This window comes from Salvelinus alpinus, chromosome 12 (genome assembly GCF_045679555.1).
Source record: "Salvelinus alpinus chromosome 12, SLU_Salpinus.1, whole genome shotgun sequence".
Classification (NCBI taxonomy): Eukaryota; Metazoa; Chordata; class Actinopteri; order Salmoniformes; family Salmonidae; genus Salvelinus; species Salvelinus alpinus.
This window is the reverse complement of record NC_092097.1, coordinates 410,825-555,003: the sequence shown is the minus strand read 5'-3', so window position 1 is coordinate 555,003 and position 144,179 is coordinate 410,825. Positions and strand designations below refer to the sequence as shown.

Here is a 144,179-nt window from a genome sequence, read left to right as displayed (position 1 = left end):
GCAATGAGGCAGCGATCGCTGAGATCCTGGTTGAAGACAGCAGAGGTGTGTTTAGAGAGCAGGTTGGTCAGGATGATATCTATGAGGGAGCCCGTGTTTACGGATTTGGGGTTGTGCCTGGTAGGTTCCTTGGTAATTTGTGTGAGATTGAAGGCATCTAGCTTAGATTGTAGGACGGCCGGGGTGTTAAGCATATCCAAGTTTAGGTCGCCTAACAGTACGAACTCTGAAGATAAATGGGGGGCAATCAATTCGCAAATGGAGTCCAAGGCACAACTGGTGTCTGAGGGGCGTCTATAGCAAGCGGCAACAGTGAGAAACTTATTTCTGGAAAGGTGGATTTTTAGAAGAAGAACCTCGAACTGTTTGGGCACAGACCTGGATAGCATGACAGAACTCTCTGCAGTACATTGCGACCCCGCCCCCTTTGGCGGTGTGCTAAAGCAGTGAATAAAACAAACTTAGGGAGGAGGCTTCTGATGTTAACATGCATGAAACCAAGGCTTTTACAGTTACAGAAGTCAACAAATGATAGCGCCTGGGGAATAGGTGTGGTATTGGGGTCTACAGGGCCTGGGTTAACTTCTTTGGGCTGCAAGCCCTAAGTCTGGCTCAATATGACAACAGCCAGTCCAAGTGCAGGGCGCGAAATTCAAAAGATATTTTTTAGAAATATTTAACTTTCACACATTAACAAGTCCAATACAGCAAATGAAAGATAAACATCTTGTGAATCCAGCCAACATGTCCGATTTTTTAAATGTTTTACACCGAAAACACCACGTATATTTATGTTAGCTCACCACCAAATACAAAAAAGCACAGACATTTTTCACAGCACAGGTAGCTTGCACAAAACCAACCAAACTAACCAAGAACCAACCAAACTAACCAAGAAACAACTTCATCAGATGACAGTCTTATAACATGTTTTTTACGTTTCCAATGGTGAATGAAGGAGTCAGGCGCAGAGAGCAGGGTAGTTTCGAGCAAGTGGATATACTTTAATATTCCAAAATAGAATATAAACGCGACGGCTACGCCACACAACAAAAGGGCGCGTCAACATCCAGTCCACAATAAACAAGGACAAAATCCACACGAATACAAACACCACAAACAGAATAACAAGACCGCACAAAAGCCAGCGGGCCTACTGCCCTTAAATAGCCTACCCACAAAACTAAACTCAAAACAGGTGCACCCAATCAGCCCAAACTAACAGAAACAAAAAGAAGAGAATCGATGGCAGCTAGTAGGCCGGTGACGACGACCGCCGAGCGCCGCCCGAACAGGAAGAGGCACCATCTTCGGCGGGATTCGTGACAATGTTATACAATAAATCTATGTTTTGTTCGAAAAATGTGCATATTTCAGGTATAAATCATAGTTTTACATTGCAGCTGCAATCACAAATAGCACTGAAGCAGCTAGAACAATTACAGAGACCAAATTGAAATACCTAAATACTCATCATAAAACATTTATGAAAAATACATGGTGTACTGCAAATGAAAGACAAACATCTTGTGAATCCAGCCAATATTTCCGATTCTTTAAGTGTTTTACAGCGAAAACATAATATAGCATTATATTAGCTTACTACAATAGCCAACCACACAACTACATTGATTCAAGGCAACAGTAGCGATAGCGACAAAACCAGCAAAATATATTAATTATTTCACTAACCTTCATAAACTTCATCAGATGACAGTCCTATAACATCATATTACACAATACATATATGGTTTGTTCGAAAATGTGCATATTTAGAGCTGAAATCCGTGGTTATACATTGTGAAAACGTAGCAACTATTTTCCAGAATCTCCGGATATATTTCTGACACTCACCTATTCTGACCAAATAACTATTCATAAACTTTACTAAAAAATACATGTTGTACAGGAAATGATAGATACACTAGTTCTTAATGCAATCGATGTGTTAGAATTCTAAAAATAACTTCAGTACGACATACAGCTTACGTTATAGCGAGACAGCGCCCAAAATCAAGGCGGAAAACACAACTACACATTTCCGACAGAAATAGGAAATAACATCATAAATGGGTCCTACTTTTGTTGAGCTTCCATCAGAATCTTGCACAAGGGCTCCTTTGTCCAGAACAATCGTTGTTTGGTTTTAGAATGTCCTTTTTCCCTCTCGAATTAGCAATCAAAACTAGCCAAGTGGCGCGAAGCTGTCCATCGTCACCAAACGCAGAGAACGGAACACTCCAAAACTCCCGAAAAACTTTCAATAATCTGATAAAACTATATTGAAAAAACATACTTTACGATGATATTGTCACATTTATCAAATAAAATCAAAGCCGGAGATATTAGCCGTCTATAACAAAAGCTTTTCAGAAGCCAATGCTGATGTCCTACCCGCGCCTTCCTGAACAAAGGAAATTGGGGTCCTGTCATTCCAAGACCTCTCTTTTGACCATAGATATAGCTATACACTCCATTTCACCTCTCACAGCCTATTGACATCTAGTGGAAGGCGTATGAAGTGCATGTATACTAATAGATTTTAAGCAAATTAATAGGGAGGCCCTGGAACAGAGCCTCGATTTCAGATTTTTCACTTTCTGACAGGAAGTTTGCTGCAAAATGAGTTCTGTTTTACTCACAGATATAATTCAAATGGTTTTAGAAACTTGAGAGTGTTTTCTATCCAATAGTAATAATAATATGCATATTGTACGAGCAAGAATTGAGTACGAGGCTGTTTGAAATGGGCACCTTTCATCCAAGCTACTCAATACTGGCCCTGCAGCCATAAGAAGTTAACCTCTACATCACCAGAGGAACAGAGGAGGAGTAGGATAAGGGTACGGCTAAAGCCTATAAGAACTGGTCGCCTAGTGCATGGGGAACAGAGAATAAAAGGAGCAGATTTTTGGGCGTGGTAGAAGAGATTCAGGGCATAATGTACAGACAAGGGTATGGTAGGATGTGAGTACAGTAGAGGTGAACCTAGGCGTTGAGTGACGATGAGAGAGGTTTTGTCTCTGGTGGGACCAGTTAAGCCAGGCATGTGTGGGGCGTGGGACAAAAGAGCTCTCTCAGGCAAGGTGAAGGGGACTGAGGGATCTACAGTGAAATAAAACAATAAGGACTAGCCGAGACAGCAGTAGACAAGGCATATTGATATTAGAAAGAGGCATATTGACATTCGGGAGAGGCATAAAGCAGTCACAGGTGTTGATCGGGAGAGCTAAGACAACAACGGGTAAATGGCGATGAATGGGCAGAGCGGGTCAGTTACCTATTGTCCTGAAGAATTTTTTTGGTACCCTTCCCCAGATCTGTGCTTCGACACAATCCTGTTTTGAAGCTCTACGGACAATTCCTTAAACCTCATGGCATGGTTTTTGCTCTGACATGCACTGTCAACAGTGTGATCATATATAGACAGGTGGGTGCCTTTCCAAATCATGTCCAATCAATTAAATGTACCACCAGTGGACTCCAATCAAATTGTAGAAACATCTCAAGGATGATCAATGGAAACAGCATGCACCTGAGCTCAATTTCGAGTCTCATAGCAAAGGGTCTGAATACTTACGTAAATAAGGTATCTGATAAAAACTGTTTTCGCTTTGTCATTATGGGGTATTGTGTGTAGATTGAGGTTTTGTTTTATTGAATCCATTTTAGAATAAGGCTGTAACTTAAAATGTAGAAAAAGTCAAGGGGTCTGAATACTTTATTAATGCACTGTATATATAATAGGACTAGGGCTGTTACGGTGACCATATGACTGCCGCACCTGCGGTCATGAGTAATGATCAAATTCCATGTGACGGTAATTAGGCTTCTCCAAGCTCTGATGCTGCTGATGGTCATTAGTAGCCTAACAAACGTGCTAACTGCCTGGTATTCAGCACTCTATCGTCCCTCTAATCACTCTGACATGAATAAAAATGTTTAAAACAATCAAATCTAACACTTCATGAGAGCCCATTAACTCTCATAGGCTATGCAATAGTGTGAGAACAGAGTTTTGATGGCCTCTATTAGAAATAGGTGTATCCCATCAGCATTCTTTAGGCTCAGGTGACTACATTTATTTATGAACTTTCGTAATATTAAGCATATTGCTTCGCTTTGCAACGGGAGTATAGCCTACCTGGCTGGCATGAAAATTAACAATGGGAAAGCGTCCTCTATTTGCTGTTTAAGTGCATAGATTACTTTTTTCCCCCATGCCCCTGTTCTGAGATTGGACCATATATCATGCACCTTTCTAAATCAAATCTAATTTGCTGTCACATTCGCATTCACATTCATAGTCTACTGCCATGAGCGCATTGCTGCACTTATAATGTGAATAAATAGCCTAATAGTGTATCTACATTTTAAGCTAAACATTGTGATCTGTTGCATGAGCCTTATTGCTTTTAAAAGTTTTTTTGATGCGTATGGTTGTATTAATTTGGGATCTATTGCTTCCCACAACTGTCCCAGAATATCTTTGGAATATGTATTTTTTGCACAGAAGGACGTTGACCAATAGAATAGGTTAACTGTTGTACTATGGGGGATAGTAGATTGGCATAGGCTAGTGCTTTTGCTGTTCGTTAGGCCTACTTATCTTGTTGGCTGATGAAAAGTAGGCTAATTGTGGACAGTTCGGACATCTTCAATATGCGCCTCGGAATTCGATAAGAGGGACGTGTCTGTCTTCATTCACTTGTAGCCTACTTCTTAGCTGAAATGCATGTGAGAAGGACCTGATCACGTGACAGGCATTGCCATGTGAGTGAGAGGTGCTTCGGTGCACACCAACTGGGAGAATCGAATTATAATTATACACTTTGGCCGCAAAAGGCATGGATTTTTTTGGTTGGCATTACGGCCACACAAGGGGGATAGTGCTGGGAAATTCGAGGACTAGTGAGAAAATTATCAAGTGCTTGTCAAATTGTGAATGAGAGACTGATGACGTGTGTGCAGCTTGAACAAGAAACTAATCAGAGCTCATGCCTTTTCATGGAACTTTTTAAAAAATCATTAGAGTCCTATCCTGCAGCCTTAGAATGTATTAAAAATCAAAAACGCATAACCCAATGTTTGTTTCACAACTAAAGTTGCATAAATAACTCTAAATGAAGCATATAGGAGAACCAGTTTCTTTGTTATTAACCGCTCAACACAGATTAGCCACATGTGCGCACTTCCTTTGAAATCTTATGTAGATAATATCCTTTCTATTCTATTAAGCTATGTTCAATTGTATTCTTCATTCTATAAAATAATGCCACGGAATTCTAAGCAAATCTTTTCTGCTAAATGAACTAGTGTAGCCCACAGCCATATAAGGATAACTTAGAGTATGATATTCTGTTCTTCTGAAATAGACTACATTTTCTTCATATGTTTCTTTAGACCTGTCTAAAATAATGGATTTATTGTATGGTGTAGACTATATTAAATGGATTTATTAGACTTTTTCAAATGTAGATGTTCCAAAGGTCTGCATCAGTGGCTTGTAGGCTATGTGTGGAAGCCAGAAGATGCTAAACGTGTGTATGTTAATTCATGGTCAATTTTGGTATTGAAAGTAATTTTATAATATCTGTACATTACAATTCTACCTGTGATTACAAAAGTACAATGATGAATGTTTTGCTTCAGCTTGAGATTAAGAATCAGTGGTAGACTTTGTAAGGTCATGAAGAGGTCAACTGTACAAAAGTCATATGCCCGTTTGTTGAAACTATACTTTCAGTTCCTGTTGATACTATTTTCCAGTCTTACTTCTGCTAGCACATGTTAGCAATATGGGGAAGAAGGATTAGGAAACTAACAGCAAATAGCAATAAGCTGAACTCCGCCTAGCAGAGACATCTTTGTATAGCAACTATTAATTATGAGCTTATATGGTATTAAAGTTAAGGGACGTCACCCAGGGCGGGGTGATCCTCAGTAAGGGATAAAAAGGGAAAACGCGATATTTTGTACTGAGTGTGTTACTTGCAAATTACTGTAAGTGTATACTCCGGGTTGCAATCCTTATTAAACAAACTAACCTCTGATCAAAGAAGTTTCCTGTGGTCTCTTGTATAAACATAGGGCAGAATTCCCTTACAGTATTTGCTATTTTATTAGGATCCCCATTAGCTGTTGCAAAAGCAGCTACTCTTTCTGGGGTCCACACAAAACATGAAATAATTCAGAACATTAATAGACAGGAACAGCTCAAGGACAGAACTACATAATTTTTTTTTAAACGGCACACGTAGCCTACATATCAATACATACACACAAACTATCTAGGTCAAATAGGGGAGAGGCGTTGTGCCGGGAGGTGTTGCTTCATCTGTTTTTTGAAACAAGATTAGCTGTTTATTTGAGCAATATGAGATGGAAGGAAGTTCCATGCAATAAGGGTTCTATATAATACTGTATGCTTTCTTGAATTTGTTCTGGATTTGGGGACTGTGAAAAGACCCCTGGTGGCATGTCTGGTGGGGTAAGTGTGTGTGTGTCAGAGCTGTGTGTAAGTTGACTGTGCAAACAATTTGGGATTTTTAACACATTTAATGTTTCTAATAAAAAGAAGTGATGCAGTCAGTCTCTCCTCAACTCTTAGCCAAGAGAGAGACTGGCATGCATAGTATTTATATCAGCTCTCTGATTACAATGAAGAGCAAGACGTGTCGCTCTATACTGGGCCAACTGCAGTTTAACTAGGTCTTTCCTTGCAGCACAAGACTGGACAATAATCAAGATTAGACAAAACTAGAGCCTGCAAAACTTGCTTTTTGGAGTGTGGTGTCAAAAAAGCAGAGCATTTCTTTATTACGGACAGACCTCCCCCCATATTTTCAACCATTGTATCTATATGTTTTGACCATGAAAGTTTACAGTCTAAGGTAACGCCAAGTAATTTAGTCTCAACTTGTTCAACAGCCACACCATTCATTACCAGATTCAGCTGAGGTCTAGAACTTAGGGAATGATTTTTACCAAATACAATGCTCTTAGTTTTAGAGATGTTCAGGACCAGTTTATTACTGGCCACCCATTCCAAAACAGACTGCAACTCTTTGTTAAGGGTTTCAGTGACTTCATTAGCTGTGGTTTCTGATGCGTATATGGTTGAATCATCAGCATACATGGACACACATGCTTTGTTTAATGCCAGTGGCAGGTCATTGGTAAAAATAGAAAAGAGTAGAGGGCCTAGAGAGCTGCCCTGCGCTACACCACACTTTACATATTGACATTAGAGAAGCTTACATTAAAGAAAACCCTTTGAGTTCTATTAGATAGCTAGCTCTGAATCCACGATATGGCAGAATTTGAAAAGCCATAACAAGTTTTTTCAACAACAGGTTATGGTCAATAATATCAAAGGCTGCACTGGCCGTGCTGCTGCTCCAGTTTCAACTGTTCTGCCTGCGGCTATGGAACCCTGACCTGTTCACCGGACGTGCTACCTGTCCCAGACCTGATGTTTTTAACTCTCTAGAAACAGCAGGAGCAGTAGAGATACTCTGAATGATCGGCTATGAAAAGCCAACGGACATTTACTCCTGAGGTGCTGACCTGTTGCACCCTCGACAACCACTGTGATTATTATTATTTGACACTGCTGGTCATCTATGAACATTTGAATATCTTGGCCATGTTCTTTTATAATCTCCACCCGGCACAGCCAGAAGAGGACTGGCCACCCCTCATAGCCTGGTTCCTCTCTAGGTTTCTTCCTAGGTTCTGGCATTTCTAGGGAGTTTTTCCTAGCCACCGTGCTTCTACACCTGCATTGCTTGCTGTTTGGGGTTTTAGGCTGGGTTTCTGTACAGCACTTTGTGACATCAGCTGATGTAAGGAGGGCTTTATAAATACATTTGATTGAAATTATCGTGAGACTGACAGTTATTAGCTTGACAATCACCTGCTGACAAAATTTCATGATCACCACAGCCCTAAACAGGACCCAATATTAGATTTATGAATTACTGCTCACAAGTTAGGAGTGCGCTATTTGAACCATATGTTAGCACACCAATCTCCAAGCCATGTGGGGCGGCAGCATAGCCTAGTGGTTAGAGCGTTGGACTAGGAACCGTTGCAAGATTGAATCCCCGAGCTGACAAGGTACAAATCTTTCGTTCTGCCCCTGAACAAGGCAGTTAACCCACTCTTCCTAGGCCGCCATTGAAAATAAGAATTTGTTCTTAACTGACTTGCCTAGTTAAATAAAGGTAAAATACATAAAAAAATGTATGTACAGTATTTAACTATGGCTCAATCTTTTGAGTCTTTTCTATCGTGTAGCTTTGCCTGAAGTGTTTGTGAATGAGTTCAAATCGCTGTAAAGCCATTTAACCTCTCTTGGGCACGTGAGACGGTAGCGTCCCACCTCTTCAACAGCCAGTGAAACTGCTGGGCGCCAAATTCAAATACAGAAATACTCATTATAAAAATTCAGAAAACAAAACATATTTTACATAGGTTAAAAGATTAACGTCTTGTGAATCCAACCACGGTGTCAGATTTTTAAAATGCTTTACGGCGAAAGCATACCTAACGATTATGAGAACATAGCCCACTAGACAAATCATTACAAACAGTAGCCAGCCAGATAGAACAGTTACACAATTTAGAAATAGAGATAAAATGTATCCCTTACCTTTGATGATCTTCATATGGTTGCACTCAGCAGACATTCATTTACTCAATAAATGTTCCTTTTGTTCGGTAAAGTCTCTTTATACCCAAAAACCTCCGTTTTGTTTGCGCGTTTTCTTCAGTAATCCACAGGCTCAAACGCAGTCAAAACAGGAAGACAAAAAAATCCAAATTGTATCCTTAAAGTTCATAGAAACATGTCAAACGTGTTTATGTTTATATTCAAACCTCAGGTTGTTTTTAGCCTAAATAATCAATAATATTTCAACAGGACAATAACGTCGTCAATATAAAATGTAAACAAGAAACGCACTCTCTCGGTTGTGCGCAAGAAAAAGCTCTGTGAAACTTTAGGGTCCACTCATTCAGACTGCTCTTACTTCCTCATTTTTCAGAATACAAGACTGAAACACTTTCTAAAGACTGTTGACATCTAGTGGAAGGCATAGGAACTGCAATTTGAGTCCTAAGTCAATGGATACTGTAATTGTCACGTTCTGACCTTAGTTCTTTTTGTTATTTTGTTATTATTATCTTTGTTTTAGTATGGTCAGGACGTGAGTTGGGTGGGTTATCTATGTTCGTTTTTCTATGTTGATTTTTCGTTTGGCCTGGTATGATTCTCAATCAGAGGCAGGTGTCGTTAGTTGTCTCTGATTGAGAATCATACTTAGGTAGCCTTTTTTCACCTGGGTTTCGTGGGTGGTTGTCTTCCGTGTCTGTGTGTTCCACACGGAACTGTTTCGGTTTTAGTTCGTTCACTTTATTGTTTTGTATTTCAGTGTTCAGTTTTGTTCCATTAAATATTCATCATGAACACTTACCACGCTGCGCTTTGGTCCTCCGATCCTTGTTACTACTCCTCCTCAGATGACACTATTTTAACAGTTTTGGAAACTCTAGAGTGTTTTCTATCCAAATCTACCAGTTATATGCATATCATATCTTCTGGGCCCGAGAAACAGACAGTTTAATTTGGGCATGCATTTCATCCAAAATTCCAAATGCTGCCCCCTACCCTAGAGAAGTTAACAAGTATTTCATGTCTGCTTATGCTCATAAATTATTTCCGCTCTGAGCTTGCTCTACCACATAAACATTATGCTCTCTTTGCCTCGTGTGCCTCAAATTCTTCATGTACAAGTGGAATCTGGTTCCGTGTTTGCTCATGTAAAAAAAGGACTGAAGTAGCACAGAGTTATGTTTTACTTTTACCTGTCTAAATGAGGGGTATTTGGACATACCTGTAGTCAAGTTATATTCTCTGAGGGCCAATTAAGGTCATACTCCTACTGTATGGCAGGAAGATCACAAGGAGCAATCACCATTAACATTGTTCTCATATTTCTACCTTTGGGATTCCTTTTAGACAGTGTCTTTCAACATCACCCAGCTGTGAGCAGCTTCTCAATTGATCTGTTATCCCTCAGCCTCCAGACCAGAGGTACAGTTTGCTGTTTGACACGAAGGTGATGAGTTACTGGAAAATGCCTCTGCTGTGACAGCAGACTGGCTGGGCAGTAGCCCCTTTTATCCAGCCAGTGGAACACAGAGATCCAGGAGCCTCTGGGCTAAACTGTAGCAGACCTGTTGTCACTGCCAGAAGAATGCTCCTGGGGGCACTGCCACTGGCTCAACACTGGAGGACAGTACTCGTACGCACAAACGCGTGCACACGCACTCGGTCTTACACACACACGCACGCAAGCACACACACGCTGGGATTGAGGACTTGTTCATGAGGATGAAATGGACTCCTCGGTTCCTTGGAGACCCCTTATATAAAACGGGAGGGGAAAAGATATGAATGGAAGTGCAAGAATGGGCCCCTTTCATGTTGCGGGTTTCTTTTCAGCATGTGAATCAGTTTGAGAGTTTCTTTATTCCTCAACACATGATACAGATTAGTGGGACTACAGAGATCTCCTGTGCCAGTCGGCCTCCTCTCACGCATGTTTGTCTTGTTAATGACGAAGGGAAGAAGGCCACATGCCTCTCCATTCACTCCAGACGATCACATACGTGCAATCACATACGTTCCTATAGAGCCTACACATTATTCTATCAGGCTTTTCGTCTTCGTCTGTGAATATCTATTTTGGTTTTAAATCAGACTGGGCTCTACCAGAAGCATGATTTCAGAAGGTCTGTGTCATTTTATGCTATGCCCATTTGAGCAAAGTAAATTACTAGCCAACAACTTAAATGTTCTACTACCAAAAAACATTTATGGTAATATCAATATTAGTGAACACATTACGTCATAGATGATTTGCCCGGAAAGACACACCCTGCCTAGCTGGTGTATGACACAAGGCTGCATTGTTCTTGTTCTCAGGCCTGCTGGTATTCCCAAGTAAAGTGACAACTATCTGCCTTTAGCTCTCAGGACAGCTCAGGACATCTGCTCCACAGCAGCAGAGGACAGACAACCAATGAGGATCTAGTCTGAAATCTGGGATGGAGTTTTAGCCTGCCTGGTGACATCAGGTGATACATTAGTTAATAGACCAACAAAGAGTTCAAAACCTCTCTGCCAATAACTGCCCTGAAATTATTTGATATTACGATAAAAAACTGCTCCATTGGGCCTTTAAAAACATGCTTTATAATATATGCCATTTAGACGCTTTTATCCAAAATGACTTAGTCATGCGTGCATATATTTTTTATATATGTGTGGCTCTGGGAATCAAACCCACAATTCTATAGTTGCAAGTGCCAAGCTCTACTAATTGAGCCATACAGGACCGCTTATTATCTGAAGAGTTTTTAAATTAAGAAAAATTGCTATTAAAGTGACAGGGTTGACCGTACCAGGGTTTTTGATTTCATCTCTCCCCTTGTAACACGGGGAATGGGAGCTTGTTGTGTGCAACAGGGAGAGGCAACTAAATGCAAGCGCAGGATTGTTTTGTTATCAATGGGTAATAGCATTGGCGTGTTATGCTCGATGCCCTCAGTTTTCTACCACAAAACACCAGAAAATGGCCAAAAAGACTAGAACCAGCTCATCTGAGGGAGACATGTAAATTAATTAGTAATCACATTTAAATAAGTAAAAATCTTCAGAAATTCCTTTCCCAAAGCAACAAAATAACAATGATAGTAAAAACTCTGGTTAGGTGAAAATCTTGGTTAGGTGGTTTTAAAATCGTTCTAGAAATTGGATGTAAATGGTGGGATATGCCAAAATAGGGATTACAGAGAAGACAATTTATTTGAATGAAAACTCACTGCTCTTGAACTTTTTGACATGGTTTAGGTTATAGATTTATATTAACTGTTAAATTGAGTGTTTTATCAAAATGTACACATAATTCCTGAGGAACAAAAAAGCACTTCAGAAAATGAAAATGAAATGAAAAAATACTACTTAGAACAGTTTAATTTGGGTCATATTTTTTTTGTCTATTTAATAAGTTATGACTACATTGCTCCATTGCTAAATTAAAATAAATTGATTCAGATTTAAAAGTAAACGTGCTTTGTCTACTGGATTAGCAGAAAATAAGAGAGAAAATAAATAAAGTTAATTATTACAATGCCAGTGCTGTTCAGTTGAAGGGTAATACAACCTCAGTCCAATGCAGTCACAAATCAAGATCAAATTACATGTATCCCTCCATCTTTCCACATATATTTGCTTGAAAGGAGTTTCTTGGTGTAATGATATATGGAGCTGACAGTATTTTACTCTGCTTTCTCTCATAACATTCATGTCTCAGCGATGGCTGTCATTTCTCCTGAAATAACATCCTCAGTTCTGTCGCCACACGCACGTTCCTTCTCTACTTACATTTTTCTTAGAATGCATTCACAATGAATTTTCCACTCATGTTTCTTTTTCACAAGTGCTATTGAACAGGCAGTATAATGGGTCTCTTTACTGGAAGAGCTGTGACTGGGTCAAAAGAGCGTGACTTCTCTTCAGGTTAGCTTAGAGTCTGAAGCCTTCTGTCATAAAGCGTTAAGTTTAGCCGGGGTGCCTAACTGTTTCTGCACTTAACAATGCTATGTCGTTGTCTTAGTAAGACAATGAACAAGTGGGAAACAGAACGACACCACCCGGGCTATGTCACTACTGTATATGTTTTCTGCTAATGCTAGCAAGTATGCTGTACGAGGGATCAGATGCTCTGGGATAGCACCAGCTATACTTAGCCCTAGCTGTATGGGCACCAGGGCTACATTCCAATTCTCTACCCTTCTCTCGAAGTGTGCACTTGTACACTCCCCCTAATAGATTTAAAAGGGATATGGTGAGGGATATGGTGGAAACTTACTCTAGCTATGCTTGCTCCAAACCAATGCTTTTAAATGCATGAGAGGGACAGAATGAGTGCACACTTCGGGAGAGGGGTAGAGAATCGGAATGCTAGCTAGCTCTGCGTGAACAAGTGGAAGTTGGCGCGAGTGAACTCTTGGTGGATCAAGTCTGAAGGTGTCAGAGTCTGGGGCATTTTTCAGCACTCCTCTGCCTGTGGGGGTGTAGGTGAAGCTGACGGTGCATCTGTAGATAAGACCGTCCAGACTGAGGGACAGGAACGGTGATGGGGTGCCACAGCCACCTCCACTCCACATTGAACACGTAAACTTCTGGAACCACACACAACATGGACTTGTGACCTGTGCTTAAAACCACTAAATGAATCTCTTCCACTGCTCACTTCTAAAGTGGATACCTACTCAACTAAGGTGGAAAGTTTGGCGACAGTGGCCAATGTGACAGAGGTGCGACTCCATGACATGGAAACAACGCAAACTAAGCTAGAAGGTGAAATGAATCTCCTAAAAAAATAAAACAATCACTCATCATTCCCATAAATTCAATGTGCTGGTCACAAGACTTGAAACTGATGTCGAAGCGGGCAACTCAACATCCTTCAAGAGCAATCTTTTCTTGGAAATGTTTGGGCAGGATAAGCTGGATCCCCATGCCCCTGATAAACACTGCACAGCACACAGGTGCTCTCTGCAATGGATATCTGTGTATGATTATACAAGTCCACAGTTTTGAAGTCGAACTGCAAATTGTTCACCTCGTAGCTGAATCAGGGATTCTGACCTATGCAGAGAAGTATCTACCCAGACCTGAGTGCCGAACTGCTGAAACAGAGGGTGACCTACAACAAGGTGAGATCCCAGCTAAGCAAGCTAAACTTGAGATGCGGCTTCATCCACCCAGGAAAACTCACCTTGACTTTCCAGAATACAACACACACGTTTTCCACTGTCAAGGAGGCTCAACACTTCTTAATGAAGCACATGGACATGCTGCTTACTCCAGACCAGACCCTAATCCTCGGGATGCGAAAGAGGCAGGATAGCCGGCATCCTGACGAGATTATTTTGGTGAAAAAAATAGACCGCCATTGCCCTCTGTTCTGTTGGCAAATGTGCAATCACTGGAGAACAAACTGGATGAGCTCCATTCGAGACTATCCTATCAACAAACCTGAAACTGTAATATCCTATGCTTCTCAGAGTCTTGGCTGAACAAGGACATGGATATACAGCTCGATGGTTTTTCTATGCATTGCCAAGACAGGAGGGCAGACTCGGGTAAGACTAAGAGAGGAGAGTTGCGCGATCTCCAATGTTCAGGAAGTGTCACGCCCTTACCTTAGTTATCTATGTTTTCTTTATTATTTTGGTTAGGTCAGGGTGTGACTAGGGTGGGTATGCTAGTTTTGTCCTGTCTAGGGTTTTTGTATATATGGGGTTTTCTGTAGGTCTAGATATATATATATGTCTATGGTGGCCTGATATGGTTTCCAATCAGAGGCAGCTGTTTATCGTCGTCTCTGATTGGGGACCATATTTAGGTAGCCATTTTCCCTTGGGTATTTGTGTCTTCTTGTCTATGTGTAGTTTCCTGTTCAGCACTCAATTGTATAGCTTCACGGTTCGTTTTGTTATTTTGTTAGTTTTGTTCAGTGTTCATTCTTAGAATAAACAAGAATGTATGCATACGACGCTGCGCCTTGGTCTCCTCCTTTTGACGGCCGTGACAGGAAGTCTCTAGTTTTTACTTGCCTGAGTTAGTAATAGCAGCTTATGATGAGGTATTCTATTTACCAAGAAAGTCTTTGTCCATTTTTTTTGTAGTTGTCTATTAACCACAACAAACTGATGCTGGCACTAAAATCGCACTCAACGGGCTGTATAGGGCCATAAGCAAACAAGGAAATGCGTCGTTTCTCATGGCTGTGATTTTAATGCAGAGAAAATTAAATCAGTTTTACAAAATGTTCATTAGCATGTCACCTGTGCAACTAGAGCAAGAACTTAAGACCACCTTTACTCCATTCACAGAAACGCATACAAGGCTCACCCTCTCTTTGGAAAATCAGACCATAACTCTATCCTCCTGCTTACAAGCAAAACAGGAAGTACTAGTGAGGCGGTTAATATGGAAGTGGTCCAATAAAGCTCATGCTAAGCTACAGGACTGTTTTGCTAGTACAGACTGGAATAGGCAGCAGCTACTCTTCCTGGGGTCCATCAAAAATGAAGGCAGTAATATACAGTTGAAGTCTAAAATGTACATACACTTAGGTAGAAGTCACTAAAACTCGTTAACAAACTATATATTTGGCAAGTCTGTTAGGACATGTACTTTGTGCATGACACAAGTAATTTTCCCAACAATTGTTTACAGACAGATTATTTCACTTATATTCACTGTGTCATAGTTCCAGTGGGTCAGAAGTTTACATACACTAAGTAGACTGTGCCTGTAAACAGCTTGGAAAATTCCAGCAAATGATGTCATGGCTTTAGATGCTTCTGATAGGCTAATTGACATCATTTGAGACAATTGGAGGTGTACCTGTCGATGTATTTCAAGGCCTACCTTCAAACTCAGTGCCTCTTTTCTTGATATCATGGGAAAATCTAAAGAAATCATCCAAGACCTCAGAAAAAGAACTGTCGACCTCAACAAATCTGGTTCCTCCTTGGGAGCAATTTCCAAATGCCTGAAGGTACCACGTTCATCTGTACAAACAATAGTACGCAAGAATGAACACCATGGGTGTCACGCCCCGACCTTAGAGAGCCATTTTATTTCTCTATTTGGTTAGGTCAGGGTGTGATTTGGGTGGGCATTCTATGTTTTCAATTTCTTTGTTTTTGGCCGAGTCTGGTTCCCAAGCAGAGCCAGCTGTCTATCGTTGTCTCTGATGTGGAATCATACCAGCAGCCTTTTCCCCACCTAATGTGGTGGGTAATTATTTATTTTCTGTGTGTGTTTGTGTGTGCCACGGATGCGTCACGTTTGTTTCTGTTTACCTGTTCTTTTTGTGAAGGTTTCACTACGATTAAAAGAAATGTGGAATTACATGCACGCTGCGCCTTGACTCATCTATGACAGGGAGTTTGAAGACAGTGAACGTGACAATGGGACCACGCAGCCGTCATACTGTTCAGGAAGGAGACGCGTTCTGTCTCCTAGAGATGAACCTACTTTGGTGCGAAAGGTGCAAATCAATCCCAGAACAACAGCAAAGGACTTTGTGAAGATGCTGGAGGAAACAGGTACAAAAGTATCTATATCCACAGTAAAACGAGTCCTATATCGACATAACCTGAAAGGCCGCTCAGCAAGGAAGAAGCCACTGCTCCAAAACCGCCATAAAAAAGCCAGACTACGATTTGCAACTGCTCATGGGGAAAAATATCGTACTTTTTGGAGAAATGTCCTCTGGTCTGATGAAACAAAAATAGAACTGTTTGGCCATAATGACCATCATTATGCTTGGAGAAAAAAGGGGAGGCTTGCAAGCTGAAGAACACCATCCCAACCCTGAAGCACGGGGGTGGCAGCAACATGTTGTGGGGGTGCATTGCTGCAGGAGGGACTGGTGCTCTTCACCAAATAGATGGCATCATGAGGAAGTCAAATTATGTGGATATGTTGAAGCAACATCTCAAGACATCAGTCAGGAAGTTAAAGCTTGGTCGCAAATGGGTCTTCCAAATTGACAATGACCCCAAGCATACTTCCAAAGTTGTGGCAAAATGGCTTAAGGACAACAAAGTCAAGGTATTGGAGTGGCCATCACAAAGCCCTGACCTCAATCCTATAGAAAATGTGTGGGCAGAACTGAAAAAGCGTGTGCGAGCAAGGAGGCCTACAAACCTGACTCAGTTACTCCAGCTCTGTCAGGAGGAATGGGCCAAAATTCACCCAACTTATTTTGGCTACCTTGTGGAAGGCTACCCAAAACGTTTGACCCAAGTTAAACAATTTAAAGGCAATCCTACCAAATACTAATTGAGTCTATGTAAACTTGTGACCCACTGGGAATGTGATGAAAGAAATTAAAGCTGAAATAAATCACTACTATTATTCTGACATTTCACATTCTTAAAACACAGCGGTGATCCTAACTGACGTAAAACTGGGAATTTTTACTTCGATTAAATATCAGGAATTGTGAAAACCTGAGTTTAAATGTATTTGGCTAAGGTGTATGTAAACTTCCGACTTCAACAGTACATATTACCTTAATTACCTCGACTAACCCATATCCCTGCACATTGACTCGGACCAGTACCCCTGGTATATAGCCTCGTTATATACCAGGGGTACTTTAAACAATGCCACTTAATATAATGTTTACATATCCTACATTACTCATCTCATATGTATATGTATATACTGTACTCTATATAATCTACTGCACCTTGCCATCTTTATGTAATACATGTATCACTAGCCACTTTAAACTATGCCACTTTATGTTTACATACCCTACATTACTCATCTCATATGTATAGACTGTACACTATACCATCTACTGCATCTTGCCTATGCCGTTCTGTACCATCACTCATTCATATATTGTTAGGTTAGATTACTTGTTGGTTATTACTGCATTGTCGGAACTAGAAGCACAAGCATTTCGCTACACTCGCATTAACATCTGCTAACCATGTGTATGTGACAAATAAAATTTGATTTGATTTGATTTATTGTTCTTTTATGGTAAACAAATGTTTTAGTTTATTTAGCCATTTTTTAAAACTTTTTTAAAACTCTTCATTGTTTGTTAAGGCCTCATAAGTAAGCATTTTATGGTTTTATTCCGCGCATGTGACAAATAACTTTTGATTTGAGTCTATTTACTCTACTTCTGAGGTGAGCTTCATCTTAGTTTGAGAGACGATTCCAATCAGTGAAAGGTTGAAAATCTGACTTGGAATACATTAATGCATTAGCAAATCTTTAAAACATTTTTGATGATGGGAAAACAAATATCGTCCCAGCATTACAACCAGCTAGAAGATCTACTTCCTCCTTCCATAAGGGCACTGCCAAGTCATTCTTCCCACAGCAGTAAAAAGAGAGTGTCAGTGGATGGAGGACAGAAACAGCAGTTCAGACAGCGATTCATACCTAGAGTGACTGTAAACACTGTTCACTGTCTGGCACTGGCTACAAAGGCCCCTCCTTCTACAGCCAGGTAACTTGTGCTGACCATTTAGGACTGCAAGTGGTTGAACAGGGCCACCCTCGACCCCGCGGAAATACACACCACAAATGGACACACACAGCAAACATACAGACAGACGTAGTAAAGATGACTAAAGCAGCATGACAAATACATTTCACTGTCACACATTGTGCAAAACGCATTTCCCCACCTCAAGTACACTTAAAATACAGCACATATATGCCCACAAATAAGCATACACCCTTCTTACTAATGATTGACGAAGCAAAGGTTTGTTTTACTTTCACACGCAGTGCGCCGTGGTGCATTCTCCCACGGCAACATGAGACATTCTAAAATACCCCACTTGTGATCTCAGCTGTCAAGCCTCTTTGGCACCTCTCCTTTTTATCTTGCAAGGAACAGGAGCCTATGTCATTACAACCGGACTCGTATTGTGTGCTCCTGGATCATAAGGTTAAATATCTGGACTAACTAGGATTGGCAACTTGTAGCAGAGTGGTCATTAACTGGCACAGCCACAAAGTCATAAAATCTGATTTTAAACCTAACCCTAATGCCTAACACTAACCTTAAACTAAGACCAAAAAGCCCCTTCACCCCCACCACACACATTTTTTTTATGTAATATAGCCAATTAATCTATCTAAGGGGAAATTGCTCAGTTCTGCCTCCAGGACAAGACTCGTGACAATAAACATCAACCTACCAGCTTGTACCTCCACTCTAGCCCTACCGTGACCGTGGGGACTGTGGCACCTTAGGATCACCTGTCATTCACAGTCAGCGATTTTCATAGACTGACTCCCTCTTCTGGGACGGCTGGAGATCACTTTCATCAGCTTACTGTGGAAGGAGCCGATCTCCTGCTCATGCAGAGTAAGAGCTTAAAGACCAGGTGAAAGTGCTTCCTTTTGTCTGTGTCGGAGATGTAGAGGGACTTGGCACATGAAAAAATCTAAAAACATTTATTAAAATGGTCAGGAATGCCTCGAGCGCTGTGTTCGCACTGTCAACAGTCTTCTGTAATAAAATATTTTGACACGGTGTCTGGGTCAATAGAGCGGTCAGTGTTGTCGGGCTGGAAACACAAAAGGCCATGTTTTTGTCATAAAATGGGAGACACTTTTCACCTTGATCTCTTTTTTTTCCAACTCTCACCCAGGCATCAGGTTGTTCCTTGAAGGCTAGTTTGACAGTGTCTGCCTTAGCGTCACTGGAGCTTTCCAGGCCCATATAACCAGAGTCTGTAGCAAGCCACTGCACCAGCGGCTGGGTAAGATTACAGAGCTTGTGTCAGATCATATAGTACAGGACTTTAATTGAATACTGAAGAAAGAAATGCCAAATATGTGGGGGAACATGCATTCTAAGGCTCACCCTTCAAAAGGTCTTGTTTCAGTTTCCATCCTGAGCTACTGATGTAAACACAAGGAGGGTAAAACAACCTATTGTATACACAACGTTCCTTCATACCATACTAAAAGCAACTGCATTCTGGCTAAGGTTAGTTTGCCGACAACCAAACCCACTAAAGTCCCCGCATGTGTCATGATGACAGGACCGTGTTAAATCTTTGATCATGCATTGATATGACTTATTACCCCATTTGTCATGTTCATGACAGTAAAAAATCTATGTTTATTGGTTGAGTACACATATTTGCAGACTTTATTGCAGGTGCTCCAACAGTGCAGTAATACCTAGCAATAAAAAATAAAAATAAATACACAAGCACAAGCACAAAAAAAACTATTATATAGGATGAGCCATGACTAGGACACAGTATATACAATGAATTCGGAAAGTATTCAACTCCTTGACTTTTTCCACATTTTGTTACGTTACAGCCTTATTCTAAAACGGATTAAAATTTGTTTTTTGGGAGTTTCTCCCATTTTTTTGTGTAGATTCTCTGATGCTCATACAGATTGTGTCAAGGCTCAGGAGAAGACCCAGATGCAGACAGTTTCGAAGTAACAAAAGCTTATTACAAAAACAGGGGGCAGGCAGAGGTCAGTAATCCAGGGTGGTGTGACAAGGTACAGAACGGCAGGCAGGCTCAGAGCAGGCAGAATGGCCAAAACAGGGAAAACAGGAACTTAGAGAAAGACAAGAGCACAGAAAGAACGCTGGTAGGCTTGACGAAACAAAACTAACTGGCAACAGACCGAGAACACAGGTAAAAATATATTGGAGATAATGAGGAAGATGGGCGACACCTGGAGGGGGGTGGAGTCAAGCACAAAGACGGATTAAACAGATCAAGGTATGACAGATTGGATGGGGAGTGTCGCTGCACAGCTATTTTCAGGTCTCTCCAGAGATGTTCGATCGGGTTCAAGTCTCTGGCTGGGCCAATCAAGGACATTCAGCAACTTGTCCCGAAGCCACTCCTGCGTTGTCTTGGCTGTGTGCTGAGGATCGTTGTCCTGTTGGAAGGGGAACCTGTGCCTCAGTCTGAGGTCCTTATCGCTCTAGAGCAGGTTTTCATCAAGGATCTCTCTGTACTTTAATCCATTCATCTTTCCCTCGATTCTGACTAGTCTCCCAGTCCCTGACGCTGAAAAACATCCCCACAGCATGATGCTACCACCACCATGCTTCACTGTAGGGATACAGCCAGAGTAACTCTGGAGCTCTGTCAGAGTGACCATTGAGTTCCCTTCTCCCCCGATTGCTTAGTTTGGCCGTGCAGCAAACTCCAGGAAGAGTCTTGGTGGTTCCAAACTTCTTCCATTTAAGAATGGAGGCCACAGTGTTCTTGGGGACCTTCAATACTGCAGAAATTGTTTTGTACCCTTCCACAGATCTGTTCCTCGACACAATTGTGTCTCGGAGCTCTACGGATTATTCCTTCAACCTCATGGCTTGGTTTTTGCTCTGACATGCAATGTCAACTGTGGGACCTTATATAGACAGGTGTGTGCCTTTCCAAATCATGTCCAATCAATTGAATTTACCACAGGTGAACTCCAATCAAATTGTAGAAACATCTCAAGGATGATCAATGGAAACAGGATGCAACGGAGCTCAATTTCGAGTCTCAACGCAAAGGGACTGAATACTTCTGTGTTTAAATGTTAATACATTTGCAAAATGTTCTAAAAACCTGTTTGCCCTTTTCATTATGGGGTATGTTGTGTAGAATAAGGCTGTAAAGTAACAATGTGAAAAAAGTCAGGGGGTCTGAATACTTTCCGAAGGCACTGTACATGTAAAGTGAATGAAAAAAGTATGTAAACATTATTGAGGTGAACTGTGTTCCATGACTCTGGTGCAGAACAGTGACTTAGGTTCAGTATAATGTAGACTATATGATGGAGGTTGGGTAAAGTTTTTCAACCAGGCAATGGGTCACAGACAGAGCTAGATGAGAGACATTTGGAGGATGTTTAACCGGTGGGGGCCTTGTCGACAGGATTTTTGGGCGACCTTTGCATGGAGTATTTGTACAGACTGTTCAGGGTGAAACTGCAGATACTGTCTCATTGACTCCCTGCTGACTCTTGGCAGTGGAGAGAAACTTTGGTACGGTCTGCTGAATGAATGGAACTCAATTCAAAAAATAGACAAACTCTCCATTGTTGTTTTTAGAAGAGTGAAAAATGTAAAATGGTTGACACTTCCAATGTAGGCTACTCCTCAGAATTCAAGATTCTAATAATTTAAACAGCTTTACAATTCCATGATTGATTTAACTTGTTTTTTGTTCATATCAAAATAAAATCAGCAAATTAGCCCACACAAACACTTTATCCTCTTTCTAGCAGACATAACTGCATTATTTTCGCTAAACAGTCGATAGAGTGATCGTGCATTTTATAAACAGTAACCCTCTGTCATTTCGTCCCTTCCTTTTCTGAGCAAATTACTGTATGCTGTCAGAATTTGGTTTGCATTTGAGTCACTATGGTTTAATCTCATGGTCATTTATAAATGGAAGTCAAATTGTATCAGAAAAGACATTCTAGATACATTTCCCAACAATATATCTGCAATATGGTGTTATGGTGGACAAGACACTGAATGAAATACACATTATGCTTGACTAATCTTCACCCATTACAAGATAGAATGCACTTGTTTTACAAATTGTAAAAAAAACAATGTTTTACAAATTGTAAAAAAACAAATGTCTTTCTTAGAAAATTATGAACAAGATGTGACCATTAGAACAAAGACCGTAACCAGAGAGGAAGAGGTGAAGCGAGAGAGCTGACTCCGCCTCCAAATCTGTGGTCAATGAGAGTGTCGACAATGGTCAACATAAGCTTAAATTGCTCATTTGCTATGTGAGGTTTATTTGATTGAATAGAAGTTTCGAAATGTTTAGGTTGTTAAGAATATTGTGGCTGTTGTTCACATGGTAGAATGTTTGCGCTTCCTCCCGCCTGCCTTCCACCTTTGCTGACATTTATTTCCATTGTTAGAGCGGTCAGTCGAGTATCTTGTCAGTATACAGATCATCTTTGCCGTAACTAAATGGCACCACTCAGCTCTCTGAACAAAGACAACTACATTCAAGGTTTCTTGAGAGAGAGAGACTATTTTCTTATTACCCACAGGGCCATGGAATGTGCCTCATAATTTGGTTTGTTGAAAAGGTTCTCCGATATGAGGGGAGAGGTGAACATAGAGACAGAGGACAGAGGGAAAAAAAACAAACAGCAGGTTACTGTTCTGAAGATGGAGGACCCATAATTGGCACTGGCACACTCTTGCTGTGGCTGTTGTGCATAGGGCTAGAGTAAAATAATTCCTGTAAAGGGCCTTCTCATAATTTTTCAGAAGTCAAACTACACACAACCAAAGACATTGTGAGAAAATTCCAAGACAAGTGCTTGGATAGCAGATCAGGGCCCGGTTTCCCAAAAACATCTTAAGGCTAAATTAATCGTTAGAACCTTCGTAAGAGCATCGTTAAATCTCCGAGCTGTTTCCCAAAACCATCATTACTAAAGTTGCACTTGAAAATGCTTGTTTCCCCAACTGCCTCAGAACACTCGTAGAACAGCTAAGTGCGTCGTTAAATGCGTTTTTTCGCTACCACTTGATACACAGAAGATCTCGGGTAAATATGGTATCAAGATGTTTATCTGTCTCTCTGAGACCGCTTATAACGTCACAACGAAGTCGATTACAAATACAAAGTTGCCATGTCTTTGAAATTGAAGAGTTTCATTCCAAAACGCTATATATCCTTTTTCAGAAATGTTGGTAAATTAGCTTTTATTGTTTAAAGAAATTATGAAAGACGTGTTTTTTCCGCCATCTAATCATGGAATGTGGTTGTTCATGACAAATCTATTACTTTATGGTTTCATTTCAGAGATACAAATAATCATGTTTTTGCTAAATTCTATATATCTGCCTCACTCTCAGATAAATAAATAGTTCTGCTAGGTTTTACAGCGTCAAATTTAACAACTTAATTTTTTATAAATAACTGTACAAATTATACAACGTGACAAATACATACACACACTACAGTTCAAAGGTTTTTGGGTCAATTAGAAATGTCCTTGTTTTTGAAAGAAAAGCTTTAAAATAACATAAAATTGATCAGAAATACAGGTTAGAAATTGTTAATGTTGTAAATGACTATTGTAGCTGGAAACGGCTGATGTTTAATGGAATATCTACATAGGCGTACACTCCTGTGTTCCAATGGCATGTTGTGTTAGCTAATCCAAATGTATCATTTTAAAAGGATAATTGATCATTAGAAAACCCTTTGACAATTATGTTATGAAATGTTGTGTTATGTTATGAAAACTGTTGTGCTGATTAAAGAAGCAATACAACTGGCCTTCTTTTAGACTAGGTGAGTATCTGGAGCATCAGCATTTGTGGGTTCTATTACAGGCTCAAAATGGCCAGAAACAAAGAACTTTCTTCTGAAACTCGTCAGTCTACTCCTGTTCTGAGAAACGACAGCTATTCCATGCAAGAAATTGCCAAGAAACTGAAGATCTGGTACAACGCTGTGTACTACTCCCTTCACAGAACAGCGCAAACTGGCCCTAACCAGAATAGAAAGAGGAGTGGGAGGCCCCGGTGCACAACTGAGCAAGAGGACAAGTACATTAGAGTGTCTAGTTTGAGAAACAGACGCCTCACTAGTCCTCAACTGGCAGCTTCATTATATAGTACCCGCAAAACACCAGTCTCAACGTCAACAGTGAAGAGGCGACTCTGGAATGCTGGCCTTCTAGGCAGAGTTGCAAAGAAAAAAACATATCTCAGACTGGCCAATAAAAATAGATTAAAATGGGCAAAAGAGCACAGACACTGGGCAGAGGAATTCTGCCTAGAAGCCCAGCATCCCGGAGTCGCCTCTTCACTCATGTTCTATTTCGCAAATTTTAGGCTACTATCTGTAATTTTTCCTCTCATATATATGATGTGTAACAACGTGTGCAAAGATATTAAACATTTGCAGCCATATGTGAAATGTTTCTAGAAGCTGATCTGTCGTCAGTAATGTGGAATAATTCTAATGCTAAGGTAAGATTTGAATGGCGAAAGCTGATCAGAGAGCAGTGCTGCCTTTCAGTCTTACAGATGTCAGATCTTAATAATACCCATTTCGTCACAGGAGGAAAATAATCCTGCAGCAGGAGGATTTGAATAAATATTTAAATATTATAATCGCTGTCAGGGGGCAGCTGGAAGCGGTGTTTGGAGGCTATACAATTCAATACCGTACCTAGAGGGCTATGGTTTGGGGAAGACCGCAAACCAACCATACTAATATCAAATCAAATTGTATTTGTCACATACACATGGTTAGCAGATGTTAATGTAAGTGTAGCGAAATGCTTGTGCTTCTAGTTCCGACAATGCAGTAATAACCAACGAGTAATCTAACCTAACAATTTCGCAACAACTACCTACCTAAAAATATATGAATGAGTGATGGTACAGAACGGCACAGGCAAGATGCAGTAGATGGTATAGAGTACAGTATATACATATGAGATGAGTAATGTAGGGTATGTAAACATTATATTAAGTGGCATTGTTTAAAGTGGCTAGTGATACATTTTTTACATAAATTTTTCCATTATTAAAGTGGCTGGAGTTGAGTCAGTATGTTGGCAGCAGCCACTCAATTTTAGTGATGGCTGTTTAACAGTCTGATGGCCTTGAGATAGAAGCTGTTTTTCAGTCTCTCAGTCCCTGCTTTGATGCACCTGTACTGACCTCGCCTTCTGGATGATAGCGGGGTAAACTGGCAGTTGCTTGGGTGGTTGTTGTCCTTGATGATCTTTATGGCCTTCCTGTGACATCGGGTGGTGTAGGTGTCCTGGAGGGCAGGTAGTTTGCCCCCGGTGATGCGTTGTGCAGACCTCACTACCCTCTGGAGAGCCTTACGGTTGTGGGCGGAGCAGTTGCCATACCAGGCGGGGATACAGCCCGACAGGATGCTCTCGATTGTGCATCTGTAAAAGTTTGTGAGTGCTTTTGGTGACAAGCCGAATTTCTTCAGCCTCCTAAGGTTGAAGAGGCGCTGCTGCGTATAAGTATTACCAAGTATTCTCACAGCTTCCTGCAGCATTGCTGTAGCGCAGTGGTCTGAGCAGCGAGCTTAATTTCTGAGCATCATAAGTTCACGCCCAGTACTCTGCAATATTTTGACACTTTGTACGAACGGAAACTAATGTTGGAGTAGTATACTGTTATTATTTAACCAATCCAAAGACTGCTGCCTACCTGCCTACCTTTAGTATGTAGCACTTTTCCAGTAGGTTACTGCCATTTGGAACGGGATTCGAAGGCAGCATCATGTCAAAATGCATTCACATTCGACCAAGCGCAAGAAGTTTGTAGCGACATTGTAGCCACTGTAGCAGCATGAGCAACTAGTGCTAGCAATTCAGTGAACAACTACCCCAAAATGGAAATATCTGACATCAATAACAAGTAACAGAATCAATCTCCTCAGTACTGACCATAAAAAAATTGGCTCACATCAATAGCATCATCCCGGATACCCTAGACCAGGTATTCCCAAACTCGGCAATGCCGTCGGGGGTACGCCAAATACAAATGTGATTCACATTTATTTAAATTTTTTTAAATTTCGTCACATTTTCAAACAGTCCATTTATATTTTCCAATGGGACTATACATTTGGGTGAGTTTTTTTTCTCACCTGTCACGATCGTCTTGAGGATAATGAGTGGACCAAGGCGCAGCGTGTGAAAAATACATCTCTTTTATTTGAGACGAGTGAAACACGAAATGAACACTTATAACAAAACGAAACAAAACAACAAACGACCGTGAAGCTACAAACGTAAGTGCAAATACAAAAGCTACAAACGTTCTACATAGACAATTACCCACAAAACCCAATGCCTATGGCTGCCTTCAATATGGCTCTCAATCAGAGACAATGAACCACAGCTGCCTCTAATTGAGAACCAATCTAGGCAGCCATAGACATACAAACACCTAGACAAGACACTGACCCATTTAACATACAAACCCCTAGACAATCCAAAAACACATACATTCCCCATGTCACACCCTGACCTAACTAAAATAATAAAGAAAACAAAGAATACTAAGGCCAGGGCGTGACACACCTGAGTAGCCAAAAATACAATTAAACCATCTAGTGTTCAGCGAAATAACAAAACAATGTCAAATACAGGTAGCCTAGTCAAATAATTAACATCCAATCACATTAACTGTTACGGACCGTTAGTGCAATTCCCACGAGAGAGTATGTAGCTAAACGTAGATGCTGCTCATGTTGGTATCTGTACTAATGTCTCAAAAGCCATGACAGGGAGACAGTGGAGTGGTAACGCACGTACGCCACTTGGGTACACTGCCGCATCCGCCGAGAAGCTCTTGCTGCCAAGGGAATGCCTGACAGCTTGAAAGACGTTTTGGACACTACAGTGAAAATGGTTAACTTTATTAAAGCAAGGCCCCTGAACTCTCGTGTATTTTCTGCACTATGCAATGATATGGGCAGCAACCATGTAACGCTTTTACAACATACAGAAAGAAGTGTGCTGGTTATCAAGGGGAAAATTGACACTTTTTGAAAATTGAGAGATGAGCTTAAAGTTCTCTTAACTGACCATCATTTTCACTTGTCTGACCGCTTGCATGATGCTGAGTTTCTCACGTGACTGGCCTATCTGGGTGAGGATTTTTCTCACCTTAATGATCTGAATATAGGATTACAGGGACACTCCACAACTATATTCAATGTGCGGGACAAAATTGATGCTATGATTAAGAAAGTGGAGCTCTTCTCTCTCTGCATTAACATTGACAACACACAGGTCTTTCCATCATTGTATGATTTTTGTGTGCAAATTAACTCAAGCTTACGGACAATGTCAAATGTGATATAGCAAAGCACCTGAGTGAGTTGGGTGTGCAATTACGCAGGTACTTTCCCGAAACGGATGACACAAACAACTGGATTCATTATCCCTCTCATGCCCTGCCTCCAGTCCACTTACCAATATCTGAACAAGAGAGCCTCATCGAAATTGCAACAAGCGGTTCTGTGAAAATTTAATTTAATCAGAAGCCACTGCCAGATTTCTGGATTGGGCTGCGCTCAGTGTATCCTGCCCTGGCAAATCGCGCTGTTAAGACACTGATGCCCTTTGCAACCACATACATACCTATGTGAGAAAGGATTCTTGGCCCTCAATAGCACAAGAACTAAATACAGGCACAGACTGTGTGTGGAAAATGATTTAAGACTGAGACTCTCTCCAATACAACATTGCAGATTTATGTGCATCCTTTCAAGCACACCCTTCTCATTAACCTGTGGTGAGATATTCACAATTGTCGATGAACAAATAAGGTTTTATATGTAAGATGGTTAAATAAAGAGCCAAATTATTGATTATTATTATATTATTATTAGTGCCCTGGTCCTGTAAGAGCTCTGTCACTTCCCACGAGCCTGGTTGTGATAAAAACTCATACGTTTAATAAATGTATCGTATAGTGTGTGTGCGGCAGGCTTACAATGATGGCAAAAAACAACATTTGAGGGTGCGCTGACCTTGGTGCTAGAGCGGGTACGCAGCTGGAGGTTGAATGTTTGAAGGGGTACGAGAGTATAAAAAGTTTGGGAACCACTGCCCTGGACCCACTACAATTTGCATACCGCCCCAACAGATCCACAGATGATGCACTCTTAAATTGCACTCCACACTGCCCTTTCCCACCTGGACAAAAGGAATACCTATGTGAGAATGCTGTTCATTGACTCCAGCTCAGCATTCAACACCATAGTGCACACAAAGCTCATCACTAAGCTAAGGACCCTGGGACTAAACACCTCCCTCTGTAACTGGATCCTGGACTTCCTGATGGGCCGCCCCAAGGTGGTAAGAGTAGGCAACAACACGTCTGCCACAGTGATCCTCAACACTGGGGCCCCTCATGGGTGCGTGCTTAGTCCCCTCCTGTACTCCCTGTTCACCCACAACTATGTGGCCAAACACGACTCCAACCATCATTAGGTTTGCTGACGACACAACAGTGGTAGGCCTGATTACTGATGACTATGAGACAGCCTATAGGGAGGAGGTGAGAGACCTGGCAGTGTGGTGCCAGGACAACAACCTCTCCCTCAATGTGAGTAAGACAAAGGAGTTGATTGTAGACAACAGGAATAGGCAGGCCGAACAAGCCCCGATTAACATTGACGGGGCTGCAGTTTCAGCAGGTCGAGAGTTTCAAGTTACTTGGTGACAACCTCAACAAGAAACTATCATGGCCCAAACACACCAAGACAGTTGTGAAGAGTGTACGCAACACCTTTTCCCCCTCAGGAGACTGAAAAGATTTGGCATGGGTCCCCAGATCTTCAAAAAGTTCTACAGCTGCACCATCGAGAGCATCCTGACCGGTTGCATCACCATCTGGTATGGCAACTGCTCGGCATTTGACCGTAAGGCGTTACAGAGGGTAGAGCGTATGGCCCAGTACATCACTGGGGCCAAGCTTCCTGCCATCCAGGACCTATATACTAGGCGTGTCAGAGGAAAGCTCCAAAAATTGTCAAAGACTCCAGTCACCAAAGTCATAGATTGTTCTCTCTGCTACCATATGGCAAGTGGTACCAGAGTGCCAAGTCTAGGACCAAAAAGCCCCTTAACAGCTTTTACCCCCAAGCCATAAGACTTCTGAACAATTAATCAAATGACCACCCGGACTATTTACAATACAACCTGTCATTTAAATAGATTTTTATTTGGATTTCATGTAATGGACATACACAAAATAGTCCAAATTGGTGAAATGAAAAAAATTACTTGTTTCAAAATATAAAAATATAAAAAAACGGAAAAGTGGTGTATGTGTATTCATATGTATTCACCACCTTTGCTATGAAGGCCCTAAATAAGATCTGGTGCAACCAATTACCGTCAGAAGTCACATAATTAGTTCAATAAAGTCCACCTGTGTGCAATCTAAGTGTCACATGATCTGTCACATGATCTCAGTTTACATACACCTGTTCTGAAAGGCCCCAAAATCTGCAACACCACTAAGCAAGCGACACCATGAAGACCAAGGAGCTCGCCAAACAGGTCAGGAACAAAGTTGTGGAGAAGTACAGATCAGGGTTGGGTTATAAAAAATCTGAAACTTTGAACATCCCACGGAGCACCATTAAATCCATTATTAAATTTTTTTACGAATATGGCACCACAACAAAACTGTCAAGAGAGGGCCGCCCACCAGAAGTCAGGGACCAGTCAAGGAAGGAGTTTGGGGTATCTGTCCATAGGACCACTTTAAGCCGTACACTCTACAGAGCTGGGCTTTACGGGAGAGTGGCCAGAAAAAAGCCATTGCTTAAAGAAAAATAAGCAAAAACGTTTGGTGTTCGCCAAAAGGCATGTGGGAGACACCACAAACATATGGAAGAAGGTACTCTGGTCAGATGAGACTAAAATGTAGCTTTTTGGCCATCAAGAAAAACGCTATGTCTGGCGCAAACCCAACATCTCTCATCACCCCGAGAACACTATCCCCACAATGAAGCATGGTGGTGCAGCATCATGCTGTGGGGATGTTTTTCGTTGGCAGGGACTTGGAAACTGGTCAGAATTGAACGAATGATGGATGGCGCTAAATACAGGGAAAGTCTTGAGGGAAACCTGTTTCAGTCTACCAGAGATTTGAGACTGGGACGGAGGTTCACCTTCCAGCAGGACAATGACCCTAAGCATACTGCTAAAGCAACACTCGAGTGGTTTAAGGGGAAACATTTAAATGTCTTGGAATGGCCTAGTCAAAGACCAGACCTCAATCCAATTGAGAATCTGTGGTATGACTTAAAGATTGCTGTACACCAGCGGAACCCATTCAACTTGAAGGAGCTGGAGCAGTTTTGCCTTGAAGAATGGGCAATGATCCCAGTGGCTAGATGTGCCAAACTAGCCACTGGGGGGGGGGGGGGGGGGGGGGGGTTATTTATTACATATATTGTTAACCAACAATGCAGTTCAAGAAAGAGTTAAGAATTTGTAAGTAAGCATTTCACAGTAAGGTCTACACCTATTTTATTCAGTGCAAATAAAGTTTGATTTGAGGTAAGCTTGCATGCATGATATCATACAGGCTACGATTTATTGAGATAGTAAAACAGCTTATTTTACTGACTTTTAAGGATGATTAAAAGCCAGAATAGTGGTGTTGCACTGTGAAGCTTATTGTTCCATTGGAGCTGCAGTTTTTGTCTAATCAGTAGGCTTGGATTGTGATTAATTCATACTATAATTCATAAACTATCACACCCGTGTATACAGTACATTTGGAAAGTATTCAGACCCCTTGACTTTTTCCACATTTTGTTACGTACAGCATTATTCTGAAATGGATTACATTTAAAAAATCCTCATCAATCTACAGACAATACCCCATAATGACAAAGTGAAGACAGATTTTTTTAAATGTTTGCTAATGTATAAAAAAATAACAAATAATACCTTACATAACTAAGTATTCCCTTTGCTATGTGACTCGAATTTGAGCTCACGTGCATCCTGTTTCCATTGGTCATCCTTGAGAGGTTTCTACAACTTGATTGGAGTCCATCTGTGGTAAATTCAATTGATTGGACATGATTTGGAATGTCACAGCAAAAACCAAGCTATGAGGTCGAAGGAATTGTCCTTATAGCTCTGAGACAGGATTGTGTCGAGGCACAGATCTGGGGAAGGCTACCAAAACATTTCTGCAGCGTTGAAGGGGCCCAAGAACACAGTGGCGTCCATCATTCTTAAATGGAAGAAGTTTGGAACATCCAAGACTCTTCCTAGAGCTGGCTGCCCAGCCAAACTTAGCAATTGGGGGAGAAGTGCCTTGGTCAGGGAGGTGACCAACAACCTGATGGTCACTCTGGCAGAGCTCTAGAGTTCTTCTGTGGAGATGGGAGAACCTTCCAGAAGGACAACCATCTTTGCAGCACTCCACCAATCAGGTCTTTATGGTAGAGTGGCCAGACGAAAGCCACTCAACAATAAAAGGCACATGACAGCCCGCTTGGAATTTGCCAAAAGGCATCTAAAGGACAAGATTCCATGGTCTGATGAAACCAAGATTGAAGTTTCTTGTCTGAATGCCAAGCCTCACGTCTCGAGGTAACCTGGCACCATCCGTACGGTGAAGCATGGTGGTGGCAGTATCATGCTGTGGGATGTTTTTCAGCGGCAGGGACTACGAGACCAGTCAGGGTTGAGGAAAAGATGAAAAGAGCAAAGTAAAGAGAGATTCTTGATGGAAACCTGCTCCAGAGCACTCAGGACCTCAGACTGGTGCGAAGTTTCAACTTCCAACAGGACAACGACCCTAAGCACACAGCCAAGACAACACAGGAGTGGCTTCAGGACAAGTCTCTGAATGTCCTTGAGTGGCCCAGCCAGAGCCCGGAATTGAACCTGATCGAACATCTCTGGAGAGACCTGAAAATAGCTGTGCAGCGACGCTCCCCATACAACCTGACAGAGCTTGAGAGGAAAGGGAGAAACTTCCCAAATACAGGTGTGCCAAGCTTGTAGCGTCATACCCAAGAAGACTCGAGGCTGTAATTGCTGTCAAAGGCGCTTCAACAAAGTACTGAGTAAAGGGTCAGACTAAGCCAAGGGCGATTTATCTATGTGACAAGCATTCCGTACAATAGAAATAAAGTACTTCCTTGTTTATCACGCATACCAGACACTTTGAATGTTGGTGTAGCCTACTGACTTATTTTATTCGTTTCCTATTTATGTTATCCAAAAGTGTCTGGTATGGTCATTTCTTATGAACATTGGGGGTAAAATAACCCTGGACTGTCCATATTTGAAATGTTTAACTAAATCAAACCCATATCAACTCAGTAGGCCTATATGTGCGTGCTGAATGCAGTCACCCTAACCGCTAGACCACCCCAGACCATTGTTGAACTACATTTTGAGTTCATTCATAACCTTAGGATACACTAGACACTTGTTTGTCATGGATTAGTGGAGACCTATATCCATCTTGTCTTGATTGTATATTATTTTATTTCACCTTTATTTAACTAGTCAGTTAAGAACAAATTCTTATTTACAATGACGGCCTGCACCCGCCAAACCCGGACGACGCTGGCCCAATTGTGCAACACCCTATGGGACTCCCAATCACGGCCGGTTGTGATACAGCCTTGATGCATCAGGAAAATTCTCTGTGGCAAAATAGTGATCGAATTAAGATCCAACATCTGTATCAGTATGGACACATGCCTCAACAACCCACTTAGCAATCGTTCTCTCTGCGTAGTGTTTTGGGAAACACCGTTGTGTTGGAAAGATGCATCGCTAAAACACTCAGAAGCCCAAGTTCCATTGCTAACATGAAACCGGGCACAGTATAATAAAATTGGGGCTTAAACGCACAGGACAACAACTGTCCATCACTGGCAAATCCATAGGCCAAGCACATTACAGCAAAACAATAAAAACATCCAAGCTTATGTACAGTAGTTTTCCCACTGACTTTATGTACCAGTTCAATTTTATATGCTTGTCTCGTTTCTGTAGACATAGTGATGTGTCGTAAAATGTTTCATTGAATTGTCTCACAATAACTTCACTCCTACAAATATTTTCCCCTTATATAGACTTTAAGAAGTGAGTGTTCAGAGAATGTCTTGTCCAGATTACTGAGCTCTTATTTGACCCTGGGTTCACAGTTAACTTGAGCTGTCTGCCTAAACACCAGGGTGCCAGAAGTTTAAATTAGACTTTCTCCTAGAGGTCACTGCGTCATGAGCACAGACCTACTGGTTTTTCACACCATGCATGGCTACATAAGGCATGAAGTAAACAAAATGCACTCCAACAGTTACGAAACTAGGCCAAAACTAGGCCAAAATTACTGTTATTGTTGTCATTGGTAAATCGTTGTTACAGTATTAGCATTGGTCATTTGGAAAAGCACAGTGGGTAGCCTAGAGTTAAATAGTTTTATCAAACTTTATTTAGTAATCTCAATAAGTTTGAATTTATTGTATTCTACACAAAAGGCGCAAGATAATCCCAGTCCTGGCACGTGTCCCTCCTGTGCCTTCCCAGCGGTTCCTATTTCAAAGGGGGGTGGGGTCTACATTGCACTGTCATTGCCTGTATTTTAATACCTGCATGAGCCTCCACTCCTTCATTCCATGACAGAATATCAGTTGAGACGAGGCTAAAACCTCACAGGAACACTCATTCCTCCCAGCTTGGTGACTTAGGAGAATCTTGGATACCTTTGCTTTTACTTGGACTTTTTGTGAGTCACAGCAGGCATTTTGTGTGTTTTAAAGTTGTATTTACTGCAGTAGCTTCCCTGTTCCATTCCAACGGCCAAGGTTCCGTCCTACCCAGCGTCATTCCCAGGAGAGTGAGCGAATCCCCGGGTGGGCACAGGTGAGTGGGGTCCATGGAATTCGTTATCTGCAGCGATGCTGAAAATGTAATGGACATAGCATGTTTTCTTCAGTATTCACTGACTGCATATCTATAGACCAGTGTCAGTGTGTTTTGTTTTGCTACTCTATAGGCAAATAAATATTTTGGTCAACCAGGCAACATGACCCAGTAAGGAAATGCCTGTCTGATCCTTCATTAGCGGCACTATGGGATTGTCGTTTCTGATGTTACCATCATAGGGTATAATAAGAGTTGCCAAAATGCAGTCTATCCCTGAGGTGTAGCTAATTTATATACACCTATATTGCTCAGTCATATCAGAGCTATGTATGCACTACTGTGCTGTCACGGTAGTCTACACTTGAAGATAAGAAATGCTTTGTAGTAAAACTATTACAAATATTTACAGCTTATATTGTTAATATTAATCTTAGGCAAATGCATTACTGTAGTAGCAATCGGTTTGTGCTGGACTAGATAATGATGGTTATCTTTAAAGAGTTCCTTGGGATAGAATGGAATTAGTCAAATCTATATTTGCCAATCTGTGCTTATTAGGCTAATGGTTTGATGAAATTATATTATTAAATTGCAGTTTAAAAATGATACCTTAAACAAAACTTGGCTTACACTATAATTTAGTACAATTCATTATATAGAAACTGTCACCAAACAGGATAATATCCAACAAACCCACATCTCCCAGTGAAATTGTGTATAATGAGAATTGCGGTTAGTTAAAAAAATATATATAATCTATACAACCTGGTTATCAATGCAACATTGTGTATTGTAGAGTGAGTATGTTGAGGGTGCTAACTGCCGGTATGTGTGGGTGCACTGTGACTGCCTGGAGAAGAAGAGGCAGGAGAAACTGCTAACAGTAGCAAAGTCCACATCTGCTTCCAATCGAGAAGGAACAAGAAGCTGCTGTGTCTTAATCTGAATATGTGCTCAAGCTGTCACTCAACTCCCTTCCAGCCACAGAGCCAGCCACAAATGTCTCTTCTCTTCACTCACTGTGAATGTGTAGCTCACTCTCCCTCTCTCTTCCTACCTCTCTCCCCCTTCCTCTTCCCACCTCTTTCTCCCCTCTTGTAGAATTTACTTTACTTGGTGGAACTTGATGTGCACCAGATTCATTCATGTAGAAATTAATTGACCAAATTTTGTTTGCTCAAAGAGTTTGTCTTTTTTGGGGGGGGGTAGAACTCATTAGAATAATACAGAGCATATTTTGCAACCATACCTAAACAACTGCTGGCTTAGGAACTGGCAGAGAAGCTCATCGGTGAGAAAGAAGCCCCACAGGAAAAATACTGTAGTTGTATATTTATATACTATACTATTCACTGGTGTTTTTGCGCAAAAACACTACAGTGAATACTGTGGTATTTACTGTTGTGTTATTTCTGATATGACTGTAGTATTTACTGTAGTGTTTTTGCAGACAGTGTAGCATACTGTAGTCTGTTTAAAGTGTTTTATGAAAAAAAATTAGGAAACCTTTTTATGATCTTTTTGGTGCTTTCTCCTTGAAGAAACCCACCGGATAAATACTAAAAGAGCAAATTTTCCATAACCTAAGTAGGTAGGACTGGGGACTGAATGGCTAGGTTCAGCTCTTCTGCTATTTTCTTTAACATGTAGGGAACAAAATATATAGTCACAAATATGAGGGAGGGGAATGGGCATATGCAAATTGTGTAGTATAGTATTCTACAGTATACTACAACATTCTATAGTTAGCACTACACAATCAAGGGATAATACAATGTGTAGTATAGTATTCTACAGTATATTTCAAAATTCTATAGTAAGCACTACATGACTGAGGGATACTACAGTGTGTAGTATAGTATTCTACAGTATATTTCAAACTTCTATAGTAAGCACTACATGGCTGAGAGATACTACAGTGTGTAGTATAGTATTCTACAGTATGCTACAAAATTCTATAGTAAGCTCTACACACGATCGAGGGGTAGAACAGTGTGTAATATAGTATTCTACAAAATTCTATAGTACGTACTACACATGATCGAGAGATACTAAAGAGTATAGCATACTACAGTTTACTACATAATACTATAGTAAGCACTATAGTATATGTTTTTTTTTGTAAACAGTAGTATTTTGTTATGTGGGGCAGATGGGAGCATAAAGCTCCCTACTGAAATCTTCAGTAGGGAGCTTGTTAACTGGAAATAAAACTTTTGAATGTAAAGAAGTGTTTCATTTAGTAGCTAGGACGAACACAACTCAAAGAGCTAGAACTGACACAATTAATTAATTTGGGAGGTACTTGAGTTTAAACATGATTACCTGAATACATTTTGTCAATCTGACATAGTAATTTATAATTATTATTTCTCAATTCAATAGGTGACTCCGGGATGATGACCTTCTAGGCAGAGTTGCAAAGAAAAAGCCATCTTTCAGACTGGCCAATAAAAAGAAAAGATTAAGATGGGACACAGACACTGGACAGAGGAACTCTGAGTCGCCTCTTCATTGTTGATGTTGAGACTGGTGTTATGCGGGTACTATTTCATGAAGCTGCCAGTTGAGGACTTGTGAAGCGTCTGCTTCTCAAACTAGACACTCTAATATACTTGTCCTTTTGCTCAGTTGTAATGTACTTGTCTTCTTGGGCCTCCCACTCCTCTTTCTATTCTGGTTAGAGTCAGTTTGCACTGTTCTGTGAAGGACGTAGTACACAGCGTTGTACCAGATCTTCAGTTTCTTGGCAATTTCTCGCATGGAATAGCCGTAATTTCTCAGAACAAGAATAGACTGACGAGTTTCAGAAGGAAGTTCTTTGTTTCTGGCCATTTTGAGCCTGTAATCGAACCCACAAATGCTGATGTTCCAGATACCCAACTAGTCTAAAGAAGGCCAGTTTTATTGCTTCTTTAATTAGCACAACCGTTTTCAGCTGTGCTAACATAATTGCAAAAGGGTTTTCTAATGCTCAATTAGAGTTTAAAAATGATAAACTTGGATTAGCTAACACAACATGCCATTGGAACACAGGAGTGATGGTTGCTGATAATGTGCCTCTGTACGGCTATGTAGATATTCCATTAAAAATCTGCCGTTTCCAGCTACAATAGTCATTTACAACATTAACAATGTCTAGACTATTTCTGATAAATGTTGTTATTTTAAATAGGCAAAAAAAGTGCTTTTTTTTCCCAAAACAAAGGCATTTCTAAGTGACCCCAATCCTTTGAACAGTAGTGTATATATATATTTTGTAAATGTGAATCACATTTTTATCAATAGGCCATAATTGATTTTGGCCCAATAGCCCTGGCATATTGCCACGTTCAAAGAGCTTTCCATTTTGATTGGCTTATTTAGCATAAAAACCTTTAGGCCTACCTATAAAAAAAAAAATATGCATCTCTGCCCAGCCTGGCAAGAGTGACCAAAGGGATGTTAAGCATCCCCAGTAGCTCCGCAAGTGTGGAGATGATATTCTCCGCTGCTGGCCTGCTCTCCAGTCACCATAGCATGAGCCTGAAGCCACAGACTGGCCAAACTCGTGTTTTTAAAAAGGAATTCAAAGGCACTAATAAGTCATTTTTTGTTTAATTTGTATTGAATTCTAAGTACGTCACAGCCTATATGTGCAATTTATAGACTATAGTGATTTAATACAAAGAAATGTTTAAATGCTGAGCACTTTCCAACAGGATTTCCAACAGCAGAACTCCGCTCACATACTCTGGTAGTGGGGCACACTGAAAGCTTCTTTGTACCTGCACACAGACACATGCACAGGGTTTACGGCAGGAGGCTTCTAAAACACACGTCTAGAGTTATTTCTGCACTGTGTCTGGGAGGAGAACAAGTGAGACTGATCAAGACCACAATGCATAAGGCTTTCTCTGAGGTCCTGATCTATCTTTGTCATCACACTTAGTTCTGTCTGTATCCCTCTTTTCTTCTTTCCATCGCTCTCTTGTTATCTATGAAATTAGTCTGTGGGATTTCACATACGTCTTCATATCAGAGGGATTCATGGCTCATGTCAATTGGCATCCGTTTAATGGTTCACTAAAACGTTGCTGCCAAGTAGGCATAGCACACTCCACAGTTGTTTTTTGATGTGGTATCTTCCTACTCTCTCTGAGGAAGTTGCTTCCATTGGGCATTCACAAATTGACCAAAATGAGGCCAATGAATGACAACAACCACTTTTTCAAGGTACAGCTATCTAAGTGATAACGATAAACCTCACCAGGACCCCTCTCCCAGGACCCAAGAAAATAAGTGCTTTTTGTAATGTCCATTTCATATAAACATGTCCCAGACATTGTTATTTTCCAGCGATTACTCCTGTGCTGCGTTTGAACCCCTTGCTTTTGGTGATGTGAAGGATTAGTCCTGTGTGCAGCTATCTGTTAGGATAGGACTGACTCCTGTATACCTCCGCCATCTTTTTGGCGTCAAGAGTTTTTACGGCAGAGCTGGGCAGGAATGTGCTGGTGGTAAAGTACCCATGGATGTCTCTGACATGTTTTGTTCTGTATTCTCTCATTGCAGAGCAGTGTGAAGCCTGCCTAAACCCAGACCAGCTCTGACAGGTCCAGCTCCCAGCCCAGCACCCTAAACATGAGACAGCTGTGTGTCTGTGTGTCTATCCTGCTAGTCTTGGCCACCCTGGCTGTGGCTAGGCCAAAAGCAGGTTAGCCAAATCCAACGATGAAGTAATAAAATTACCATGAATGCATTGCAGTTCGGCACACATTCAATTGCTTCTTACCTCATAATTTTTTGTTAGATTCAATTAGAATGAGATCTGGCAAGGAAGTTAATGAAATTCATACAAAATTACTGTTTACTTGTATGCTTATGCCGTAGATCATTTCATATTCATGCAGCTTGTGATGAATTTGCAGCTGATTTTCAACTCAATTCCAATCCAGCACCGGAGCAGAAGTGCAAGTCTGGCCCAGTGGACCTGGTGTTCATTATTGACAGCTCTCGCAGTGTGCGACCCCACGAGTTTGAGACCATGCGCAAGTTCATGATCGACATCATCCACACACTGGACGTGGGATCGAACGCTACCCGGGTCGGCCTGGTACAGTACTCCAGCCAGGTCCTCAACCTTTTATCATATTCTCAATTTATCTGTGTTTTTACACCTTAGTGAAGAACTACGCTTGAAAAGGGAAGATAGTTCGTGGCATGTATTTCTTATCTTGTCTTCCATTTCCAATCGTAGTTATTGTAGCTCCACAAAGTCTAGAGAACTATCACTAAAGGCTAAAAGCTTTTGCGATTCACATGTTTTTTTCCTAGGGTTTAACTAAACAGTTTTTTCCACTGTTAAAGACTCAGTTAGACATGCAAACCCTGGAGATGAAGAGGTGACTGATGCTTTGTATGCTTCTATGACTCTAGGTCCAGAATGAATTCTCTCTCAAGACCCACGCAGAGCTGCAGGGCATGGTGAAAGGCATCAATGAGATCATCCCCTTGGCACAGGGTACCATGACGGGCCTGGCCATCAAGTACGTCATGAACCATGCCTTCACCGCAGCTGAGGGTGACAGACCCAAGGTGCCCAATGTAGCTGTCATTGTAACGGACGGACGGCCCCAGGACCGTGTGGCGGAAGTGGCGGCCGAGGCTCGGGACAAGGGCATCGAGATCTACACAGTAGGCGTGGCCCGGGCGGATATGACCTCACTGCGCGCCATGGCATCGCCGCCCTTCGAGGATCATGTTTTCCTGGTGGAGTCTTTTGACCTGATCCACCAGTTTGGCCTACAGTTCCAGGACAAGCTCTGCGGTGGGTGGGGTTGATATGTAATATTATTGAATTATCATCAAACGTGTGTACAGCAATATGCGCGATGTAAGCAATTATCAAGATACCACTCAGTTTCAATCATATTGAGAAAATCACACTTTACAGTTGCTGAAGTGTCAAGGTCATCAGTGTTCACAAATGTATGTATTCGTACCTGAGACTTTTAAAGCTTGTAAAACATTTATCCGCTAATTTATCCTCAGAAACTCAATTCATTTTCAGCTCTCGCTATAAGTTACATCCTTGGCAGCACAATATCAAGACCTGCACAAGTTAGTGAGGCTATCATCAGGCCAAAAAATACAATTCTAGCTTTTGGGAACTTGATCATCTTTCAAAACAGTATGAGCAAATCCTTGATATTTCCTAATGTCAATGATATGAGAGTGATTAAAGGTAGATATTTTGCTCACCTGCTGGGGTTCCAGGGATGGATCTATGCCTGGAGTCTGACCATGGCTGCGAGCACCTCTGTGAGAGTTCCCCTGGCTTTTTCCACTGCCTGTGTCGGCCAGGGTACACTCTCAACAAGGATTCCAAGACCTGCACAGGTAGGCTGTCCATTGGGCTAGACATGAGACAACTTAATACTTAAAAAAAATTCATGAACGATATATAATGTCAGTCAAGTGCATGCATAACTGTAGTGTATTCAATTTCATCACGTCACATGAATTTAACAGTAACTGGGCCTGGTTCTTGTATATGCCAATGGAAAATTTGTAAGAAAGTTTTAATTGTGAGCATGTAGCCATGTATCTATTCAATATGCATTGTGGAAGTTCAGCTTTACAGCGTGATTGAAATGTAAAGGCAATGTTCTAGCTTAAGGAGACTGGATTCACGGTAAGCGCCGCATATGTCGTCTCAAATGGAAATGATCTTCACATTTCTATCACAGAATCTGTAACGATTCAGATTGAATAGAGCCCTAGGTCAAGTTAGGATTCAGCCGTTACTGATTTACCATAAACAGTGATTTTTGTCTCTTTGTATGATACAGCCATAGACCTGTGTGCTGAGGGGAAGCATGACTGTGAACAGATCTGTATCCCCTCCCCTGGAGCCTTCACCTGCGGCTGCAACATTGGCTACACCCTCAACAACGACAAGAAGACCTGCACAAGTTAGTGAGGCCATCATCAGGCCAAACAATACAATGCACTAAAAGCAACATATTTAGCATAATCCATCCAAACCCATAGACCAGGGGTCACCAACCTTTTCTGAGTCAAGAACACTTTCTGAGTCAAATTGCAAGCAGAGATCTACCGCTCAGGTTTTTTTTAAACATTACTTAAAAGCCTATGAAACATTAACATTAATTAAAAACAGTTATGTAGCAATGAGGTTTGTGCAGTAGGCAATAGGCCCAATACTCATTTATTGCAGTTGCAGTGCTGGTTTTAGCCATAGTCAAAAATTCAGAAAAATCTGAATGTAGTTATTTATTTTTTGATTTTTTATTATTATTACTCATTAATTTTTTTCTCACAAAAGTAGTACACTGGGCCTTTAATAGTCCTGTATTAGCAGACCGATATAATGTCTGCAGTATGGGCAAAGGTATTTTCCCAGCATTGTGAAACAGTGAATTTGGCCAAACGCATTGAATAACAGCTTCTTACATGGATAAACAGACAGTCCCCCCAAAAGTTTAAATGAAGTTTGTTCTGAAGTGTCATAAAACTTTTTTGTTGTTGTATGTATTTAACCTCTTATTTTAGGCTCTAAACTATCTCCATATATATGCTTCTGTATATTTTTTAAACTGGTACCCGGCTACCTTCAGACGAGTTATGTGAGGCTTGTGGGCATCCTAGAGCAAAACAATCAACATGTACGTGTTCGTGAGAGACTCACCTTCCCACCATATTAGTGTGTAGCCCAAACGGTTTGGACGCTACAGACGCTTTCGTGAGAAGACTGATTTTCGGGATGTCTCATGGTCTGACAAACACTGCTCTAGCTCTGACACCTTTCACCGCAGTTGCGGATGCAGTGGATTGAGATGCAGCACATGCAAAATATGAGACACTGTATCTGTAACTAAAACTGACAGATTTTTATGGGGATTTTTTATGATGCTAATTAGATTTCCACGGGGACATCGACTCTAGGGAATTTTAAACATTAACTTACTCATAAAAACAGCAACTCTTTGCTGTATTCGTTGTGTCTTTCTCTACTCAACTTCGTTCGATGCTTCTTTTTACAGTCTATGGCTCAAGGAAACTGTGCAGACACAGTGATCTGAGCTTTCTGATTGGCCAGCGGTAGGCCTATAAGTGCACTTCGTTTGCTCTCAGGGCCTGCCGGGTAGGCGGAGTTCTACTTTCAGACACATGAAATTATTCAAAATGGGAACACTTTTTGGTTTTACTGTCTATGGCTCGAGGAAACTGTGCAGACACGGTGATCTGAGCTACCTGATTAGCCAGCGGTATGCCTACAGGTGCACTTGATTTGCTCTCTGGGCCTGCCGGGTAGTCGGAGTTCTACCTTCAGACACATGATATGGTGAAAAATGGGAACACTTTGCCAATCCCGTGCTAGGGCTGCTGAATCAAGTGCACCTTGCTATAAGACTCTAAATTGAGCTCAGATGCATCCTGTTCCCATTGATCATCCGTGAGATGCTTCTACAACTTGATTGGAGTCTACCTGTGGTAAATTCAATTGATTGTTCGTGATTTGGAAAGGCACACACCTGTCTATGTGACCAACCGGTTCAAATCGGTCTTATGTAGCAAAATGTTAAATATGTTTTCTATAGTGGATAAAATTAAATTAAATATAAGAAATAGACAAATAAAAAATGATTAAGGAGTAACAATAAAATTATTGTAGCAAGACTATATAAAAGGGGCTACCGGTACTGAGTCAAGGTGAGGGGGCACCGGTTAATCAAGGTAATTGAGGTAATATGTACTTGAAGGTAGAGGTAAAGTGACTATGCATGGATAATAAACAGAGAGTAGCAGCAGCGTAAAAATGGGGGTGGTCCGGGAAGCCATTTGATTAGCTGTTCGGGAGTCTTATGGCTTGGGGGTAGAAGCTTTTAAGAAACCTTTTGGACCTAGACTTGGCGCTCCGGTACCTCTTGCTGTGCGTTAGCAGAGAGAACAGTCTATGACTAGGGTGGCTGGAATCTTTGGTAATTTTTTGGTATAGAGGTCCTGGATGGCAGGAAGTTTGGCCCCAGTGATGTACTGGGCCACACACACTATCCTCTGTAGTGCTTTGTAGTCGGTGGCAGAGTAGTTGCAATACCAGGCGGTGACGGAACCAGTCAGGATGCTCTTGATGTTGCAGATGTAGAACTTTTTCAGGATCTGAGGACTGTTGTGGAATATCTAATCAAAAGGAAGAGAGACTGCAGATTCTTTCAAAGAACACTTTATGAGATTTGTACAAATGGAAAATCAACTACCTACTCAGCAGTGATAGTTGAAAAGATCAACGAACAGTGCCGGTTCAATGCTTTTATAGAGAAAATACATACAACCCCTTTCTGTATACGTGGCAGTCAGCAGATAGTGTGTAAAAGGTCATTCGTTGTCTATCTAAACTTAAGATAGCACAAGTTTGATAGCCCGAGGGCTCAACCGTCTAACTGCATTCACAACAACAAACACTATATTGTACTCCTTTCTGCAAGGTTCCATACATGTGACTTTCTGTAGATAGTAAACCCATGGGATTTCACATGCTGCGGTTGCACCCAAATGTCTCTTAGCTGTAAGCCCAGTCTTATGACTAATTCACACCAATACAAGTGTCACGTCCGTCGATAGAATGATGAGACCAAGGCGCAGCGTGCATAGAGTTCCACATAATTTTAATAAAGAGAAACTCACTAAACAAAAAAACAAAAGCACAAACGAAACGTGAAGCTACTGGAGTGCACAAATGCAACTTACTGTAGACAAGATCCCACAACTAACAATGGGGAAAATGGCTCCTAAATATGATCCCCAATCAGAGACAACGATAAACAGCTGTCTCTGATTGGGAACCATATCAGGCCAACATAGACATATAAACACCTAGATGACCCACCTTAGTCACTATCACGACCCAACCAACAAAGAGAAAAACAGCTTACTATGGTCAGGGCGTGACAACAGGTTTGTATCAGGTTAGAAAAAACACTAGCATATAACAAAATACTATTCTTTAAGCAGGAAAACATGGGATAGCATGACTAATTATGTAATTTTCCATGACAGGACCCATGCCAAATCTTTTCAGTCTCCTGAGGGGGAATAGGCATTGTCGTACGCTCTTCACGACTGTCTTGGTGTGTTTGGACCATGATAGTTTGTTGGTGATGTGGACACCAAGGAACTTGAAGCTATCAACTTGCTCCACTACAGCCCTGTCGATGAGAATGGGGGTGGGCTCGGTCCTCCTTTTCCTGTAGTCCAAAATCATCTCCTTTGTCTTGATCACATTGAGGGAGAGGTTGTTATCCTGGCACCACACTGCCAGGTCTATGACCTCCTCCCTATAGGCTGTCTCATCGATGTCGGTGATCGGGCCTACCACTGTTGTGTCATCTGCAAACTTAATGATGGTGTTGGAGTCGTGCTTGGCCATGCAGTCATGTGTGAACAGGGAGTACAGGAGGGGATTGAGCACACACGTCTGAGGGGCCCCAATGTTGAGGATCAGCGTGGCAGATGTGTTGTTACCTACCCTTACCACCTGGGGGCGGCCCGTCAGGAAGTCCAGGATCCAGTTGTAGAGGGAGGTGTTTAGTCCCTGGGTCCTTATCTTAGTCATGAGCTTTGAGGGCTTTATGGTGTTGAAACAAGTCTAAGTTGCGACTGGAAATTACGTTCAATGCTTACCAGCACTACACCAATCAGGCCTTTAGGATATAGTGGCCAGAGGGAAGCCACTCCTCAGTAAAAGGCACATGACAGCCTGCTTGGAGTTTGCCAATAGGCACCTAAAGGACTCTCAGACCATGAGAAACAAGATTCTCTGGTTTGATGAAACCAAGATTTTACTCTTTGGCCTTAATGCCAATTGTCACATCTGGAGGAAACCTGGCACCATCCCTACGGTGAAGCATGGTGGTGGCAGCATCATGCTGTGCGATGTTTTTCAGCACCAGGGACTGGTATATTTGAGGCTGTAATCGCTGCCAAAGATGTTTCAACAAAGTACTGAGTAAAGGGTTTGAATACCTATGTAAATGTGATATTTAAGTTTTTTTTTATAGATTTGCAAGAAGTTCAAAAGAAATATGCATATCTGTGATAAGCTGATTTGTTAGATTTGTCTTAATGACCCCTTTGAAATCTCATATTTCTGCATGAAAACAAGGGTGAGTTAATATTTTTTTTTAACTGTAAAATCCACTGTAAGTATACTGTACTTCCACTCAAAAACATTATTCATTAATTTCCTCACCCTTGTTTTCATGCAGAAATATGATAATTCAAAGGGATCATTAAGATAGACCTTACAAAGCAGTTTATCATAGATATGGATATTTTTCATAAGCTTGCCAAGCAAGTCCCATAATATATACCTTAAAGCAATATTTCCTACAGACTTAAGGGTCCCGCTTTAAATGACGTGCAGCTTATGAAGCCTTCATAAAACCTTCATAAAGCCTTCATTAGCACTACATAAATGTGTGAGAAATACAATCAAGAGCATTATTGAATTATTATTTAATATTATGCATTATAAATTAATTTCTATAAGCATATAATTTTCTTGCATTTTCCTTCCTTCAGTGATCGACTACTGTTCGTTTGGGAATCACAGCTGTCAGCATGAGTGTGTGGATGTACTCAATGGCTATTTCTGCCGCTGTGCTGAGGGATACACGCTCCAGGAGGATGGAAAGACCTGCCAGAGTAAGTTTCTACACACTTTAAAGGGCCAATGCAGCTGTTTTTATCTCAATATCAAATCATTTCTGGGTAACAATTAAGTACAGTACCTTACTGTGATTGTTTTCAATTAAAATGGTTAAAAATAAACAGCAAAGAGCAATTTCTCAAGTAAGAATGTTATTAGGACTGTCTGGGAGTGGTCTGAGTGGGGAAAGGAAAACTGAAAACTAGCTGTTATTGGCAGAGGTTTGGAACTCTCTCATTTATCTATTAGCTAATTTACTGCCAGGTGATGTCAAAAGGCAGGCCAAACCTCTATCCAACCAAAACAGGCTGAAATTTCAGGCGGTCTTACACTAAAAGGGCATTATCATCAATTTCACAGTATTATTCCAACCTCATATTGTGGAAATATATATAAATCATAGAAAAATCAAATTTTTGACTGCACTGGGCCTTTAAGAGGATTGAATCTTTATAAAGCCAGGAGCACGCTTCAGCTATTGAACCCAAATATTGAAGTCTATGTAAGATTAATTGACAAAAATGTTGTTGTTTTTTACATTAGTCTACACATAGCCATTTGGGTGTACAACTGTTTTATTTTACATGGGGGGAAAAATACTCTAATTTGGATGTTCATAAAAAGTGGTAACCATTATCTGTGTGTACTGTTACAGGTAGTCCATACATGCCATATGTTCTGAACGAACATTAGATTAATAAACACTAACTCAATAAGCGGTATGACCTACAGTAGTTACTCCTCAATACTTAAAAACAAACAAACAAAAAAAGCTATCCAACCAAACCTTTGTTATCCAATTCACTTTCACTGAGTTTTCTAACTTAATAAAATACACTGGACTCAACTGGATATGGTCACTTGCCTAGTAATACTCAAGAAAGTCTCAAGATCAAACTGCTCTTTGACAGATAGGTCCCATGAAGTGAAGCCTTTATTCATTTATTTCATCATACATCTACCAAAAAAAGTATATTGCTTATTTCTCCAATTGGTACATCACATGCACGCATGCATACGTGCATAAATGTTTGCGATTATCTCCTGGTAATGCCTACTTGCAATATCAATATTTTTGTACTGTTTTGTTATTTATTTGTGACGGACGTGTCTACAATTACAGTGGCTTGCGAAAGTACGCACCCCCCGTGTCATTTTTCCTATTTTTGAAAACTCTGTTTATTAAGTTTTACACACACAGACAAGACAAAGCAATATAAATAATATACTCAACTAGAAAAAATACAAATAATACATTAAAAAAAATAGCTTTAAAGATACCATACTTTAGACAAGTTAAACACACCAGGCAGAAGGCTACAAAGGTTAAAGGGCAATCTATAGTATAGGGACAGAGCAAACACCTCACCATTGTTCCTGTAAACAGTCAAGGGATGGGGTGGAGAAATGCAACCACTCACAGACAGTCAAGGCCACAGACCAACCATCCACTGGACCAAAAATGAAAAGTTTACAATGCTTTAAAAAAAAAAAAGAATAATAATAATTTTATGTAGGCGTGAACAAAATTAAAAAATAAAAATAACTGGGAAAAACAAGCTCACACCTTAGTCTCTGCCCGGGCAAGATGAACAAGGCATCCGCAGGTCACAATCAATAAGCACATCAACCTTAATGCCCCCCCCACCCCACCCCAGAAAAAATAGATTTTTTAAAATAGATTTTTGGGGGTGTTGTATCATTTGATTTACACAGCATGCCTACCACTTTGAAAATGCTAAATATTTTTGGGGGTGAAACAAAAAAGAAATAAGACAAAAAAACTGAACTTGAGCATGCAATACTTTGTAGAGCCACCTTTTGCAGCAATTACAGCTGCAAGTCTCTTGGGGTATGTCTCAATAAGCTTGGCACATCTAGCCACTGGGATCATTGCCCATTCTTCAAGGCAAAACTGCTCCAGCTCCTTCAAGTTGAATGGGTTCCGCTGGTGTACAGCAATCTTTAAGTCATACCACAGATTCTCAATTGGATTGAGGTCTGGGCTTTGACTAGGCTATTCCAAGACATTTCAATGTTTCCCCTTAAACAACTCGAGTGTTGCTTTAGCAGTATGCTTAGGGTCTGTCACGATCATCGTAATGAGCGGACCAAGGCGCAGCGTGAGTATAGTTCCACATATTTTTAATCTCCGTGAAACAAACAAAACAATAAAGAAACAACGAAACGTGAAGTCATGACGTGCACACAGGCAACTAAACACAAACAATATCCCACAAACACAGATGGGAAAAATGGCTACTTAAATATGATCCCCAATTAGAGGCAACGATTACAAGCTGCCTCTAATTGGGAACCATACAAAACACCAACATAGAAAATTTAAACTAGAACACCCCCTAGTCACGCCCTGACCTACTACACCATAGAGAAACAAGGGCTCTCTATGGTTAGGGCGTGACAGTACTCCCCCCCCCCCCAAAGCTGCGGACTCCGGCCGCAAAACCTGAAACCAAATGGGGGGGGTTAGGGGGGTGACTAGTGTCGGTGGGCGGCTCCGGTGCGGGTCCTAGCCCCTCCCCAGACCCTGGATCCGACCATAGCGCCGGGCTGAACGCCGTGCCTGGACTGGGCACCGGTACAGAGGGCTCTGGCCCTGGAGCTGAGTTGGACGCCGTGTCTGGACTGGGCAGAGGAAGGCTCCGGCCATGGATCTGGGCTGAACGCCGTGCCTGGACTGGGCACCGGTACAGAGGGCTCTGGCCCTGGAGCTGAGTTGGACGCCGTGTCTGGACTGGGCAGAGGAAGGCTCCGGCCATGGAGCTGGGCTGACCGCCTTGCCTGGACTGGGCACCGGCACAGTTAACGGGATCGATATGACAACAGCCAGTGAAAGTGCAGGGCGCCAAATTCAAAACAACAGAAATCTCATGATTAAAATTCCTCAGACATACAAGTATTTTACACCATTGTAAAGATAAACTTGTTGTTAATCCCACCACAGTGTCCGGTTTAAAAAAGGCTTTACGATGAAAGCACAACATATCATTATGTTAGGTCCAAAAATCTCAGTTTACATTGGCGCGTTATGTTCAGTAATGTTTTGCCTCCAAAACATCCAGTGATTTTGCAGAGAGCCACATCAATTTACAGAATACTATATAATAAACATTGATAAAAGGTACAAGTATTATACATGGAACTTTAGATAAACCTCTCCTTAATGCAACCGCTCTGTCAGATTTTTTTTTTAACTTTACGGAAAAAGCACACCATGCTATAATCTGAGTACAGTGCTCAGAGCCTAAACAAGCCATAAAGATATCCGCCATGTTGTGGAGTCAACAGATGTCAGAATAGCATTATAAATATTCACTTACCTTTGATGATCTTCATCAGAATGCACTCCCAGGAATCCTAGTTCCACAATAAATGTTTGATTTGTTCCATAAAGTCCATCATTTATGTCCAAATACCTCCTTTTTGTTTGCGCGTTCATTACACAATCCAAACTCACGACGCGCCGGCAAGTCCATGCGAAAGTTCAGACGAAAAGTCATATTACAGTTCGTAGAAACATGTCAAACGAAGTATGAATCAATCTTTAGGATGTTTTTAACATAAATCTTCAATAATGTTCCAACCGGAGAATTCCTTTGTCTGTATAAATGCGATGGAACGCAGGTCTAACTCTCACGTGAACGCGCATGACCAGCTCGTGGCACTCTGCCAGACCACTGACTCAAAGAGCCCTCATTCCCCCCTCCTTCACAGTAGAAGCATCAAACAAGGTTCTAAAGACTGTTGACATCTAGTGGAAGCCTTAGGAAATGCAATATGACCAATATCCCACTGTATATTCGATAGGCGATGAGTTGAAAAACTACAAACCTCAGATTTCCCACTTCCTGGTTGGATTTTTCTCAGGTTTTCACCTGCCATATGAGTTCTGTTATACTCACAGACATCATTCAAACAGTTTTAGAAACTTTAGAGTGTTTTCTATCCAAATGTACTAATAATATGCATATATTAGCAACTGGGACTGAATAGCAGGCAGTTTACTCTGGGCACGCTTTTCATCCAAACGTGAAAAATGCTGCCCCCATCCCAAACAGGTTTTAAACAAGTAATTTTTTTATTTCACTTCACCAATTTGGAATATTTTGTGTATGTCAATTACATGAAATCCAAATAAAATCGATTTAAACTACAGGTTGTAATGCAACAAAATAGGAAAAACTTCAAGGGGGATGAATACTTTTGCATCATTGTCGCAGTTGTAAATGAGAACTTGTGCTCAACCAGCCTACATGGCTAAATAAAGGTGAAATATATATATATATTTTTAAATACAATAACTCAAACGGAAAACAGTCAGATAGTACATTAGACTGACTGCCGGACGATTTTTCTCAGCTGATCCTCAAATCCGCATAACGTTCAAGATGGTTAGGATGATCAGTAGTAAGCTGGACTGCCAGTATGAAGTAAATGGGTATCACTTCACCTAAGGTGCACACGCGTAATACATTAATATTAGTTATAAGCATGTATGAGTTCATACTGTTTTACAGTCAACACATGATATCTCCTGTCTGGCAATTTTTCAACACGACTCAAAAGATTTTACCTCAGGATCATTATGGAATGATAAGACATTTTAAGACTGTCATAACTCCTTACAATAACTGCATGATAATGCATAATGTGTGTGTACCTTAGTGAACTGTATTCTGTACATGAAACCACAGCCATGCAGTAATCAGTGTCTCTGTTTTTTATGAAACACAGTGATGGACCTGTGTGGTGAGGGGAAGCATGACTGTGAGCAGATCTGTATCGCCTCGCCAGGCGCCTTCACCTGCAACTGCAACGCTGGCTACACTCTCAACAATGACAAGAAGACCTGCACAAGTTAGTGAGGCCAAACAGTAGAATGTATTTAGCTGGGAGCAGATTTATCCAACAGCATATTTAAGGTGGCTGCTTGTTAAGGTTTGCGGTGATCACTGTGAGCACAACAAATCTACATACTGTTCCATATTAATCAAGCCTGAGACCCGCCTTTAAAATATGAATAGTGAAAATCTGTGCTAAAATGTCAATCAATCAAAATGATTGGTAATCTATACGTGTTTAATGAACATGTTATAACATGCCCCAACCACATTATTAAAGATTCATGAAATATATCCATAGCATATCTATATCGCATTCATATCATGCTATGCAAGAGTTCATATTTAGGCATCTTAATAGATGCATCATTACAATGATAGAGTAGTGTCATCATTATGACTGTTCTGAAAAGTGTGCTTCTGCCATACCATTGTTATCGTATATGCCAAAAGGCCAAATCTCATTTTGAAATTTTTGAAAATGATGCTTATTTATACAACGGGTGTTTTGAAATTCCCATTGTTAGACCTAATGTTATAGTCTAGGGCAGCAGGTAGCCTAGCGGTTAGAGTGTTGGGCCAGTAGCCAAAAGGTTGCTGGTTTGAATACCTGAGCCGTCAAGGTGAAAAATCTGTTACGGTGTTGCCAATTTAGCAACTTAGTTGCTATATTTAGCGAGTTTTCAGACCCCTCCAGAGACTTTTATGGGTAAAAGATTCTAGCGACAAATTCAAAATGCTATCTAGTGACTTCTGGGACAAATCAAGGAGCCAATAGCAGATCTCACTGAAAAATAGTTGGCAACACTGATCTGTTGATGTGTCCTTGAGCAAGGCACTTAACCCTAATTTGCTCCAGTGGCGCCGTACTACTATGGCTGACCCTGTAAGACCACACTTTTCACTAGACCTATCTGGTGTATGTGATAATAAAAGATCTGTTTATCCTGCCCATGATACACTAAATACCATCCACATGGCGAGTACATTCAGAAAAAGTGCCACCATTTATGTTGTTACCAAGCAAGCACTACTCCTACTACTACTTTTACAGACCCCCTGCCCAGCCATGCAATTTATAAACTTAATCACCACTGTAAAAAGCATCTAGACATTATAATTTGCAACATCAATTTTGAAATTCGATCTAACTGTGTCCCATAGTAATGAACGGAACAAAGACCAATGATTTATAAACTATATATACTAGATGACTGATAGGGGGCACTGTGTCCCATAGTAAGGAGTCGGAACGAGACCAATGATTTCTAAACTATATACACTAGATGACTGATAGGAGGCGCTGTGTTGAAGCCACAGTGTCTCCATCTTGGCATCCCCTTACCATTTTCATTTTTTGGGGGAAGCTTTAGAAATGCATTTATTAAATGTCTACATTAGTTTTTGCCAAATGAGGGCGATTCATGCAAGTTGGTGGAAGAACACGGGAGTTCTTATAGAACGCCAGCAAAAAAAGCCTCTATTTACATGTTGCTTATGAGTGCATTGAACACTACTTTTGGATTATAATTGGATTTTAAGGCTCGTATGATTTTCCTGCTTAATATTAAACTTCAACCAGTAAAATGGCTCTTAGGCTGTATCAAAAAAGCTAGTCAATGTCAATGAGGGTTAGCATTCCAACTAACAACTGCTGCATCCCAGATAGTTATTTTGTAAAGAGCACAACCAAATATAATCTTAGAGACTGTTCAAGCATTTTAGAAGTAATAAAAATGTAAATCGAGACTATGTTGAATGGGCGCAGTTGGCGATGGTTTTCTTACTGCAGCCAAAAGTCGCGCGCATCTGTGTGTGAAGTCAGTGTGTCGTGTACTGGAAAAGGTTCTATTAATATATTTCATTAACCTTTTAATAATGTGGTTGGGATCTGTTGTAACACGTACATGAAATGCTTACGGATGTGTAATGAATGTGTTATGGATATATAGTCAAAGTAAATCGCTAGCGAGAGATCAAAATGTACACAGTAGTTACCCGGAGGAAAATGTGGGAGGGTCATGCTTTTTCAATTTCAGTCAAGGGGAAGTTTTAGTATTTTTTTAAATTTAGTCCAGGGTAGGGTTATGTAATTTGTAATCGATTTAAATGTTATATTGCTCAGGGTTTGAGAATTAGTTGCTTATCATAGTATCTCATGTGTGTCCGATGATGACCCTCATCCCTGATTTTCTGCTGGTTGTGCAATATCAAGTTTGCCTAGTGTGGTCTCAATAAAATGATCCATAACTTATACTATAGGCTATAGGCCTAGGCTATATGAAGAGCATGCTCATAGAAGCACAGGGCAAAGTTATATTTTTAAGAAAATGTACTTCAGCCCCGAGCTTTTGCGCTGCTGGGATGGTGTATATGGGTGGCGGTCGGTGCCGTTTAAAATGAGGGAGGACAATTATTTATTTTTTATGAGCATGGCCTTATTTCTATTACAGCATATTGGATGACTGTCATTCATATTCCATTCACCCAGCTCAATTTAACATCGATAGGTTTACTACATGATACTAAAATGTTCCTTATAACCAGCATGAGGTTACTACAACCTAGCCTATGAATGAAAGTTTACAACATAGGTGCACAGGTCCAGCGAAATTTGAGTAATCAAGGTGACAGACATTGACACATTCAATACTGCCTTGCACAATCTTGTCTGCAGCTAGCTGATCTAGGGTGTAATCATAAGTCTAACACTTGCAAACAAGAGTTTCTATTGTTTATCCCTGTTTCGTTCAGTTTGCTTCTGTTTAATACATTATTTTCAACAAAATTGGCAGAATGAATACACCCTTGATCAAACACAAACACAGTTCACTGTCATAGCAGCCACATACAAACTGCATGATCCCTTTGATCATTGGATACTTCCTTCTCGCATCTAGGAGTTCTTCTCTTTTCACCTTTTCCCTTCGCTTGTGGACTTCAGTGCACAACACATCAGCTGTCTGTGACCAGGCGAAAAAAACTTTCCAACAAACCTTCATATCATAACCGCTAAACTGCTACACACAGCCTACATCATCACTATATTAGCTAACACCAAGTCAACATAGCTATTAGAACTAACGCGTTAGTAAACCCGCTACAATCATGCAGTAAATCATAGTTAACCAGAAGTTTAGCAGTTACACTTGTGGGTCCCAGTAGCAATAAATTATTAAAACTAAAAGCTTACCTTGACTTGGAAGTGTTCCAGTGTTGGATAGCCATAACCAGCTAGGTAACATAGCGTACCTCTCTGTTTGAGCCGGGTGTTTGAGTAGGCTAAGCTAGCTAGCTGCATTCGCTTACTAAGTAAGTGAACGTGAAACAAAATAGAAATATAGCTAGGTCTCTCTCTTGCTTTTCCTTCATTTTTTTGTTCAAAACTGTTAAACTATTGTCTTTCTCTCTCTTTAAGTCAACTACTCACCACATTTTATGCACAGCAGTGCTAGCTAGCTGAAGCTTATGCTTTCAGAACTAGATTCATTAGTTCATGTCAGTTCATGCTGCAGAAGCTCTGATAGGTTGGAGGATGTCCTCCAGAAGTTGTCATAATTACTGTGCAAGTCTATGGAAGGGTTTGAGAATCATGAGCCTCCTAGGTTTTGTATTGAAGTCAATGTACCCAGAGGAGAATGGAAACTAGTTGTTCTCCGGCTACGCTATGGTGCTACCCTACAGAGTGCTGTTGAGGCTACTGTAGACCATTGAAAAACAGTGTTTTAATAAATTATTTGGTGATGTGAGTATATTTAGTATATTTTTATCTAAAAAGGATAATGTTTCACAAATGTATTTCTTCTGAAATTCAGGATGGTCCTCCCCTTCCTCCTCTGAGGAGCCCCCACTTGTGTACAGTGCATTCGGAAAGTATTCAGACCTTTTTCCACATTTTGTTACTGTACAGCCTTATTCTAAAATTGATTAAATATATTTTTTTACTCATAAATCTAAACACAATACCCCATAATAACAAAGCAAAAACAGTTTTTTGACATTTTTGCAAAGTTATTGAATTTAAAAAACAAAAATAACTTATTAACATAAGTATTCAGACCCTTTGCTATGAGACTCTAAATTGAGCTCAGATGTAACATGTTTACATTGATCTTCCTTGGTAAATTCAATTGATTGGACATGATTTGGAAAGGCACACACCTGTCTATATAAAGGTCCCACAGTTGATAGTGCATGTTAGAGCAAAAACCAAGCCTTGAGGTCGAAGGAATTGTCTGTAGAGCTCAGAGACAGGATTGTGTCGAGGCACAGATCTGGGGAAGGGTACCAAAAATATTCTGCAGCATTGAAGTTCCCCAAGAACCCAGTGGCCTCCATCATTCTTAAATGGAAGAAGTTTGGAACCACCAAGACTCTTCCTAGAGTTGGCCGCCCGGCCAAACTGAGCCCTACCTGTAGGTTTTCATTCCAACCCTAATCTAACACACCTGATTCTAATAATTAGCTATTTTCTAAGATGGATCGGGTTAGTTACAACTGGGGTTGGAATTAAACTTTACAGTATGGTAGCACTCCCTGAACAGGGTTGGGGAGCCCTGTAATGATAGGCTATTCAATAGGCTACATCTGTCGATACAAATATTTGAGGAAATTATGACTTCATTTACTTATTTTTTTGCACTCCCTTGCCTAAAAATATAGCACACCACTGCAAGTAAGATCTGTGGTATGTCTGTAGCAGCGGTGTCTGTATGCTGCATGTGTTCCCCGCTGGCTTCATCCATCTGAACAGAAGCCAAAATGCAACCATCCCGTGCTCATTACGAACACAATAAAATACCTTGAATGACAGCACCACTCTGTTCCCCCGAAACCTTTGTGCCGCTATTTTGATCTGCCAATCTGTGCTGATCATGTTTTAGCCTTCTTCTCCATTTACATTGTGTCATATGTGGCAGCCCAGGGGAGTCAGAGGTGAAACTCACAATAAAATAAGACAGCGGGAGATCGTTTTGCGGTGCTCAAACAAAAGTTGTTCTTTAATTAAGGTTGGAGGAACAGGGAGGGGAGAAATACAACTGAAAGGCCTCTTAGGTCATGCTTGGGTCGCTCCTCGGACCGCCCAAGTGACTGCACCTCTACTTATACTAATTTGAGGTAGCGAACGACAGGTGGACCAATTCCAGGTGCCAATTGGTTGAAGCACCTGGACTGAGTAGTATTGGTATTGAATCATCAGCCCTAGTTGGTGCCTGTAGAGCTGCCCATGGTGCTGACTCACCTTGGCCTCTCTAGCCCTCTGGAGCTGACCAAGGTCTTGCTCCTTCCTTTGTAGCTCCCTGCTGGTTGCAACTCTTGGATTAGCCTACACTGTAATTAAACTGGACTGGATTATTTTATCGCACCAGCATTGCAATCCAATGTATGTACGATTTATGCAATAAACTGAGATATATTGCAGCGCTGTAAAAAAACTTTCCCCCTGCACTACAGACGGCTAATAAAGTAAACGGCTAGTGCACTACTTTTGTGAGAAAAAAATTAATTGAATTTAATTGAAAAATGTATTCTGATTTTCAGGGGGTGCTGCAGCACCCTCAGCACCCCTACTTCCCCATTACCTGCTGCACTCTTCCTGGGATCCAAAGCTAGCAACTGATATAATTGATTTTAATACAAATTAAATGGACCTGATTTATATAAAACAATTTATAACGCTTTAGTCTGCAATGCTTTAAAATTCTGGGGAAAGACATGACTGTGATGCATGTGGGATATATTTGGCTGCGCTACAATCTTCTATAGCCAAGGAGCAGTGGTGTAGTGCTATTTTTTTAGGTGAGGGAGCGCAAAAATATATAATTAAATGACAATCATTTCTCAATCAAAGTTTGTACCCACAGATTGAATATCATTATAGAATTCATCCTCCTATTGCAACATCTGCCTATATGCCCACACATCTTGTCTCAAGAACATTTTCTATTTTTAATAACTCAAAAAACTAGCTAAGCATACCTAATTTCAAAGTAGGCCATTTTTAATGTCAGTTTCATTTGAATATGCATTTAGATCTCCTTGAATAACTGTTTTGCGAAATAATTAAAGCAGATGGTGTTAACAAATTATTAGAGTTTCTTGTAGGCCTGTTTTTTTTTCAATCAAATGACTGAGGAGGTGTTTTTGGTGTAGCATATTATAGGCCTACTATGCTGCAGTAGGCCAATATTCTAATGAGTGCACAAAATATTAAGAACACCTACTCTTTCCATGACAGACTGACCAGGTGAATGCTATGATCCCTTATTGATGTCACTTGTTGAATCCACTTTAATCAGTGTAGATGAAGGGGAAGAGACACATTAAAAAACGGCAACGCTGCTGTGTTTCAAGAATGGTCCACCAAACAAAGGACATCCAGACAACTTGACACAACTGTATTTATTGTAATGACCTGACTAGATCATAAAGGAACAATTGTCCAGACAGAGCATTGAGTTTATGAATTTACGGTTTATTAACCCAAATTCACACAGGCTACTGTTGGCCGTAGCCCACCCCAAATAAATGAAGGATACCCTATAGAACAACCGTGACCTTCTTTTGTGAAGACCAGACATAAGAGAGAGAACAATGGCTAAACCTGGTCGTAACTTCCAATGCTCCATCCCCTGCCCAACCCCCCTTCACGCCACTCCGCCAACCACCAGGAAGCCCGGCATCAGAACATTCCAGGCATTCCCGTGATTGGCAGATAGCAGGTTGATTGGCATGTCAGACCCCGCGAACACAGGGTACTGGTAAGTACCACACAACCAACTAATAGTCTAACACATAACACACAGCTGTCTATGCGGGTCGCTACAGTATTAAGGATCCCCATTTAGCACTCGTCCTGGGGTCCAACAACATTAAGGAAGTTATAATCAATAAAAAATATTACATGACATTACATTTCACAACACATTAAGTGTGTGCCCTCAGGCCTTTACCACATATCTACAATACAAAATCCATGTGTACGTGTGTGTAGAGTAAATGTGTTAGTATGTGTATGCGTGTGTCTGTGCCTGGGTGTGTCTCTTCACAGTCCCCGTTGTTCCATAAGGTGTATTTATATCTGTTTTTTGTATCTGACTCTACTGCTTGCATAATTTACCTGATGTGCAAAAGAGTTCCATGTAGTCATGGCTCTATGCAGTACTGTGTGCCTCCCATAGTCTGTTCTGGACTTGGGGATTGTGAAGAGTCTTCTGTTGGCATATCTTGTGGGGTATGCATGGGTGTCTGAGCTGTGTGCTAGGAAGGCTAGGCGTCCCACTAGCGGGACACCTGTCATTAACATCCAGTGAAATTGGAGGGCGCGCATTTCAAATAAATAATCGTAATATTAAACATTCTTAAATAAGCATGCCCCTTTCAAAAAATTTAGAACTAAGAACAGATATAGCCCTTGACCAGCACAAACACATCCTGTGGTGTACTGCATTAGCATCGAAAAGCCCCCGCAATATGCAACTTTTCAGGGAAGTTAGGAACCATTATACACAGTCGGTTAGAAAAGCAAAGGCTAGCTTTTTCAAACAGAAATTTGCATCCTGTAGCACAAATTTGCATCCTGTATAACAAACACTGTAAAGTCCATGGAGAATAAGACCACCTCCTCCCAGCTGCCCACTGCACTGAGGCTAGGAAACACTGTCACCACCGATAAGTATTTCAAGAAGCATTTTTCTACGGCTGGCCATGCTTTCCACCTGGCTACCCCTACCCCGGCCAACAGCTCTGCACACCCCGCAGCAACTTGCCCAAGCCCCCCCCGCTTCTCCTTCACCCAAATCCAGATAGCTGAGGTTCTGAAAGAGCTGCAAAATCTGGACCCCTACAAATCAGCTGGGCTAGACAATCTGGACCCTCTCTTTCTAAAATGTTCCGCCGCAATTGTTGCAAGCCCTATTACTGGCCTGTTCAACCTCTCTTTCGTATCGTCTGAGATCCCTAAAGATTGGAAAGCTGCCGTGGTCATCCCCCTCTTCAAAGGGGGAGACACTCTAGACTCAAACTGTTACAGACCCATATCTATCCTGCCCTGCCTTTCTAAAGTCTTTGAAAGCCAAGTTAACAAACAGATCACCGACCATTTCGAATCCCACCGTACCTTCTCCGCTATGCAGTCTGGTTTCCGAGCTGGTCATGGGTGCACATCAGCCACGCCGATAATGGTCCTAAACGATATCATAACCGCCATCGATAAAAGACTGTACTGTGCAGCCGTCTTCATCAACCTGGCCAAGGCTTTCAACTCTGTCAATCACCGCATTCTTATCGGCAGACTCAATAGCCTTGGTTTCTCAAATGATTGCCTCGCCTGGTTCACCAACTACTTCTCAGATAGAGTTCAGTATGTCAAATCAGAGGGCCTGTTGTCCAGACCTCTGGCAGTCTCTATGGGGGTGCCACAGGGTTCGATTCTCGGGCTGACTCTTTTCTCAGTATATATCAATGATACTTCTGGCCCTTTTTTAGACACTGTGTTAACAAACCTCCAAACAAGCTTCAATGCCATTCAACACTCCTTCCGTGGCCTCCAACTGCTCTTAAATGCTAGTAAAACCAAATGCATGCTCTTCAACCGATCGCTGCCCGCATCCGCCCGCCCGACTAGCATCACTACTCTGGATGGTTCTGACTTAGAATATGTGGACAACTACAAATACCTAGGTGTCTGGCTAGACAGTAAACTCTCCTTCCAGACTCACATTAAGCATCTCTAATCCAAAATTAATCTAAAATCGGTTTCCTATTTTGCAACAAAGCCTCCTTCACTCATGCTGCTAAACATACCCTCATAAAACTGACTATCCTAACGGTCCTTGACTTCGGCAATGTCATTTACAAAATAGCCTCCAACACTCTACTCAGCAAATTGGATGTAATCTATCACAGTGCCATCCGTTTTGTCACCAAAGCCCCATATACTACCCACCACTGCGACCTGTATGCCCTCGCTTCATATTCGTTGCCAAACCCACTGGCTCCAGGTCATCTATAAGTCTTTGCTAGGTAAAGCCCCACCTTATCTCAGCTCACTGGTCACCATAGCAACACCCACCCGTAGAACGCGCTCCAGCAGGTATATTTCACTGGTCATCCCCAAAGCCAACACCCCCTTTGGTCGCCTTTCTTTCCAGTTCTCTGCTGCTAATGACTGGAACGAATTGCAAAAATCACTGAAGCTGGAGACTTATATCTCCCTCACTAACTTTAAGCATCAGCTGTCAGAGCAACTTACCGATTACTGCACCTGTACACAGCCCATCTGTAAATAGCCCACCCAACTATCTCATCCCCATATTGTTATTTATTTTTGCTCTTTTGCACCCCAGTATCCCTACTTGCACACATACATTGTAATTATTTATTTCGCCACTATGGCCTGTTTATTGCCTTACCTTCCGAATCTTACTGCATTTGCACACACTGTATATAGCTTTTTCTATTGTGTTATTGACTGTACGTTTGTTTATCCGATGTGTAACTCTGTGTTGTTGTTTTTGTCAAACTGCTTTGCTTTATCTTGGCCAGGTCGCAGTTGTAAATGAGAACATGTTCTCAACTGGCCTACCTTGTTAAATAAAATGAAATAATAAATAATAATTAAATTAAATTAAAATTAAAAATCCTTAGCATTAACCACATGGCCATGAGAGTGTTTACAGAAGAAGCAAATGGAGGTAAACAAAACAATGTAATTAGTTCTCTACACCGGGATTAGATTGATTCATCTGACAGAGGAGTGTATTGCATTTGGTTAGGAGAATAACTAAATTTAGTTGGTATTGCCGGTACCTTACTTTTCAATTGTGCCTCTTCAACAGTTGTGGTCCCAGCCAAACCCCATGAACCCCATAATCAGCTGGTTTACCGTTTCAGAAGAAGGTGTAGCTGCCTTTGTCTTCCTTCAGATGCCCTTCATCTGCCAGTTGGGTTTCGGCAAGGGCAGCACTGTGAATCCAATATCAACTCAGTTCTCTTGGAATGATCGCAGTTCATCTCTCAGGTTGATCCCTGGTTGCATTGTTCATCAGAGTTTGCACGTTCCAGGCTCCAAAACTAAAACGTTTGCTTTCTGACCTTAAAGAGGTGATCCTACTGGCAGCTCCAATGGCATGGAGCCCATGACGACTGGTGACCTCTCGCTACTGCAGTCTTCCTCCACCTTTACAACCATTGTGACCATTATATTCTGCCTGCTCTGCAGTTAAGGTATTTGTTGGATCACACTTTGTCTGTAACTTCCGACCTTACCGCCACGGGTGACCCTACCAGGAGCGTAAGCTCCTGACGGCATCTCAGGATCTCAGGAACTCGCTGACAAGAAGACCAGTTTTGTTGTGATCATTACAAGTGGAACAAATCTACATTTTCCTCTGTGTTAATCAATTTTGAGCTCCATCTTTAAAATTGGAATACTGGAAATCCATGCTTCAAAACAACAACAGCAACAACGTTTTTACAAATTAAATGTGGAATATGTAGAAATTTCTCTGCCATTTTCTGGTTGCTAAAATTTGAATATTTTGCCTAATTTCAGTTTGTGACAAAACAAGCAATGTATGTAGAGAATCATTGTACCATCTAAACCACTGTGAAATATATTTTAATATAACCCAAAATATTGTATTTTCAGCTGTTTGAGACTGGTGTACAAAACCGAATGTAAAAGACGTAAAAAACTCAACCTAAGAAGGGGAAGCATAGAAATAGCACACAGAACATTTACCGGTTCTTAGACTTGCTTTCAATGAGAATGACAGAGCTATAACTCACATTTGCCCAAAAAAGTTATATATTGCAGCTTTAAAGGAAGATAAATATATTTTTTCCCCCATCCTTATTACTTCTAAACAACAGGATTTTGTTCAAATCTCTCAGCAGAACTGGGTTCAAATAGTAAGATTTCTTTCAAATACTTTTGATTGTCTGATTCAGCCTACCTGGAATGTAGGATTGATGGATTGTACTTTTTGGACTATATCATTGCTTCCATTGCACCAGCCAGGCTCAATCAAAAACAACTCAAGTTACCATTATAGACAATCACTGTAGGTGTAAGAAGTTCCATAACCAAAGTGGGTAAATTTGGGTCTAAAAAATATATACACTGCTAAAAAAAATAAAGGGAACACTTAAACAACACAATGTAACTCCAAGTCAATCACACTTCTGTGAAATCAAACTGTCAAATTAGGAAGCAACACTGATTGACAATAAATTTCACATGCTGTTGTGCAAATGGAATAGACAAAAGGTGGAAATTATAGGCAATTAGCAAGACACCCCCAATAAAGGAGTGATTCTGCAGGTGGTGACCACAGACCACTTCTCAGTTCCTATGCTTCCTGGCTGATGTTTTGGTCACTTTTGAATGCTGGCGGTGCTCTCACTCTAGTGGTAGCATGAGACGGAGTCTACAACCCACACAAGTGGCTCAGGTAGTGCAGCTCATCCAGGATGGCACATCAATGCGAGCTGTGGCAAGAAGGTTTGCTGTGTCTGTCAGCGTAGTGTCCAGAGCATGGAGGCGCTAGGAGGGCAACAACCCAGCAGCAGAACCGCTACCTCCGCCTTTGTGCAAGGAGGAGCACTACCAGAGCCCTGCAAAATGACCTCCAGCAGGCCAAAAAATTCCAAATCAAATAGCTAAACGATCCATCCTATGACCATCTTAAAACAATTCCATATGTTAGCTTAGTAGATATTACGAACCAAGAGCTTAGACTTACAATGGTTTAATGTTTGCCTCCTTCAGGACACAGGTGTTGGTGTGCCTGTCTTCCCAGCTGATCCTCATGATTTTGCAGAGGAATCTTTGGTGGTGCTTACTGTACGTGGTCTTGGTTTCCCCATACAGTAGGGTTGGAAGAACTACAGCTTTGTAGATGAGGACTTCAGTTGTGACCTGAATATCACCATAATCAAACACTAATTTCCCCAGTCTGGCAAATGCTCCACTGACACATCTTAGGCAGTGGTGTATTTCCACTTCTATTTTAGCTTTAGAGGAGAGAAAGCTGCCAAGGTATTGAAAGTGATCCACATTTACGGGGGTGATATTGTCAATATATATCGTTGTGGCCTGTGTTGTCTGGTATTGCCAACACGTATTGTTTTGGGCGGTGTTGCCTTGTCAGGTCGGGCTTGGTGTCTTTTTTATGTTTAGTGCCAGACCTAGGACTGTGTACGCCTTTGCAAAGGCATCCAGGATGCCAAGTATGTGTTCTTCCAAGTGGGTAGTGATGGCATTGTCATGTGCATACCGGAGCTCCATGATGAAAACCTATTTGCTGTTTGTCTTGAATTTATTTAGGTTTGGACTCCCTGAAAGAGATTTGAGCTTTAAGGTGAAAGATGGCAGCAATGAAGAATGGGTGGGGGCAACAATCCAGTTACACCCCAGGTTTCATCTTAAAGGGTTACTTTTTAGCACCACTGTTACTGATTACAGTACCCTGGTGAGTTTGTCAGCCAAAGGGTATCATAGTTCATAGATTCAAATATTTTTGTAAGGTCATAAAGCCCATGTAAATTGTTTGCTTTTGCTCCCTGCATGTCTGTTGTGCCTCTGGTTGTACGAAAGCCGCAATGTGATTCTGGGAGGAGTAGGAGTCTTTATTTTCCTAGTGGTGGAAAGGAGAAAGAACACACTTTTTTAACCTCCTTTTTAAAGATGGTAACAATCAGGGTGTCCTTGATTTGTGTGGGAATTGTATTCTCGTACAAGAGCAAGGCATGTACAGTATGTGGTGTAAGAGCTCTCAGGATCATGTATGTGGCCTTGTCATTTCTTACCTTCTGGGTGGCATCTTGTACGTCCTGCTTGCTAGGTGATTCACCCATGTCTACCTTCATGAGTTGAACGGTGCTTCTTGGTGTTCTCTCCACCAGGATTTCATTGATTCATCATCCTTCAGCAGCTTTTGTCCATCTTTGGAGCGGAATGGGTTTAGGCTACAGTAACTGGGTTTGTATAATGCCTTGGTGGCATGGAAGAAGTGGCAAATCCATTAATCTAATGGACATAATGTCAGGTTTTGGCCAAGACTGTTCGGGTTTTGGTCACTAGATGTCCCCATTGCACCTTTTTTGTACCTTTTGTTTTTCTTGCTCTAATTATTGTTTGCACCTGTAGGTTATTCCCTTGTTAGTATTTAAACCCTGTGTGTTCCTCAGTTCCTTGCTCAGTGTTTGTAAGTTAGCACCCAGCCCCAGCCCAAGCCTTGTTTTATACAGATATTTCTCTTGTTGGATTTTCCAGAGGTTCTCTGGTTTAGTTCTTGTGTATTATTTGAGTAGTCTTTTGAGGTTTGTTTTTCCCTGCTGTTTTTTACCACTTTGTGGAGTTTCTTTTGTATTTTGGAGGATTTCCATTTTGTGCCTCTTGGCTTTATTTTTGGACATTGTGGATTTAGTTTCTTTGCCTGAAGATTTTGTTCTTTAATTAAACCACCATCTCTAGTACTGCTGTGTCTGCCTCATCTTCTGGGTTCTGACGATTATTAGTGACTGTTTCTCGCACCGGGTCCTGACTGTCATGTTTTGTCTTTGATTATCATGTCTTGTCCCTGTGCTTCCCTTCTATTCGTTTCCCTCTGCTGGTCTTATTAGGTTCTTTCCCTCTTTCTATCCCTCTCTCTCCCCCTCCCTCTCTCGCTCTCTCGCTCTCTCTCTCTATCGTTCCGTTCCTGCTCCCAGCTGTTCCTCATTCTCCTAACTACCTCATTTACTCTTTCACACCTGTCCCCTATTTTGCCCTCTGATTAGAGTCCCTATTTCTCCCTCTGTTTTCCGCTTCTGTCCTTGTCGGATCCTTGTTTGATGTTTGCTGTTCTGTGTCCTTGTTCCGCCCTGTCGTGTTTTTGCCTTCTTCAGATGCTGCGTGTGAGCAGGTGTCTATGTCAGCTACGGCCTGTGCCTTCCCGAAGCGACCTGCAGTCTGTGGTCGCGTCTCCAGTCGTTCCTCTCTACTGACGAGAGGATTTCAGTTTTCCTGTTTTGGATTTACCTAAGATAATATCCAGGAGTTTCGTTTTTTGTTTAAGACTGGAATAAAGACTCTGTTTCTATTAAGTCGATTTTGGGTCCTCATTCACCAGCATAACAGAAGGATCCGACCAAGAATGGACCCAGCGACTACGGATTCTCGCAACACTGCCGTCGAGTTCCAGGGAGCAATGCTCGGCAGACACGAGCAGGAATTGTCTGCTGCTCGTTATGCCGTTGAGACCCTGGCCGCTCAGGTCTCCGACCTCTCAGGACAGTTTCAGAGTCTTCGTCTCGTGCCACCAGCTACTTCCTGGTCTTCCGAGTCTCCGGAACCTAGGGTTAATAACCCACCATGTTACTCTGGGCAGCCCACTGAGTGTCGCTCCTTTCTCACCCAGTGTGATATTGTGTTCTCTCTCCAGCCCAACACATACTCAAGAGAGAGAGCTCGGATCGCTTACGTCATATCACTCCTTACTGGTCGGGCTCGGGAGTGGGGCACAGCTATCTGGGAGGCAAGGGCTGAGTGTTCTAACGATTATCAGAACTTTAAAGAGGAGATGATACGGGTTTTTGATCGTTCAGTTTTTGGGAAGGAGGCTTCCAGGGCCCTGGCTTCCCTATGTCAAGGTGATCGATCCATAACGGATTACTCTATAGAGTTTCGCACTCTTGCTGCCTCCAGTGACTGGAACGAGCCGGCGTTGCTCGCTCGTTTTCTGGAGGGACTCCACGCTGAGGTTAAGGATGAGATTCTTTCCCGGGAGGTTCCTTCCAGCGTGGACTCTTTGATTGCACTCGCCATCCGCATAGAACGACGGGTAGATCTTCGTCACCGAGCTCGTGGAAGAGAGCTCGCGTTAACGGTGTTCCCCCTCTCCGCATCTCAACCATCTCCTTCCACCGGCTCAGAGACTGAGCCCATGCAGCTGGGAGGTATTCGCATCTCGACTAAGGAGAGGGAACGGAGAATCACCAACCGCCTTTGCCTTTATTGCGGTTCTGCTGGACATTTTGTCATGTCATGTCCAGTAAAAGCCAGAGCTCATCAGTAAGCGGAGGGCTACTGGTGAGCGCTACTACTCAGGTCTCTCCATCAAGATCCTGTACTACCTTGTCGGTCCATCTACGCTGGACCGGTTCGGCTGCTTCCTGCAGTGCCTTGATAGACTCTGGGGCTGAGGGTTGTTTTATGGACGAAGCATGGGCTCGGAAACATGACATTCCTCTCAGACAGTTAGGGAAGCCCACGCCCATGTTCGCCTTAGATGGTAGTCTTCTCCCCAGTATCAGATGTGAGACACTACCTTTAACCCTCACAGTATCTGGTAACCACAGTGAGACCATTTCCTTTTTGATTTTTCGTTCACCTTTTACACCTGTTGTTTTGGGTCATCCCTGGCTAGTATCTCATAATCCTTCTATTAATTGGTCTAGTAATTCTATCCTATCCTGGAGCGTTTCTTGTCATGTGAAGTGTTTAATGTCTGCTATCCCTCCTGTTTCTTCTGTCCCCTCTTCTCAGGAGGAACCTGGTGATTTGACAGGAGTACCGGAGGAATATCATGATCTGCGCACGGTCTTCAGTCGGTCCAGAGCCAACTCTCTTCCTCCTCACCGGTCGTATGATTGTTGTATTGATCTCCTTCCGGGGACCACTCCCCCTCGGGGTAGACTATACTCTCTGTCGGCTCCCGAACGTAAGGCTCTCGAGGATTATCTGTCTGTTTCTCTCGACGCCGGTACCGTGGTGCCTTCTTCCTCTCCCGCCGGAGCGGGGTTTTTTTTTGTTAAGAAGAAGGACGGTACTCTGCGCCCCTGCGTGGATTATCGAGGGCTGAATGACATAACGGTTAAGAATCGTTATCCGCTTCCCCTTATGTCGTCAGCCTTCGAGATTCTGCAGGGAGCCAGGTTCTTTACTAAGTTGGACCTTCGTAACGCTTACCATCTCGTGCGCATCAGAGAGGGGGACGAGTGGAAAACGGCGTTTAACACTCCGTTAGGGCATTTTGAATACCGGGTTCTGCCGTTCGGTCTCGCTAATGCTCCAGCTGTCTTTCAGGCATTAGTTAATGATGTACTGAGAGACATGCTGAACATCTTTGTTTTCGTTTACCTTGACGATATCCTGATTTTTTCACCGTCACTCGAGATTCATGTTCAGCACGTTCGACGTGTACTCCAGCGCCTTTTAGAGAATTGTCTCTACGTGAAGGCTGAGAAGTGCGCCTTTCATGTCTCCTCTGTCACATTTCTCGGTTCTGTTATTTCCGCTGAAGGCATTCAGATGGATCCCGCTAAGGTCCAGGCTGTCAGCGATTGGCCCGTTCCTAAGTCACGTGTCGAGTTGCAGCGCTTTCTCGGTTTCGCTAATTTCTATCGGCGTTTCATTCGTAATTTCGGTCAAGTGGCTGCCCCTCTCACAGCTCTGACTTCTGTCAAGACGTGCTTTAAGTGGTCCGGTTCCGCCCAGGGAGCTTTTGATCTCCTCAAGAAGCGTTTTACATCCGCTCCTATCCTTGTTACTCCTGACGTCACTAAACAATTCATTGTCGAGGTTGACGCTTCAGAGGTGGGCGTGGGAGCCATTCTGTCCCAGCGCTTCCATTCTGACGATAAGGTCCATCCTTGCGCTTATTTTTCTCATCGCCTGTCGCCATCGGAACGCAACTATGATGTGGGTAACCGCGAACTGCTCGCCATCCGCTTAGCCATAGGCGAATGGCGACAGTGGTTGGAGGGGGCGACCGTCCCTTTTGTCGTTTGGACTGACCATAAGAACCTTGAGTACATCCGTTCTGCCAAACGACTTAATGCACGTCAAGCTCGTTGGGCGTTGTTTTTCGCTCGTTTCGAGTTCGTGATTTCTTATCGCCCGGGAAATAAGAACACCAAGCCTGATGCCTTATCCCGTCTCTTTAGTTCTTCTGTGGCTTCTACCGACCCCGAGGGGATTCTCCCTGAAGGGCGTGTTGTCGGGTTGACTGTCTGGGGAATTGAGAGACAGGTAAAGCAAGCACTCACTCACACTGCGTCGCCGCGCGCTTGTCCTAGTAACCTTCTGTTCGTTCCTGTCTCTACTCGTCTGGCTGTTCTTCAGTGGGCTCACTCTGCCAAGTTAGCTGGCCACCCCGGCGTTCGGGGTACGCTTGCTTCTATTCGCCAGCGGTTTTGGTGGCCTACTCAGGAGCGTGACACGCGCCGTTTCGTGGCTGCTTGTTCGGACTGCGCGCAGACTAAGTCAGGTAACTCTCCTCCTGCCGGTCGTCTCAGACCGCTTCCCATTCCTTCTCGACCATGGTCTCACATCGCCTTAGACTTTATTACCGGTCTGCCTTCGTCTGCGGGGAAGACTGTGATTCTTACGGTTGTCGATAGGTTCTCTAAGGCGGCACATTTCATTCCCCTCGCTAAGCTTCCTTCCGCTAAGGAGACGGCACAAATCATCATTGAGAATGTGTTCAGAATTCATGGCCTCCCGTTAGACGCCGTTTCAGACAGAGGCCCGCAATTCACGTCACAGTTTTGGAGGGAGTTCTGTCGTTTGATTGGTGCTTCCGTCAGTCTCTCTTCCGGGTTTCATCCCCAGTCTAACGGTCAAGCAGAAAGGGCCAATCAGTCGATTGGTCGCATATTACGCAGCCTTTCTTTTCGAAACCCTGCGTCTTGGGCAGAACAGCTCCCCTGGGCAGAATACGCTCACAACTCGCTTCCTTCGTCTGCTACCGGGCTATCTCCGTTTCAGAGTAGTCTTGGGTACCAGCCTCCTCTGTTCTCGTCCCAGCTCGCCGAGTCCAGCGTTCCCTCCGCTCAGGCTTTTGTCCAACGTTGTGAGCGCACCTGGAGGAGGGTCAGGTCTGCACTTTGCCGTTACAGGGCGCAGACTGTGAGAGCCGCCAATAAACGTAGGATTAAGAGTCCTAGGTATTGTCGCGGTCAGAGAGTGTGGCTTTCCACTCGTAACCTTCCCCTTACGACAGCTTCTCGCAAGTTGACTCCGCGGTTCATTGGTCCGTTCCGTGTCTCTCAGGTCGTCAATCCTGTCGCTGTGCGACTGCTGCTTCCGCGACATCTTCGTCGCGTCCACCCTGTCTTCCATGTCTCCTGTGTCAAGCCTTTTCTTCGCGCCCCCGTTCGTCTTCCCTCCCCCCCCCCCGTCCTTGTCGAGGGCGCACCTATTTACAAGGTACGGAAGATCATGGACATGCGTTCTCTGGGACGTGGTCACCAGTACTTAGTGGATTGGGAGGGTTACGGTCCTGAGGAGAGGAGTTGGGTTCCATCTCGGAACGTGCTGGACCGTTCGTTGATTGATGATTTCCTCCGTTGCCGCCAGGGTTCCTCCTCGAGTGCGCCAGGAGGCGCTCGGTGAGTGGGGGGGTACTGTCATGTTTTGTCTTTGATTATCATGTCTTGTCCCTGTGCTTCCCTTCTATTCGTTTCCCTCTGCTGGTCTTATTAGGTTCTTTCCCTCTTTCTATCCCTCTCTCTCCCCCTCCCTCTCTCCCTCTCTCGCTCTCTCTCTCTATCGTTCCGTTCCTGCTCCCAGCTGTTCCTCATTCTCCTAACTACCTCATTTACTCTTTCACACCTGTCCCCTATTTTGCCCTCTGATTAGAGTCCCTATTTCTCCCTCTGTTTTCCGCTTCTGTCCTTGTCGGATCCTTGTTTGATGTTTGCTGTTCTGTGTCCTTGTTCCGCCCTGTCGTGTTTTTGCCTTCTTCAGATGCTGCGTGTGAGCAGGTGTCTATGTCAGCTACGGCCTGTGCCTTCCCGAAGCGACCTGCAGTCTGTGGTCGCGTCTCCAGTCGTTCCTCTCTACTGACGAGAGGATTTCAGTTTTCCTGTTTTGGATTTACCTAAGATAATATCCAGGAGTTTCGTTTTTTGTTTAAGACTGGAATAAAGACTCTGTTTCTATTAAGTCGCTTTTGGGTCCTCATTCACCAGCATAACACTGACACATAATGGAGCGGATCAAGGGATTATCTGTCCTTTCCAAAAGTTGTCAGGACTCGTCATCGCTCTTGGGATGTTCACGACACAACAATCCTTACCTCAGACAATGACATAGCCAATGATATGCCATTGTGTGGATGCATCCAGAACGTTTTGAATTTGTTTTTCTGATTGAAGATGACAAGAACAGGTTCTACAAATTTGGTTAGGAGAATAGCTCCATTTGAGCTGGTATTGCTGACACCTTTCTAATCATGCCTCTTCAAATGTTGTGGTCCTGGCCGACCCTGGCAATACAATCCCCAAGAAGAATGATCTTCCTTAGGAATACTTGAGAGTCCAAGTTGGTATAGAAGGTCTCAAACAATAGAAGAATCCTGGGCATGGAACCACAACCTTCCCTTCAAGCTGTAATCAGTGTATTTGTTTTTATGATACAATGATATACCTGTGTGCTGAGGGGAAGCATGACTGTAAGCAGATCTGTATCCCCTCCTCAGGCACCTTCACCTGTGAATGCAACACTTCAAACTCAAGTTAGTGAGGCCATCATCAGGCCAAACAGTAGAATGCATAGGGACAGATGTATACAACAGCGTATTTGAGGCGGCTGCTGCGTGAGATTTGTGGTGAACATTGCGTACTCAACAAATCTACATACTATCCTGTATTTATCAAGCATAAGGATATGTTCTGTCCTCATTGCTTGCACACAACAGGATTTTGTTTATATTTTTTATCAGAACTGGGTTCAAATAATATGTGTTTTCTTTGTAATAGTTTTAGTGTTTGATTGAGCCTGCCTGTCATTGGTTGAAGTGCTCCAAGCGTGCTCAATCAAAAGCAACTAAAGTATTCCTAACAATACAAATTCTATTTGAACCCAGGTCTGTGCTGTTGGTCACAATCAAATAACATTGAGTTGCCTTTAAGACATGTAGTTAATCTTTAACTACATTGGTAACCAGATGCAATTACTGGCTAGTTTTGCTACCAGCTTATCCGAACAGTAGTTAGCATTTAGCAAATATTTTTCTACACCAGAAAAGGACAACTTCTAAATGTTATGTAGCAGAAACAGCCAAATATTTCTTTTCAATCAGATTTTAGTGACCACAATGTAAGCCTCTTAGAAATGTGATAAATGTGCACTTTGTTAGTATCAGCTTTTTTGAATGGTTGCCAACAACAGTGTCATTGTGCTATCCCCCATCGTGTTCCATTGATCCCGGACATAACCTATGACACTACACACTTCTCATCCACTGCCCCTCAGTTTGTCAGTCTCTCCATGTGTGTTTGTCCTCCACAGATCTTGACCTGTGTAACACAGTGGTGCATGGCTGTGAGCACCAGTGTGTCAGCACACCAGGATCCTACTACTGCATCTGCCCTGAGGCACAGCTACTGGAGGAGGATGGCAAAGGCTGCGGAAGTAAGTATACTTCATACACCCAGTAAATACAATAATGAATACCCTCTACAACTCCTGTGGTTCACCAGGATGCAATGGCTTTATACAACTACTACTATTCAGTTGTCCCTCTGTAGTATCTAGAATATCATATCTAATGTGCTCTAGAACTGGAATTACATAACCTACAAAATAAAACCTCTTCCGAAATAAAATATTTAGCCATGTAAGCAATGGAGAACGTTTTACAATAAGGACCTGTTAAAATGCTTAATAACTGCACATTCTACAGTGTATTATTTTTGTTCGGTAGGTTACAGGTACATTGTCCATTACCCATAGGCTACCACTCAAGTTTAAGTAATAATAAATTCAGTATAAACAGGAAAATGAAATAAAAAAGAAGTTGGCCCCAACCTTTCATCTCGTTCTCCCAACCCCACCCAGCCAACATGTCACCATCGCAGATAATGTATAAATCTCATCATTGGGTGGTCGGTAGTTGGGTTTCCCAAGGGACTCCATAGTCCAGCATAGCTGACCTAAATTGTAAATACATAAAAAATGATTTGATTCGTAATGTGTATGGAATGTTCTCAAACCATTGCTGTCCATGATATCAGCAAGGGTACGGATTCCACATTTGGACTATTGGGAAGATGCAAAATACTGCTCTCCAGATCTCAAGGCATTATTGTCAAATAGTGGAGCATAGCATTCCATTTTGCACCAATAGAAATTGTGTTAGCACTAATAGGACCAAAGCGTAGTTTACATTGTTAAAGGGATATATCAGTGATGACCACCTCTTCCATGTCTCTCTATACTCAGCTAGGGGGCAGAAGAATCATCTCTAAACCAAATTAGGATTGGGCGAAATGCTGCCTGGAAATACAATTTAAAGTTTGGTGCGAATAGTCCTCCTACGTCTTTCCATCTTTGTAAGTTTGTTAATTTTTACAGGGAAAAATATAAAAAAGCCTTTTCTTCATCAAGAGGTAACACTACCAAAGGAGCTGTTGTTTCTGATGAATCCCACAGTGTTTTATGAAAGACCAACAATCCATGCGTGGTAAATGCAACAAGGGCATGTTACTGTATGAAAAATGCCCTGATTCGCCCCGTGTCCCACCCAGCCTGCAGATCAGCCAACATTGACCTGGTCCTCCTCATCGACGGCTCCAAGAGTGTGCGTCCCCAGAATTTTGAGCTGGTCAAGCAGTTTGTCAACCAGGTGGTGGACTCCCTGGACGTGTCGGCGCACGGGACACGAGTGGGCCTAGTGCAGTACTCCAGTCGCGTGCGAACCGAGTTCTCCCTCAACATGTACCAGACGGCGGTTGACATCAAGAAGGCGGTGATGAATGTGGAGTACATGGAGAAGGGCACCATGACGGGCCTGGCTCTCAAGCATATGGTAGAGAACAGCTTCTCAGAGGCAGAGGGTGCCCGCAAGAATGTCCCTCGTGTGGGCCTGGTCTTCACTGACGGCCGCTCTCAAGACGACATCACCGAGTGGGCCAAGAAAGCCAAAGAAGCAGGTACTGTAGGTGACACACGGGCTGTAATTTATTTGCCTACTGTATTATAAAGCTTCTGCAGTAATGTTTCCATTTACATTAAGATTTGATTATCTTTCTATAATGAGAGCTCTTATAACATGATTATGAAATATGAATATGAATATGTAAGCCTGCTACTTACTACTTAAAGACAACAAATCATGTCCAAATCGACTGCCATTCACTACTTTGGTGTGTGGCTAGATGTTTCAACAAAACAGTGCTTGCAATCAAATACAATTCAGGACTTCATCCACCACTTCAGTGAGATACTGCATTGTCCTGTGTGCCAGGTATCACTATGTATGCTGTTGGCGTTGGCAAGGCCGTGGAGGATGAGCTGCGCGAGATCGCCTCGGAGCCACACGACAAGCACTTCTTCTATACCACTGACTTCACTTTCATCAATCAGATAGCAGAGAACCTCAAGCTCAACATCTGTGCAGGTATTCTATTCTATGATCAAATCAAATCACAACATAATCAGAACTCGTTATTTTAGAGCACCATCTAGAGTCAGGCAAAGATAATAGAGAGGATGAGGTTAAATACTTTTTACATAATAGACACCTCCTTACATTTCTTAATTTGGAGCGCTGATGAAAGTGATAGAATGAAATATAAGTGTGTTTTTTTCACAGTTTGTGTGTATGTGGTACCCTGTGGCTCAGTTGGTAGAGCATGGCGCTTGCAAAGCCAGGTTTGTGGGTTCGATTCCCATTGGGTACCAGGAAGGGGGGGAAAAGTATGAAAATGAATGAATTCATTGTAAGTCGCTCTGGATAAGAGTGTCTGCTAAATGATGTAAATGTGTGTTTTCAGAGGAGAGCCAGGGAGAGATTGAGGTAAAAAACCCATGCGCCTGTGAGAGTCTGGTTGATTTCCAGCAAGCCACAATGACCACTCTGGAGCAGCTGACAACAAAACATATCCTTTTATATACAGTTTCTGTTCATTTAAGGTGAACTTTGCAGCTTGTCTTTTACCTGTTGTAGCATGATGATTTAAATACACACTCGCCGCTGAGACAAAACTAACACACACCCAAATACTGTTCATTTATACTAGTCAGGGTGCCTGTTCCTCTGGTCTATTTATTTTATTTTGCACTTGCCACAATCTTCCCCCCACCATGTGTGGTGTGGTCCACACACGTTTGTTTTTGTCTCCACAAAGCCAGGAAATTGGCCTGAACATAAAATCAACACGTGTTTGCTGTCTCTGGTTAAATGATTATTTAGCTCTCTGGACAATATTAAACATGATTGGACATCAAAGGGCATAATGAATACTCAAAAGAGTCATCAATATTTACATTAATGTCCAGTTTCTTGGACACAGGTTAGGCTTAGTACTGGACTTAAATGTTATTTCAATGGAGATTCTTCATTAAACATGCTTTTTATCCAGGACTAGGCTTAAACTGTGTCCGGGAACCCGGCTCAAAATGAAAAGAAACATTTGGTTAAACTCATCTGTATATATTTGTGTTGGATTCTGATCACTTTCATAAACGGTAAAAGGTAATATTCATGAAAAAACATGTATCAGTTCTGAGTCAGTAAAGCATGACCATGTCTGTTCTGGTCTACATGGTAAACTATCACTTTTAACTTAAGCGTAACATACCTAATATTTCATTGGCCTCCAATTCATCACTGTGTAAAGTGGATCATTGTCTACTCAAAGGCTCTAGAAACAGATTCGTCCAAAGAGGGAACACTATCTGAACGGACAACGTTTCAAAGACCAATTGTTTATTTTTCTTGTAAATGCTTAGGGATTAGAGGTGATGAGGAGTTACAATGGCACTTCTGTTGCAGTGGAATTCCACGTCAGTCTCCATCATGCTATTGCACTGGGTAGCACATAAGGATCTTTTGATTGACATGGCTACTTTTCATTGGGAAGACATCATTTTTGTGCAGCGCCCATTATGACATTTGTGCGAGTAGATTAGATTTACTGATGACCATTGATCCAGATATTTCAGATACCACCTTGTTATTTTGTCCTAACATTTTACTGTTTTGTGATAACAATTACTATAACAAAATACTTGATGTAGTTTATATAAATGTGTTTTTAAACCATAGTTGTTACAGTGCATTCGGAAAGAATTAAGACCCCTTGAATTTTTCCAACTTTTGTTACATTACAGCTTTATTCTAAAATAGATTAAATACATTTAGATCATCTACACACAATAATGTGTGTAGATGACAAAGCAAAAACAGGTTTTTAGAAAATGTTGCATCTTATTTACATAAGTATTCAGACCCTTTGCTATGAGACTCAAAATTGAGCTCAAGTGCATCCTGTTCCACTGATCATCCTTGAGATGTTTCTACAACTTGATTGGAGTCCACTTGTGGTAAATTTGATTGATTGAACATGATTTGGAAAGCCACACACCGGTCTATATAAGGTCCCACAGTTGACATTGTATGTCAGAGCAAAGATCAAGCCATGAGGTTGAAGGAATTGTACATAGAGCTTTGAGTCAGTATTGTGTCCTGGCACAGATCTGGGGAAGGGTACCAAAACATTTCTGCAGCTTTGAATGCCCCCAAGAACACTGTAGCCTCCATCATTCTTAAATGGAAAAAGTTTGGATCCCCCACCACAAGACTCTTCCTAGAGTTGGCCGCATGGCCAAACTGAGCAATCGGGAGAGAAGGGTCTTGATCAGGGAGGTGACCAAGAACCCGATGGTCACTCTGACAGAGCTCTAGAGTTCCTCTGTGGAGATGGAAGAACCTTCCAGAAGGACAACCATCTCTGCAGCACTCCACCAATCAGGCCTTTATGGTAGAGCGACCAGGCGAAAGCCACTCCTCAGTAAAAGGTACATGACAGCCCGCTTGGAGTTTTCCAAAAGGCACCTAAACACTCTCAGACCATGATGAATAAGATTCTCTTGTCTGATGTAACCAAGATTGAACTCTTTGGCCTGAATGCCACGCGTCACGTCTGGAGGAAACTATGGCGAAGCATGGTGGTGTCAGCATGATGCTGTGTGGATGTTTTTCAGTGGCAGGGACTGGGAGACTAGTCAGGATCGAGGCAAAGATGAACGGAGCAAAGTACAGAGAGATCCTTGATGAAAACCTGCTCCAGAGCACTCAGGATCTCAGACAAGTGGGCGAAGGTTCCCGTTCCAACAGGACAACTACCCTAAGTACACAGCCAAGACAACGCAGGAGTGGCTTCGGGGCAAGTCTCTGAATGTCCTTGAGTGGCCCAGCCAGAGCCCGGACTTGAACCCGATCTAACATCTCTGGAGAGACCTGAAAATAGCTGTGCAGCAACGCTCCCCATCCAACCTGACAGAGCTGAGAGGATCTGCAGAGAAGAATGGGAGAAACTCAAATACAGGTGTTTCAAGCTTGTAGCGTCATACCCAAGAAAACTCAAGGCTGTAATCACTGCCAAAGGCGCTTCAACAAAGTACTGAGTAAAGGGTCTGAATACTTATGTATATGTGATATTTCAGATTTTTTTAAATGTATAAATTAGCAAAAATGTATAAACTGTTTTTGCTTTGTCATTACAGGGTATTGTGTGTAGATTGAGTCGAAAAATCAACAATTGAATCCATTTTAGAATAAGGTTGTAACCTAACAAAATGTGGAAAAAGTAAAGTGGTCTGAATACTTTCCAAAGGCACTGTACCTTAGGTACTTAATATATATGCATTTAAGTGATATACTGTCGGCCCAAATACGTCAGTGTCTGTAACTCAAGTTTTTGCACAGACCTTTCCATCAACATCAATGCATGATTTATGCCAAAGTCCAAGTTTAGTGCACACATTTCAAGTTAGGATTCGGACCAAAATTTATCCCATGAAAAAAGCCATATGATTCTTCTACTACAATATCATTCAATTCAACATACAACTCAGCTCAGCTTCATTCGTACAGCCCATTTGACCATAAAATGGAATGATGTGTTTATTTCCTTAACCCTTTTCTACTGGCGGGGATGACTACTCGATTGGAGGACTTGGAGAACCAGCTGCTGTCACGGAAATGAGGGGTGTCAACCATGTAACCCAACAAGAATGTGGAGATGCATTGAGTATAGAGGACTCTTCCTGTCAAGAATGTAACGGGAAAAACAAGTCCTGTCAATGTCGAATTTCCATGATGTAAATTACCCAAAACAATATTTCATGTAGAGTATCTCGTATCAGAGCATGAATGTGCACATGCACTGGACTTAAGTCATGTCAAACACATCAATAGGAACAGTTGGCACACGACTTACTGTAGCCGTAAGCACAGGCGACTAGAAAGTACAGCCATTGTTTATAACTTAAACACAGTATTTTTCCATTCACACACCAGACACCAGTTTCTTTGTGCCCTATTTATACTTGATCTGTTTTATATGGTTTGATAAATGTGATGTATTTATAGCCATTTTTTATACCGGCAGTAGATATCTGAGAAAAGAGAAATTAAGTATCCTTATGATCTAGCCAAGGTCAATTCAATGCACCAATCAGTGATTCGTAGAAAGTAATATAATGCAATATTTGTTGAGGAATGAATGATAGCAGAGTCAAAAAGAGTACAAAGAATGGTTCCTGGATTTACAAAAGTGAAACCAAGCATCACACAATTACCCAGATCAAACCAAAACAATACTGTCAAGAGGATGAGATCAGGTACTGTATTAACTTGATCACATTAATTGTCTTACTGGGAACTATGTATGAAATATAATTAGGTAATGACTTTACTGGTATATTATGTGAAATCAAAATACCATCAGAAACAAAGCAAAGTTTATGCCCCACCTTTTGCTATGGTTTAATTTTAAATGAAGTGAGCTTTTTACAGTTTAATTAATTTGCCCTCTCTGTTATGCATTTTACTGCATTTTTGAGGGACAGAGAGAATGTCACTGAGATATGTAACTGAACAAGAGTGCCTTTTTAGTTTCTTGTTACTCTTTGTTTAGTCTTGTATTAAACGACCACGTGATGGAAAGATTTATACCCCTATATTTGGTTACCTGTACTTTTTGTATATTTTCTAATAACCTTTTTTTGTAATGTTCAAAGTCTCTCTGTCTTCTGGCACAGATGGCAATAAAGACTAAATTGTTCGCTGTGTTGTTTCTTCACAACTCTGAACAGAATCGTAGGATCATTGCAACCTGAGAGCAGTCACCCTGTAATTGGTCACAGATGTGTTATGGTGTGTACCCTCAAGGGACTAAATTTACAAGTGATGTGTAATGGGATTTTGCTTCATTATTGTTTTCAAACAGAGACATACTTTATGATGATGAACTTCAGTTCCTATCTCCATAGAGAGTCTAATAAGTCCCTGGGATACCTTGTGTTCTTTTCACAACAAGTGTCCCACAATGGATGACCTTTGTAAGTACCTTCTAATTAAGGCTAATGGGGGGGAGCTCCTCTTTCCATTGCCGTGTTTGCTGACTTCCAGCCAAGACTCTGGAGAATGTGAAATGCCAGATGGTCCCCCAAGCCTTGGTGAAGACATGTTAATTGTCCCAAAAGGTAGCCTGGCCTTAGACTCTCACAAGGAGCTGTGGAAGAACATAAGCAAATGCTTTTCAACAACAAACTGCCTCTAAAGTTTTCAGACTGATGTAACATTGTCAAGTGAGCGCAGGAAACAGGAGCTCAGACAAGGATGTTTTGCCACACAGAATAGTAGCAACGGGCACACTCTGGTTGAATCGACGTTGTTTCCGCATAATTTGTCAACGTATTGTGTCATGGAATCAATGTGGAAAATACATTGGATTTAAAAAAAGTCATCAACCAGTGCTGTTTTCATCTCATTTCAACCAGCAGTGTAAATATTAAAATGAGGGTAAAACTTCTACTTAAATACATTGACTTAACCTAACTGTTACATCAATGTAATTTCAATATAATCATCAGATCTATGTACAGTATACATTGAAATTCTGTAGAAAATTCCACAAAGAAACAAAGAAAATCTTTTTCATTCAATATACAGTTGAAGTCGGAAGTTTACATACACCTTAGCCAAATACATTTAAACTCAGTTTCACAATTCCTGACATCTAATCCTAGTAAACATTCTCTGTCTTAGGTCAGTTAGGACCTTTATTTTAAGAATTTATTTTAAGAATGAGACATGTCAGAATAAAGGTAGCGAGAATTATTTATTTCAGCTTTTATTTCTTTCATCACATTCCCAGTGGGTCAAAAGTTTACATATGTAACAGTTTAACAGCCGCGGCTTTTGTGGAGCGATGGGTAACGATGCTTCGTGGGTGGCTGTTGTCGATGTGTGCAGAGGGTGCCTGGGTCGGGGCGAAGGGACGGACGTAAAGTAAAACTGTTACATTGATGCTGTTGACCCAGATCACTGGTTACTGCGGAAAAGGTGGATAGAGGTGGATAGATGGCTGGAGGAAGGGGGTGGAATGATGGTGGATAGAGGTGGATAAATGGCTGGAGGAGGCGGATGGAATGGAATCCTAGTTGAATCTAAGTATGCCTCTTTTCTTTCATGCATACTGATCTTAGAAGACTGAATCAATGTGGCGGAAGTCTATGGGCTAGCTAGGTTTCACTACCTTAGGAGGAGGGGGAGGAGGAAGAGGAAGGGAAGCCAGTTGCGGGAATTGAGATGCAACCAACCTACAACTGTGCAGAATGAAAGACAGATAGACAGAGAGACAGGCTGGAATGCTGCAAGGTAAGAAAAGCAGAGTTTTGGAAAAACAACAACACATTTGGCTGGAAGAGTTTCTCTCTGGCTTTCACTCTCCCCCTCTCTCGCATGCTCCTTCCATGCCCAGCCGCCGCCTCCTCACCCTATCTCTCTCACACCATACCCCAGGGTGGCCAATCTTGACCAAGGAGAACCGATTCAACTACCGGTAGTTAACCTGATTCAACTACCGGTAGTTAACTAAGCACAATCTTCAATGTAGACCATGATTAGTTCAATCGCCCCTGAATCCTACAGGGCTGGATATGTTGGGTCTGGAACAAAAGCCTGCACACACTGAGTTCCACCCCATGCCCCCCCTCCCTCACTGCTTATCGTCAGAGAGCATGTTGAAGACTGCCTGCAGCAGCCGGTCATCTCTGTGCTTGTAGGACTTGGCGCTGTAGAAGCCGTCACTGTAGTCGCTGTAAAGGCTGTCATCCTGCCCGTCCCGCTGGTACTGGTTGATCCTGTCCAGGGCCTGGTACAGCTTCTGGGGAGCGATGCGAGGGCCTGCTCCCCCTGGAATGGAGTGTGGCCTGCCCTGGTGCTGCTCTCCCCTGCTAGAGGAGGCCTTTTCTGGGGACTGAGGCAGGGCGGCGGGGGTCTGCCGGTTGAAGGCCGTCTGGAGGAGACGCAGGAGGGCCAGGGAGGGGGACAGGGGTGGGGAGGAGGGTCTCATCTGCTTCATCTTGGGGGTGGCGGAAGGAGGAGGTTGAGTCTTCTGCACTCCATTCCAGGGGGAGCTCTGGGTTTCTTCATGTGCTCAGGCTTCTCTTCTCTTCTCTGCTTCTCTGACGTGCCGTGGAGAATCAACTTCCAGGTCAGGATCTGGCCTTCATTCTCCATCCGCCCGGACGTGTCAGTTATCTTGAGGGTCCAGGTGCCAGTGGGGTTTTCTCCCCAGGTGTGAACAGACATGAAGTCCCAGTTCCTGAAGCCGTTAGACATGTCCCTCTCTCTCTCTACCAGCAGGACCGTGCTAGTGCTATAACTAGCTACCATCCCATAGCCTACATTGCATAGGAAGTGTGACTGGCTCATCTGTGGATGTGTGCAGAGGGTCCCTGGTTCGAGCCCGGGTATGGGCGAGGGGACGGACGTAAAGTTAAACTGTTACATTGGTGCCGTGACCCGGATGAAATAAAATACATTTAATTAAATAAAACCCGAAGATGTTAAAATCATTCAGCTACTGTAGCTGCCTACCGAACATCAACAGGCAGAACCAGTAGCGCAACAATTAAAAATAGACACCAAAGGTAAAGTTCCTGGCGATCATAGCGATCTGACTCCCCCCCCCCCCCCCCCCTCTGTCTGAACTTGGAATATTCCTGTTCGTGGGCTTTGGCCACTGACCCTCAACCTGGTTGTTCTGTTCTGCGTTGTGTACTATTCTAATAATTTGAAGTTTGATGGAATAACCATTATAACTCTACTACACTTACACTCAATTAGTATTTGATAGCATTGCCTTTAAATAGTTTAACTTGGGCCAAATGTTTCGGGTAGCTTTCCACAAGCTTCCCACAATAAGCTGGGTGAATTTTGGCCCATTCCTCCTGACAGAGCTGGTGTAGCTGAGTCAGGTGTGTAGGCCTCCCTGCTTGCACACGCTTTTTCAGTTCTGCCCACACATTTTCTATAAGATTGAGGTCAGGGCTTTGTGATGGCCACTCCAATACCTTGACTTTGTTGTCCTTAAGCCAATTTGCCACAACTTTGGAAGTATGCTTGGGGTCATTGTCCATTTGGAAGACCCATTTGCATCCAAGTTTTAACTTCCTGACTGATGTATTGAGATGTTGCTTCAATATATCCACTTAATTTTCCATCCACATAATTTCCCTCCCTCATGATGCCATCTATTTTGTGAAGTGCACCAGTCCCTCCTGCAGCAAAGCACCCTCACAACATGATGCTGCCACCCCCGTGCTTCAAGGTTGGGATGTTGTTCTTCGACTTGTAAGCCTCCCCCTTTCTCCTCCAAACATAACGATGGTCATTATGGCCAAACAGTTCTATTTTTGTTTCATCAGACCAGAGGACAAAAAGTAACATCTTTGTCCCCATGTGCAGTTACAAACCGTAGTCTGTCTTTTTTATGGTTTTGGAGCAGTGGCTTCTTCCTTGCTGAACCGCCTTTCAGGTTATGTCGATATAGGACTCGTTTTACTGTGGATATAGATACTTTTGTATCTTCACAAGGTCCTTTGTTCTGGGATTGATTTGCACTTTTCGCACCAAAGTACGTTCATCTCTAGGAGACAGAACGCATCTCCTTCCTGAGCGGTACGATGGCTGCGTGGTCCCATGGTGTTTATACTTGCGTACTATTGTTTGTACAGATAAACGTGGTACCTTCAGGCGTTTGAAAATTGCTCCCAAGGATGAACCAGACTTGTGGAGGTCTACAATTGTTTTCTGAGGTCTTGGCTGATTTCTTTTGATTTACCCATGATGTCAAGTAAAGAGGCACTGAGTTTGAAGGTAGGCCTAGAAATACATCCACAGCTACACCTCCAATTGACTAAAAATATGTCAATTAGCCTATCAGAAGCTTCTAAAGCCATGACATCATTTTCTGGAATTTTCCAAGCTGTTTAAAGGCACAGTCAACTTAGTGTATGTAAACTTCTGACCAGGTGGGAATTGTGATACAGTGAATTATAAGTGAAATAATCTGTCTGTAAACAATTGTTGGAAAAATGTATTGTGTCATGCACAAAGTAGATGTAGACAAACTATAGTTTGTTAACTTCTTATGGCTGGGATTCCGTTAATGGGATCGATATGACAACAGCCAGTGAAAGTGCAGGGCGCCAAATTCAAAACAACAGAAATCTCATAAATCTCATTAAAATTCCTCAAACATGGAAGTATTTTACACCATTTTAAAGATAAACTTGTTGTTAATCCCACCACAGTGTCCAAAAAGGCTTTACGACGAAAGCACACCAAACGATTACGTTAGGTCAGCACCTAGTCACCGAAAAACACAGCCATTTCTCCAGCCAAAGAGAGGAGTCACAAAAAGCAGAAATAGAGATAAAATGAATCACTAACCTTTGATGATCTTCATCAGATGACACTCATAGGACTTCATGTTACACAATACATGTATGTTTTGTTCAATAAAGTTCATATACAAAAATCTGAGTTTACATTTGCAGAGAGCCACATCAATTTACAGAAATACTCATAATAAACATTGATAAAAGATACAACTATTATCAGAATTATATGGAATTATAGATACACTTCTCCTTAATGCAACCGCTGTGTCAGATTTCAAAAAAGCTTTACCGAAAAAGCACACCATGCAATAATCTGAGTACAGCGCTCAGACAACAAATCAAGCCATACAGATATCCGCCATGTTGTGGAGTCAACAAAGTCAGAAATAGTATTATAAATATTCACTTACCTTTGATGATCTTCATCAGAATGCACTCCCAGGAATCCCAGTTTCACAATAAATGTTTGATTTGTTCGATAAAGTTCATAATTTATGTCCAAATACCTCCTTTTTGTTTGAGCGTTTAGCCCAGTAATTCAAAATGATGACACGCGAGCAGACGAAAAGTCAAAAAGTTCAGTTACAGTACGTAGAAACATGTCAAACGATGTATAGAATCAATCTTTAGGATGTTTTTATCATAAATCTTCAATAATGTTCCAACCGGAGAATTCCTTTGTCTTCAGAAATGCAATGGAACGCAAGCTAACTCTCACATGAACGCGCGTGGTCAGCTCATGACACTCTGCCAGACCCATGACTCAAAGAGCCCTCATTCCCCCCTCCTTCACAGTAGAAGCATCAAACAAGGTTTTAAAGACTGTTGACATCTAGTGGAAGCCTTAAGAAGTGCAATATGACCAATATCCCACTGTATATTCGATAGGCGATGAGTTGAAAAACTACCTCAGATTTCCCACTTCCTGGTTGGATTATTTCTCAGGTTTTTGCCTGCCATATGAGTTCTGTTATACTCACAGACATCATTCAAACAGTTTTAGAAACTTCAGAGTGTTTCCTATCCGAATATACTAATAATATGCATATCTTAGCTTCTGGGACTGAGTAGCAGGCAGTTTACTCTGGGCATGCTATTCATCTAAGCTACTCAATACTGCCCCCAGCCATAAGAAGTTAACAAGAAATGTGTGGAGTGGTTGAAAAACGAGTTTTAATGACTCCAACCTAAGTGTATGTAAACTTCCGACTCCAACTGTATATATTTGGTGGTTGAAATGATGTTGAATTTCGTATTTGATTAGAACATTTTATTTCACCTTGTTTAAATGTTGACAGTAAAATGGTATGTTTAAATCAAATTCATTGTTTCAATGTCATGCTATCAACCTAAATAAAGATGTATATTGTAAGAAAATGTGAAGCCACAGTCCAACGATTCCTTTCTGAACATTGACTCCTACTGATATATGAGGGGTATTGCACTTCAGTGAGAACAAGTCTACCACCCAGGGGCCTCATTTATTACCGTTGCATACATTTTACACTAAGTATCTGCTGCGCTGTTTCTGAAAAGACTGCACAAGCACAAAAATATTGAGATTTATAAACACAGCATGTTGGTTCAATGTTTCATCAGCTGAAATAAAAGATCCCTCTCAAATGTTGTTCACAAAATTGTTTACATCCCTGTTAGTGAGCATTTATCCTTTGCCAAGATAATCCATCCACTTGACAGATGTGGGCTATCAAGAAGCTGATTAATCAGCATGATCATTACACAGGTGGACCTTGTGCTGGGGACCACAATGCCACAGATGTCTCAAGTTTTGACGGAGCATGCAATTGGTATGCTGACTGTAGGAATGCCCACCAAAGCTGTTGCCAGAGAATTGAATGTTTATCTTTCTACTATAAGCAACTTCCAATGTCGTTTTAGAGAATTTGGCAGTACGGCCAACCGCCCTCACAACCGCAGACCACGTTTAACCACGCCAGACCATCCACATCTGGCTTCTTCACATGCGGGATCGTCTGAGACCAGTCACCTGGACAGCTGATGCAACTGTGGGTTTGCACAACCGAAGAATTTCTGCACAAACTGTCAGAAACCATCTCAGGGAAGCTCATCTGCATGCTCGTCATCCTCACCAGGGTCTTGACCTGACTGCAGTTCGGTATCGTAACCGACTTCAGTGACAAAAGCTCACCTTTGATGGCCACTGGCACGCTGGAGAAGTGTGCTCTTCATGGATGAATCCCGGTTTCAACTGTACTGGGCAGATGGCACACAGCATGTATGGCGTCGTGTGGGCGAACGGTTTTCTGATGTCAAAATGCCCCCTGGTGGTGGTGGGGTTGTGGTATGGGCAGGCATAAGCTACGGACAACGAGCACAACTGCATTTTATCGATGGCAATTTGAATGCACAGAGATACCGTGACCAGATCCTGAGACCCATTGTCGTGCCATTCATCCACCGCCATCACCTCATGTTTCAACATGATAATGCACGGGCCCATGTCCCAAGGATCTACACGCAATTCCTGGAAGCTAAAAATATCCCAATTCTTCCATGGCCTGCATACTCACCAGATGTCACCCATTGAACATGTTTAGGATTCTCTGGATCGACGTTTACGACAGCGTGTTCCAGTTCTCACCAATATCCAGCAACTTTGCACAGCCATTGAAGAGGAGTGTGACAACTTTCCACAGGCCACAAGCCACAGCCTGATCAACTCTATGCGAAGGAGATGTGTTGCGCTGCATGAAGCAAATGGTGGACACACCAGATACTGACTGGTTTTCTGATCCACACCCCTACTTTTTTTATATATATATCTTCTGACCAACAGATGCATATCTGTACTCCCAGTCATGTGAAATCCATAGACTAGGGCCTAATGAATTTATTTCAATTGACTGATTTCCTTATATGAACTGTAACTCAGTAAAATCTTAGAAATTGTTGCGTGTTGCGTTTATATTTTTGTTCAGTGTAAATCAGACCTGCTGTATAACTGTGTGCATGTGAACGAGCATTATAACTACAAACGTCAATGAAAAAGTTGAACCATGTTCTTTCGGGAGTATGAAATCATCACAGTTAGAAAAGGTGAGGAATGTATTCTGCAATGATCATGGAAATAAAACAAAAAATAAGAAATAAATTCCTAATTATTTTAGGATGCAAAGATAAAACGAATATCTTTTCGCTCTTCTCACTAACAGCAAATTATTGCATATTGTTATTATATTATACCTGTTAATTTGTTATGAATAAATCATCATATATTTCTCATTTGCACAAGGCTACTAGGCAACTTTTTCCTTGTTGCAATGCAAAACAATACTTCAACCACTAGAAGTTTGTGGGAGGATAAGCACATTTTCACATTAAGTTAAGTTTTATAAATGCCAACTTTTGCGTGAAAACTGGCACATGCAGGTTTTGCAGTATATTTTGTACATTTGCTATGTTTATAAATGAGGCCACTGGGGCACCTAATATACCCCAATATGTGTATGTGGCAGTTTTCAATTGAAATATTTGTATTGCAAGCTGGTAAGTAAGTAAAGTATTATGTGCAAATGGAAGATATGATGAAAAGCTTATTCATAAAAAACTACAAACAGGAAAAGATATAAACAAGAATGCAACCATTTGCCATTATTGAGAAGAGCTTTTATTCTTAGAATCTAAAATAAGCTCATCTCTCATTTAATTGGATCTAGTTCCCCAGTGAATAGACAGGCTATATGTATTTCAAGTTTTGCAACGAAGTAGGCCTATGTGTCAAGTTTAAAGTTTTTATCGTCACATGCACAAGTACAGTGAAATGCCTTTCTTGCTTGCTCTTTCTCAACAATGCAGTAATGAATATCGGTAGTACTATAACAAATAAATAAAAAAGTTAAATAAAACAAAAACATATGAGAAATAGAACTGTATACTATAATTAGTACTGTAATTAACAACAAAAAATTGTAGCCTGCCCTACAATGTTTAAGAATCCTCATCCATCCGAGTCCATCATATTTAGGTGGGGATAAAACATTGTTGAATTCAAATGTTATGCTGACAGGTCCATGACAATTTCCCATTGTTTTCTCATTCAGAAAGGAAACAGTAAAAATAAAGAAAAACCCTTGTGTCGGTGTGTCCAAACTATTGACAGGTACTGTATGTCCTTCCTTAGTATAGGCTCTGAGCTTAAATAGGCTATAATGTTGCGCTCCTATTGCACGGCAATACTGTAGCCTATACCCATACTGTCAAATATTTTACATAAACTACCGGTCTATCTACTGTGCTGGCAGAATGTTTGAAACTTTAGCCTTAATTTACGATGTATCTGGAAAAGCACTATTTTCTACATTGTAGAATAATAGTGAAGATCTCAAAACCATGAAATAACACATATGGAATCATGTAGAAACCAAAAAAGTGTTAAACAAACATATTTCATATTTGAGATTCTTCAAAGTAGCCACCTTTTGCCTTGATGGCAGTTTTGCTCACTCTTGGTATTCTATCAACCAGTTTCACCTGGAATGCTTTTCCAACAGTCTTGAAGGAGTTCCCACATATGCAGAGCACTTGTTGGCTGCTTCTCCTTCACTCTGTGGTCCAACTCATCCCAAACCATCTCAATTGGGTTGAGGACCGGTGATTCTGGAGGCCAGGTCATCTGATGCAGGTCAAATAGCCCTTACACAGCCTGGAGGTGTCATTGTCCTTCCTAAACAACAGGTGTAGACGAACAGTGGTTCCCAGCCAGGTGCACTAGGCCTATCAACAGGGAGTACTTGAGAAGACTCAAACCACTGTGCACACCATGTCATTTCAAAGAAGAAATGTGGTAATATTTGGTTGAGACAGTGATCAATGAGATTTCAACCTTAATTCACCCACTCAAAAAGGACAACCAGAAGGTTGTTGAATAGCCAATGCACAACAAAGTTCAAATGGGAATACAATGTCAGATATTTTGTATTCACACAATAATTGAATGTGTTATCGCTGTGCTTCATCTAATAGCACAACCAAATTACCTGGATTGCATTTGAGATTACATTAAAAGTACATAGTGCAGGTGAGCAATGCTGTTTGAGATTCTGCACAGATTATTCTAGCAATTGTGATGAGTTGCACAGACCTGTGACTTTTCCATGCTATGTTGAACATACATGCTTTCTAAAATTACATTAGATATTTATAGTTACAGTAACTTCAAAATGTGTCAATTAATAATTATTGTTACATTAGTTTGTAAGATAGCCTTAACTTTTGGCTATTTCTTGTATTACAAAAGTAATATTGAATTGTGTTTGGTTGACAATGCAACCAAATATCAACATTTAAAAGCGATGAATCTAATGCTTTGGGAGTTTAATCTAAGCCACTGATTTAATCCTATTCTTTAACTTTAATGTTTGGTATATTTGGAGATCCGGTGTCCCAGAATCAGGACAGCTGTTGCTCAATATGCGATAATGTGACTAGAATGACGTTGTAAACAACAGTCAATTCCAGAACATTAGCATGTCTTATATGGGCAGAAAGCTTAAATTCTTGTTAATCGAACTGCAGTGTCCAATTTACAGTAGCTACTAGAGCAAAACATTGTTTGAGGATAGTGCACAACAACAAAACACTTTTATCACGGCAACTGGTTTGATACATTCACCTCTGAAGGTAAATAATGCACTTACACTCAGTTATCTTGCTCTGATTTGTCATCCTGCGGGTCCCAGAGATAAAATGTAGCATAGTTTTGTTTGATAAAATTAATATTTATATTCAAATGTAGGAACTGAACTGGGTTCATTGTTTGACCCCACTGCTGATTCTGGCTTCACCCACTAGTATACCTTGCGAGCTGACTGAGTTATCTCATCAAACAGTATTTATTTAGCTATTTCTGCACAATGGCACTTATTAAAGCCTTGAATCTCATGGACCTCACTGTCACCACTGGTCTAGCTAGCCATGTAGCCAGCAAGGTTGCATTGGTTTCCATTGGACTAGGACTAGACTAGAGATTGCTAGCTAGTTATCTAATGCTGGCTACAATGTAGAAAATAGTAAAAATAAAGAAACACCCTTGAATAAGTAGGTGTGTCTAAACTTTTGACTGGTACTGTATAGTGTATATATTTTTTTTTACCAATGTACATTTTTTCTTCCACTTTGACAGAGTATTTTGTGTAGATTGTTGACAAATAATGACAATTAAATCAATTTTAATACTACCTTGTAACACAACATTTTTAAAAAGTCAAGGGGTGTGAATACTTTCTGAAGGCACATTGTTTAAAATATTGTTTAATTTATACTTTATTTTAACTTCTTATGGCTGCAGCCCGACGTCATCCCGACGCCGGTACACCTATGACAACATCCAGCTCAAGTGCACGGCGCGAAATTCAAAATCTATTTTTTTTTAATATTTAACTTTCACACATTAACAAGTCCAATACAGCATTTGAAAGATAAACATCTTGTCAATCCAGCCAACATGTCCGATTTTTAAAATGTTTTACAGAGAAAACACCACATATATTTATGTTAGCTCACCACCAAATAAAAAAGGAGGACAGACATTTTTCACAGCACAAGTAGGATGCAAGTAGCATGCACAAGCCAACCTAACTAACCTAGAACCAACCTAAATAACCTAGAAAAAACTACCTCAGATGACAGTCCTATAACATGTTACACAATAAATCTATGTTTTGTTCAAAAAATGTGCATATTTTAGCTATAAATCAGTTTTACATTACTGCTACCATCATAGCTACAGTCAGAAATCGCACGGGAGTAGCCAGAGAAAATACAGACACCAACGTCAACTACTAATTACACATCATAAAACATTTCAGAACAATATATGGTGGATAGCTAATGAAAGACAAAGATCTTGTGAAGAGAGCCAATATTTCCGATTTTTGAAGTGTTTTACAGCGAAAACACCACATATATTTATGTTAGTTCACCACCAAATACAAAAGACAGACAGACATTTTTCACAGCAACGGTAGCATGCAAGTAGCATGCACAAAGCTAACCTAACTAACCTAGAACCAACCTAGAACCAACCTAAATAACCTAGAAAAAACTACCTCAGATGACAGTCCTATAACATGTTACACAATAAATCTATGTTTTGTTCGAAAAATTTGCATATTTTAGCTATAAATCAGTTTTACATTACTGCTACCATCATAGCCACCATCACAGCTACAGTCAGAAATCGCACGGGAGTAGCCAGAGAAAATACAGACACCAACGTCAACTACTAATTACACATCATAAAACATTTCAGAACAATATATGGTGGATAGCTAATGAAAGAATAAGATCTTGTGAATACAGCCAATATTTCTGATTTTTCAAGTGTTTTACAGCGAAAACACAATATATCGTTATATTAGCTTACTACAATAGCTAGCACACAGCAGCATTGATTCTAGTCAAACGGTAGCATAGCACAGTTCGACAGATATATGAAAAAGCATCCCAAATTGGGTCCTTATCTTTGTTGATCTTCCATCAGAATGTTCTCCAAGGGGTCTTTTGTTCAGAAATGTCTTTATTTCGATCCAGAACGAACAATTTCCCTCTTGAATTAGCAAGCACACTGGCAGTGCGACGCTAACCTCTCCATCTTGAAAAAATTCTTGCGTCGCATCACGTCTAAAGTCCAGAATACATTTCAATAATATAATTAAAGTATATTGAAAAAACATACTTTAGGATGATATTGTGACATGTATCAAATAAAATCGAAGCCAGAGATCATATTCACCTATAACGACGGTTTTCCAGGAGGCTACTCCAGATCCAACTTCGCGCCTTCCAAAAAAAATAAAGTGCGCACTTCTCACTCCAAGAGGTTGTATACAATCCCTGACCGAGATAATCAAGTGATTTCTTCTCTCACTTCCGCATGACACCCAGAGGAAGGCGTATGACGTGTTTCTACAGTCCTAAGTGACATGCCCTTTTATAGACAAGGGCTTGAAAAGCGACATCGATTTTGGAAATCTCACTTCCGGATAGGAAATGGGCTGTAAAAATTGTTCTGTTCCACTTGAGACTGTTTTCTATCCAATAGTAATAATAATATGCATATTGTAAGAGCAAAAATTGATTAAGAGGCCGTTTGAAAATTTGCACATATTTTCCAGTTTTTCAATACGCCCCCTGCAGCCATAACAGGTTAACAACAAGTCTCTTGAGGTGCCTGAATCTGGAAAAATCACTTACTGTATTAGTTGCTAAAAGGGTAGTGACTCCTCAAAAACTACGAAAATAAAATGAAGCTGTCAGGTTTTGGCCAAGACTGTTCGGGTTTTGGTCACTAGATGTCCCCATTGCACCTTTTTTGTACCTTTTGTTTTTTCTTGCTCTAATTATTGTTTGCACCTGTAGGTCATTCCCTTGTTAGTATTTAAACCCTGTGTGTTCCTCAGTTCCTTGCTCAGTGTTTGTAAGTTAGCACCCAGCCCCAGCCCAAGCCTTGTTTTATTCAGATATTTCTCTTGTTGGATTTTCCAGAGGTTCTCTGGTTTAGTTCTTGTGTATTATTTGAGTAGTATTATTTGAGGTTTGTTTTTCCCTGCTGTTTTTTACCACTTTGTGGAGTTTCTTTTGTATTTTGGAGGATTTCCATTTTGTGCCTTTTGGCTTTATTTTTGGACATTGTGGATTTAGTTTCTTTGCCTGAAGATTTTGTTCTTTAATTAAACCACCATCTCTAGTACTGCTGTGTCTGCCTCATCTTCTGGGTTCTGACGATTATTAGTGACTGTTTCTCGCACCGGGTCCTGACAGAAACACTGAGCCATTATTATGAACCCAGAGGCAGCCAGTACCCAGGATTTTTTTTCCATGCTGTCCCACCACGAGGGGACTGTCCAACGCCACGAAGCTGCTCTGGTTCAGCAAGAGGCCTTAATGGCTAGACATTCTCAACTTCTGTCAGAGATGCTGACTTCCATAAAGCAGATTTCGGATCGACTTTCCCCGGCAACCGCTTCTGCTCCAGTTCATCCGATTCAAGTGCCCCTGGCAGTTAACCCCCTGGCTGAACCTCGTCTGCCGCCTCCCCAACGGTTCTCAGGGGATCCGAGTGTTTGTAAGGGGTTTTTCACCCAATGTTCTCTCTCCTTTGAGCTGCAACCATCGTTGTTTCCCACCGACCGGTCCAAGATAGCATATATCATCACCCTGCTGTCGGAAAAGGCCCTAGCCTGGGCTACTGCTGTGTGGGATGCCCAAAGTCCCTGCTGTGCCAGCTACTCTACCTTTGCTGAAGAATTCAAGCGAGTGTTTCAAGGTCCTACCAACGGCCCTGACTCAGCCAAACAGCTCCTGACTCTCCGCCAAGGTCGGTGCAGCGTGACGGACTATGCCATCCAGTTCCGCACTGTGGCAGCAGCAAGTGGCTGGAACGACGAGGCGCTCACAGTGTGTTTTTTGAAGGGTCTTTCTGACACCATCCAAGATGAACTGGCCACTCGGGAACCACCGGACAACCTCGAGTCCCTTATCAAGTTGGCTTCACGCATAGACCAGCGTCTGAGAGAGAGAGAACTCAACCGTAGACCGCTCACCCTAGCTCCTATCGGTTCCAGCTCCGAGTCTCCACCTTTATCCTCGCTGGCTCCACCAGAACCCATGCAGGTTGGACGCATCTCCCAGGCTGAGAGAGACCGCCGGATGAGGGAGCGATGCTGTCTATATTGCGGCAAACCGGGCCATTTCCGCTCCACGTGTCCCGGGCTCCAGGGAAACGCACTCTCCCGTGCAGGCCTGGGAGGACTGTAACGGGAAACATAACCTCCTCCCATCCATCCAACTCCCGCCTGCTCATTCCAGTTACCCTTTCCTGGGACGACCACGAGTTTTCTCTTCAAGCCTTGGTAGACTCTGGAGCCGCAGGTAACTTCATGGATGGGGTCTGGGCGAAAGAGAATGGCGTTCCTTCTGAACCTCTGAGTGACCCCATAAGGGTTACTACGTTGGATAGAAGCCCTTTGGGATCTGGACTTGTTACTCGTGCCACTACCCCCTTGCGACTTTCAGTTTCCCAACACCAGGAAGTGATGAACTTTCATCTGATCTCCTGTTCCGAGTTCCCTCTCGTCCTTGGTTATCCCTGGCTTCACAGCCATAACCCTCACATCGACTGGTCTGTGGGCACTATCAAGCAGTGGGGTCCTACGTGCCAAGCCACTTGTATCTTCCCGAGTTCCCCGAGTTCCCCTTCCGAGTCTCTAGAATCCATCGACCTGTCCCGAGTTCCCGAGTGTTACCATGACCTCAAACTGGTATTTAGCAAACAGAGGGCCACCAAACTACCACCCCATAGACCTTACGATTGCACCATCGACCTGTTTCCGGGGACCTGCCCTCCCAGGGGTCGGATCTTTTCCCTTTCTCCTCCCGAACGAGCTGCTATGGATACCTACATCAAGGACGCTCTGGCAGCAGGCCTCATGCGTCCATCTACCTCGCCGGCGGGAGCAGGGTTTTTCTTTGTGGCCAAGAAAGACGGTGGATTACGACCTTGCATCGACTACCGGGGACTCAATGCCATAACCGTCCGTAACCGCTACCCGCTACCCCTTATGGCCACAGCCTTTGAGCTGCTCCAGGAAGCAGTTGTCTTCACTAAGCTTGACCTGCGGAACGCATACCATCTTGTGCGGATCAAACCCGGGGACGAGTGGAAGACCGCTTTCAACACGCCTACTGGTCACTACGAATACTCGGTGATGCCCTTCGGCCTGACCAACGCTCCGGCTGTGTTCCAAGCGCTCATAAACGATGTGCTTAGGGATATGCTTAACATCTTCGTGTTTGTTTACTTGGATGACATCCTCATCTTTTCGAGCTCCCTTCAAGAACACACTAAGCATGTCAGACAAGTGCTCAAACGCCTCCTAGACAGCCATTTGTACGTTAAGCCGGAGAAGTGTGAATTCCATTCCTCTCGAGTACAATTCCTGGGATTTATAGTGGAACCCGGTCGAGTCCAGATGGACCCCAAGAAGGTAGGGGCGGTAGCGGATTGGCCCACCCCCAAGTCCGTTAAGGAAGTTCAGCGTTTCCTGGGCTTCACCAACTTTTACCGCAAGTTCATCAAGAACTTCAGCTCGGTGGCAGCCCCTCTCTCAGCTGTAACCAAGGGTGGCAACACAAGGTTTCTGTGGGGAAGAGAAGCTGAGACGGCCTTCCAAGGACTCAAGCAGCGCATCCTCTCTGCTCCCATCCTGACACTACCAACGGCGGATGAACCTTTTGTGGTGGAGGTAGACGCATCAGAGGTTGGGGTTGGAGCTGTCCTGTCTCAGAGGGGTGAAGACAAGAAGCTTCATCCTTGCGCCTTCTTCTCTCACCGGCTTACCCCGGCCGAGAGGAATTACGATGTGGGGGATGGTGAACTCCTAGCGGTTAAGATGGCATTGAAGGAATGGAGACACTGGCTCGAGGGGGCTTCTCAACCGTTTCAAGTGCTTACGGACCACAAAAATCTGGAGTATATCCAGCAGGCGAAGCGGTTGAACTCCAGACAAGCTCGATGGTCTCTTTTCTTCAGCCGATTTCAGTTTATCCTCACCTATAGACCCGGGTCGAAGAATCTCAAACCGGACGCCTTGTCACAAATCTACTCTCCTGCCATTCGAGAAGATACTGACATGACTGTCCTTCCGGCCGCTAAGATCGTGGCTCCGATCTCGTGGCAAGTGGAGGATACCGTGAAACAAGCTCAAGCCATCGAACCGGGCCCTGGAGGAGGTCCTGCTAATCGGTTGTTTGTTCCCAAGGCAGCAAGGTCCCAAGTCCTTCTGTGGGGGCACTCCTCTCGCCTCACCTGTCACCCGGGCGTAGGTCGCACCTTGGAGTTCATCCAGCGTTAGTTCTGGTGGCCCACCATAAAAGAAGACGTTGCCACTTTCGTCAAGGCCTGTTCCGTGTGCTGCCAGGGCAAATCTTCTCACCTCCGCCCTCAAGGACTCCTTCACCCTCTATCTATTCCCCACCGACCCTGGTCCCATATCTCGTTGGACTTTATTACTGGCCTTCCTCCGTCCCATGGTAATACTACGATCCTAGTCATCATCGACAGGTTTTCTAAGGCGGCCAGGTTTGTTCCCTTGACCAAATTACCTTCTGCCAAGGAAACAGCTGAGTTGGTGATTAACCTTTCACGAGCCTCTACCCCGGGTCCGGGATCACCCCCCACCCCCCCCCACACACTGATTAGCATAGCTAGCATAGCTTCACAAGTAGATAGTAGCATCTAAATATCATTAAATCACAAGTCCAAGACACCAGATGAAAGATACACATCTTGTGAATAAAGCCACCATTTCAGATTTTTCAAATGTTTTACAGGGAAGACACAATATGTAAATCTATTAGCTAAACACGTTAGCAAAATACACCACTTTTCTAACTCCATCAGTTTCTTACTCCTTCAGGTGCTATCACCAATTCGGCTCAACTAAGATATTGATAGCCAATAACCTATAAAAAACCTCTTCAGATGACAGTCTGATAACATATTTATGGTATAGGATAGGTGTTGTTAGAAAAAAGTGCATATTTCAGGTAGAAATCACAGTTTACAATTGCACCGACCATCACAAATCGACTAGAATTACTAGATAGAGCAACGTGTATGACCAATTTACTCATCATAAAACATTTCATAAAAATAGACAAAGCATAGCAATGGAAAGACCCAGTTCTTGTGATTTCAGACCATATTTCAGATTTTCTAAGCGTTTTTCGGCGAAAACACAATAAATCGATAAGTTAGCATACCACATGTGCAAACGTTACCAGAGCATCGATTCCAGCCAAAGAGCGCTATAACGTAATCACCGCCAAAATATATTAATTTTTTCACTAACCTTCTCAGAATTCTTCAGATGACACTCCTGTAACATCATTTTACAACATACATATACAGTTTGTTCGAAAAGGTGCATATTTAGCCATACAAAACCGTGGTTACACAATAAAAATACTAGGAAATCAAGCCTCAATATGTCTGGCGTCATCTATCAGAGTGATCTAGTTTAATTGAAAGCTAATCATATACTTGACTAAAAAATACAGGGTTGACAGCAATCGAAAGACAAATTAGTTCTTAATGCAACCGCTGATTTACATTTTTAAAATTATCCTTACTTTTCAATACAGGGTTCGCCAAGTGAAGCTATACCAAACAAAATGGCGAAATATGCGTTTAAAATATTTCGACAGAAACACGATTTATCATATTAAATATTGCTTACTTTGAGCTGTTCTTCCATCATATTCTTGGGCAATGTATCCTTTCTATGTTATAAACGTCTTTTGGTCGATAGATGTCCTCTGTCCTTCGAAATGTCCACCACCAACGACCGACACCCCGAAACGTTTCCAAAGCTAAAAAGGGCACGACAAAGAAATTCCTCAAAATCGCACTAAACGGATATAAATTGCTATAAAACGGTTCAAATTAACTACATTATGATGTTTTTAACAACTATAACGACTGAAAACATGACCGGAGAAATATCACTCTCTAAAAAACGATTTGGAACGAGGCAAGTCCGATGGCCTTCACGCTTCAGGCGCACGACGAGAAAGGGCGGTCTCTATACATTTTGGTCTTTTATAATGGCTGTGAATGTCCCATCGATTTCATTCAAAACGTGATGACGTACAGACACCCAGAGGAAGACGTAGGCAGTGTCGGTTTCTTCATAGCATTCACTGTCGCCTTAAAAACAGACTCCAGATCAGAGGTAAAAATTTCTGAAATCTGAACCCTGTCATGAAAAGTGCTGTAGAAATTGTTCTGTACCACTCAGAGACAAAATTCCAACTTCTATAGAAACTAGAAGGTGTTTTCTATCCAATAATAACAATAATATGCATATTGTACGATCAAGAATTTAGCACGAGGCAGTTTAATTTGGAGACCCAAATATGCTAATGCGGAACAGCACCCCCTATAGTTGCAAGAAGTTAACCATGTGTTCCGAGTCTTTGGGATTCCGCAAGATATGGTTTCCGACAGAGGTCCCCAGTTCGCCTCAAGGTTTTGGAAGGCCTTCTGCCAACTCATAGGGGCCACGGCCAGTTTATCTTCAGGGTACCATCCGGAGTCCAATGGCCAAACTGAGAGGATGAATCAGGAGCTGGAAACCACCCTCAGATGCATGGTTTCCAACAACCCGTCCACATGGTCATCATTCATTGTTTGGACCGAGTACGCGCACAACACCTTGTGCTCCTCCTCCACTGGTATATCCCCGCATGAGTGTCAGTTTGGCTATGCGCCTCTATTGTTCCCGGACCAGGAGGCAGAAGTCAGAGTGCCTTCAGCCTCGAGGTTCATCAGACGCTGTCGGCTTACGTGGAAGAAGGCACGTCTTAATCTTCTGCGTTCCTCTCAGCAGTACCAACGACAAGCCAACAGACGTCGCCGTCCCGGTCCTACCTTGTACCCCTGCCAGAGAGTATGGCTCTCAACTAAGAATTTACCACTACGGGTGGAGTCTCGCAAGCTGTCCCAGAGGTTCATCGGTCCCTTTAAGATTGCCAGGAGAGTCAATCCCGTTACTTTTCGCCTGCACTTACCCAGATCCCTTAAGATCAATCCAACATTTCACATTTCTTTATTAAAACCTGTTGTTTTTTCTCCCCTTATCCCGGCAGGCAGACCTCCCCCTCCGCCCCGTGTCATCGGTGGCCAGTCGGCTTATACCGTCCACCGGATACTGGATTCCCGCCGGGTGCAGCGGTCCTGGCAGTATCTGGTGGACTGGGAAGGCTACGGTCCCGAGGAGCGCTCCTGGGTTCCTGCCAAGGACATACTGGACCCTGACCTCATTCGTCAGTTCAGGACCCTCCACCCTGAGAAGGCTGGTAGGAACGTCAGGAGCCGTTCCTAGGAGGGGGATTCTGTCAGGTTTTGGCCAAGACTGTTCGGGGTTTGGTCACTAGATGTCCCCATTGCACCTTTTTTGTACCTTTTGTTTTTTCTTGCTCTAATTATTGTTTGCACCTGTAGGTCATTCCCTTGTTAGTATTTAAACCCTGTGTGTTCCTCAGTTCCTTGCTCAGTGTTTGTAAATTAGCACCCAGCCCCAGCCCAAGCCTTGTTTTATTCAGATATTTCTCTTGTTGGATTTTCCAGAGGTTCTCTGGTTTAGTTCTTGTGTATTATTTGAGTAGTCTTTTGAGGTTTGTTTTTCCCTGCTGTTTTTTACCACTTTGTGGAGTTTCTTTTGTATTTTGGAGGATTTCCATTTTGTGCCTTTTGGCTTTATTTTTGGACATTGTGGATTTAGTTTCTTTGCCTGAAGATTTTGTTCTTTAATTAAACCACCATCTCTAGTACTGCTGTGTCTGCCTCATCTTCTGGGTTCTGACGATTATTAGTGACTGTTTCTCGCACCGGGTCCTGACAGAAGCTCCATTAAAGTTTTATATAATCAGTGCTTTAGACTCTAAATAACACTGTTTTTTTATTTAAAAAAGCCATTTGATACTGTGTAGACCAGTGGTTCCCAACCTTTTTTGGTTTCTGTACCACCAACTGAATTTTACTTAGCCCGGAGTACCCCTGAGGTACCCCCTCATGTGCATTTTATCAGTAGACCTATGGTCTCATCCCACTGGGGACAAAGATTTTGAATCAACGTTGTTTCAAGGTAATTTGTCAATGCATTGTGACGTGAAATTTATGTGGAAAATACTTTGGATTTGAAAAAATTATGTCATCATGGTAACCAACATTCAACAAAGACAAACCTTCTATAAAATATGTTGACTTTTACCTTTGAAACAACGTCAGAACTTTAACGTTATATCCACTATCTCCTACTGGAGAGTTAATCTATCTGAGGCTATACATTTGGTCTCCCATACAGGGTTTTAATCTAGCCCAGCTTTGACATATCGATTTTACTACTACCAATGTGCAGTCATGAGAATTATTAAAAACAAAATAGATTCACTGTTCAAATGAAGCCATCCCAAAATGTAGGTTTAACAGGGTAAATGAAATGTAACCATACTTTATAAGTCCTATACCATCAATGATAATATTTAGTTAAAGTCGGAAGTTTACATACACTTAGGTTGGAGTCATTAAAACTTGTTTTTCAACCACTCCACAAATTTCTTGTTAACAAACTATAGTTTTGGCAAGTCGGTTAGGACATCTACTTTGTGCATGACACAAGTCATTTTTACAACAATTGTTTACAGACATAGTATTTCACTTATAATTCACTGTATCACAATTCCAGTGGGTCAGAAATTTACATACACTAAGTTGACTGTGCCTTTAAACAGCTTTGAAAATTCCTGAAAATTATGTCATGGCTTTAGAAGCTTCTGATAGGCTAATTTAAATGTTTTTTTGTTTTGTTTTGTTTTTTCACCTTTATTTAACCAGGTAGGCCAGTTGAGAACAAGTTCTCATGTACAACTGCGACGTGGCCAAGATAAAGCAAAGCAGTGCGACAAAAAACAACAACACAGAGTTACACGTGGGATAAACAAAAGTACAGTCAATAACACAATAGAAAACTCTATATACAGTGTGTGCAAATGGAGTAAGGAGGTAAGGCAATATAGGCCCTAGTAGTGAAGAAATTACAATTTAGCAAATTAACACTAGAGTGATAGATGTGCAGATGATGATGTACAAGTAGAAATACTGGTGTGCAAAAGAGCAAAAAAAAGTTCATAAAAACAATATGAGGATGAGATAGGTAGTTGGATGGAATGAATTGGGCTGTGTACAGATGGGCTGTGTACAGCTGCAGCGATCAGTAAGCTGCTCAGATAGCTGATGCTTAACGTTAGTGAGGGAGATATAAGTCTCCAACTTCAGCGATTTTGCAATTCCTTCCAGTCATTGGCAGCAGAGAACTGGAAGGAAAGGCGGCCAAAGGGGGTGTTTGCGGGTGTTGGCTTTGGGGATGACAAGTGAGATATACCTGCTGAAGCGCGTGCTACGGGTGGGTGTTGCTATGGTGACCAGTGAGCTGAGATAAGGCGGAGCTTTACCAAGCAAAGACTTATAGATGACCTGGAGCTACTGGGTTTGGCGACGAATATGTAGCGAGAGCCAGCCGCCGAGAGCATACAGGTCGCAGTGGTGGGTGGTATATGGAGCTTTGGTGACAAAAATGGACATAATTTGAGTCAATTGGAGGTGTACCTGTGGATGTATTTCAAGGCCTACCTTCAAACAGAGGGCCTCTTTGCTTAAAATCATTGGAAAATCAACAGAAATCAGCCAAGACCTCAGAAAAGAGATTCTAGACCTCCACAAGTCTGGTTCATCCTTGCGAGCAATTTCCAAACGCCTGAAGGTACCACGTTCATCTGTACAAACAATAGTACGCAAGTATAAACACCATGGGACCACGCAGCCACCATACCGCTAAGGAAGGAGACGCGTTCTGTCTCCTAGAGATGAACACACTTTGGTGCGAAAAGTACAAATCAATCCCAGAACAACAGCAAAGGACCTTGTGAAGATGCTGGAGGAAACAGGTACAAGAGTATCTATATCCACAGTAAAACGAGTCCTATATCGACGTAACCTGAACCGCTCAGCAAGGAAGAAGCCACTGCTCCAAAACCGCTATAAAAAAAGCCAGACTACGGTTTGCAACTGAACATGGGGACAAAGATCGTACTTTTTGGAGAAATGTCCTCTGGTCTGATGAAACAAAAATAGAACTGTTTGGCCATAATGACTATCGTTATGTTTGGCGGAAAAATGGGGGATGCTTGCAAGCCAAAGAACACCATCCCAACCATGATGCACGGGGGTGGCAGCATCATGTTGTGGGGGTGCTTTGCTGCAGAAGGGACTGGTGCACTTCACAAAATAGATGGCATCATGAGGCAGGAAAATTATGTGGATATATTGAAGCAACATCTGAAGACATCAGTCAGGAAGATAAAGCTTGGTCGCAAATGGGTCTTCCAAATGGACAATGACCCCAAGCATACTTCCAAAGTTGTGGCAAAATGGCTTAAGGACAACAAAGTCAAGGTATTGGAGTGGCCATCACAAAACCCTGACCTCAATCTTATAGAAAATGTGTGGGCAGAACTGAAAAAGCGTTTGCGAGCAAGGAGGCCTACAAACCTGACTCAGTTACACCAGCTCTGTCAGGAGGAATGGGCCAACATTCACCCAGCTTATTGTGGGAAGCTTGTGGAAGGCTACCCGAAACGTTTGACCCAAGTTAAACAATTTAAAGGCAATGCTACCAAATACTAATTGAGTGTATGTTAACGTCTGACCCACTGGGAATGTGATGAAAGAAATAAAAGCTGAAATAAATCATTCTCTCTACAATTTTTCTGACATTTCACATTCTTCAAATAAACTGGTCATCCTAATTGACCTAAGACAGGGAATTTTTACTATGATTAAATGTCAGGAATTGTGAAAAACTGAGTTTAAATGTATTTGGCTACGGTGTATGTAAACTTCCGACTTTAACTGTTTGTAGCATTTGTAAAGTCGTCAACAGCTATTGTTTTAAATTCAACTCAGGATTCAACTAAAAATAAGCATTACATATAGGCCTAGGATTTTAAGCTTTGGTTGATTTATAATGTAATCTTCAAGTTAATAATTAATATGTTGGATTTACGTCTCCATCTCAACCAAAAAGCGAAGTTAAAGAATAGGACGAAATGAAATCAATCTTTAAATGCACTTTAAATAAAGTTATTTTTGATTTAGTCCTATTATCTAACTTAGAATTTTGGTTGAGATGGAGACTTAAATCCAACATATTAATTATTAATTTGTAGACAATCTGGAATATATGCCATACTAAAACAATGGCACAAAAGATGCATCTCCTTCAAATGTTGATATTTGGTTGCGTTGACAACCAAACACAATTCAATATTACTTTTGCAAATACAGTTAAATAGCCTATTAAGTTGTTAACAATTTAAAAGTTATTTTTAAATTGTGGAATTTCTTTCCTTCTTAATACGTTTGAGCCAATAAATTGTGACAAGGTAGGGGTGGAATACAGAAGATAGGCCTATTTGGTAAATTACCAAGTCCATATTATGGAAAGAAAAGCTCAAATAAGCAAAGAGAAACGATAGTCCATCATTATTTAAGACATGAAGGTCAGTCAATGCGGAACATTTCAATAACTTTGAAAGTTTCTTCAAGTGCAGTCGCAAAAACTATCAAGCGCTATGATGAAACTTGATCTCATGAGGACCGTCACAGGAAAGGAAGACCCAGTTACCTCTGCTGCAGAGGATAGGTTCATTAGAGTTACCAGCCTCAGAAATTGCAGCCCTTTAATTACTTGATACTTTATCTCTTATTCTTATCCATATATTTTTCTAAACTGCATTATTGGTTAGGGGCTCGTAAGTAAGGATTTCACTGTAAGGTTGTATTCGGCACATATGACTAATAAGATTTGATTTGAAATAAATGTTTCACAGAGTTCAAGTAACAGACACATCTCAACATCAACTGTTCAGAGGGGACTGCGTGAATCAGGCCTTCATGGTTGAATTGCTGCAAAGAAACCACTACTAAAGGACACCAATAAGAAGAAGAGACAGACCGGTGGAAATCTGTCCTTTGGTCTGATGAGTCCAAATTGAGATTTTTGGTTGCAAACGCTGTGTCTTTGTGAGACACAGAGTAGGTGAATGGATGATCTCCGCATGTGTGGTTCCCACCGTGAAGCATGGACAAGGTGGTGTGAAGGTGTGGGGGTGCTTTGCTGGTGACACTGTCTGATTTATTTAGAATTCAAGGCACGCTTAACCAGCATAGCTACCACAGCATTCTACAGCGATACGCCATCCCATCTGGTTTGCGCTTAGTGGCACTATCATTTATTTTTCAACAGGACAATAACCCAACACACCGTGTAAGGGCTATTTGACCAAGAATGAGAATTATGGAGTGCTGCATCAGATGACCTGGCCTCCACAATCACAAGACCTCAACACAATTGCGATGGTTTGGGGTGAGTTGGACTGCAGAGAGAAGGAAAAGCAGCCAACCAGTGCTCTGCATATGTGGGAACTCCTTCAAGACTGTTGGAAAAGCATTCCAGGTGAAGCTGGTTGAGAGAATGCCAATTGTGTTCAAAGCTGTCATCAAGGCAAAGGGTGGCTACATTGAAGAATCTCAAATATATAATATTTGTTTAACAATTTTTTGGTTACAACATGATTCCATATGTGTTATTTCATAGTAATGACATAGTAATCAAATAGGTAACATAGTAAAGAATTCAAATAACCCACTGGGCAAAAACTGGTTGAATCAACTTTGTTTCCATATAATTTCAACCCCAAAAATCTATTTGATGATGTTGAATCAACAACAAAAAGTAATCAACCTAAGGGCATTTAGAACCCAACTTTTAACCTAAATCCAATGACATTACATTTTTTGTGGATTTCACATTGGATTCACATTAGTTGAATACTCAACCAAATTTAAATCCAAACTAGACGTCGAACTAGTTTGGATTTGTAAATATATAACAAAATCTGATTTAAAAAAAATTGCTTATGGAGATCGTTTGCCCATGTGTATGGACATCGTTTGCCCATGTGCATGGTGAGTGGAATAAGGTACAGTGACGTAGAAGCATAGAATTATATAAGAGTATATAGTGCAGTAAGGTGAAATAACAATATGTTTTACTTTTATTTAACTAGGCAAGTCAGTTAAGAACAAATTCTTATTTACTATGATGGCCTGGCGGGTAACAGTGGGTTAACTGCCTTGTTCAGGGGCAGAATGAAATATTTTTACCTTGTCACGTCGGAGATTCGATCCAGCAACCTTTCGGTTACAGGCCCAAACTCTAACCACTACGCTACCTGCCACCCTGCATTGGGCCGGTTGACAAAGGTCATTTCAGTGTGTACAGAATATGAATAAATGTTAAGTGTGTGGTAGGATGCAGTAGTCAGCCCAGGGTTCAACTGTTGGAACAGTCTTGTGGCTTGGTGGTCCGAGACTTTATTTTGATACTCACTGCAGCGAATCCCTCTCCCCTGTGCGCCGCCGCCTCCTGCATTCACAATCGGAGACAACTTTCAGGGAAAGAATGACCTGAATCTGGAACCCCTCATCTGTGGCATCCCGGATTGCAGGGTTTTTCAGAATGGCTCTTATACACAATAAAAGAACATTGAGTTACATTTGAATCGCACATGGTCTTACACATGAGTTTAAGAATTTACTTAAAACTAGAGAAAACAAGAGTAACACATTTAATAATATCACAACTTACTGTGAAGAATGGTCTTCAGAAACAAGTCCCTGAAACAGGCCTTATCCCCTGCCCCAGTCCAGGTTGTGGCGATGGCAAGACAGTTTCACAGAATGCAAGGTAGCATCTGCCACACTGTCGACTTCAGGTCCTTGGCATTACAGCCAGAAACCTAATCTACAAAATGCAAGAGAAGAAAAATAAATAACACACTATGTTAACATATTTTCCACCCCTTATATTTTATACACTGTACATTTATTTTGACAGTCTGTAAAGGCAGATATTTCCAATAAGTATTTACATTTAAATTGGTAACAGTTATGTTCTTACCTTCATATCTGCAGCCCAAACTTGGCACTGTAGTGTCTCACTCCTAGCCCTGTTTGAAACAATAATGTTACATTGAAATTAAGTAAATATTGTGCAAGAAAGAACAGATAAGCAAAGTCTCACTTTGCTAAGTGAATGTAACGTACATACCTCCGTGGCTACCACATGGTGCTGTGGTGAATACAATGCTGGGGCTGGCAATTGCACTAATTGAAACACACCAGATTAGCTACATGAATAAAGGTAATTTTTTTGTCCTCTAAATGTACATATAAGATTAGTCAAAGTTATTAGCTAGCCAGCTAAATCATATACAGTGGGGAGAACAAGTATTTGATACACTGCCGATTTTGCAGGTTTTCCTACTTACAAAGCATGTAGAGGTCTGTAATTTTTATCATAGGTACACTTCAACTGTGAGAGACGGAATCTAAAACAAAAATCCAGAAAATCACATTGTATGATTTTTAAATAATTAATTAGCATTTTATTGCATGACATAAGTATTTGATCACCTACCAACCAGTAAGAATTCCGGCTCTCACAGACCTGTTAGTTTTTCTTTAAGAAGCCCTCCTGTTCTCCACTCATTACCTGTATTAACTGCACCTGTTTGAACTCGTTACCTGTATAAAAGACACCTGTCCACACACAATCAAACAGATTCCAACCTCTCCACAATGGCCAAGACCAGAGAGCTGTGTAAGGACATCAGGGATAAAATTGTAGACCTGCACAAGGCTGGGATGGGCTACAGGACAATAGGCAAGCAGCTTGGTGAGAAGGCAACAACTGTTGGCGCAATTATTAGAAAATGGAAGAAGTTCAAGATGACGGTCAATCACCCTCGGTCTGGGGCTCCATGCAAGATTTCACCTCGTGGGGCATCAATGATCATGAGGAAGGTGAGGGATCAGCCCAGAACTACACGGCAGGACCTGGTCAATGACCTGAAGAGAGCTGGGACCACAGTCTCAAAGAAAACCATTAGTAACACACTACGCCGTCATGGATTAAAATCCTGCAGCGCACGCAAGGTCCCCCTGCTTAAGCCAGTGCATGTCCAGGCCCGTCTGAAGTTTGCCAATGACCATCTGGATGATCCAGAGGAGGAATGGGAGAAGGTCATGTGGTCTGATGAGACAAAAATAGAGCTTTTTGGTCTAACTCCACTCGCCGTGTTTGGAGGAAGAAGAAGTATGAGTACAACCCCAAGAACACCATCCCAACCGTGAAGCATGAAGGTGGAAACATCATTCTTTGGGGATGCTTTTCTGCAAAGGGGACAGGACGACTGCACCGTATTGAGGGGAGGATGGATGGGGCCATGTATCGCGAGATCTTGGCCAACAACCTCCTTCCCTCAGTAAGAGCATTGAAGATGGGTCGTGGCTGGGTCTTCCAGCATGACAACGACACGAAGCACACAGCCATGGCAACTAAGGAGTGGCTCCGTAAGAAGCATCTCAAGGTCCTGGAGTGGCCTAGCCAGTCTCCAGACCTGAACCCAATAGAAAATCTTTGGAGGGAGCTGAAAGTCCGTATTGCCCAGCGACAGCCCCGAAACCTGAAGGATCTGGAGAAGATCTGTAGGGAGGAGTGGGCCAAAATCCCTGCTGCAGTGTGTGCAAACCTAGTCAAGAACTACAGGAAACGTATGATCTCTGTAATTGCAAACAAAGGTTTCTGTACCAAATATTAAGTTCTGCTTTTCTGATGTATCAAATACTTATGTCATGCAATAAAATGCAAATTAATTACTTAAAAATCATACAATGTGATTTTCTGGATTTTCGTTTTAGATTCCGTCTCTCATAGTTGAAGTGTACCTATGATAAAAATTACAGACCTCTACATGCTTTGTAAGTAGGAAAACCTGCAAAATCGGCAGTGTATCAAATACTTGTTCTCCCCACTGTAACATTAGCAAACTAGCTATCTAGCTAAGTATCTTGGATTGCAAGGATACAATCAGATAGCAAACTAGCCAACATAGCAGCATTTATCATCATTCTCTAGCTAGCAACAGCCAACTTCATGTTTCTAACTAGCTAGCAAACGTTAGCAAGCTAGCCAAGTAACATTAACTAGCTAAACTAGCTAGCTAACTTGCGTCTTTATCCTCGTTGACATTACACACATACTACACACAAATGAAGGAAAGCAGTAACTTTGCTTACTTGAGCAAACAAACTTTGCATTCCAATTTGGTACATGAACAACTGAAAACAAGAAACATTTTCAAATGCTTTGGTTTAAAAAAAAAAGAAGAAAAAAAAGGTCTATTGTCTCTGGTGAACAATCCGCTCTAGCATGATACAAAATTTAGGCTAGCGAATTGTTGCTCCTTCTAGCTATATCAACTGAATGGGTGCCACTAGTGTATTATTTTTTCTGTATTTCAAAACGTTTGGTGGTGATAAATACAAACATTTGCACTGTTTTTTAGTTTCAAAAGCCTGTGTCATTTTCTTTTCCAAAAGGTACTGGCTACCATCAAGTATTGAAGACAGGTTTGAAAATTTGATGGTGGATGGTAAAAAAGATAACTATTCTGCTATTCGGCTTCTTCTGAGAGGTTTAACTTAAGAGGTGCCACCACCTACTGTACATAGTGATCAACAAGTGGCAATCAAGTGGGTGAAGCGGTTTAGGGACTGGTATTTATTGCTAGAAAGGAACCGTTTGGTTTGCCTGTTAATTCAAATGCATTCCAAGTGAATACCTCATGAAACTGGTTATGAGAATGCCAAGAGTGTGCAAAGTTGTCATCAAGGCAAAGGGTGGATACTTTGAAGAATCTCAAATCAAAAATATTTAGATTTGTTTAACACTTTTTTGGTTACTACATGATTCCATGTGTTATTTCACAGTTTTGATGTCTTCACTATTATTCTACAATGTTGACAATATTAAACATAAAGAAAAACCCCTGAAGGAGTAGGTTGTCCAAACTTTTGACTGGTACTGTATGTCCACATTGACTACAGCTCAACGTTCAACACCATAGTGCCCACAAAGCTCATCACTAAGCTAAGGACCCTGTGGCTAAACACCTTCCTCTGCAACTGGATCCTGGACTTCCTGATGGGCAGTAAGGGTAGGCAACAACACATCTGCTACGCTGATCCTCAACACGGGGGCCCCTCAGGGGTGCGTGCCTAGTCCCCTCCTGTGCTCCCTGTTCACCCACTACAGCGTGATCAAGCAAGACTCCAACACCGTCATTAAGTTTACTGATGACACAACAGTGTTAGGTCTGATCACCGACAACGATGAGACAGCCTATAGGGAGGTGGTCAGAGAACTGGCAGTGTAGTGCCAGGACAACAACCTCTCCCTCAATGTGAGCAAGACAAAGGAGCTGATCGTGGACTACTGGAAAAGGCAGGCCAAACAGGTCCCCATTAACATCAACGGGGCTGTGGTGGAGCGGGTCAAGAGTTCCAAGTTCCTTAGTGTCCACATCATCAACAAACTATCTTTTTTTTTTATACCTTTATTTAAACTAGGCATGGTCCAAACACACCAAGACCGTCTTGAAGAGGGCACGACAAAACCTTTTCCCCCTCAGGAGACTGAAAAGATTTGGCATGGGTCCCCAGATCTTCAAAAAGTTATACAGCTGCATCATCGAGATCATCCTGACCGGTTGCATCACCGCCTGGTATGGCAACTACTTGGCATCTGACCGTAAGGCGCTACAGAGAGTAGAACGTATGGCCCTTTACATCACTGGGTCCAAGCTTCCTGCCATCCATGACCTATATAATAGGTGGTGTCAGAGGAAAGCCCATAAAATTGTCAGAGACTCCAGTCACCCAAGTCATAGACTGTTTTCTCTGCCACCACACGGCAAGCGATACCGGAGCGCCAAGTCTAGGACCAAAAGGCTCCTTAACAGCTTCTACCCCCAAGCCATAAAACTGCTGAACAACGAATCAAATGGCCACCGGACTATTACATTGACCCCCCCCCCTCCATTTGTTTTGTACACTGCTGCTAATCTCTGTTTATTATATATGAATAGTCACTTCACCCTTTCCTAAATGTACAAATTACCTCAACTATCCTGTACCCCCGCACACTGACTCGGTACCGGTACCCCCTGTATATAGCCTCGCTATTGTTATGTTATTGTGTTACTTTTTACGTGGCTTCAGGACAAGTCTCTGAATGTCCTTGAGTGGCCCAGCCAGAGCCCGGACGTGAACCTGAATAGACATCTCTGGAGAGACCTGAAAATAGCTGTGCAGCGACTCTCCCCATACAACCTGACAGAGCTTGAGAGGATCTGCAAAGAAGAATGGGAGAAACTCCCCAAATACAGGTGTGCCAAGCTTGTAGCGTCATACCCAAGAAGACTCGAGGCTGTAATTGCGCCAAATGTTCTTCAGTGTACCTTCAGTGCCTTGAGAAAGTATTCACACCCCTTGACTTTTTCAAATTGTATTGTGTTACAGTCTGAATTTAAAATTGATAAAGAGATTTGTTTTGCCACTGGCCTACACACAATACCCCATAAAGTAGAAGAAAAAAAATCCAAAATGTTTACAAATTTATAAAAAATGAATAGCTGAAATGTTTTGAGTCATTAAGTATTCAACCACTTTGTTAATCTAAGCCTAAATAAGTTCTAGAGTAAAAATACAAGTCACATACGTTTCATGGACTCACTGTGTGTGGAATAATAGTGTTTGACATGATTTTTTTATGACTACCTCATCTCTGTATCCCACAAATACAATTATCTGTAAGATCCCTCAGTGGAGCAGTGAATTTCAAACACAGATGACAAAATACACTGCTTGCCTCCTCACATATTCCATGGCAAGTATTATTCCAAACACAGTTCAAACAACTATCTATATTTAGCCTTAATTGTTTTGCACATGTAGTTTGTTGTGCAACATTCCCAAGGTTATGCTTATCAGAGCCAATCTCTGGACATGCATTATGGATTGTTTTTTCTCTACTACCTCCTCGATGATGACATCGGAATCAAGTGTTTATAAGACAGCTCCTACCTGTTTGGTACCTATGCAACTAAAGTGGGAGGAGGTAAGTGGACATTTCTTGGAATGAAAGACTATACACATTTTCCTTCCACAGATACTAAGGTGAGGTGAAAGGTTGTTATTTGTGCTGTGTATGTTGAACACAGATTTACTTGCTATACAATTTGTGATTCAGTGAGAAAGCCATTTCCTTAAAGAAGCTCATTTAATATCAATCTAAGCATTTATGGTCTATTCATATGTACAAACAGGTATATACCAATCTGCTACATTATTCTGAATAACAAAGCTTTTCCTTTATGGCACAATATTAATTTTACTTCCTGAAAAGAATGTGACTTTCAGCATATACACCTGTAATTAGGTACTTTTTTGGCAGCTAAATATGTAATTTAGGCTGCGTTTACACAGGCAGACCAATTCTGATTTTTTTCCCCACAGTATTTGGTATTTTGACCAATCACATCCGAGCTGATCTGATTGGTCAAAATACCAATTGAAAAATATCAGAATTTGGCTGCCTGTGTAAACGCAGCCATTAATTCCAAATGTATAAAGCACAAAAAAATTGTATTCAGTGATATTCTAAATAGGTTCAACCCATTATATAAACAGTGGCACAGAAGGACTTAAAATGTATGATATGCATAGATTTCAATTTCATATGAATACTTAAAGGCTGTAATTTTTCCTCAATTATATGATTGTTGTGTGTGCAATCTGCAGTTAAAACAATAAAGCATTTACCCCACCACTGTTTCAGTAAGAGGGAGGGATGTTAACCTGTACTGCAATGCAGTAAAAAACATTTGCTTTAACATACACTGCGTTACTTGGATTATTGTTATGACTGCTAATGAACTTGGCGCTTTGTGTCACTTTGCAAAATAGTTTGACATTAACAGCAATGTACTGTACCTTGCTGCAGTGAGACCTTTTGAAAAAGTAACTTTGTAATGCCAAGAACTGTATTCCTTGAAGCAAGTATTCAAAGCTGTCGTATTCTTAGTCCAAAACTTCTGTGTTCTTTAGGACAGGCTTGTAACATGTACGCTGGGAGTCGGGAAGCAAGTTCAGGGAGTGACTTTTAATAAATAACAAGGAACAAAACAAAGAAACACGAGTAGCATACAGACATGAAACAACGAAACAGAAACAAATACACCTAGGGAAAGAACCAAAGGGAATGACATACGTGACAACGCGTATGTATTGTCAACATTTATGCTCTGTATTGGCTGTAAAAAAAAAAGCACTCATACTAGTTTCCACTTCAATGTTCAATGTTTATTTAGCCTATGTTAGGCATAGTGATTAAAAACATCACAGAATTTGTACAGTTTTGTATATAGACATGACATTTCAAACTGTTTGGACTGACCAATGAGGTGACATTCTGTGGTTATTTTACTACCACATGTTGTAAAATGTATTCAAGGATTTTCCAATCTCATCCCTCGCTCTCTCTTTCTTTCTCTCTGTGTTCCCAGCCTAGGAACAATGAACTCATCGGCCGGTCCACTAGGAAATATGAGCTATGCCCTGCAGATATTTGAGAGAGACACGTTCACCACTGCCTTCGTGAAGAACCTGATCGTGGTGCTGGTGTGGTTCAGCCTCAGCTACATCAACAGCATCGTGGTGGCCACTTTCTTCAGGAACCGTGTGTTCTACGGGAACCCGCGCTACATCCTCTTCATCCACATGGTCATCAACGACGCCATTCAGCTCACTGTCACCATCACCCTGTTCGTGCTGAGCTACATATTCTACACCATTAACGTGTCCTTCTGCTGCTTCTTCATCCTTGTGGCTGTCTTTACCACCAGGACCTCCCCAGTCAACCTAGCTAGCATGGCCATTGAGCGCTATATCTCCATCTGCAACCCCCTCCGCCACGCTCAGATCTGCACGGCACGCCGCACCTACACCCTTATTGGCTTCATCTGGTTCATCTGTGTGGTGCCCGACATCACCGACCTTTTTGTGACCATGGCCACTGAGTCTATGAGCTTCTTCCACACACGCGTGTTCTGTCTGAGGCAGAACGTCTTCAAGGACCCCATTCTGACCTACAAGAGGCAAGCCTTCGACACCATCTACTTCTCCTGTGTCTTCCTCACGCTGGTCTACACCTACCTGCGGATCCTGTTCGTTGCCAGGGTTCTGTCCTCAGAGAAGCAGTCTGCCCAGCGGGCCAGGAACACCATCCTGCTCCACGGAGGGCAGCTCCTCATGTGCATGCTGTCCTACATCTCCCCCACCGTGGAGACTGTCTTGCGTTTCATCTTACCCGGACACATCCTGGAGATTCGCTTTGCAAATTACCTTATCGTCTATATCCTCCCCAGGTTCCTCAGCCCCATCATCTATGGCGTCCGGGACAAGGAGTTCCGGAAGTATCTGAAAAGGTATTTTGTTAGTGACCGGTGTAAGGGGATGTCGCATCGAGTGAATCATAGTGAAAAGGGAGAAAATAAAGCAGGTTAAAATAAAAAGTAGTTAGTGATACAATTTACAGTATATGATAAATGTTTAAAAATATTAAAGTAAAAGGAATTGCACTGTATTGTAAATACATACTTTGTATTACTTTTTTGTATAGGAATAGAATTATGATTTGTTAATAAACTAAATGCATTCATCAGAGGTACTATATCAATGAGTTTACACTAGAAACACTATAAATAAATAATGATTATTTGAATTGTGAAATACTGATTCAGTACTTCACTTGTTGTTTTTACCATTGCACAATGCGGAATTTAACATCTCTCAAGTTCTCTATGATAGAAAAAACATTCTATTTGACCAAGAAGATTTTGTTAAAATAATGTAAGAATCCAAAATTGCGAGTCACTTGCGATGAACAAGAAAAATTTCAATCTTGAGGTAGTTTGTTAAAATCGAAAATTGCGTAGTCATTTTTGGGGGGATGTTTCACTGCTATTGATCCCACAGCATAATATCTTTGGATTGTATCTAGAGAAAAGTTTGGCTCATTTAAAATAGCTTTCCCTAAACAATATACCAGTACTGTAGTTTTATAGCTTGAGAGACAATGCATATGAATACACATGCAATTGTCAGTGTGTGGATAACTACATATAGTTACATCAGCAGCATACCACCCTGCACCCCACTGCTGGCTTGGCTCTGAAGCTAAGCAGGGTTGGTCCTGGTTGGATCCTGGATGGGATACCAGATGCTGTTAGAGGGCCAGTAGGAGGCACTCTTTCCTCTGGTCAAACAAAATATCCCAATTCCCCATGGCAGTGATTAGGGACATTGCCCTGTGTATGGCGCTGTCTTTCAGATGGCACGTTAAACGGGTGTCCTGACTCTGTGGTCATTAATGATCCCATGGCACTTATCGTAAGAGTAGGGGTGTTAACCTCGGTGTCCTAGCTAAATTCCTAATATGGCCACCTAATCATCCCCAGCTTCTAATTGGCTCATTCATCCCCCTTCCTCTCCCCTGCAACTATTCCCCAGGTCATTGCTGTAAATGAGAATGTTCTCAGTCAACTTACCTTGTAAAATAAGGGTTAAATTAACTGAACATGTACAGTGCCTTCAGAAAGTGTTCACACCCATTGAATTTTTCCACATTTTTTTGTGTTACTTATCTGCACACACAATACCCCATAATGTCAAAGTGTAATTTCATTTTTTTTAACAAATTAATAACAAAATGAAAAGCTGAAATGTGTGGAGTCATTAAGTATTCAACCCCCTTTTGATGACACACCTAAATAACTTCAGGAGTAAACATTTTCTTAACAAGTGACATAAATTGCATGGACTCACTGTATGTGCAATAATAGGGTTCAACATGATTTTTGAATGACTACAGTGGTTCCTCCTTTAAAAGTTGCGTCATACTATGGCATGTCATTTAATTGTCAGCCATTTTTCTGTTAATTCAATTAGTGCTAGTTTGACCACCAGAGGGCATCTCTGAGAAGCATTTGATAGTCTTCCATATTGTTATTACCAGAGACGGGGAGGGCACGCAAGAGACCGGGGTTCAATTACCTGACGGGGAGGAATGAGTAGGCTATCCTTGTAAATAAGAACTTGTTCTTAACTGATTCCATATGTGTTATTTCATAGTTGTGATGTCTTCACTATTATTCTACAATGTAGAAAATAGTAAAAATAAAGGAAAATCCTGGAATGAGTAGGTGTGTCCAAACTTTTGACTCGTACTTGCTTAATTAACTTTATTAATATTATGGTGTTTCTATTCCAAGAAAAATGAAAAACCTTCTGGGTTTCCATTAGGATGGAACAGAAAATATGGCGCTGTACAACGTGAAGGTCGGCAGTACAGTACTGGGCTATTTAGCTAAAGAATCCCTGTGTCGTGTGGACAGGAGACCGGGGTTCAATCCCCCAATGAGGAGGAAGGAGTAGGCTGTCCTTGTAAATAAGAATTTGTTCTTAACTGATTCCTTATGTGTTATTTCATAGTTGTGATGTCTTCACTATTATTCTACAATGTAGAGAATAGTAAAATATAGAAAAATCCTGGAATGAGTTGGTGTGTCCAAACTTTTGACTGGAACTTGCTTAATTAATTTGCAGATCGGACGGGAGACCAGGGTTCAATTCCCCGACGGGGAGGAAGAATGACGGGAATAATCAAGTCAATAAACGTTGGGTAGTTAGATAGCCTATAGTTAATATGCTGTCAAGTTTGATGTAAAACTACCAACGTTAGGTAGATCGCTTACATACTGCTGTAATGATATGCTATGTGGTTCGTAAGGACAGCGTATTTAACAAATTGTCAGCCAACATAACGTGTAAGGTAATTTATTTGAAAAGTCATTACTTTATTACATTGAGTATCAAGCTACCGCGAGGACGCGCTCTATTGACTCTGCTGCTTGAGCACGCTTTTGTTGCACAGTCGATAGCGCGCTGGACTTCGGGCAAGAAAGTTGAGGGTTCGAAACCTGCTCCCTGCTTGTTTCATTCGAAGTCGTGCACAATTATCAGTTTATTATTTGGTTTATATTGCCCATTCATTGTCAGTTAGAGACACAGTAGTGCATTGGGACCCAAAAGCATAATCAGTGCTGTAACTCCCCCTTGGTCATTAGAGCAAATCTGGTCTGTGATAAGACGGGGGGTTTTCACACCTAGCTCGGCTATTAGACTATTCTTTAGTAAAGGTTGAATAGTCTATTGTTCAGCTATTAGCCCCACTCCCCAACTAGCAACAAATTGATGTATTTTTGTCCAGAGCAAAACTTTTTTTTTTTTCAATCAAAAATATTTGTTCTGAAAGCAAAAATGAGGCTTTAAAGTAATCATTTTTTTTGCAATCAAATATTTTGTAATAGAGCGCAAAACTGCATTTTATTTGCCATAAAATATTTAGAGAACAACATTTTTATTTGAAAACAAAACAAAAACCACCCTCCATTTTGGCCATTTTTTGAGTGTCAGTTTGGCTACAACCAATACTGTTCAGCCTTTTTTTCCAACACAAGGGAAGTCATAGCAGACCTACGAAGGACTGTGTGATGATGGCATCTCAGGTAAGCAGCACTGGGAGTTCTTCCGTCCAACTTCTACATAGCTAGTAGTTAGCTCCTATGATTTAGTGTCAGTTCATAACATTCTACTATATTACATAGATACATACATACTGTAGAATGATAAATCATGCAATTATTATTCTCAAGCTAACCAAAAACATTTAGCTACGAATGCCTGTTCTCACTATTTTCAGTTCAATTCATCTAACTTTCTTTCATGGCAACTCATAAGTAGGCCATGTCCTATTTGTTTCATAGTCGATGTATAATCATATTTCATGACAGTATAACGGTAAGCTTTTTTTTACAGAAGGATGAAAGAACACAATATGTCTGTCAGGGAATGCTATTCTGATATGTCAGATGAAGAGTTAGACCAGAAAGTCAGGACCATTAAAGCAAGGATGTCCCATGTGGGCTTTAGAATGGTCTCCAAACAATGGGCCCTCGTGTACAATGGCGAAGAGTTAGGGAGTCTTTGCAGCGTACAGATGGTGCAGGTATCATTGCCAGAATGATCCAGCTTTGTTGCATTGCTCGGCAAAAATACTCTGTTCCTGCTCCCACTGTATGCATATTGCATATTTCCCATCACCTAATGAACAACCACAATACTAGTCTGGTATTAAGCTTTTTGTGCTGTATTGAAGTATCCTGAAAATGACATCTGCTGCTTTAGATTGAATAGTCATATCTCAGTTATTGTTTTCATATCTACAAAAAAAATAGCTCAAGATCAAGGGGTCAAAAATGTAGATATTGCCAGATGTATGTTCACTGTCCAAGGAATAGGCCGTAGAAGCTTTATTGCTGGAAAAAGCCTGTCTTGTTGTACATGGAACCTGTCTCACATGCATTAATTTAAAAAAACTTAAGATGTCAGCTGCTAATTTTAAGATTTATACCACATAAACACTCATTCTCACTGGACTATCAAGCCCCTGTTGCTGCTAAATTTATCGCCACTAATACAGATTTGTTTCTTTTGAGCATTCCTTATTCAGCAGGTGGAGGACCTGCTTTATCAGGAGGATAATCTGGAATCTGGAAACACTGACAATGGGGTCATTGTTCCTGACATCCCATACTCCCTGTCTACTGAGAATCTTGCTGTGCTGCAACGTCAAGTGAACCCTGCAGTACCACTGACTCCTCATCTTTTGGTCAGGACATATACATGCGTGCTCTTCGATTAGTTATGAGTCTCCAGCCTTTTTAGGTGCAGTCCTTCTACACTATATACACTACACTATTATATCCCCAGTGCCACTCTTGATAATGGCAAACATTAGCATTTTTTGGAGGAGGGTGAAAGGATAACAGGCCCAGCTGTCAAAGTGAGGCTATTCTGAATAGAGCAGGTACTTTTGTGAAGTCTATTTCTTGTCAGGTTTTCTGTCCTCAGATTTTGTAAGCTCGCAACTTTTAAAGGAGGAACCACTGTACCTCACCTCTGTACCCCACAATACATGGACAATTAATTATGATCTAACAATTCACAACAATTCACACAACCTAAAAGTTAAATAATGGAATTAAGGAATATATCAATATTAGGATGAGCAATGTCAGAGTGGTATAGACTAAATACAGTAGAATGGAAGACAGTATATACACATATGAGATGAGTAAAGCAAAAATATGTAAACAGTATTAAAGTGACTAGTGTTCCATTATTAAAGTGGCCAGTGATTTCAAGTCTATATATATGGGGCAGCAGCCTCTAAAGTGCAGGATTACGTAACCGGCTGGAAGCTTCCTAGTGATGGTTATTTAACAGTCTGATGGCCTTGAGATAGAAGTTGTTTTTCAGTCTCTCGGTCCCAGCTTTGATGGACCTGTACTGACCTCGCCTTCTGGATGATAGTGAGGTGAACAGGCCGTGGCTCGGATGGTTGATGTCCTTGATAATCTTTTTGGCTTTCCTTTGATATCGGGTGCTGTAGGTGTCCTGGAGGGCAGGTAGTTTGCTGCACCACCTGCAGTTGCGGGCGGTGCAGTTGCCGTACCAGGCAGTGATACAGCCAACAGGATAATCTCAAATGTGTGTCTGTAAAAGTTTGTGAGGGTTGTAAGTGCCAAGCCAAATTTCTTCAGCCTCCTGAGGTTGAAGAGGCGCTGTTGCACCTTCTTCACCACACTGTCTGTGTGGGTGGACCATTTAAGATCATCAGTGGTGTGTACGCAGAGAAACTTGAAGCTTTCCACATGCTCGACTGCTGTCCCGTCGATGTGGATAGGGGCGTGCTCCCTCTGCGATTTAATGAAGTCCATGATCAGCTCCTTTGTTTTGTCGACATTGAGTGAGAGGTTATTATCCTTGCACCACACTCCCATGGGCCCTTACCTCCTCTCTGTAGGCTGTCTTGTCATTGTTGGTAATCAGGCCTACTACTATTGTGTCATCTGCAAACTTGATGATTGAGTTGGAGGCGTGCGTGGCCACGCAGTCATGGGTGAACAGGGAGTACAGGAGGGCACGCACTCTTGCTGAGCACGCACTCTTGTGGGGCCCCAGTGTTGAGGATCAGCAAAGTAAAGGTGTTGTTTCATACCTTCACCACCTGGAGGCGGCCCATCAGGAAGTCCAGGACCCAGTTCAGACCCAGGGCCCCAAGCGTAATGATGAGCTTGGAGGGTACTATGGTGTTGAATGCTGAGCTAACAAATTCTTATTTACAATGACGGTAAGAAAGTGTGCCATGCGATGCCACCCCCAAAACGGGCGAAGAAGGTGTTTAGCTTTTCCGGAAGCAAGACGTCGGTGTCCGCGATGTGGCTTGTTTTCTTTGTTTCTTTGTTTCTTTGTTGTCCAAGATTGTCGGAAGACCCTGCCACATACGTCTAGTGTCTGAGCCATTGAATTGTGACTCATCTTTGTCTCTATACTGACATTTTGCCTGATTGATTGGCTTACGGAGGGAATAACTACACTGTTTGTATTCGGCCATATTCCCAGTCACCTTGCCATGGTTAAATGAGCTTTCAGCTTTGCGTGAATTCTACCATCTATCCACGGGGGAGCGCTTTGTCTGCATTTCGAAAAGCTGAGTAGCAGTGTCCTAATGTTTTCTCAGTGTGAGTGCTACAGTCAATGTGTTGGTATAACTTTGGTAGCGATTTCCTCAAATTTGCTTTGTTAAAATCCCCAGCTACAATAAATGTGGTGTTAGGATATGTAGTTTCAAGTTTGCATAAAGTCTGGTGAAGTTCTTTGAGGGCCTTCGTGGTATCGGCTTGAGGGGGAATATACACAGTTGTGACTGTAACCGAAGAGAATTATCTTGGGAGGTAATACCACTCATGGTTATAATACGGTCAGCATTTGATTGTGAGGTCGGGTGAACAAAAGGACTTGAGTTTCTGTATGTTATCACAATCACGCCATGAGTGGTTAATCATGAAATATACACCCCCGCATTTTTTCTTCACGGAGAGTTCTTTATTCCTGTCTGCGCGATATACTGAGAATCCAGCTGGCTGAATGGACTCTGCCGGCTGTGTTTTGGATCAGCCTCGGAAATCAGTTCAATTGCCCTGGGGGTTACGAACAAAGGATCCAATTCGGGAAAGTCGTATTCCTGGTTGTAATGTTGGTGAGTTACCGCCGCTCTGATATCCAAAAGTTAATTCCGGTTGTATGTAATAAAATAAAACAATTCCTGGGCTAGTAATGTAAGAAATAACACACAAAAAAATGAAATACTGCAAAGTTGCTTAGGAGTTAGAAGCAGAGCTGACCTATCTGTTGGCGCCATCTTTCCCAATCACCCTCCATTTGGCAAATCTGACTATAACTCTATCCTCCTGATTCATGCGTACAAGCAAAACTCAAACGGGAAGTACCAGTGACACGCTCAATACCAAAGTTGTCCGATGAAGCAGATGCTAAGCTACAGGACTGTTTTGCTAGCAAAGACTTGAATATGTTCTGGGATTCATTCGATGGCATTGAGGAGTATATCACATCAGTCACCGGCATCATTAATAAGTAAATCGACAACGTCATCCCCACAGCTTCCCATACATACAGTTGAAGTCGGAAGTTTACATACACTTAGGTTGGAGTCATTAAAACTAGTTTTTCAACAACTCCACAAATGTTTTCTTAACAAACTATAGTTTTGGCAAGTCGGTTAGGACATTTACTTTGTGCATGACACAAGTAATTTTTCCAACAATTGTTTACAGACAGATTATTTCACTTATAATTCACTGTATCACAATTCCAGTGGGTCAGAAGTTTACATACACTAAGTTGACTGTGCCTTTAAACAGCCTGGAAAGGCCTTACTTCAAACTCAGTGCCTCTTTGCTTGACATCATGGGAAAATCTAAAGAAATCAGCCAAGACCTCAGAAAACAATTGTAGACCTCCACAAGTCTGGTTCATCCTTGGGAGCAATTTCCAAACGCCTGAAGGTACCACGTTCATTTGTACAAACAAAAGAACGCAAGTATAAACCCCATGGGACCACGCAGCCGTCATTCTGCAAAGGAAGGAGATGCGTTCTGTCTCCTAGAGATAAAAGTACCTTGGTGCGAAAAGTGCAAATCAATCCCAGAACAACAGCAAAGGACCTTGTGAAGATGCTGGAGGAAACGGGTACAAAAGTATCTATATCCACAGGAAAATGAGTCCTATATCGACGTAACCTGAAAGGCCGCTCAGCGAGGAAGAAGCCACTGCTCCAAAACCACCTTAAAAAAGCCAGACTACGGTTTGCAACTGCACATGGGGACAAAGATCGTACTTTTTGGGGAAATGTCCTCTGGTCTGATGAAACAAAAATAGAACAGTTTGGCCATAATGACCATTGTTATGTTTGGAGGAAAAAGGGAGATGCTTGCAAGCCGTAGAACACCATCCCAACCGTGAAGCACTGGTGTGGCAGCATCATGTTGCGGCGGTGCTTTGCTGCAGGAGGGACTGGTGCACCTCACAAATAGATGGCAACATGAGGAGGTAAAATTATGTGGATATATTGAAGCAACATCTGAAGACATCAGTCAGGAAGATAAAGCTTGGTTGCAAATGGGTCTTCCAAATGGACAATGACCCCAAGCATATTTCCAAAGTTGTGGCTTTGGACAACAAAGTCAATGTATTGGAGTGGCCATCACAAAGCCCTGACCTCAATCCTATTGAAAATGTGTGGGCAGAACTGAAAAAGCATGTGCGAGCAAGGAGGCCTACAAACCTCATTCAGTTACACCAGCTCTGTCAGGAGGAATGGGCCAAAATTCACCCAACTTATTGGGAAGCTTGTGGAAGGCTACCCGAAATGTTTGACCCAATTTAAACAATTTAAAGGCAATGCTACCTAATACTAATTGAGTGTATGTCAACTTCTGACCCACTGGGAATGTGATAAAATAAATAAAAGCTGAAATAAATCATTCTCTCTACTATTATTCTGATATTTGACTTTCTTAAAATAAAGTGGTGATCGTAACTGACCTAAGACAGGGAATTTGTACTTGGATTAAATGTCAGGAGTTGTGAAAAACTGAGTTTAAATGTATTTGGCTAAGGTGTATGTAAACTTCCGACTTCAACTGTACATATCCTAACCAGAAGCCATGGATTACAGGCAACATCCTCACTAAGCTAAAGGCTAGAGCTCCGGAAACTTGTAAGAAATCCCGCTAAGCCCTCCGATGAAGGGCTAAGATCGAATCCTACTACACCAGATCTGACGCTCGTCGGATGTGGCAGGGCTTGCAAACTACAGTATCACAGATTACAAAGAGAATCCCAGCCGCGAGCTGCCCAGTTACACGATGCCACCAGACGAGTTAAATTCCTTCTAAGCTCGTTTTGAGGCAAGCAACACTGAAACATGCATGAGAGTACCAGGTGTTCTGAATGACTACCCACCCATAGCACTCACATCTGTAGCCATGACATTCTTTGAAAGGTTGTTCATGTCTCATGTCAGCATCTGCATCCCAGAAACCCTGGACCAACTCCAATTCGCATGACACCCTAACAGATCCACAGACGATGCAATCTCTACTGCACTCCACACTGACCTTTCCCACCTGGGTGAAAGGAACACATATGTGAGAGTGCTGTTCATTGACTACAGCTCATCGTTCAACACCATAGTGCTCTGCAAGCTCATCACTAAGCTTAGGACCCTGGGACTGAACACCTCCCTCTGCTACTGGATCCTCGACTTCCTGACAGGATGCCCCCAGGTGCTAAGGGTAGACAACAACACATCCGCCACGCTGACCCTCAACACGGGGTCCCCTCAGGGTTGCGTGCTTATTCCCCTCCCTGTTCACCCACGACTGCATGGCCATGCATGACTCCAACACCATCATTAAGTTTGCCGACGACACAGCGGTGATAGGCCTGATCACCAATGACGACAACTACTGTGATTATTATTATTTGACCATGCTGGTCATTTATGAACATTTGAACATCTTGGCCATGTTCTGTTATAATCTCCACCCGGCACAGCCAGAAGAGGACTGGCCACCCCTCATAGCCTGGTTCCTCTCTCCTTCTTCCTAGGTTTTGGCCTTTCTAGGGAGTTTTTCCTAGCCACAGTGCTTCTACACCTGCATTGCTGGCTGTTTGGGGTTTTATGCTGGGTTTCTGTACAGCACTTTGAGATATCAGATGATGTAAGAAGGGCTATATAAATACATTTGATTTGATTTGACAGCCTATAGGGAGGAGGTCAGAGACCTGTCATTGTGGTGTCAGGGCAACAACCTCTCCCTCAACATGAGCAAGACAAAGGAGCTGATCGTGGACTACAGGAAAAGGAGGGCCGAAAACATCTCCATTCACATTGATGTGGCTGTAGTGGAGCTGGTTGAGAGCTTCAAGTTCCTTGGTGTCCAAATCACTAGGGACATATCATGGTCCAAACACACCAACAGTCGTGAGGAGGGCACAAAAATGCCTTCTCCCCCTCAGGAGGCTGAAAAGATTTGGCATGGGACCTCAGATCCTCAAAAGGTTTTACAGTTGCACCATCGAGAGCATCCTGACTGGCTGCATCACCGCTTGGTATGGCAACTGCTCGGCATCCGACCGTAAGGCGCTAGAAAGGGTAGTACATACGGCCCAGTACATCACTGGGGCCGAACTCCCTGCCATCCAGAACCTCTATACCAGGCAGTGTCAGAGGAAGGCCCTAAAAAAATTTAAAGACTCCATTCACCCAAGTCATAGACTGTTCTCTTTGCTACCGCATGGCAAGTGGTACCAGAACGCCAAGTAGGAGACCAAAAGGCTCCTTAACAGCTTCTACACCCGAGCCACAAGATTGCTGAACAGTTAATCAAATGGTTACCCAGACTATTTGCATTGACCGCCTTATTTTTTTCTTATTTATTCATATTCTTTGCACTGACTCTCTTGCACAGGCTCGATGTACTGGACTCTAACCACACACTCACACATACTATACTGACACTCCAACACACGGGCACACACATTTCAATATTTTACCTTGACTACCCCGTACTTGGTACCGGTACCCCTTGTATACACTCCTTAATGTTATTTTATTGTGTTATTATTTTTTATTTAATTTATTTAGCAAATTTCTTACTTTTTAAAAACTCTGCATTGTCTGGGACAGAGTAGGAGGCCGTTCAATTTGGGCACCAATTCATCCAAAAGTGAAAATGCTGCCCCCTATCCCTAAAAAGTTAAGTGCCCGTAAGTACGCATTTCACAGTAAGGTCTACTGTAATGTAGATGCTGGGAGTCAGGAAGCAGGTGCAGTTGGAGAGTTTAATAAACAATACAAAAACAGGAGTCGTGTCGGGACATGGAAACAGAGTCAATAACACCTGAGGGGAAATAACAACCGAGTGCTATATATATGGGGAGTAATCAGGAAGGTGATAGTGTCCAGGTGTGCATGATGATGAGGCGCAAGTGTGCGTAATAATGGGTAGCAAGGGCCCGTAGATAGTAAACCGGGATGTCAAACCCTGGAGGGGAGGAGCAGGAGTAGACGTGATGCCACCTGTTGTATTCAGCGCATGTAACAAATAAAACAGTTTAACACACAATCCATGTCTCAAGGCTTAAAAACAATTATTTAACATGTCTCCTCCCCTTCATCTACACTGATTGAAGTGGATTACACAAGTGACATCAATAAGGGATCATAGCCTTCACCTGGATTCACCTGGTCAGTCTATGTCATGTGTATAGCTCGACATGTAAACAATGTATGAATTTAGCTATTCTCTCATTCAGCTGACAGATGCCCATAAAGCCAGGAATTCCATCATACTGTAGGCCTACGGCTGTACTGGCAATGCATGCCATATGATAAGCCGCAAAATGGATTCACATACACTATATTTGCAAACGTATGTGGACACCCCTTCAAATTAGTGGATTCGGCCATTTCGGCCACACCCGTTGCTGACAGGTGTATATAATAGAGTGCACAGCCATGCAATCTCCATAGACAAACATTGGTAGTAGAATGGCTTTACTGAAGAGCTCAGGGACTGTCAACATGACACCATCATAGGATGCCACCTTTCCAACAAGTCAGTTCGTCAAATGTCTACCCTGCTAGAGCGGTCAACTGTAAGTGCTGTTATGGTGAAGTGGAAAAGTTTAGGAGCAACAACTGCTCAGCTGCGAAGTGGTAGGCCACACAAGCTCACAGAACGGGACCGCCATGTGCTGAAGCGCGTAGCATGTAAAAATTGTCTGTCCTCAGTTGTAACACTCACTACCGAGTTCCAAACTACCTCTGGAAGCAACTTCAGCACAATAAATGTTTGTCTGGAGCTTCATGAAATGGGTTTCCATGGCCGAGCAGCCACACACAAGTCTAAGATCACCATGCGCAATGCCAAGCATCGGCTGGAGTGGTGTAAAGCTCGCAGCAATTGGACTCTGGAGCAGTTGAAATGTGTTCTCTGGAGTGATGAATCACGCTTCACCAACTGGCAGTCCGACAGACAAATCTGGGTTTGGCGGATACCAGGAAAACACTACCTGCCCGAATGCATAGTGCCAACTGTAAAGTTTGGTGGAGGAGGAATAATGGTCTGGGCTGCTTTTTGTGATTCGGGCTAGACCACTTAGTTCTAGTGAAGGGAAATCTTAACTCTACAGCATACAATGACATTCTAGACAATTCTGTGCTTCTAACTTTGTGGCAACAAAGGTCCTTTCCTGTTTCAGCATGACAATGCTCCCATGCACAAAGCGAGGTCCATACAGAAATGGTTTGCAAAGATTGTTGTGGAAGAACATGACTGGCCTGCACAGAGCCCTGACCTCAACCCCATCGAACACCTTTGAAAGGCCATCATTGAAAATAAGAATTTGTTCTTAACTGACTTGCCTAGTTAAATAAAGGTAAAAACATATATAAAAAATATTTTAAAAATGAATTCGAACTCCGAGCCAGGCCTAATCGCCCAACATCAATGCCCGACCTCACCAATGCTCTTGCGGCTGAATGGAAGCAAGTCCCCGCAGCAATGTTCCAACATTTAGTGGAAAGCCTTCCCAGAAAAGTGGAGGCCGTTATAGCAGCAAATGGGGGACCAACTCCATGTTAATACCCATGAATTTGGAATGAGATGTTTGATGAGCAGGTGTCCACATACTTTCCACATACTGTAGTATAGGTTTTATAGTGAGAGAGAGAGAGTGCCAATCAAATAAAAATAGATTGGAGATCCTGCGACTAGACAAAAAGGAAATGTTAATTTAAGAATACAACATTGAAACACAGACACATTACAGATAGATTGTGTAACGTAGACACTGGGAGATAAGAAGCAGGTGGTAAGTTTAATATAACAAGTAACATGGACCGATACAACATAAGAGAAGTGTCTAGATATGAACAACAGAAACAATACTGTCTGGGGAAAGAACCTAAGGGAGTACCACATTAAGGGGAGGTAATGAGTGAGGTAATGGAGTCCAGCCGTGCCTAATGATGAAGCGTAGGTGCGTGTAACGATTGATCAGGACCAGTGGTCCTGCCTCGAACTCCGGAGGGGAGGAGCGGGAGTAGATGTGACACTTTGTGATATGTGATTAATCAACTTTGACACAGTTCATTTTGAATAATGGTTTAACAATCAAACATTTCACTTTAAAGAATCAACACTTCATCACTTCAAAATGTACAAATAACCTAACTCATATGTAAAGAGTAGACATCTTAGTCTAAACAACAATAGATAATTGAGTAGTTACAAGTAGGCTATTATTACTAAAACATTATTTCAGGTGAACAAAAAAAAATCATACCAGTGGTGGCCAACCTTGCTTCACTGATTCTTGATCTACTCGGTGAACAGACTTCTATTCTAGCCCAGGAATAGCACCCTTGATTATCAACTCATTATATTTGATCAGTTGAATCAGCAGTGTTAATGCTGGGCTTAAACAGAACCCTGCACACCCAGCAGACATCCAGCAGGGTTGGCCTGATCAAATTGTAATAAGTTTATACATTGTGTGTGATGTTGAACTGTATTTATACATTTGCTAACATAGGTAGCCCTACACATATAGTATAACCCAAGACATATAAGATATAACAGGGTTCTTTTTTATTTTACTTTTATTTAACTAGGCAAGTCAGTTAAGAACAAACTCTTATTTTCAATGATGGCCTAGGAACAGTGAGTTAACTGCCTTATTCAGAGGCAGAATTACAGCTTTTTACCTTGTCAGCTCAGGGATTTGATCTTGCAACCTTTTCGTTACTAGTCCAACTAAGGGGCATGTAGCCTAGTGCTCTTCACTTTCTCCCCAAAGAATGTAAGAGAAGTGCTGCGCCACCTTGTGGACTGGCTGCACCGCTATGTAAAAAAAGATGTAAAACTTGTAAAAAATAAATGTATGTACTGTATATAAACTCAGCAAAAAAAGAAACAACCCTTTTTCAGGACCCTATCTTTCAAAGATAAAATAATCCAAATAACTTCACAGATCTTCATTGTAAAAGGGTTTAAACATTGTTTCCCATCCATAAACAATTAATGAACATGCACCTGTGGAACGGTCGTTAAGACACGAACAGCATACAGACGGTAGGCAATTAAGTTCTGAAAACTTAGGACACTAAAGAGGCCTTTCTACTGACTCTGAAAAACACCAAAAGAAAGATGCCCAGGGACCCTGCTGAAAGGGACCCTGGGTGGCAGGTAGCCTAGTGGTTGGAGCATTGAACTAGTAACCGAAAGGTTGCAAGATTGAATCCCCGAGCTGACAAGGTAAAAATCTGTTGTTCTGCCCCTGAACAAAGCAGTTAACCCACTGTTCCTAGGCTGTCATTGAAAATAAGAATTAATTCTTAACTGACTTGCCTAGATAAATAAAGGTTAAATCAAATAAATCTGTGGGAATGTGCCTTAGGCATGAGGACTGCAGATGTGGCCAGGGCAATAAATTGCAATGTCTGTACTGTCAGATGCCTAAGACAGTGCTACAGGGAGACAGGATGGACAGCTGATCATCCTCACAGTGTCAGACCATGTTAAACAACACCTGCACAGGATTGGTACATCTGAACATCACACCTGCGGGACAGGTACAGGATGGCAACAACAACTGCCTGAGTTACACCAGGAATGCACAATCCCTCCATCAGTGCTCAGACTGTCCGCAATAGGCCGAGAGAAGCTGGACTGAGGGCTTGTAGGCCTGTTGTAAGGCAGGTCCTCACCAGACATCACAATGTTGCCTATGGGCACGAACCCACCGTTGCTGGACCAGACAGGACTGGCAAAAAGTGCTCTTCACTGACGAGTTGTGGTTTTGTCTCACCAGGGGTGATGGTCAGATTCGCGTTTATCATCGAAGGAATGAGCATTACACTGAGGCCTGTACACTGGAGCGGGATCGATTTGGAGGTGGAGGGTCCGTCATGGTCTGGGGCGGTGTGTCACAGCATCATGAAACTGAGCTTGTTGTCACTGCTAACGCTTTGAGTTACAGGGAAGACATCCTCCTCCCTCATGTGCTACCCTTTCTGCAGGCTCATCCTGACATGACCCTCCAGCATGACAATGCCACCAGCCATACTGCTCGTTCTGTGCGTGATTTCCTGCAAGACAGAAATGTCAGTGTTCTGCCATGGCCAGTGAAGAGCCCAGATCTCAATCCCATTGAACACGTCTGGAACCTGTTGGATCGGAGGGTGAGGGCTAGGGCCATTCCCCCCAGAAATTTCTGGGAACTTGCAGGTGCCTTGGTGGAAGAGGGGGGTAACATCTCACAGCAAGAACTGGCAAATCTGGTGCAGTCCATGAGGAGGAGATGCACTGCAGTACTTAATTCAGCTGGTGGCCACACCAGATACTGACTGTTACTTTTGATTTTGACCCCCCCTTTTGACCCCCCCCCTTTGTTCAGGGACACATTATTCCATTTCTGTTAGTCACATGTCTGTGGAACTTGTTCAGTATATGTCTCAGTTGTTGAATCTTGTTATGTTCATACAAATATTTACACATGTTAAGTTTGCTGAAAATAAATGCAGTTGACAGTGAGAGGATGTTTATTTTTTTGTTGAGTTTATATATTTCTTTGTTCACATATAAGGAAAATTTGTGCTCTAGTTTGCAGGAAATGGCATTTACAGGTGTTCAAAAATGCTAAAATCTCTGAGTCCAAAGGGTGGCCCTGCCCCCTTCCGGGACTCTCCCCTGGTCGTACACGCAGCATCACCTTGTTAAAAAATCCTAAGGGGAACCTGTATACCCTTAGTCTCTTGGGACATTAATTTGGACCTCTCTCTTCATCTGAAAACAAGCTTTCATAGAGTCTGTGTCTGAGGACAGATAATATCACAAAGAAACAGGCTTCATTGTAATCAAATTAGACAGCAGTGAATATTATGTTGCTATTATGTCTCTATCCTCAAAGATTTCATAATGTCCTCCCACAATATTATCTGCCCTATGCACTACACTCTCCCTTTACTGACAGCTGGAGCCGCAATTTCACCCTCTTCTATGACTGTTATCTACACATTAATTTGCAGACTGTGTTTTTAATTTTGTTTAAAACATTTTTTATTTACAATGATTGCATCAAGGTACAGTAGCTAGCTAATAGCTAGCTGATTACATTTACTTCACTTAGCTAAACAGTGTGTAAAGTTAGCTAGATAGCTAGCAGCTCAGTTGACTACTGTTCCAGCTAGCTAGCTAGCTAATGAAATGTTTTTATTACATAGAAAAAGTTTTTTAACAATTTTGTTAAAAATAAATTGTATTTACTTATTTGAATAGGTTCTCCCACTGCCTCCATTTTTTGGGGGTCCTTACAAAAACAAAATAATGGGCAATCTTGACAATTTCTGGTGGTAGCATAGCACAGCCAGCCTACATGTGGATGAATGGAGACAAGAAAAAAAGTATGTTAGTCACCAAAGCAGTTTAGAACGTGTTGTGACGTTTGACTTACCAGCGTAATCCACTTTCAATTTCAGTAAATATGAATCGCAGACTGTTGGCCACACATGATAACTTGAAAACCAGCACTTGAAACTAGCATAGGCAACAACTACCCTGACGCAAAACAGGTGTGTGGGGGGAGGGTTCGTGAAATGTAACATCCAATCCAAATTTAAACCGTTTTTCCAATACAACATTCTCCAGATCTTCAAGGGAGGCATGACAACGATGTGATTTTGGAGGTATGGCAACGCAAGACTAGTGAAACTGCCAAGTCCATTTGCGATATTATAACAACAAAGAAGTTTCTTCAAACTACGAACACAGTTTTTTTTCCCTCAGACGTCATTGCAATAGAACAGCAGACAAAAACAATTAACAAAAGCGCTGGGGCAAACAGTGGCACTGTTCTCCCCTTTACGGATTTCAGCTCTTGGCGCACAGATCCCTTTAGCGGGATCATTTTCGTAAACATCCGCAGAATTGCAGAGCGCCAAATTCAAATAAAATTACAAAAAATATTTAATTTCATGAAATCACAAGTGCAATATAGCAAAACACAGTTTAGCTTGTTTTTAATCCACCTGTCGTGTCAGATTTTGAAAATATGCTTTACAGTGAAAGCAATCCAAGCGTTTGTGTGAGTTTATCGATCACTAGACAAAACATTACATACAGCTAGCAGCAATGTTAATTGGTCACGAAAGTCAGAAAGCAATAAAATTAATCGCTTACCTTTGATGATCTTCGGATGTTTGCACTCTCGAGACTCCCAGTTACACAAAAAATGTTATTTTTGTTCGATAACGATTATTTTTATAACCAAAAACCTCCATTTGGTTGGCGCATTATGTTCAGAAATCCACAGGCTCGACCGGTCATGAAGGGCAGACGAAAATTCCAAATAGTATCCTTAAAGTTCGTAGAAACATGTCAAAGTTTTTTATAATCAATCCTCAGGTTGTTTTTAACATAAATAATCGATAATATTTCAACCGGACGGTAAACTATTCAATACAATAGATAAAGAAAATGTCGAGCTACAACTTTCGCGTGCATGAACTAATCGAAGGACATCTGGCTATCCACTGACGCGTTTTGATAAATCTCGCTCATTTTTCAGAATAAAAGCTTGAAACTATGTCTAAAGACTGTTCACACCCTGTGGAAGCCACAGGAAAAGGAATCTGGTTGATATCCCTTTAAATGGAGGAAAGGCAGGCAATGGAACAGGGATTTTTCAAAACAAGAGGCACTTCCTGGTTGAATTTCCTCAGGTTTTCGCCTGCAAAATCAGTTCTGTTATACTCACAGACAATATTTTGGAAACTTTAGAGTGTTTTCTATCCTAATCTGTCAATTATATGCATATTCTAGCATATGGGCCTGAGAAATAGGCCGTTTACTTTGGGAATGATATTTTTCCAAACATAAAAATAGTGCCCCCTAGCTTCAAGAGGTTTTAAGGCCTTTTTTTTTATTAATTTTTTATTTTATTTAACTAGGCAAGTCAGTTAAGAACACATTCTTATTTTCAATGACGGCATAGGAACAGTGGGTTCCTGCCTGTTCAGGGGCAGAACGACAGATTTGTACCTTGTCAGCTCGGGGATTTGAACTTTCAACCTTTCGGTAACTAGTCCAACGCTCTAACCACTAGGCTACCCTGCCGCCCCTCTAGAAAAGCAAGTGATATAACGTCAAATATTAATTGACACGCTGTAATATCAATTGTTAATTTTTCTTCCAAATTTTGTGGTATCCAATTGGTAGTTTACAGTCGTGTACCATCACTGCACATCCCGTACAGACACAGGAGAAACGAAGGTCAAGAGCCATGTGTCCTCCGAAACACAATCCAGCCAAGCCGCACTGCTTCTTGACACATTGCTCGCTTAACCCAGAAGCCAGCCGCACCAATGTGTTAGAGGAAACACTGTACACCTGGCGACCGTGTCAGAGTGTATTGCGCATTGTGCCCAGCCCGCCACAGGAGTTGCTAGTGCTTGATGGGACAAGAACATCCCTGCCGGCCAAACCCTCCCCAAACCCGGACGATGCTGGGCCAATTGTGCGCCGCCCCATGTGTCTCCCGGTCACAGCCGGCTGCGACAGGATCTCTAGTGGCACAGCTAGCACTGCAATGCAGTGCCTTAGACCACTGCGCCACTCAGGAGGCCCTGTAATATACATTTTACCAATCCCATGTTACAGTAAAATTCTGGGTAAACCCTTTACATTATATGATTTATATGTACAGTACTTTCATTACAAAAGTCAAGTTGAACTATATATTTGCTAGCCTGGGTGCCAGTGTGTTCCAGTGTGTTTCTCTTGCCAATTCCTTATAGAATTGTCATGCCAAACATTGTTTACCTTGACAATGACAATGGAGTAGGCAAAAGCACAAACAGATCTGGGACCAGGCTATATATTAGTTAAACTGACTAAACCTGTAGACAGAGCAGTAATGCTGTTGTTTAATGCCACATTACTGAGGGTTAATTAGTTCACTAATCTATTAGTGAGGACTAAAGGAATAGTCCACTGAAATGTCAAATTGTGTTATGACATTCCTGATCATTAGGGAGGATAAAATACATAGAGGGATATTTTGCATGAGCAAATGGCAGTGAGTAGTGTGCAAATGAACCATAATATTTCAAATAGATGGGAAGGTTCATTATCCTATGTGAGTTTCAAATACTTCAACTCTGGACTGATCGCATGCATCAGCTGCCTCATGCATCAGCTGCCTCATGCATCATGCAGGGTGAAAAATATTCCCCTTATAACGCACATCTTTGAAGAAAAGTTTATAATGTAATTGCAATGAGTTTTATTTTTATTTATTTTCAGATCTGTGCTCTTTCGTGCTACAAAAATGACGCACATTATCTTCAACCTGGCAATTGTCAACCTTTGAATTGCAAAACTTGATTATTTATTCTTGTGAATTAACAGCACTACAAAGAGTTACACTTTATAACAGCATAAACTATTTATAAATAGTGTTCATACTACTACACATTATTATTTAATTATTTGTAAACATATATAAGCATTATAACATTACAATTCATAAACTTGTATGACATTTATAATAATTTATTATGCATTCATAAGGATTTGTGAACACGAATTAGCATTTATAATGGCTTCCCAGTATTCATTAATGTTATTATATATAGTTACCAATAATGTACTATTATTTAGGGATTTCTTGGATGGATGTTCGACCAGTAGTGCTTTTAGTTTTGATTCTTTAATGAACAATTTCACATCATGGCCTACCTTAAAAACCTCTACAGGATCGGTGGGTCCCCCGCGGGACGGTTGAGCTAATGTAGGCTAATGTGTTAGCATGAGGTTGTAAGTAACAAGAACATTTCCCAGGACATACAGTAGACATATCTGATATTGGCAGAAAACTTAAATTCTTGTTAATCTAACCTCACTGTCCAATTTACAGTAGCTATTACAGTGAAGGAATACCATGCTATTGTTTGAGGAGAGTGCACAGTTATGATCTTGAAAATGTATTAATAAACCAATTAGGCACGTTTGGGCAGTCGTGATACAAAATCTTGAGCAGAAATGCAATAGTTCATTGGATCAGCCCTAAAACTTTGAACATACACTGCTACAATCTAGTGGACAAAATCTAAATTGCAACTGGGCTGGCATAATACATTATGGCCTTTCTCTTGCATTTCAAAGATGATGGGGCAAAAAGAAATACAAAAAAATCATGTTTCTTTCTTTGTATTATATCTTTTACCAGATCTAATGTTTTCTATTCACCGACATTAATTTAACATTTAAACATACTTCAAAGTGTTTCCTTTCAAATGGTATCAAGAATATGCATATGTTTCAGGTCCTGAGCTACATGCAGTTAGAGTTGGGTATGTCATTTCGTGCGAAAATTGAAAAAAAGGGGCAAATCCTTAAGAAGTTTTAACATATACTTTCTGCTCTCTTCTCTGAAGGTCATTGAAAGTCCCTTGATCACCACGTTGAACATTTTAGCAGCATGGGGTAAAAAAAGAAGCTTGATACACGGTGGATATCCATGGTCTCCTGACACTTATTAATGCATGACCTCTTACATCACACCATCCTTATAAATAACAAAGAAACCCCAAATCCTTTATAAGGCAGACATGAATCTGTGATGTTTGGTCAAATGTATGTTACACAGAAGGTAAGTGAACACAATATTTTACATGCTGATGCTTTGATGCTTCATTGCAATGCCAGTGAATGTTTGCTTTAGTAGAGCAATACGTTCTGAATAGTACTACGGTAGGGCAGTACTTTCTCACTATAGGGATTTGTCAGTTCAGTTCAGTTTTTTAATTATCATGATGTAATAGTTGACACATTATTTACTATGTAGTTGCTATATATCAGCGTTTTTACAAAATTAATGCAATTTAAGAACATTAAAAGGTGAGTATGTGGATTAGCATAACATTGTACGGATTTGTTGTTTGTTGTAGAATAGCTACTTTTACTTAACATGGTGTGTTGGTGTGGCAATTATTTCCAGATCTGATGCTCATCTAAAATTTTCAAGAATCAAGGAGACACTGAATCAATTTAAGACAGTTTACAGAATCTTCCTAGTTTTATTGCTTTTTTGGTTAGCTGTGGCCTCACATTTAACAAAGGACTGCTAAAAATCAAGGCTTCTTCTTGTGTCATTTCTTTTTTTAAATTACTTTTACCAGATGAGAACAAGTTCACTTATTTACAATGACAACCAAAAATGTTGACTGCAATTTGTTTGAAATGTGCTCCAATTTCTCCATTAAGGAAATGAACTCTACAGCCAGCCTGTTGGACATGAACTTCACATCCCAGATGTCAGTTGGAGGTGGTGGCTACCCTAAAGACAGCTTTAGCACCGCCTTGACCAAGAACATTGTGGCCATGCTGGTGTGGCTGGCCCTAAGCTTCATCAACGGAAGCATGGTCCACACCTTCCTCAAGCATAACTTTTTCTATGAGGACCCGCGCTACATCATGTTCATCTATATGGTCATAAATGATGCCCTGCAGCTCACCCTGGTCACGGCACTGTACGTAGTCAGCTACATTTTCTTCAAGATCCATGCTTCCGTGTGCTGCCTGCTGGTGATGACTGCCGTTTTGACCACACGCTCCACCCCTCTCATATTAGCCGGTATGGCTGTGGAGCGCTACCTGTCTATCTGTTTCCCCTTACACTACGGGCACACATGCACGGTGTCACGCACCATTGCCCTCATTGTGGTCATCCTGTTCTTAACGGTGGCCGTGCCTCTCACTGACCTCATGATCACACTCATCAAGGAGCCCCTGGGCTTCTTTCGCACCTCCATCTTCTGCGATCACTCCCTCGTCTTCCGGGACCGCTCCATCTACTACAAGAACGCTGTGTTTGACAGCATCTATTTCTCCTTTGTGGCGCTCACGCTGCTCTACACTTATTGTAAGATCATGCTAACGGCACATGCTGCCTCCACGGACCTGGTGTCCATAAAGAGGGCAAGGAATACAGTGCTACTCCACGGGGTGCAGCTGCTGCTGTGCCTGCTGGCCTTTGTAGTCCCCTCTCTGCAAGCAGCCCTCATCACTCTCTTCCCACAGTTTGTCCTGGAGATCCGTTACATCTTTTTCCTGATGGTCTACATCATCCCACGATTCCTCAGCCCCATGATCTATGGTTTCAGGGACGAGAAGTTCCGCAAATACTGGGCCAGGTACCTGACGTGTCGTAGGAACAATATATCTAGATTGAGGCCAGCTATGAAAGTGAATCTCAAGTTCAGGTGATAGGAACATTTTGCTTGAATTGTTAGAAAATGGATAGTATATGAAGTATTGCATGTAGTGATGGGTGAAAAATGTGGGGGTCCTTGTCAGTGACATACGGTTGTAGTCGAAAGTTTACATACACTTGGAGTCATGAAAACACGTTTTCAACCACTCCACACATTTCTTGTTAACAAACTATAGTTTTGAGAAGTTCGTTAGGACATCTACTTTGTGCATGACACAAGCAATTTTTTATTTTTTTACAGACAGATTATTTCACTTATAATTCACTGTATCACAATTCCAGTGGGTTAGAATTTTACATACACTAAGTTGACTGTGCCTTTAAACAGCTTGGAAAATTCCAGAAAATTATGTCATGGCTTCAGAAGCTTCTGATAGGCTAGTTGATATCATTTGAGTCAATTGGAGGTGTACCTATGGATGTATTTCAAGGTCTACGTTCAAACTCATTGCCTCTTTGCTTGACATCATGGGAAAATCTAAATAAAAAAGCCAAGACCTTAGAAAAAAATTGTAGACCTACACAAGTCTGGTTCATCCTTGGGAGCAATTTCCAAACACCTGAAGGTACCACATTCATCTGTACAAACAAGTCAAGGTATTTGACCTCAATCCTATAGAAAATGTGTGGGCAGAACTGAAAAAGCGTGTGTGAGCAAGGAGGCCTTACAAACCTGACTCAGCTACACCAGCTCTGTCAGGAGGAATGGGCCAAAATTCACCCAACTTATTGTGGGAAGCTTGTGGAAGGCTACCCGAAACGTTTGACCCAAGTTAAACAATTTAAAGGCAATGCTATCAAATACTAATTGAGTGTATGTAAACTTCTGACCCACTGAGAATGTGATGAAAGAAATAAAACCTGAAATAAATCATTCTCTCTACTATTATTCTGACATTTCACATTCTTAAAATAAAGTGGTGATCCTAACTGACCTAAAACAGGGAATTTTTACTTGGATTAAATGTCTGGAATTGTGAATAACTGAGTTTAAATGTATTTGGCTAAGGTGTATGTAAACTTCCGACTTCAACTGTACATGCGCCACTTCACAATACTGTATATTATGTAATAAATTGTCATTATGTTATTATACGGTAACATAATGCTGTTTGCTGGAAAAACACGTTCAATGACTCAATGACTCATTCCTACAGGGTATAAATAAAATAAGAACTATGTGTGTGTGTGTGTGTGCGTGCGTGCGTGCGTGTAACCACTCAAATTCATAGACGGACCTATAGATCCAACGAAATCGGCATGATAACCGGAAGGAGTATATTTTTTTAAAGGCATATTAAGAGATATTTCCTTGCATTCCAATGGACATATCAACTACCCCTGGATTCTTGAGAATGTTTACATTCATCCCCTGAGAGTGTAGTACAGGGCTGCCCAACCCCGGTTCCCGGAGAGCTACCATCTTGTAGATTTTCGCTTCAACCCAAATCTAGCACACCTGATTCGAATAATTTAGTTGGTTGATAAACTGAGTAGAAAAGGTTGGTGTAGTACAACTGGTGTAGTACAACTGTGTTACACTACCATAACCTAAAATGTAAGTTTACTACAACATTCTTTATGTTTCGTTGTCATTGAGTCTTTATTAATAAACAATGTAAAGCTTTTAAATATAATGCTAATCCTTTACCATTGTTTGTACAGATCCAGTTAATCAAGTTTGGTCCAATACCATGGAACAATGTCACGGAAAAATGTAATGTAATTTCTCCATAAAGAAACAAAACCACTGTATTCCTTCCTAGTGACAACAAGCCACTATTAAAGGCAGCTTACTGTGTTCAGGGCTGCAGGTCTTTTTGTTTCTTCATGTACAGTTTAGCAACAACATGGACCTACTTGTATATGTATGTGATGCCTGTATAACAAATCCGATTAAATCACACAAGCATTAACATTTTATATTTTTTTAAAGGGTCAGATAATTATATCACAAAATTACTGCTAAGTAATTAACCTGTTTTTATCTTCCCCTTACCAGTCTTTAGGGTTTGCCTTTTGGTGTATAATATCATACATAAAGTAACTCTGTATATAAAATAGCAGTCTCTGTCTCGTCTGTGTTATTCCAGGACAGTGAAAGACAAGAGTTCTCTGTTTCTCAAGAACAAAGTAAATGCTCTTCAGAACAGACTTTTCTGTGTCTGCTACACTTTGTTCTTATCAATGCACAATGTTATGCAATATTACATAGTTGATGTGACTTGATGACAATGCTAAAAAAAGTGTTCGAAAGATATATAAACGCTGCACTGATGGTTAATTCGAAATGATTAAGGATTAAAAGGAAAGTTCACTAAAATGTCAAATTGTATGACACTTTCCAGCCCTGTAATTAAACTATTGAAATGATGAACAACAGCCGAGTGGATCACTTAAATTAAGATTTCATCAAAAACTTCATCAAAAACACAACATCTGCCCTGTAGGCATAATCATCAACTACATTGTAACTTTCGTGTATACTTTCTTCAAAAGTTATATCTTCTACAGGGTTCCTGGGGTATATTCTATACATTCTCTGATTTGGGAGCTAAATGAACAAACAAGCTGTTTCGATTCCCAATGTCCACCAAAAAGTGCCGTTCAAATAGAGCTGTTTGTTCGCATACGACCCATCACTACCCTACAGTGTAGGGTTTGAAATTGTTTGAAATTTACAGTAGGGAGATGGCAGGGGGATGCATTTCTTGTTCAGTAAGTGTGGTTGATCCTCAGGTATTTACATCCCCATTTCAATTTTCCTTTCCTTGTATGGTTCCCCAACCCCATGGAAAGTTTGCCCACTAATTGAGCAAGCAATTTAAACTATTTGTACTGATGGGTATAAAAGGAAAAGGGGATACCTAGTCAGTTGTACAACTGAAATATGTCTGCATTTAACCCAAACCCCTCTGAATCAGAGGGCTGCCTTAAACAACATCCACAGCACCCAGGGAACAGAAGGTTAACTGCCTTGCTCAGGAGCAGAACAACAGATGTTTACCTTGTCAACTCAGGGATACGATCTAGCAACCTTTCGTTTACTGGCACAACACTCTAACCACTAGGCTACCTCACTGCTCATTAGGAAATGCAACTTTATACTGTATGTGCTCATTAAAGGGTATATTTTCATTCCACTGCACAACCTCCCACACATTTAAATCTGTCTTGTGCACCAAACATGATGGAAGAATACCTCTGGACACAACTTCCTAAAGAGTATTTCATATTTTATGTAACACTTTACAACAACGTTTCATAAGGCATTCTAATAGTGCGTATAGTGCTTTATGAGTGCAGTTAGACGCATTATAGTGCATTATGCATAGTTCATAAGGCATTATACATGCGATTATAATGCATTATGTAAAGGGTTCTCATCGGAAGTGTTACCAATATTTCAAATAAGTTTAATACTATCATGCCAAGTCTTCTAAGCTGTCTATCCTCATTCAATTCCCCAGCCCTATCCCTCAGTTTACCAAACAAAGGGGCGGATTGGGCTGTTGAAAAGACCGACTTTGGCTGTAATGATCATGCACCATCCCCTGCCGCTCTACTGGCTCCTCATTCCCCAATAGATTACATCATCTCACTTAGATGTGTCAAAATGCATCTATATAAACCAGTAGCTTTGCCTCACAAATTTACTGGCTAGTCAGACAGGGATTGTGTGGTAGGTTTTACAGCCTTTCTTATCATGTGGACACGTAAAATGATTACAGATGGAGACTAGGGATTTGAAAATCTCACTTGCAACTCTCCAAAACAACATAGGCCAATAGGCAAACGGATTACTTCTTAACAACTTTAAATTTAATTATCATGAATGATTCCAATTGATGAAAGATGAGATGACAATAATTATAATTTCTTAGTGTGTACATTAGATTAATGTGTGTTGTTCTAGTTAGAGTTGTAACATAATAATTCATGTGACTAACCAGGTTTCCATCCAACCTTTTTATGCGAGTAAAGTCTGATAAAATTTCAAGACAGTCCTGATGGAAACTCAAATTTGTCGGTAAACTCTCCAAATGTCAACAAAACAAAATAAGTTAGATAAAGTGGGATCTTTTTGTGTCTGTAAAATGTCTTTATGAGGAAATATTGATATAATAACCATCATATCAAAGTAAACTTGGAGTCACGAGATATAGTGTGGTCCTTCCACTACCACGCGGGAAAGAACGCAGTTTATTAGGCTACAGATGAAATACAGTTTATGATGAACTCCACAAGGTGGTGAAAGTGCATGCAGTGATTGATGCTCCTTTGCAATAATTTGAGGGTCTTATTCTGGATACATGATGATCGATGCTTGGCTGCCTTAATAATCTTTGTCCATAATAATCTAATCATGTAGGCTATCCTACCCTCACTGTATATGCCAGCTCCTGGCTAGAGTGCACGTGCCAAGACCAGAGTGGGTACATTCGCAATATATTGCTAAACATGGGAACAAAACCATCAGTAGAGTTGAAAATGTGATGCAAACCCATTTAACTTGTGTTCTTTATATTTATGTGCACTACGTCACCACAAACAGCCTTTTATCCGCAACAGGTGCATTTGATGGAAATCTGTCACCAACTGGATGGAAACCTAGCTACTGACATGAATATTACAACAACTTTTCTCCTATTAGTGTTGCAATGACCTGATGACAAGCAGAAACTCAAAATGACATGTACACTATAATTCTGCAATAATACACTACTTTAAGCTAGCTAGGTGTGTTTATTTGTAGTCATAGCCAGCTCAGTCCCAAGAAAAACAGTAAGGCTCTTTGTTACCTTTTTCATTGTACAGTATATCAAGTTTAAGCTATCCCTGTAATCATATCTCTTCTTATGGGGATTGTCTGAATAATATTTGTTTTTCTTTGTCAGGTACTGTCTATGTACTTCTTAATAGTCAACGAGTAATGAACTTCACCAAAGGCCGAAATCAATTCAACATTGCTTTCATGAACAACTGAATGATGAACAACAGCAGAGCAATGGATAACTTCAGTGACGCTTTCTTGAAAAACTTCACAACAATTGCCCTGGGTGTAATCATCAACTACATCAATGGAACCTTTGTGTATATTTTCTTCAAGAGTCATATCTTCTACAGTGACCCGAGGTATATTCTATACATTCATCTGGTGATCAACGACATGATTATGCTGTCTTTTGCAGTGGCGCTACAGGTTATAACATATGCGCTTCCATATGGCCTGAATATGTTTGTTTGCTGTACGATGCTTGTAATCCTTAGCACAACCAACAGAAACAGTCCATTGAACTTAGCAGGCATGGCCATAGAGCGCTACATTGCTGTCTGTAAGCCCCTGCATCATATGCAGATCTGTACAGTGCGTAGGACCTACATCCTCATCTGCCTCATCTGGAGTGTGGCAGTCATCCCTGCACTCAGTGACATCATCATTGTGCTAGCTACTAAACCATTCACAACTTTTTCCACAGGCGTTCTATGTTATAACAATGATGTTTATGGTTCCCCATATCATAAGGCTACATCTACGGCGGTCCATATTGTTAACCTGTCATTTGTATTTCTGACATTGGTCGTTACTTATTTGAAGGTTCTTTTTGCTGCAAAAGCTGCCATAACAGACCCAGCATCGGCTCGAAAGGCTCGTAACACAATATTGTTACATGGGGTTCAGCTTTTGTTCTGCATGCTGGGGTATATCACGCCCCTAACCAATATGATTATTTTGTCTCTCTTCCCAAATAAGCGAACAATCATTCTGTTCTCAAATTTCCTCTTCACCAATGTTTTGCCACGTCTCTTAAGCCCAGTGATTTACGGTTCAAGAGATCAGAAATTTGCCAAGTATATGAGAGTTTACTATTCATGCAAACAATATGATATCCAGATAAAGCCCACTGAAGTTCAAGTGAATTCAAAAAAGCGGAAGGGTAAATTGTAACCTGTTCATAATCATAATATTTGCGTCAGGATGGGCTGGATGTGTCAACTGTGTATTGAAGTGTTGATCTGCACAGGACCTGCATTTTCATCGCCCTCATCTGGGGTCATCACTGTACTTGCAACCATAAAAATATAATCTAATTATAATTCTGTGCTTGCACCTTGGTCTTTGTGAGCACTAATTACTAACTATTCTCCTCTGTTATTTTCTGTTACATACTCAATATTGTAGCGACCTTAGCCCAACACCTAGCGACCTCATCAAGGGGTTTGGATCTCTTGGCAGAAGGTGTTAGGTTGACAGTCCCTGGACCTGAGTTTGAGTCCCAGTTGTGGCTACCACCTGAATTCGCTACAATATTGAAAGGACATTGGTAGAACACCTTGCAACCTCTCAAGAAGTTTGAGCATCTTGGTGTAACCTGACAACCCTCTGAATTCACGAATGCCAGAGCGCACTCTGAGTGTACTCTGGCATTCCAGATTGAATTTACGAACACACCCCTAGAGCGTTAGTGACTGTAACTGTGCTGCTGGCAACAGTTTAATTACCTTTTTTGCTGACATTTACTGACACCGGTCATATTCAGCGGGTGTTGCTCGTTTGTAAATTCATCAGTCATTCTGCGCTCTGGCACACTCAGACCAGAGTGCTCTGAAATCGGAGTAGATAACCAGAGTGAACACACCTAATATCTTGGAAATTAAGCCTGATGTTAAATACTAATTCGTATATTCAGCACACTACAATGTCTGGAGTTTCATATTCATGTGGAATATTATACAGTATAAAGTTTCTGTATACAGAAAAAACTTGGGATTAATGTTGCTACATTGCAATTATTTTTGAAATCAGAGCGCACTCAAATGAGCCTCTTAAGATGCTCTTGTTTGATAATAATTCTGGGAACATATCTATCTTCACATATATTGCATTGTACAGATTGTACCTGCATTAGAAATACCATATTTAGGCAGGTAAGGCTGTTGGTCACCAGATGGTGGTATTGTCAAAAGAAAATCAACAGTGCCAAATTCCATTACACAAGGGCCACTATACAGTATACAGCATGTCCAGTTTCCTGGACCCAGATACATTTTACTCATGAAATAAAAACACGCTCAATAGAAAACCTCCATTGAATGTGCTTTTCAGCCAAGGAATAGGCTAAATCTGGGTCCAGATAACTATACCTATAGTGTAGTATAGTACAGTATAGTATAGTATAGTATAGTAATACAACTTATTTACAAGCACTTCGTTACACCCGCAATAACATCTGCTAAACACGTGACCAATGCATTTGATTTGATTTGATTTTTAATTGTTGCTCTTATACCTGTCCGGTAAGGGTGTAATCACTTTAGTAACAACATAGTAATAACATGTTGTTAAATAGTACTTCATGAAATTAATTTTAATTGGATCGAGATTTACAAATGAGTCTGTGTGTAAATGGAACACACGTTTAAAGCATGCACGCAGCTCTGCAGACACTGTGGCCCTCAAGGACAGGGTTTGACACCCCTCTATGTGTTTGACACCCCTCTATGCTGTGCTATTGTCAGTTACATTCCATCATCAAGATATAATAGTGTTGCTATTAAATGTTGATAATTCACAAATGAGTCATAGTAAAGATTACTGGATTGCTGCATTGTCAGGGGCAGTGGGCACGGACATAAATTCAACGTCTATTCCACATTGGTTCAACATAATTTAGTTGAAATGATGTGGAAACAACGTTGATTCAACCAGTGTGTGCCCAGTCTTACCACAGCATGTTGGCAAGAACATTGCGTTAGATAACCTACTAATTACCAACAAATAGAATTCTTGTTTATGGTCACTGGGCTTGTAATAGACCATCAAATCTTTCACACAATTTAGCTTTAATTATTATAGCAATTTCAAATAATTAAGTATATCCCTTGATAATATAAATAGGCCTAGGCCTACAACGCTGTACCTTATCATTACCCAAGCAATAATTTGAAATAGTTGAGAAAAGTAATATCGCTCAACTTGCTCTCATGGAAAATCACTCATTGAGAACTAAAGATGTATTAAATCAAGTATAGGGCCTATTTGCATGTGAAAATATCATGCATTTGCCACTTTTTGACGGTAGGCTATGCACACATTAATAAGTATAGCTTTAATGTTCTAGAGAAATGTGTTTAAATCTTGAAGATTGTTATTTGGAGTTGTATGTTCACAAAAATAGAATTTGAAAACATTCAATACAAACAATGGAAGTTTGAGTGATAAGTGCAGGAGGTCCAAATAAAATCATAGAAAAAGACTAGGCTACTGTATGGTAATTGTGCATGACATCATCCTCAGCAGGAGCTAACACGTGCATTTATTTTTCACATCAAGTTTGTCTCACTGACAATTGTAACCCTTACCTTAACCGAAATTTAAAACGGTTAAGGTAAGGGTTAAGGTTCGGGTTAGATAACGGTTATGGTTAGGGTAGAGGTTAAGGTTAGGGTTCACGGTAGGGACGTCCCAAGGATCCAGAATTGCACTACCATACCTCAAGACAGGCACGAGGAGGCTGATGTATCCTTGGAGAGAGATGTGCGGTTACTAGTCACGAGATAACATCCACACGGAAAGTACGGTGAAATGCAGATGAACCTTTATGTGTGACGATGGTATGCAATCACGAGCGTAAGAGAAGATGAGATACAGTACGAGTGCTGTTACAGTAACAATACCTTTGCTGAAGTGGAGAAAGTGCTGAATTTAGTTATGACAATGCCTATCAAAAGAACAAAAACTTCATAGTATAGGTAGTAGACCTTAAGCATGAGTTAAGACTGAAATGTACAAAGATTCAGCCAGACAGCCTCTCAAACTTCACATGGGATAGAGACTATATTCAGTTAAAAAACAGAAAAGAAGAACAAAATCATCTTGAGGTGAGTTTGTATTTTTTTTGTTTTTGTTATAACTTAATCTTTCTATTAGTCTAGTAGCATTTTTATTTTTGTACAAATATCGAATGATAGTCCTGTTGACAGGTCTGCATGCTCATCATATTGGTTTGTAATTAGTGTAGGGGGGAAATGTCTAAAAGAAAAGTTATTTGATAGTTTATATTCAAATGCCACCAACAGTATGCTTTTTAGCCTATGACATTATTTTGGATTTTATAAGGCAACAAATGACATTACCTATGATGTACCTACTTCAGACTGTCTATGAATCTCTGTCTGTAAACTAACATTTCAAGTACAGTGATTTTAAACTGAGAGCCCTCTTCTTAATTATACATCAACAATTTTTATATGCACCTGGCAATTCCCACAAGAGCCGCACTTGTCATTTAATCAGTGAAGTCGGATCTTAAGAGAGCACATGAATTGCATAGACCATGTCTGTGTCAAGTTTGGACAAAGATCGCATTTGTGTTTGGCTTAATTAAATTGAAAATCGTCTTGAAACAACAATATGTGTGTAACTTTCCAAGTGTATAGACTCAGCCTGAATAAAAGCTATAAGGTTGCATCAACGTGGTTTAAATAAATCTTAGATTAGACCTTAATCAGAGATGTGTTCCACCACTTAGTTTTAAACCTGGGTTAGTTAATCTGAGGTTAAATCTTTGAACTATGATTAGTTACATATGTCATAATGATTTCATAGCAATATGTTCTCATTCTAATTTGAGATAAACAAACCCCCACTGGTCACTTCGCCAGGTTGTACTTCAAGCTAAAAGATACACTTTTTGGTCAAATTAGTTATTTGGCTAGGTGACTTTTACAAACAATGTAGCCACAGGAAGTAAAATGGATAATCACACCCATAATACAGCACATACACTGACATTTTATCAACTTAAACCACGTCCATTGGCAGTTTAGCATTAATCCTAATCTAATTTTAAATTTGATTTTAAAACAGAGCAACAAGATTACATTTGATCTTGGTTTAAAGTCTAAATTAAAATCAAATACAATTTTATTTGGCATAAGCTTCGCAAACAACAGGTGTAGACTAACATTGAAATGTTTACTTACGGGTCCTTCCAACAATGCAGAGAGAAAGGAAATAGAGAAATTATAGAAAAGTAATACCATGTATTAATAAAAATAATAATAAATACACATTGAGTAATGACAACTTGACTTTATATATGGGGTAACAGTACCGAGTCGATCTGCATTGTACAGGGATACAAGGTAATTGAGGTACAGTAGATACAGTACATTCGGAAGATATTCAGACCCCTTGTACTTTTTACGCATTTTGTTACGTTACAGCCTTATTCTAAAAATGATTTAAAAAAATGTAAATCATCAATATTGTCACGGCCGTCGTTGGGGGAAGAAGTGGACCAAAGCGCAGCGTGGTAAGCGTACATACTTTTATTAGTAGATGTTGCCAACAAAACAAAAAACATACAGAAACGACCGTGAAGCTTAAC

At 41.5% G+C, this 144,179-nt stretch overlaps 3 protein-coding genes and 1 pseudogene across 4 annotated transcripts; all 4 read left to right on the top strand.

The window, feature by feature from the left end:
* The first annotated feature begins 33,800 nt into the window (after window positions 1-33,800).
* LOC139535332 (matrilin-4-like) lies at window positions 33,801-77,701 on the top strand. Of its 2 annotated transcripts, none has more exons than XM_071334641.1 (13): window positions 33,801-34,060; window positions 38,618-38,759; window positions 39,001-39,176; window positions 39,482-39,872; window positions 40,322-40,444; window positions 40,897-41,019; window positions 45,650-45,772; window positions 50,532-50,654; window positions 70,920-71,042; window positions 72,158-72,562; window positions 72,877-73,029; window positions 73,406-73,510; window positions 76,563-77,701. In XM_071334641.1, the coding sequence occupies exons 2-13, from the start codon at window positions 38,687-38,689 to the stop codon at window positions 76,619-76,621; spliced, it is 1,977 nt and encodes a 658-aa protein (XP_071190742.1). In that variant the 5' UTR covers window positions 33,801-34,060; window positions 38,618-38,686; the 3' UTR covers window positions 76,622-77,701. The 2 variants fall into 2 exon arrangements, with proteins under 2 accessions (XP_071190742.1, XP_071190741.1); XM_071334640.1 differs by having other exon boundaries at window positions 33,924-34,060; window positions 38,974-39,176.
* A 32,945-nt stretch (window positions 77,702-110,646) lies between these two features.
* LOC139536492 (odorant receptor 131-2-like) lies at window positions 110,647-121,771 on the top strand. The gene is made up of 4 exons (XM_071337046.1): window positions 110,647-111,403; window positions 120,637-120,789; window positions 121,208-121,373; window positions 121,465-121,771. The coding sequence occupies exons 1-4, from the start codon at window positions 110,677-110,679 to the stop codon at window positions 121,769-121,771; spliced, it is 1,353 nt and encodes a 450-aa protein (XP_071193147.1). The 5' UTR covers window positions 110,647-110,676.
* An 11,086-nt stretch (window positions 121,772-132,857) lies between these two features.
* On the top strand, window positions 132,858-133,778 carry LOC139536491 (odorant receptor 131-2-like). Its single transcript, XM_071337045.1, has one exon. The coding sequence runs from the start codon at window positions 132,894-132,896 to the stop codon at window positions 133,776-133,778; it is 885 nt and encodes a 294-aa protein (XP_071193146.1). The 5' UTR covers window positions 132,858-132,893.
* Window positions 133,779-138,760: 4,982 nt separating this feature from the next.
* LOC139536490 (odorant receptor 131-2-like) lies at window positions 138,761-139,735 on the top strand (annotated as a pseudogene).
* Window positions 139,736-144,179: the final 4,444 nt, after the last annotated feature.

What these genes read in the sequence shown, in the direction of transcription:
- LOC139535332 (XM_071334640.1), top strand. Translation starts at nt 38,687, where the DNA reads ATGAGACAGCTGTGTGTCTGTGTGTCTATCCTGCTAGTCTTGGCCACC. An exon ending in CGACAAGAAGACCTGCACAA is followed by an intron (nt 41,020 to 45,649) that starts GTTAGTGAGGCC and finishes TCCTTCCTTCAG; the next exon opens with TGATCGACTACTGTTCGTTT. An exon ending in CAAGCTCAACATCTGTGCAG is followed by an intron (nt 73,030 to 73,405) that starts GTATTCTATTCT and finishes GTGTGTTTTCAG; the next exon opens with AGGAGAGCCAGGGAGAGATT.
- LOC139536492 (XM_071337046.1), top strand. Translation starts at nt 110,677, where the DNA reads ATGGTCATCAACGACGCCATTCAGCTCACTGTCACCATCACCCTGTTC. An exon ending in GTATTTTGTTAGTGACCGGT is followed by an intron (nt 111,404 to 120,636) that starts GTAAGGGGATGT and finishes TCAACACCATAG; the next exon opens with TGCTCTGCAAGCTCATCACT. An exon ending in CAACACGGGGTCCCCTCAGG is followed by an intron (nt 120,790 to 121,207) that starts GTTGCGTGCTTA and finishes TTGATTTGACAG; the next exon opens with CCTATAGGGAGGAGGTCAGA.
- LOC139536491 (XM_071337045.1), top strand. Translation starts at nt 132,894, where the DNA reads ATGCTGGTGTGGCTGGCCCTAAGCTTCATCAACGGAAGCATGGTCCAC.